This window comes from Danio rerio, chromosome 7 (genome assembly GCF_049306965.1).
Source record: "Danio rerio strain Tuebingen ecotype United States chromosome 7, GRCz12tu, whole genome shotgun sequence".
Lineage (NCBI taxonomy): Eukaryota > Metazoa > Chordata > Actinopteri > Cypriniformes > Danionidae > Danio > Danio rerio.
Window position 1 is genome coordinate 7,923,961 of NC_133182.1, and position 144,179 is coordinate 8,068,139.

The window sequence follows — 144,179 nt, forward strand, 5'->3', positions numbered from 1 at the left end:
GGTATTGAACTGTGAACGGCAAACGGTGGAACGAATCATCTAAAAGCGAAACAAATCTTTTGGACAGCAAACCGAATCTTTTGAGTAGCGAACAATTCATTTGAACAGAGTAACGATCTTTTGAACAGGAAGGTGATTCATTTGAACTGTGTATTGATTCTTTGAACAGAGAGGTGATTTATTTCAGCAGATTAATGATTTATTGAGTTAAAAGTGTGAATATTGAATTATAGCCTGCATTTGAGTAGAGTTGGTATATTTATTATTGATTTATTGATTTATTTTCTTTTATTTATTACATTTGAGAATACAGAGTATTTTTTAATCACAATTTATTGCCTTCTTTACTTTGTTTTATACAAAGGCTAACACAGTGTTGTAGCTTTCTAAGATTTTTATTTTCATTTTGTACAAGTGTTTGAAATTTCTCAACTGTCTTGATCACAACTTTGTTTTAACTGTATATTGACTTCACGTTCATCTGTGTAAAGAAAAAAAGAGAAAATTATTTACTTTTCATTATTATAATTTATAATCGAACCTATATATACATAAATACTTATGCTTATTGGACAGAAATTCACAAACTTATAACATATTTCTAATTATATAAACTATATTGAAGGAAAAAACTGACTGTGTCTGATTATTCACTCACCTGCTGTGCTGCTTTTCTCTCTCCAGTAGCCGTTCTTTCTCTTCTGACTAATTGGCCCACATTGAAAAATACGCTATCGCGACAAATCAATCGTACTTGCTACAATCTTGGCGAGCCAGCCAGGAGCGAGAAAGCAGCAGCTTTTGAGGTGAATAATTATTGAAATATGCATATATAGTGAAAATATAACATTACAATGGATGTCATAGAACGAGAAGACGTTAAAATAGAAAATGCAGTGATTATTAGTGGTTTAACCCTAACTGAAACAGATGAAGTCGTAGAATCCTACCTTTTGAGATTTGGTTCTATACTGCAAAACTTTCTGATTGATGATCCGCAATCTGTATTTCATCATAATGCAGTTGTTGAGTTTTCACACAACTCCGCCATTTGCAACATTGAGCCTCAATTGCCTTTGACTATCGTAAGCCTTACTGATATGAGCGTTATATTCCGCATACACAAATTGAGTACTGCTTACAGCACCGCCACATCTAGCGACACAGCAAAGCAACTGAAGTCACTAGAGGATAAAAATGTAGAATCCCAACAAGATATCATTAAGCAAAATTCAATGAAAATGAATGGAGTGACACATTTGGATGATGCATCACACAGAGAAGATTGTGGACTTGAAATTTTAAAATCCAGCACAAAAGTCTTGACAAGTGTAACTAACACCCCTCAGCAAACTGGAAGTTTCAAGCCATCTGCTCTAAAAATTGATAATAACAACCCAGCCAAGGTGAACATGAGTACTACATTGCCCCATAGTTTAACAGAAGCCAATTCTGTATCTGTGAGAATTCCTATATCCTCTATGCACCCCCCAGACATTTAGAGAGTAATTATGGAACATGTTGTGAAGATGAGTGAAACAGTGCCCCAACACAGTGCTTCTTTCCGCTTAAAAGCCTTTTCTGGAAGGATGCCTCGTCCAGGTAATGAGCCTGACTTCGACACATGGCGGACAAGCGTTGACTATTTGTTGAATGAGTTATCCCTTTCTGAGTCACATAAAATGCAAAAAATTCTAGACAGCCTGTTACCGCCTGCTTCAGATGTCATTAAGCATGTGAGCCCCACTGCTCCAGCATCAGAGTGTCTGAGGTTACTAGAGTCTGTTTACGGTTCAGTGGAAGATGGAGATGAATTATTAGCAAAGTTCATAAACACTCTGCAGGATCCTGGTGAAAAATCATCTGCCTATCTTCATAGATTGTATGTGCTCTTGTGCACTACCATTAGGCGTGGAGGGATTGCGGAGAGTGAACGAGACCGTTATCTCCTGAAACAGTTCTGCCATGGCTGTTGGGACAATGCCTTGATAGTTGAATTGCAGCTAGAGAGAATAAAAGCTGATCCACTCTCCTTTGCTGAGTTAGCAGTACTCTTAAGAACAGCTGAGGAGAAGAAAACTTCAAAAGAAGAGAGAATGAGAAAGCATCTTGGTTTGGGCAGACCCTCACAACCCCACTCAAAATAAGAACAATAACTCACCAACAGTCTGCTCATTTTGATAACTCACTTGAAGTGGATGCTACTAATATTCCAGCATTCGACAATCCAAAACAGAAAGTTTCTAAACAGAAAAGTAAAACCCAGTATCCTGAAACATCTGAAGCTGATGCTTTGAAAAAAGAGATTATGGCTCTCCGAAGTCAAATCACTGCCATTAAAACAGCAGCTGACCAGCAAGTAAGGGAGAGAACTGAGGCAAGTGAGCTTCAGCAACTAAAAGGACAGATAGCAGAGCTTAAAGTCCAACTTGCCACTTCTGGAGCACAGAGAAAGCAGTTTGAGAAATCCCCTCAACAGAGTAATAATCCTAGTGATTTTGGTGTCAGTCGAGAGAGAAATGGAAGGCAAAAAACCACTGAATTAAGAACCAATCGACCCAGACCATGGTATTGCTTTCGCTGTGGAGATGATGGTCATCTTGCCATTTACTGTGAAAATGCACCAAACCCATTAAGAGTTGAAGAAAAGAGACAAAATTTAAGAGAGAAACAAGCTGAGTGGGATCTTAGAAATGGAGGAGCCACAGTGCCTTTAAACTAAAATCAGTCTCCATCGCAGGGCGGATGGGGACTGAGAGAAAACAAAGCCCAAATAATCAACAGGCACTTAATAAGCATACAGATACCAGGAACTCCTTAAAGTTACCAGCCGGACTAGTGGGAATGAAGTGTACTGCTAGAGTCAAAATTGAAGAAAAGGAAGTGAACTGCTTGCTAGACACAGGGTCTCAAGTCACAACAGTCCCCATGTCTTTCTACAACCGCTACCTGTCACGACATCCTATGCAGCCATTGAATCATCTGTTGGAGGTTGAAGGGGCAAACGGCCAAGCCGTTCCTTACCTTGGATATGTTGAACTGACTCTAAAGTTTCCACAAGAGTTTTTAGGAACTGAGGCAGAAGTTCCAACATTGGCCCTAGTTGTCCCAGACCTAACACAAACACCCCAAATCCTTATTGGCACTAACACCCTAGATGTCTTATATGCTGGTCATGCTCAAACAGTCAAGCCCAGAGTTATGTCACGTTATCAAGGGTATCAAGCTGTGATAAGAGTTCTAGAAGCAAGACTGCAGCAGGCTGGTATGAATGTCCTGGGCCAAGTGAAAGTAAAAGGAGACATGCCTGAAGTGATAGCAGCTGGAAGTACTGTAGTTCTTAATGGATGCGTCAAAGTTATTGGGCCACTCTCAGAGACTTGTGTTACAATTGAAACCTCAGTATCGTCATCTTTGCCTGGTGGATTACTTGTGGCAAGCAGTTTGCATTCTCTACCTGCAAAACGCAATGTCCAAATACCAATAGTGCTAAGAAATGAGACACAAATTGATTTAACTATTCCTCCAAAAGCAGTATTGGCCGAAGTACATGCTGTTCAAAGTGTGATTGAGGGAAGAAAACCAGTAAATGCTTCTGTGAGCAAAGTTACAAGTCCTGCACAAAATAGAATCATCCCTGACTTTGGTGACTCTCCGTTATCAAATGATTGGAAGGAAAAGATAACTGATCTTGTAAACTCCATGCAGGATGTATTTGCACTTCATGACTTGGATTATGGCCACACAAACAAAGTAAAACACCATATCCATCTCAGTGATAGCACCCCATTCAAGCAGCGTGCTCGGCCTATCCATCCCCAGGATGTCGATGCTGTAAGACGGCATCTTAAAGAACTCCTTGATGCAAACATCATCAGAGAATCTGAATCCTCTTTTGCTTCTCCAATTGTAGTAGTAAGAAAGAAAAACAATGATGTACGCCTCTGCATTGACTTCAGAAAGTTAAACTCGCAAACTGTAAAAGATGCATATGCCCTGCCTAATTTGGAGGAAGCCTTTTCTGTTCTATCTGGCTCCAAATGGTTTTCAGTTCTCGACTTAAAATCAGGCTTTTATCAAATTGAGATGGAAGAGGCTGATAAATCAAAGACTGCATTCGTCTGTCCTTTAGGATTCTATGAATTCAACAGAATGCCTCAAGGCGTCACTAATGCACCAAGTACATTTCAGAGGCTGATGGAGCGATGCATGGGTGATCTTAACAGAAAAGACGTCCTAGTTTTCATAGACGACCTTATTGTCTTTTCCAAGACATTAGAAGAGCACAAAGCCAAACTCTTGCAAGTCCTGACACGACTAAAAGAATACGGATTAAAGCTTTCTCCCAAGAAGTGCAAGTTTTTCCAAACATCAGTCCAGTACTTAGGCCACATAGTCTCTCAGAATGGTGTTGAAACAGATCCAACCAAAATTGAAGCTCTCAAAACCTGGCCAAGACCTAAAAACCTTAAAGAACTGAAATCTTTTCTTGGATTTGCAGGATACTACAGAAGGTTCGTTCAAGACTTCTCAAAAATCACAAGACCCCTTAACGACCTTACTATTGGATATCCCCCACAGCAGAAAAATCAGAAACGAAAACCCACAAAAAGTACACCTTACCTGGATCCTAAAGAACAGTTTGGAGAGCGATGGAACCAGGATTGTCAGTGGGCATTTAACAAAATCATAGAGAAGTTGACCTCTGCTCCAGTCCTAGGATACGCAGATCCTAGACTCCCCTGTGTTGACCACTGATGCCAGCACTGTTGGACTTGGAGCAGCTCTTTATCAAGAGCAGGAAGGTCGAATGAGGGTGATTGCCTTTGCAAGTAGGGGACTAAGTAAAAGTGAAGCAAAGTACCCCGCTCACAAATTAGAGTTCCTTGCACTCAAGTGGGCAGTCACAGCCAAATTCAGTGACTATCTGTATGGAGGAGAGTTCACTGTGATTACAGACAGCAACCCACTCACCTACATATTAACATCTGCAAAACTCGATGCAACCAGTTACAGATGGCTGTCCAGCCTGTCAACATTCAATTTTAAGATCCAGTATCGTGCAGGCAAAAGAAATCTAGATGCAGATGGACTCTCAAAACAGCCCCATGATGAACAGATTGATGACTTCGCCTCTCAGAAAGAACGTGAAAGAATCAAACAATTCACTCTCCATCACTTGGCTGAGACAGAACAACAAGTTATCTTGCCCGATGCAGTAAAAGCCCTCTGTGAACGACACCAAGTATATCAGAGCTGTGGTGATTCTAACCTACCATATTCTCAACTTACTGTGGTAGAATCACTGTCCCAAAGTGTTGATGCAGTACCCCAAGAATTCCAGCAGGAGGCAGGAGGCCTTCCAGTACTTCCCCAAATGTCAGAGGAAGAGTTAAAAGAATGTCAAAGAACTGATCCAGTGCTTGAAAAAGTAATTAGGCACCTTGATTCTGGAAAGAAACCTCATGGGAAAGTAGAGCCTGCAGAAGTAGCTTTGTGGCTAAAAGAGTGGGACTGCTTTGAGTTCAAGAATGGAATCTTATTTAGAAAGAGACAGGACCCAAGAGGCGTATTGTATCAGTTGGCCTTACCCAAAAAGCTCAGAGGAAATGTATTAAAAAATCTGCGCAATGACATGGGGCATCTCGGAATTGAAAGGACTTTGGACCTGGCTAGAGCCCGTTTTTACTGGCCAAAAATGGCAATAACTGTGGAAGAGAAAGTAAAGACCTGTGAGCGATGTGTAAAACGAAAGACCCCTCCTGAGCGGGCTGCACCCCTGGTTAATATCACAACCAGCAGACCCCTTGAACTAGTCTGCATAGACTACTTGTCACTAGAGCCTGATCGAAGCAACACTAAAGACATCCTTGTAATTACTGATCATTTCACCAAGTATGCTGTTGCAGTGCCCACTAGAAACTAGAAAGCTGAAACTGTGGCCAAATGCTTATGGGACAACTTTTTCATCCATTACGGGTTTCCTGAAAGAATTCTGAGTGATCAGGGGCCCGACTTTGAGTCAAGAATAATCAAAGAACTGTGTGGCATAGCAGGAATACAAAAAGTAAGAACTACGCCTTACCATCCCAGAGGCAACCCTGTAGAACGTTTCAACAGAACATTGCTCCAAATGTTAGGGACCCTGGAGGACAAACAAAAGACCTATTGGAAAGACTTTGTTAAACCATTAGTCCATGCTTACAATTGCACTCGTAATGACACAACAGGATTCTCACCTTATGAGCTGATGTTTGGGAGACAGCCTCGGCTGCCAGTAGACATAGCATTTGGTTTACCTGCTACTGGGTCATCCCCATCTCATTCCATTTATGTGAGAAATCTGAAAGATCGCTTAGAGGAAAGCTGTAGAATAGCTACTGAGAATGCCTCAAAATTAGCAAGAAGGAACAAGTAACGATTTGTTGAGCGAGTAGTCACCTCATTCCTTGAGGTTGGAGATCGTGTTCTAGTACGGAATGTCAAGCTAAGAGGAAAGCATAAATTGGCTGATAAGTGGGAGAAATAAATCTATGTTGTGTTAAAGAAGGCGGGAGACTTACCTGTTTATACTGTTAGTCCAGAAGGCAGCGATGGCCCACTTCGCACACTGCATCGAGACTTGCTGCTGCCCTGTGGATTCTTACAAGAAAGCATGCCTGAGCCAGTAAAACCTAAACCACCCCGCAGACCTAGAACTCGAGCAAACACTAGTGCAAGAGAACCTGATACTATGACTGAGAGTTCTGACTCTGAGGATGATTCAATGGATCACTACTCACGTAGACACTTACCAAAAGTAGAGAGCAGAATCCTCTTCAATCCAAGACATGTTGAGCCTTCAAGAGACAGGCCGATTGCAGAACTTTCTAGTAAAACAAGAGTCGTGAAAAGTAAAATCAATGACTGTCCTGCAATAGAGATACCACAAGAGAACTTAGCTTACTTACCTGAAGATGAAAACTGTCCAATGAGTGAACCTGAAAGAGGGAACACACCTGTAATGGATTCTGTTAGACCAGATATGTTGAGAAACGTACCTGTAGTAAATGATCAAGAACTATTGGAACAGAGAGATGAACTGGAAATATTGAGTGAAATAGATGATGAAGCTGATCAGAGAAATATTCACAGTGGCCAGGCAGTGATCGACCAGGTTGAAAGAAATACATTGAGACGTTCGCAAAGACACCGTGAGCCACCACAAAGGCTACAGTACTCTCAATTAGGGAATCCTCTTTCTCTGGTTATACAATCCTTACTACAAGGTCTCAGTACAGCAGTCACTGCATCTTTAGAGGAGTCTGATTGCCCCAGAGAAGCCTCTCTTTTAATGCAAAAAATGTTCCCTTCTGCTGCCGTTACGCAGCCTAAAAGATGCAGAGAGACCTGCATAGATTCCAGGCGGGGAGAATGTAACCCGGATAACCCAGGTTACTAGTTGGTAGTACACAGCAATAGAAAAAATAGAAATACCCTTATAAATATGAGAAAAAACACTGGCAGAATACTCGATTAAATAATATACATTAAAATTATTTATTTATATAAATAATTTATAAAAGAGTATTATACAGCATTCAAGGGAGTAGTGCTTTAGAATGACATCATCGTGCCTTACACTTTAGCAGCAGATCAGCTTTCCAAACAATAACAAATCTCGCTTGTCTGTTAGTTTGTGTTTACTGTTGCTATGGTGATACAGTGTTTGCAAGGGAGTGAGAGAAGTAAGTTGTTATTGTATTATCAGTAGAAAATTATTAGATTTATATCTTTTAATGTTCTAAATTCGTATTAACTGTGCAATTTTACCATTAATAAGATGCTGCAATGATTTATGTAATATATTTTTGATTAAGGATTGAGAGAAAAAGCGTCATTTGTATATGAGAGTGAAATCTGCACACGAGTGCCACCTGGAGTTTTCCTGGGTTTTCGCTTTGATTTTGAGTGATTTCCTTGGTGAGTTTGTGTTTATTTTTGTTTTCATTTTAACATGATTTCAAGTAGTGTCAAAAATGTGGTATTTGAGGAATGTTATGATCAATGTGTGTATATATGTTGAGTAAATGTGCATATGAAGAGTGTACATATGAGATTTATTGTTAAAGACATTCTATTAATTGATATTTGCCTTGTGTTTTGCAAGGCTGGGTTTTTTGTGTGTGTCGAAGCATCTGTGATGAGTCCCTAATTCACGTTGGACTCGAGGAGAAACTTACCGCGAGCCACCCACGGAACCGACTCTCCTGTTAGAATGTGTGTTTGTGCCACCGGACTGGTAGGAGAGTTCTTTTGATTGTTTGGAGAAACGAGACTCGGACTCATCGCGACCTTCCGGTTTTCCTTCTTACTTTTCCTAAAATCCTCAACGGAAAACCTTTACTGGAACTGAGCTAAGAGAATCAACAGTTCTCTTTTACAAAATCCTTGGTATTGAACTGTGAACGGCAAACGGTGGAACGAATCATCTAAAAGCGAAACAAATCTTTTGGACAGCAAACCGAATCTTTTGAGTAGCGAACGATTCATTTGAACAGAGTAACGATCTTTTGAACAGGAAGGTGATTCATTTGAACTGTGTATTGATTCTTTGAAGAGAGAGGTGATTTATTTCAGCAGATTAATGATTTATTGAGTTAAAAGTGTGAATATTGAATTATAGCCTGCATTTGAGTAGAGTTGGTATATTTATTATTGATTTATTTCTTTATTTTCTTTTATTTATTACATTTGAGAATACAGAGTATTTTTAATCACAATTTATTGCCTTCTTTACTTTGTTTTATACAAAGGGTAACACAGTGTTGTAGCTTTCTAAGATTTTTATTTTCATTTTGTACAAGTGTTTGAAATTTCTCAACTGTCTTGATCACAACTTTGTTTTAACTGTACATTGACTTCACGTTCATCTGTGTAAAGAAAAAAAGAGAAAATTATTTACTTTTCATTATTATAATTTATAATTGAACCTATATATACATAATTACTTATGCTTATTGGACAGAAATTCACAAACTTATAACATATTTCTAATTATATAAACTATATTGAAGGAAAAAACTGACTGTGTCTGATTATTCACTCACCTGCTGTGCTGCTTTTCTCTCTCTAGTAGCCGTTCTTTCTCTTCTGACTAATTGGCCCACATTGAAAAATACGCTATCGCGACAAATCAATCGTACTTGCTACACATGGACAACAGAAATGCCAACAAAAGTGATTTCAAGAGTTCACACTTAGCTGATGATTGGTAATAAGCTAGTTTGGCATGCTGTCCCGGGAGAGAGCCCCGAGCTCAAAAGATCCTCGAGCCCGGAGCTCCCTTCCGTTGCAGGGCGAGAGGGGAGTTTGAATCTAAGGTGATGTGTTGCTGACAGAATTGAATTTGGTGCTAATTTGGTTTAGTCAATTTACTTAGTCTCATGTTTTTGGGGGTGTGGGAGGAAACCGGAGGACCTGGGGAAAACCCACGCAAGCACGGGGAGAACACGAACTCCGCACAAAAATGCTGACCGGTTGGGTGGATACCCGAGTCGGAGGCATTTTTTGCTGTGAGGCTGCAATGCTAGCCACTGGGCCGCCGTGCTGCCCTGTAGAAAAGAGGAGGAGATGGGGTGGAAGGGGGGATTCTTCAAAACGAAGATGACTAAAGGTAGGGTGTTTGGTTATTGTTACGTAGCGGATGCACCCCGCTACGCACATAAGTTTAAGGATGACCACTATAAAAAGTGGTCACCCGGAGTCCCCATTCCTGTTCCCCAAGCACACACACACAGGCCAAGTTGTCAATAAGGGGTATCAGATTTATTAAACAAAAAGATCAAAATCAGAATCAAGGAACAAAAAGGCCAAAACAACAAACAAAACAAGGTACGCTACCTAATATTAAACCTCTTACCTATACCAAAAATAAAATTCCATAAATAAAGCATACAATTCTAACCTCCATAACTAACCACAAAACAGGAGAAAACTGGACAAAAGAAAAAGGGCCTTCCCGTTGATCATTCAGCATTAAGGTAAATATTAGCCACAGCTAACACATGATACCGTCCTAGTACCGTATTTAACAGAGTATCTCACCAGATGACTTTGAAACAGGGTTGGAGAAAGGCATTACACAATCAGCCACCGCTAATGCAGGTTACCGTCCTATTGCCGTATTTAACAGAGTATCTCACTGGATTAATTTGAACAAAAGGTTTCAGACAGATCACTGCCGCACAGAGAACTCAGAGCGAGCTGCTCAGACACACACAAAAGCGAGGGGAATCAGGAAGAGAACTCGATGAGGAGCGTCAACGGCGTGCCTTTATAGCTGGCGCCGCCCCTCTCACAGCTGCACCTGATCTCCCCTCATGTGGAGAGAGAGAGAGAGAGAGAAAGAGATAGATAATGGAGGAAACACACAGGAACAATACACACTTGCATTGTCACAATTAATGTTACTCAATATGTAACACTCCTCCCCACCCATAGTAAAAAAAAAAAAAAAAATTACACCAAATTTTTTTTTTTTAACTTTACACAGAGCTTTCAACACCAGGAGCTCTGGACAGCGCGTCCGCGATCACATTCTCAGTCCCGCGCTTGTACACAATTTCAAGATTAAATTCCTGCAGTAAAAGTGCCCAACGCATCAACCGTTGATTCGCATTAAACATGCGGTTTAGAAACACCAAAGGGTTGTGGTCGGTGTAAACTTTGATCAGGAAACTTGAACCACCCAAATAAACTTCGAAGTGTTTCAAAGCTAGTAACAAAGCAAGGGCTTCTTTTTCAATTGTGCTATAGTTACACTGGTTTCGATTAAATTTCTTTGAGAAGTAGCACACGGGTTTTACAATGCCAGTTTCAGCACTTTGTAAAAGGACAGCTCCCGCTCCCACAGCGCTTGCGTCTACCTCCAGCTGAAATGGGCGCTCAAAGTTCGGAGCAGTGAGAACAGGTGCGTTGCTCAGCAGAACTTTTACACCATTAAAAGAAAGTTAACACTCAGGAGACCAGCGAAATACGTTGGAGGGCCGAAGAAGATCAGTCAGGGGAGCCACCAGGCTGGCAAAGTTGCGGCAAAACCCTCTGTAATACCCGGCTATGCCGAGAAAACGGCGCAGCTCTCGCTTGTTAGAAGGCTTGGGAAAATTCATTATAGCCTCTACTTTAGCATTGACAGGGGAAACTTGGCCCTGCCCCACACGTTTACCCAAGTAGGTGACATAAGCTTTGGCAAATTCGCATTTAGCGAGGTTTACAGTCAATGACGCAGCTTTCAATCTTGAAAATACCTCACGTAAGGTTTCAATGTGCTCCTCCCACGTGGAAGAGTACACCACAATATCATCCAAATACGAGTCACAGTTTTTGATGTCTCGTAAGACAATATTCATAAGTCTTTGGAATGTGGAAGGGGCGTTCCTCATCCCGAACGCCATCACAGAGTACTGACCAAAGAAGTCTGGGGTGACAAAGGCAGAAATTTCAGCAGCGCGTGCACTAAGTGAGATTTGCCAATACCCTTTAAGCAAGTCAAGCTTTGTAACAAACTTTGCAGGTCCAATTTTGTCTATACAGTCATCCATCCTCGGCAACAGAAAACAGTCAGGTTTGGTAACTTTATTTACTTTTCTAAAATCAGTGCAAAAACGAAAAGATGCATCAGATTTCGGAACTAAAAGGCAGGGCGAACTCCATGCACTCTGAGATGGCTCTGCAAAACCATGAGCGAGCATGTACTCCACTTCCGTTTTCATAATTTTGCGTTTAAAAGGATTGACTCTATACGGGTGTTGCTTGATTGGAGATGCGCTGCCAACATCAATATCGTGACTCAAAACGTTAGTGCGGGACGGAACATCTGTGAAAATCTCTGGGAAACTGTGTATCAAGTTTATCACACTGTCTTTTTGACCATCACCTAGGTAAGACAGACGGGAATTCAGGTCCTTTAATATTACGGAGTTTTGTAAACTCCCCACACACACTGCGTCACAAATTTCCACATCCATATCACTCTCTTTTGAATCAGCTGGCACTGCCACTGCCACTGCAGATTTACCTTTCACTTCGCTAGGGTTTCTTGAGTGATAGAGTTTCAGCATGTTGATATGGCACATTTTGATTTTCTTACGACGATCAGGAGTTTTTATCACATAGTTTGTGTCATTGATTTTTCTTTTTATCACATACGGGCCCTCAAATTTAGTCTGGAGCGCGGAGCCTGGCACCGGCAGTAAGGCGAGCACTAAATCACCTGGCTCAAATGAACGGGTAACACTCCGTTTATCATAATGCTCCTTCATAGACGCTTGAGAATTGGTAAGGTGAATTTTGGCAAGCTCACATGAGCGCGACAAACGTTTACGTAACGAGTCCACGTACTCCGTTACTGGTACAGTAGAAGACTCACTCGCTAGTAACTGCTCATTTAAAAGCTTCAAAGGGCTGCGAAAAACATGGCCATAAACGAGCTCTGCCGGACTATATCCGAGCGAATCTTGCACGGTTTCTCTCACAGCAAACAATAAAAACGGGAGGCTCTCTGCCCAATCTTTGTCTGCATCGACACAGTGAGTACGCAACATTGTTTTAAGCGTTTGGTGGAAGCGCTCTAACGCTCCCTGTGATTGAGGATGGTACGCGCTGGAGACTTGATGTGACACTGAAATTGCCTCGAGCGCACGCTTAAACTGAGTTGACATAAAATTCGTGCCACGATTGGTTTGAATTACGCGAGGCAGACCAAAGAGGGAACAGAATTTAATCAGCTCCTTCACGATAGACTGAGTTTTAATGTTGCGTAAAGGTACAGCTTCGGGAAATCTAGTGGCCGCTCACATTAGAGTTAAAATGTACTGATAACCCTGTTTAGATTTTGGAAGGGGACCAACACAATCCAAAATCAAACGCTCAAAGGGCTCACCCATCACTGGTATAGGATGCAAGGGAGCCGGCCACATGACTTGATTAGGCTTCCCGGCGACCTGACACGCATGACATGAACGACAGTAATTCCCGACACTTGATCTTAGACTAGGCCAAAAGAAATACTTAGTGATGCGACTAAAAGTTTTATTAACACCAAAGTGTCCTGCCATGACGTGGTCATGCGCTAATTTCAACACTGCCGACCGGTAACAGGCTGGCAACACAATTTGATAGGTGGGCGGTGTGTCTGGATCAACCACAGACACTGATGTCCATTTACGCATCAGAATATCACCATCCCAAAAGTATCCAATTCTAACTCCGTCTAACTCCGACTTGGTTTGGACAGCAGAGTCAATACAATAAGACAATGACAGGTCGGATTTTTGCGCTTCACTCAATTGTTTACGACCAATTTTAATAATTTGATTGTTCAATTTTATTTCATTATCATTCACCACTTTGTCATCCACTGACAGAACGAACTCGGTAGGATCCGAGCGCAGCAAAAACGAATCAGACAAATTAACAGTATCTTCAAATTTCCGTGACTGCAAGCGTGTAATCGCACAGGCTGGGAAAAATTTAGACGTGTCGGTTACCTCAGCAATATTATTATCGGGGAAATCGGACACAATTGGACAGGGAAAAACACTACCTCCGGCCAAATCGTTCCCCAGATTAAAATCTACCCCTTCAACGGGAAATTGTGCGCACACCCCGACTTTAACTGCTCCAGTGACAAGTGCAGATTTTAAAAACACAGAATGAACCGGAATTTTCACACAACCCAGTTCAATTCCGCGAATTAAAACATCTGAACCAGTATAAGTCCTCTCCGACAAATGCAGAATGCTCTCCCGAATGAAGGAGTGGGCGGCACCAGTGTCCCACAAGATGGATACGGCTTTCACGGTCTCCCCTGGAGACGTGGAAACCCAGCCCTCTAGCAGAAAAGGCTTGAAGACATCATTGTGCAGCCCAGTGTTCGCAGCTTTCATCATTCGAGGTTCAATTACTGCATGTGCGACACTTTTAGTTCTACCGGACGCATTCTTTAATTTCCATGCCTTGCACTCCGCAATAAAATGATTCGGATCAAGGCAATAAAAACAAAGTCATTTTTCTGTACGACTATTCACTCCACCCACAGGTGCTCGCGTGCGGGCAGTCTCTGGCTTCACGGGACACGTATTTGTGAAATCTTTCTCACTATCCACTTTAAAATTTCGATGCGGGCGGGCTGCAGGAATGACAGCGCGGTGAGTGAGTAAGTACTCATCGGCCAGTGTAGCGGCTTTAGACAGGGTAGTGACTTTTTGTTCGTTCAAATACAACACCATATTCTCAGGCAAACCATTCTTGAAGTCCTCCAACAAAATTTTCAAGTTACAAAACCTTCAAAAGTGGTAACCTCAGATGCCGTGCACCATTTTTCTAACATGGTCTTTTTATCACGAGCGAACTCTAAAAAGGTTTGTTGCGCTTTTTTAATATGGCCCCTGAACTTCTGCCTATATGCCTCTGGCACTAATTCGTAAGCCTTCAATACAGCAGCTTTAACCACGTCATATTTGAGCGAATCTTGCATGGACAACGCGGAGCACACCTCCTGCGCCTTGCCCACAAAACTGCTCTGCAGCATAATCGCCCACATTTCTTTTGGCCAGCCCAATTTGCCTGCCACTATCTCGAAAGCAATAAAATAAGCATCCACTTCCGACTCTCTAAATTGAGGAACGAGTTTCATATATCGACTTGGATTGAAACGACTACTCTCAGCAGTTTGTACTTCTCTCGCTTCCTGGCGTAGTTCTAATTCGCGAATACGTAACAAGTGAGTCTCATATTCTTGTTGTTTAATTTTAAACTCGAGTTCTTTTAACTTCAGTGCCACATTCACGTCATAATCTGCTGCAGGGGAAGCAGCGGCTTCGAGCTCCTCTGAACAGACGCCTTGTGATGTCAGTTCAGAGAGAAGTTCGGCTTTAATTTCAGCTTTCGCTGCACCAGATGAAACGGATATTTTATAGATTTCTGCCACTTGCAGCAAATCTTTTTTTCGGAAGCGATCTAATTGCTCTAACGACGGAGAATCAATAAAAGCTTTCACTTCAGCTTCCATATTTCCTACCCCCACACCCAAAGTTTTAACACAATTCACGACACGATGTAAAGAGAAAAGTTTTACTCACCTAACTTGATGCGCAGACAAACAAAAGGCAGACGAGCTTTCACACGAAGTTTAGGACGAGCCCCCAATTATGTTACGTAGCGGATGCACCCCGCTACGCACATAAGTTTAAGGATGACCGCTATAAAAAGTGGTCACCCGGAGTCCCCGTTCCTGTTCCCCAAGCACACACACACAGGCCAAGTTGTCAATAAGGGGTATCAGATTTATTAAACAAAAAGATCAAAATCAGAATCAAGGAACAAAAAGGCCAAAACAACAAACAAAACAAGGTATGCTACCTAATATTAAACCTCTTACCTATACCAAAAATAAAATTCCATAAATAAAGCATACAATTCTAACCTCCATAACTAACCACAAAACAGGAGAAAACTGAACAAAAGAAAAAGGGCCTTCCCGTTGATCATTCAGCATTAAGGTAAATATTAGCCACAGCTAACACATGATACCGTCCTAGTACCATATTTAACAGAGTATCTCACCAGATGACTTTGAAACAGGGTTGGAGAAGAGCATTACACAATCAGCCTCCGCTAATGCAGGTTACCGTCCTATTACCGTATTTAACAGAGTATCTCACCGTATTACTTTGAACAAAAGGTTTCAGACAAATCACTGCCGCACAGAGAACTCAGAGCAAGCTGCTCAGACACACACAAAAGCGAGGGGAAACAGGAAGAGAACTCGATAAGGAGCGTCAACGGCGTGCCTTTATAGCTGGCGCCGCCCCTCTCACAGCTGCACCTAATCTCCGCTCATGTGGAGAGAGAGAGAGAGAAAGAGATAGATAATGGAGGAAACACACAGGAACAATACACACTTGCATTGTCACAATTAATGTTACTCAATATGTAACAGTTATTTATACTGGGTTAGGAATTGCCTGATTGGTGGTTCATTCGTTAGCTTGACTCTGGGCCAGCCGTGTCAATCATAAGCACGTGATCCTCTCCAAATTAGTTTATGAATAAATTTCAATTCAAGAGTTCACACTTAGCTGATGATTGGTAATAATCTAGTTTGGCATGCTGTCCCGGGAGAGAGCCCCAAGCTCAAAAGATCCTCGAGCCCGGAGCTCCCTTCCGTTGCAGGGCGAGAAGGGAGTTTGACTCGGGTAGATCTCGAGGACCCCCCAAGATGCTTTTTGCTCGGGACAGCAGCCGCGTATTGAAGAACCCCCCACAAGGCAAGAGATCGCTGCCATATCCGGCTGCTGGAAATAACATAGAGAAGATGAAAAACAGGGAGGTGGGGGGGTGGGGGGCGAGTCTAGCGGGGATTGCTCCTGCTGGAGTCAAGCTTGGGGAACTCCTGCGGAGTTAGCTGCGGGGTGAGTCTCCCGCTGGAGTCGATTTTTTGGGCAAGGCTGGGCGGGGCAGTGAAGACTCCGGCGGGGAGGGCCATGGGCTCCTGCGGGAGCCAAGCTCAGGGACGACACCGGCGGGTGTCGGAGCTGGGGAGTGAGGGTCTATGCAGGAAGGAGAAATGAAGCTTGAAGGCTTGCTAGAAGGTAGAGAGTTGCGAAGTAACAGTGTTGAGAAAAGAAAAGGGGGAAGCAGGGAAGCAAAGGGACTTATAGCTGTAGGAAGCAAGCCCTTGTTGCTGAGGGGGAGAAGCGGAGTACTTCTATGCTTAAAGGAAGCAGAGCATCACGCTAGAATAAAAGGAGCGGAGTACTACGACGCTAAAGGAAGCGGAGCATCAACGCTAAAAGGAAGAAAGAGCGGAGTACTACGACGCTAAGGGAAGCGGAGCATCGACGCTAGAAGGAAGAAAGAGCGGAGTACTTCAACGCTAAGGGAAGCGGAGCATCGACGCTAGAAGGAAGAAAGAGCGGAGTTCTTCAACGCTAAAGGAAGCGGAGCATCGACGCTAGAAGGAAGAAATTTTTTTTTTCTCTCTAAGGGCCGGGCGGGGGCAGTAACTGATTCCTGCGGGAATCGATGCTCGAGGGCACTCCTGCTGGAGTTAGAGCTGCGGGGCCAATCTCTCGTTGGAGTCGGGAAAGGGATGGGGTACTCTACACTGGGTACAAAGGGTACTCTACACTGGAGTGTAGCTAGGGTCGGTGTCCTGCAGGAGTCAGGAGGTTGGGGCAGTGAGGACTCCTGCAGTAGGATTAAGATGGGAGAGCAGAAAAAGGGGGGGGGGGGAGCTAGGAGAAGACAGAACGCTAATGGCTTAATGGCTTGTGGGGGTGTGTTAAGTGCTATTGCTTAGCTACTGGAAGGATGGTGGCGGCTGATGAGGGTCTGCTGGGCGGCTTTGAGGTGAAAGTGGCTAAATCGGATGTATGATTTGAAGGCGTCTGAGGACCATCGGCCCAGTGTTTGAATTTGCTGTTGTGAAAGCCCTTTGTGGGCTGCTGTGGTGGCGGCTCCGATTCTAAAGGAATGGCTTGAAAAGGAGTCTGGGGGGAACCCTGAAAGGCGGAGGACGTCTTTTAAGTGTTTTTGGAACTAGTAGCGAGTAGCTGGATGGTTATTTTCGTCCTCAAACAGCGGGGGCAGGGAGTTGGAATTCTGACTTTTCCTGTAGTGAGAAAAAGCTAGGAGTGTTTGGAAGGGGTTAGTGGGGGAGGGGAGGTCGAATATGTAGATGAAGTGTCCATTTCTGGACTGATCGGTTTTACTTTGTTTAATGAAGAAGGAGAAGGTTTCTCCGTCCAACAAAGTTAAATCTGAAATTGTGGGGTGGATGCTTGGGTTGAAACTGGAAGTAATAGTTATCTCAGAGCACCTGAGAAATCCAAAGAACGCTAGATCAAACATAGCGTCGAGCGTACGGGCTGTGTGTGGGGACTGATAGCCTTTGCGGAGGGTAGAGATGCATTTAGAAAGTATACTGAGGGTAATGGGCTGTCTGGGATCTGGGGAAGATGGATTGATTTTCTAAATGCTTTTTTTAAGAAGGCTGGTTTGTGTGTTAGTGATGGCATCAGAAGGGGCTCCGTGAATTAATTTATCGAAGAAATGTATGCCACTTAGGTAACTTTTAATAGAGCTTGCTTGGATATTCTTAATGGTGTGCAAGTAGGAGATAAATGAGGTTATGGAGAGAAGGGAAAAATCTGGAAATTGGGCTTGATACGTGGAGTGGAAGTACTTAAATGTATTCCATGCTGACAGGTATGACTGCAGGGTCCGGGGCGCTATAGCTTTAAGAATGAGGGACAGTGAAGTTTCACAGAGCTTGTAGAGGGGGTGGTTTATGGTAATATCAGTTGTGAATAGTGAGGGACTGGGGTTGGGTGAAGATCCGCTTCTGGTGCTAACAGCCGAAATTTCTGGAAACAAAAGCAAGACAGTGAGTCAGCAACTTGGTTTTTAACACCAGGAACATGTTTAGCAGTTATAATGAATTGTTTTCTGGCTGCTGTACAGATGAGCCGGCTTAATAAAGGCATTAGCGCCGTGGAGTGAGAGCGCCCTTTATTGATGCACTGCACGGTGGCTTCGTTATCGCAATGAATGAGGATGCTGGAAGAGGTCCATTTGTCTCCCCATAATATAGCGGCGACTACTATCGGGTATAATTCGAATAGAGCGGATGATTGTGCGTGTTGGTACTGTCAATCATTTCTTGGGGCCAGGTGGAGGTGAACCAGCGTCCCTGGTAAAATCCTCCAAACACGATGGAGGGAGTGGCGTCCGTAAATAAGTTAATATCTACGGGCGATGAGATTAGATTGCTGTAGAAAAAGGAGCAGCCGTTCCAGAGTTTAAGGAAGGAAATCCATAAACTAAGCTCCTCGCGGCTGGATTTGGATAGGGAAATGAGATCGTCTAGACCGGCAACTGAATTAGCGAGCTGAAGGAGATGAGTAATGAAGGGGCGACCTTGGGGAATTATGCGCATGGCGAAATTTAGGTGTCCGAGAATGGAAAGGAGTTCGCGTTTTTTGCTTTCTTGTTTATCGAGAAGGCAGGCTGAATCGGTAATAATGCGGTCGCTTTTCTCTTTGGGGAGAGAAGCTTGGAATTTCTTGGAATCTAGGTTGATTCCTAGAAATTCGATTGAAGTGTCAGGTCCGGAGGTTTTCTCTGTGGCGAGTGGGATGCCAAGCTCGGCGAAAACCTTTTGGGTGATCTCGAGGTTTTTAGCTGGAAGCGCGGACGGAGGGGAGATAATAAGAAAGTCATCCAACAGGTGGATAAGGTAGGGAATGCCGTAATTATTTGACAAGATCCAGCATAAGGCTTCGGATAGCATGTCGAATATTTTAGGGCTACTTCTACAACCGAAAGTTAAACAGACTGCGAAGTAAAATTTTGAGCGCCACTGAATGCCGAAAAGGTGCCAGAAGTCGGGGTGGATCGGCATTATTTTGAATGCTGAAGTGATGTCTACTTCAGCAAGCCAAGCGTTGCGACCGGCGGTTTTGATTAGGGAGATAGCTTGGTCTATGTCGTGGTAATTTAGAGAAAATTCGTCTGGCGGGATAGTGCTGTTAATGCTCGGGTAGTATGAATTATGGGGAGTTGACAGGTCGATAATTAAGCGTTTTTTACCGGAGAATTTGCGGGTGGCGATGCCTATTGGGCTAATTCGGTAAAAGCTAAATGGAGGAGCGGAGAAAGGCCCAATCATGAAGTTATTTTCTACTTCTTTTTTAATCAATTGATCAACGATTTCGGGCTCGGCTGTAGCGGAGAGCAGATTAGGGCAGACCAGATTGTAAGAAGGGAGAGCTGAAATGCCTGGGTTGAATCCGTGAGACAGACAGGAGTCGAAAGGTAATTTCTAGATTTTTTATTTGCTCTTGATACGGGGCAGACGGTGCGCGCGTGCGCGCCGCCGCAGTAGTTGCATGAGTGCAAGAATTTGCAAGGGTTTCTAAAGCATCTGCCTATGTTAAAATTTTGGCAGTTTTGAAAAAAAGAGAAGGGGAAAGGAGAGAGGGAATGTTAGAAGTGGTGGGGCGAGGGACGTAACTTGTGGATCTGGGAGCTGGGCTGGCTGAATCGGAAGAGGGAGTGACAAGCGGGCATGAAGTGGTGGGGTGGAGTAAGGAACGGCAGACCGCGCAGGTTAGATTGCGGCATCCTAAAAATACTCTATTATGTAGATCTGTATCAATAGCGCCCCAGTAAACGAGCTGTTTCCACTGGGTGAGGCGTATTGCACATTTTGCGGAGAAAAGTTTATGGTATGTATAGAAATGAGTTCCCCCATAAGAAAGTTCCCCCATCGTTCAGCTCGCGCCTCCTATGGGGGAATACTGAACAGATGGTTTCGGTGAAGCAAGAAAAGGCTATGATGAATTCTGCTAAAGATAAGGTTCATGATTGTGTGCTAGTGGGTGGTTTTAGTGTGATGGAAAATTCGCCGCAATCTACCTGTCGTTCTGCCGAGGGAGGTGTTATGGGTGAAAGGAGGGTGAAAAGGTCCACGTCAGCACCTGAAAGGATGTGAGCTCTTGCTGAACTGGAGACTGAGGGAGGTTCCAAAGCCAGTGCGTTGGGCGGGGTAGGGAGGAGTGAAGCTGTGTAGAGCGTGTATATGGGGCGTGCGACTGGAACGGGTGCAGGACACTGGGAAGCGTCTGTGCTAGGGAGTGCGGTGAGAGGTGGAGGGGGAGGAAAAGAAGAGAGAATATTAGCTGGAGGATGAGGACCGGTAGAGATGGAAGAAGAGACGAGGGGAGGGTTAGGAGAAAAAGAATGGGTTTGGGCAAGGGGGTTAGAAGTATAAGATACATTTTGTGTTTGTGGGAGAGTTAGAGTCGCAGGAAGGGGTGGGCTTAAAGAAAGGTTAGAAGGGGGTGCTGGTGGCCAGTTGAGAGATCTATTGTCCGGTTGGAAGTCTTGTAGTTGAGAGCTGGAAGGGTGAATGAATGTCTGAGTTTCTTGCTGGTTCGGTCCTGGTGATGTGCGGCTGGGGGCGTGGCTTCTTTTGGATGCTTTCTTTTTAGCAGTTTTCCCAGGCTGAGCGAGTGAAGGCTGCGGGTAAGGGGCGTGACGTGTGCTGCTACTCCGGGAATTTCCTCTTGGAGTTGACGTAGAAGGTGGGTTTCTCTAGCGACTGTGTGGTACAGATCTAGGAGTTGTTGTTTATGTAGTGTGTGGGGGGTGTTGATTCCGTTGTCGGCAAGGAGCTTCCGAAGTTCTGGTATGGTGAATCTTTTGTTTATGTCCAGTGATGATATTGCGGAGGCGTATGATGAAGCGGGAGAAGTGATGTGTTGTCTCGATGCAGATGGAGAAGGGGATCCTTGGTGGCTCAGTAATCGGGAGGAAGTAGACCGAGTGATTCTTCGGCCTCTAATCGGAGCCTCGGATTCGGCGAGGGAGCCTGGCGGGGCTGGATTAAGGATTCCAGGAGAGCGGGGCTCTAGGGGTTGGTGTTATTGTTATTGCTGCTGCTTTTGCTGCTGCTTTGGTTGTCCATTTTTGTTCTTCGACGGAGCTAGCTGCAATGGAGCTGCTTCTTCAAAACGATGATGACTAAAGGTAGGATGTTTGGTTATTTATACTGGGTTAGGAATAGCCTGATTGGTGGTTCATTCGTTAGCTTGACTCGGGGCCAGCCGTGTCAATCATAAGCACGTGATCCTCTCGAAATAAGTTTATGAATAAACTTCACTTAAAATGTACAAAAGTAGAAACCATATAAATGCAGAAATATACAAACAAAAAAGATAAATATTTACAATATAATTTTTTTTTAAATAAAATAGCAAGTTTAAAAACAAACAACATATTAGTATGAGTAAAGAGACAAGTAAAGTCAAATAAAAAAATACCAAAACTATTCTAACTCATGAATAACTCCTTACCTAGCAAGAAAGCATATGCAAATAAAAGAAAACTCTTCAGCACCGTGCGCCGTATTCTTCCCCATTCTCAACTGATGATTAAATAAAAACAAAAGATGGCTTTCACCTCTTACCTGGGGTCTCTAACAATAAATTTCCAACGTGTTTGCAAGATAGAAGTCGTACGGCATCTTCCATATCCACCTTGCTCTGCAAAAAGAGTTGAACTTGAGAGGTTCAGCTCAAGATGACTGGAAAGAGCTGAGCCATCAAAGTAACAAACAAATCAAACGAAATAAAAAAACTTTACAGAAATCAAAGAATTCTTAAAAGTGGGCAATGTGGTGCAAAGGAATTTTACACAAACGAAAGTTAATCAAAAACATCGAAAATCCAAATCACGTCAGCAAAAATACACACAAAAAAATTGAAAAATGCGCTTCCTTTCAGCTCTTCGCACCACGTAGAGAATTAGTCATCGGAACGATGGATTTAGGAAACGACAAATCAACGAACAATGTTTGTAATGATGCAACTTGCAACTATTTGGCAATCGGAAATGCACCACTGATAAGATATACGTGCTAGAGAGCAAATCAACCTTAAAGTATTAACACTTCTGCTGTATGTTGCGTGTGTGATTCTCTTGATCAGTAATGACAATGCTAGTCCAACAATTGATTAGTTTGATTTATTATTTCATTTAACAATCCAAATACTTTTATTATTGATAAAAATCATAATGTTCCCATACATGCAAGTAATATGTAACTGAAACAAAGTGCCCCAATAACCAACCACCTCCATCACCACCACAACAATAACAATCATAATTTATGAATTGGTTTTGGATTAAGGATAAACTTCATTTATATTCCCTCATTACAACATTAAAAACAAGTATAGCTGAGAATAAATGTGAATTATGAGTTTACAGTACATTCAGAATTACAAGAAAAAAAGTCAAAATTCATGATATGAATATGCAATTAACTTTTTTTTAATTCTGTGTAAGAAATATGATATGGTATTCTGAATTATATTGGCAACTCAGTGTAATAACTGCATGTAAAAACTTGACATAATGCCATACCTGTTACATTATAATTGTAATGATTATTCATTGACTGTTCATTGTTACATCCACACCGTCTTCCTTTATTTCGCCCTCACGTTAGTTAACTTTAGTCACTTTTTGTGACTCAGAATTTGACAATTAATTTATTGTCTCCATCCCTTCATCTTTTAGTCTGTTTGTTTTCCTCAATATATATGCCATTTTGTGTTAGTCTCTTGTTGTCTGTTGTTTTCGTTACCCCTGTGATATCTGTTAGTTTCCCCATTTCATTGGTTGGTTTTGTTTCTCTTGCATGGACTGTTTAATTAACATGTTTGGACAGCATTTGGATCTATCCTGTCTTTTATTCCATCAAACTACTCACATTTTGTAACATTTATAATGTACTAATTTTCTCAAAATGTAATCAAATCTTCATTATGTAATAATTTTTTTGTATTAACAATTTAATAGTCTATTTAATACTTTTTCAATGTATTAAATAAACAAATGTTAAAGATGTGTAAATGTGTAAAGATATAGGGGAGCACGGGACCGAAGTAATGCAGGGTAAAATGTAACACAGAGTTTTAGGGTATTTACTTGGGGTTAACCATGGCATGCTTCCAAAGTTTTTACCAGTGTCAGCAGATGTCTTCCTGCCAATTATTGCAAAAGTTTGCACAGGAGAAAGCTTTTTGCAGCATAATAGTATTTTTTATTACAGTCAATATATTTTTTATTTTGAAAAATCTGTAAAAGTAATATCTAATATCGTTGTGATAACCGCCTTCTAGGCTAAAAGATTAAACCATTTTGAAAGATGTAAAATACACACAGTGACTGCTAGGCAGTTTTGAGGAAAACATGACACAACGGGGTTAGTTGTAACAGGGTGTTACAAATAAGCCACACACAGTTGGACACAAATTAAACCAACAAAATAATTTTAGAATTTTGAGTGTAATGTTAAGAACTTATAATATTTTTTTACAGAAAAAAATGATATTTTAATGCTAAAACATGCAAATAAATGCATTGTGTAATAATGGATAATAATGCAAATAAATCCAAATGTGTTTATGCATAGATAAACAAATAAATAAGTAAACGTGCTGTGCTATGTAGAATAAAAAAGAGCCAAGTACTGAGGAAATATAGCTACTATTTAAAGTAAACTGAATTGAAATTAATTGTGTGAAATCTGCCTTTATATGCATGTTTTACCCTCTGTCTGTTACAACTTGCCCTGCAGGTGGGGTAAATAGTAAATTTTTTCTCCTGACACTTTTAGAGGTGTCTGGATGCAGTTCTGGTGCAGTGCAATTTGGGCTGCATTCAATGCTTCTTAATGGGCTCAACTAACCCCACTCCTAACCCTACCCCTCACAATGATGTCACTAGCTCCATTTGAGTGCATTGTGTCTGACATTGCATCGCTGAGTGATGCAATCTCAGCATGCACCATAAAGGCAGCATCCAGATACTATTGGGCACTTTTGGCAATACTGCACAGAAACCATAAGTCCGGCGATCATAATCTCAGTGCTCATTTGTAGGAGAGGCTTGTGTTTTGTTGGTAAAATAATAGGGTTTGTCTAACCCTATTACTTTATTATTTGGCCAAAACCAAAAAGTGTTACTTTGTGCCCCACTCTCGCCTATGTAGCTTTGTGTCCTGTTTTTTCACATGAATTTTCCCACATACAGTTTTAATTAAATTTTTCTGCATAATTAATAATGTTGTATTAAATCCTCACAGTCTTCCCCCTAAAGTTTGCAGTTTTACTTCCTCGCCATTGTACACGTGCCTTGTATATGTCTAGTTGTTATTATTATTAGAAGCATATTTATATCTGGTACTTAAGGTAGCTTAAAGAAAATGTTTAAATGATTGTTTCATTTTGATCTTGAGAGAAGAATTACATAATGTGCCCACAATAAAGCCCACAAAATCACTCATTAGTTAGTTCTTAAACATACAATATCTCCAAAAACTAAATCTAATGTAACTAACTAAACCTAGACTTTTAAATAAAAGTGATTATATTCAAAAATACACGCAAGTATATGACTATCAACATACAGTTGTCAGTCATCCTAACTCTCCCAGTGGCTGCCGCATATTTATAGTGGCTCCCAAATTAGATATAATGTTCCGGTAAATATATGGGTTTCAAGGGCCTTCCTCTTCAACTTAATATACAACCCTTCTTTCGATCTCATTAATTTTGTACCAACCCACCCTACGCCCCAGCCTCGGATGCTGACTTCACATAGAACAGCACCTACCTTCTCACCCCCTAACTACGTAACAATCCACGATTTGCCCCCGCACTTCTACCTCATGTCAAATCCACTATTCACCCCCAGCCTCAGACTTAGGCCCCGTTTACACTAGTGCGTTTTAGTTTGAAAACGCATAAGTTTTGCTACGGTTACGCCATCCGTCCACACTACGCCGGAGTTCTCGAGCGCCGAAAACGGAGCATTTTGGAAACGCTGGAGAGGCCGTTTTCATTCTAAAACGCTGCTGCTCCGTCTCAGTGTGGATGGGGAAAGATGGAGACATCTGAAAACGGAGGCGGGGCTGCAAACGTTCGCCTATCTGATTGGGGCTTTTCCTCAATATTAAGTAGCCCACACACAGTTCAGTCTCGCATCCTCTTCTTGTAAGTTAAGACTTCGCAAGTTTGATCAAGGCTGCAGTCTCCCCCTTCTCAGTTTGATATGGAAAACATACAGAGGACACGCGTAAATCTTCAAAGGGAACAGTGTACTTTATAACTTCATTCACATCACCTTGGCTACGTTGTTTCACTTTCTCAACAATAAAATGTAAACATGATTTAAGGAACTGCCTATTTTCTTTTTAATATTAGCAACTTAACAGACAGCAGACATGTTGAGGCGCCGTGCTATATATATGAGCGTCATCTTCACTGTGTGGATATTTATAACAAAACGGAGCCGATAACAACAGCCTCCTTTCAATTTCAGTGAAAATACGAAACGCACCCTCTTCTGCTGAATATCAGTTTTAATAATCGATAATTATAAAAGTATAACATACAATAAGTTTATACATTGTAGGAAATAAAGGCAAGCGATCAGTCAATGTACCTGGATTAATCATTAACTTATCTTTGCGCTTAACCAAAACATGTTACCCGTGAACAAGTAACTTAATAGATTCCAATGACCAAAGTCAGGGAATTGGCCTATGTCGTTAGATAAAGACAACAACATGAATGAAATATCACGTTTAGCAAATATAGTGAGATTAGATCCAGCGGGAGATGCGTGATGAGCAGTCCGACAAGCAGAGCTCTCATCTGGGTAGAAATGCTGGAGCGCTTGCCCGAGTGTGTCTGTGTGGTCACGTGATGTGCGTTTTCAGCGTTTTGGTGTGGACGGAGAGCAGTTCAGAAACGCTGGGTAAAACGCTAGTGTGGATGCGGATCGTTTTCATTCTACAACGCCGTTTTAAAACTAAAACGCAATAGTGTAAACGGGGCCTTAGACTTCATATAAAACACACCCTCTCTCTCACTCCCCAGCTTAGTTATTTGCCCTGGGTCCTGGACATCGACTTCAACCCACCCCATCCCTCCCTTACCCTCTCATACCCCAACTACGTAACAATACACTAACCCTCCACCCCCACCCCCCAACACACACACACACACACACACACACACACACAAACACACAAACACTTCTACCTCATATCAAACCCATCACTTGCTCTCAGCCTTGGGCTTTGACTTCATATAGAACACCCCCCCACCCTCTCATCTCCCAACTACGTAACAATTTACTACCCCCTCCCCCCACCCCCACCCGCACTTATACCTAAAACCCATCATTTGCCCCCAGCCCTGGACATTGATTTCTTATTGAACCCCTCCCCAATAAAGTTTGTATTGAATACACCATGCCTCCCCCACCCTTCAACTTTGTATAAACCAACCATCCCCCCTAGTGATCTCACCATCATGAAAAAAGTAGAAACTGACACAGGCTAGGAAACCTAAATAACCTATCCAAGACACTTCAAGAAATCTCCCTTTAATACATTACTTTTTAAAGTTTTAATATATTTTCTTGTTCACCTTTGAATTATTCTCAACCTTTATGAGTTTCTTTCTTCACTTGATCAAAAACTGCATAAATCTATATGCAAAAAAATGGTTTGAAAATGTAATCATAGGTCTCAAACTCAATTTCTGGAGAGCTACAGCTTTGCACAGTTTTGCTCCAACACTAATCAAGCACAGCTCATCCAACTAATCAAGGTGTTCAAGATTAATGTTGCAAATCATCTGAAATCCTCTACTACTTAGTAGGTAATACATTTGAAATTTACTACTCAACCACTAAAAAAGTGTGTTCTATACAGTATGAATGTGAGCAGTATGAATGGAAATCAAACATACTACACTGCCATTTTGTCATGATCACATTACCTGCCCACGTCAGTTGCGTTGATTCAATCAAACTCATGAATTCTCTCTTTTTGAATGTTATGAATTCGGACGTACTACTCAGCTTGCATACTGTTTTTATTGTAGCCTACTATTTATTATGTAAGTATGCGTTTACAAATGCAGCTAACGCCAAGTTCTGACTGCATGATTTTAGCCCCGATTTTGACTTGCTGACAGGTTTTGAGAAATCGCAGTTAAATGCCTGAAATCACAGGCAAATTGGTGCTTGTTCACGCGAGTAACAATCACACAGTATGAACTATCAATGACGCCATTTTACAGAATCGCAAACAAATCGCAGACGTCATGCTAAAAATCTAAAGTTGTCTGCCATGTGAAATGAGTTTTAACTGAATATAATATCAGCGACTACCTATAGCTATTGAGGGAGCAGAAAGCACTAGTGTGGGTATCTGCAGGCCAGCAGGAGTTTGAAGTTGAAGTAAAAAGTGCTCATTTTTAGTTTATTTGGACCCAATAAATGAAGAAAAAACTATCAGAAATTTGGCAGCAGCCCCCGTGTCTGTTTGACTTGAAATTTGAGCAATTTCACAACCGGGTCAAAAAAGAAAAAAGTTGAGGAGAAATGGCTAATTCCCTTCAAACCCAGGTGAGCAAATAAGTAAATTTTTCACCCCATTAAAGGCTTCTTTCTCGTTATGTAGTTAATGACAAAAGATATACTATGTTTTGGTTGTGAGACGTAGTTTAGACAATGTTGTCCGTGATTCTTCCAATTGTAAAGTCATGCAATGTGAAACCCTGTCGCCGAACCATCTTGCAATGTAAACAAAGCAGCGACAAAACGCTAGCCTAGATAGTCATACAGTGTGAAAACATCCATGACACGATTACTTTGAAAATCATGCAGTCTGAATTTGCCATTACTAGTGTCCAGTAGTCTTGAACAGCTCAATTATTTGGATCAGCTTGTATGGTAAGGGTTGGAGCAAAACTGTGCAAAGCTGCAGCTCTCCAGGAATTTTTTGAAGTTTGAGACATGATGTAAACTGATATTTCCAGACTCATTAAACCAATAGAAATAACTGACATAATTTTAGCTGCTGAAAAAACTTTTTTGTAATAAATTTGCTTTTCCTACTATGGAAGTCAACCGGTTTTACTAATTACCATTTTCAGCGTTTTTATAAATATATATATCTTCTTTTGTTTTTAAGAGAAGAAAAAAAACTCGTAAAGGTTTGATCCACTTGAAGGAGAATAAATAATTAATACATTATCATGTTTGAGGAAACTGTCAATTTACAATTTTCTCAGTGGCTTTGGTGCATTTATCAAAACACTATTTACATTTGCACAACAGTTTCTCATTCCTTCCAACAAATTGCAAATGCTTTTGGACGTGTCAATTGCTTTCATACAACTCTCTGCTGCTTTCTAACATTATCATCTGCTTATGTCGTGTCAGTCAAAATTAACTCAACTTTTGAAGCCTGAATAGTCATTTCATATAAAATAGTCCTCATTTCACTACTTGAGTCATTACATACAAAAATGCTGAACTAGTTGTCAAAATCTGTCAAGCAAATTTTATAAAACAAATTTTAAATATTTTTTTTTCCTGAAAATGGTTTCTAAGTTGAACAATTTGATGAATGATTTACAGACCTGTGTATGTTGTAGGTTCAGTTCAAATATGTACTGCAATATTGCATACAGTTGTGCACAGCTCTACCTAAAGGGAGTTTATGTTTGTTGTAAATAAGGGTGTGTTTATTATTTTGCACAATGCTGTGAGTAAATTAGAATGACAAAAAGCAAATGCAGTAAAAATGTGACACATACATATTCAGTGTCTTGTACTCAGATATCTCACTAAATGCAGTGATGTCTAACTTTACTGTAGTTTTCAAATGACTGTGCAAATAGTCTATAGTGCTGTCTTTGATCTCACGTTTTTGCATTGGAAAATTTTTAGAGTAAACTTTCATAATGAAAACATGACAAAGCCATTTGACTATCTTGTTTATAAACAATGGTGTCAGGACTTTTCATCTTGATGACACTTTCATTGACATCAAAACTTGTTTTTAGGAATGAGCTCTCCATTTTGAGCATCTGACACACTTTTGCAGGTTATCAACTAGGTTTTGCAGTTTGTAATTGTTTTGAGAAATACAATAACTGTTGTGCAAATGTAAGTAGTGTTGTCAGAAATGCACCAAAGCCATTGAGAAAAACTGTAAGCTAAGGCAGACTGTTTTAGAAGTTCATTTAAATGTAATGAGGTAGTCTGGATAAGCCTGACAGTCATGGAAAACCACAAACATTGTGGGATTCTGAGTGTAATCTACCACACTGTCATAGAACTGGTCTGGAACAACACGGACAGGGGCCGTCCTCATATCCCCAAAACCCATTGTATAATGACCCGTAAGCACACGAGCCACAAACATCTGCTGAGTCCCGTCTGCTGCAGGAACCGCATAGTTCACATTAGCAGAGTAGCTGGCGTTCACTGCAAAGTAGGTCCCTTGACCGTAGACAGTGCCTGTGGAATATATAAAAATCATCAGTGTCCATCAGACATCAGTATTGGTATATTATATATCATATAAGTATGAGTTGCTTATTCTACAAACTGAACAACCAAACAGACAATAAACAAAAGATAAGTTACAATATATACTGTCAATTAAATATGAAGAGTATATTTAGTGTAATGAAAGTCAAGTTCACCCAGAAATATAAATTATGTCACACCTTTTTGTTAAAACCCCAAAATTTTGGGGAATGTGTGTGAACAAATTTGGATGAGTATGAGTGACTATCACTGACTTTACTTTATAGTGCTTTTTGCCATTTTTGGGCCTTGAAGTAATGGTAAAACAGTCGAGGTTACAGAAGTAACCCTTCGTTCCCCGAGGAGGGGAACGGAAGTGCCATAAAGTGGATTGATTGAAATCCACGAATGGGAGATTCGGAACAGAAGCTGCTTGTCTGGAAAGTATTGAACGGGCCAATGAATGAAAATGAATTGGCAGCGTAAGCTTGCGCAGGTGTGCTGCATCGCCAATTATCCCAGCATATAAGCACACCTGAAGCGAGCAAACGCCATCCTTTTAAGCTGAAGAGACTTTCAAACAGCTAAGGGACAGTCATTATGGCGACGGAGTATGGCACTTCCGTTCCCCTCCTCGGGGAACGAAGGGTTACTTCTGTAACCTCGAACGTTCCCCTTCGGTTGGGGAACTTCAGTGCCATAGAGTGGATTGATTGAAATCCACGAATGGGAGAAGTGGAAAGCGCCATAATGACTGCACCAAACCAACGCCCCCGATGAGGGAATAGTCAAGCAAGCGTGACGCACCCACATCATGGGAGGCGCGGTCCTCCAACGTGTCCCTGGCCCTAATTTATCCTACTTCAACAGAAGTCTTACGGATTTAGATATATTTTTTGGGAGTCGTGAGCATCTAGATAATTCTAGGAAAATACGATAGTACGTTGGGAAGCGTGCAATCCCGATAGGGAGGATGCTGCGGAGGCCATCCGTTACCCAAGGGGGGATAGATGGCAAGATTACATATGGACTAGCCCTAAAAAGGGGGAGTACGCATAGCAAAAGAGTGGTTAGCGGAGAGGGAAGACACTGGTCCGCCCAGGGGGGGGACTTAACCATGGCGGAATAAGCATATGGGATCGCCTAGAGGGGATCACGCATAGCAGGCACCTATACCCAAAACGCGGGCTGACCAACGGGCAGACTTACAACGTAGTGGGCCAGCAAATGACTCCTCCGCTGAGTCAGTGCTGGGGGCCATGGAGGAATCTGCAGGGCTCACCTGACGGGGAACTTTACTGACAGATAAAAGGGTGCACGTATCTCCGTGTTAGGGGAAATGGCGCAGCAAGCGTGTACAACACCTACCGAGTTGTTTCCTCAATCACTAAAGGGTTACCTAATACCCTTGAGGAAACCAGCTCCACTCGCAGATTGTAAAACCTTGCAAATGTGTTGGGTGTCGCCCAGCCCGCAGCTCTACAGATGTCTGTTAGAGAGGCGTTGCGTGCACGCGCCCAAGAGGATGCAACGCTCCGAGTGGAGTGTGCACGCACTCCCGGGGGACACGTCTGACCTTGACTCGAATAAGCAAGTGAAATGGCATCCACAATTCAGTGGGATAATCTTTGTTTTGATACGGCACTTCCCTGCTGCCGACCGCCATAACAGACAAAGAGCTGCTCAGATGATCTAAAATTCTGAGTACGGTCCACATAAATGCGCAGAGCGCGAACTGGACAAAGTAAAGAAAGGGCTGGATCTGCCTCCTCCGGGGGCAGCGCTTGCATGTTCACTACCTGATCTCTAAAGGGGGTGGTATGAACCTTGGGCACATAACCCGGGCGAGGTCTCAGGATGACGTGAGAGTAATCCGGCCCGAATTCCAGGCACGAGTCACTGACCGAAAATGCCTCCAGGTCCCCGACCCTCTTGATGGAGGCCAACGCAACCAGCAGAGCTGTCTTCAGGGACAGATATCTTAGATACTGATTCGAGAGGCTCAAAGGGATCGGCTCGCAAACTCGTGAGAACGAGGGCGAGATTCCAAGAGGGCATGAGAGGGGGGCGAGATGGATTAATTCTAGCATCCCCAAGGAACCGGATGATGAGGTTATGCTTTCCCACGGTGCCGCCAGCTACCGCGTTATGATAAGCGGAGATGGCGGCCACGTAAACCTTGAGAGTGGAGGGCAACAGCCTGCTGTCCAACTTCTCTTGAAGGAAAGAGAGCACAACACTAATCTGGCAGTTTCGGGGGTCTTCTCTGCGAGAGACGCACCATTCAGTGAATAGACTTCACTTTAGGGCGTAGGCGTGCCTCGTGGAGGGGGCTCTAGCCTGAGTGATCGTATTAACAACCGCAGTCGGTAGGTTACCTAAGTCTTCCTCGCGTCTAAAGACTACACGTGGAGGTTCCAAAGATCGGGGCGAGGGTGCCAGATGGTGCCCTGTCCCTGAGAGAGTAGGTCCTCTCTCAAAGGGATCTGCCAGGGGAGGGCCGTCGCAAGGAGTGAGAGCTCTGATATCCAGGTCCGGTTGGGCCAAAGGGGCGCAACTAGCAGAACCTGTTCCTCGTCCTCCCTGACCTTGCACAGTAACTGCGCGAGCAGGCTCACTGGGGGAAACGCATACTTGCGCATGCCCCAAGGCTAGCTGTGGGCCAGTGCATCCGTGCTGAGAGCCCTCGGTCAGGGAAAAAAACAACTGGCAATGAGCGTTCTCGGGGGAAGCAAACAGATCAATCTGTGCCTCCCCGAATCGCGTCCATATCAGCTGAACAGACTCGGGGTGGAGTCTCCATTCTCCAGTGCTTAACAGCTGTCCTGAGAGCGCATCGGCTGCACGATTGAGCGTGCCTGGAACGTGAATGGCGCGCAGCGATTTCAGCCGCGGGTGACTCCAGAGGAGCAGAGGGCGGGCGAGCTGAGACATGCGGCGAGAGCGCATACCCCCCATGCGGTTGATATACGCCGCCGCCATACTGTCCGTCCTGACCAGCACGTGTTGCCGCTCCAGCACCGGTAAAAAGCGGTGGAGAGCGAGGAACACTGCCAACAGCTCTAGGCGATTGATATGCCAATGCAACTGGGCACCCTTCCACAGGCCTGCAGCCGCATGCCCGTGACACACGGCCCCCCAACCCGTGTTGGAAGCATCTGTTGAAACAACCACATGGCTGGATGCCTGTCCTAGAGGCACACCGGCCTGTAGGAACGAGGGGTCGTTCCAAGGGCTGAGGGCACGGTGACACAGCGCAGTAACAGAGACCCGGTGTGTGCCCGCGTGCCATGCGCGTCTTAAGACCCGATCGTGAAGCCAGTGCTGAAGTGGTCTCATATGGAGCAATCCGAGCGGCGTGACGGCGGCTGCGGATGCCATATGCCCCAGGAGCCTCTGAAAGAACTTCAGACCACTAGTTTGCTGTCGAGCTTCCTCAGACAGTTCAGCAACAGGCGAGCGCGTTCCTCGGAGAGGTGCGCTACCATGGTGATCGAGTCCAGCTCCATCCCGAGAAAAAGAGCTCCTCTGCACGGGGGCGAGTTTGCTCTTTTCTCGGTTGACCTGAAGCCCCAGTAGGCGGAGATGCCGAAGCACCTTGTCCCTGTGCACAATCAATTGCTCCCGGGAGTGGGCTAAAATCAGCCAGTCGTCGAGATAATTGAGTATGCGGATGCCCGCGAGCCAAATGGGCGCTAAGGCACCCTCTGCGAGTTTGGTGAAGACCCGCGGAGACAGAGAGAGCCCGAAGGGGAGGACCTTGTACTGCCACTCTCGACCTTCGATCGCAAACCGCAGAAATTGGCGGTGGCGTGGAAGAATGGAGACATGGAAATACGCGTCCTTCAGGTCTATGGCTGCAAACCAATCCTGAGGACGAACGCATTGGAGAATGCGCCTCTGCGTGAGCATTCTGAACGGCAGCTTGTGCAGACAGTGGTTCAAAACGCGCAGATCTAGGATTGGTCGAGACCCACCAATCTTTTTGGGTACGATGAAGTATGGGCTGTAAAACCCACTCTCCATCTCGGCTGGAGGAACTGGCTCGATTGCACCCTTCGCCAGGAGGGCAGCAATCTCCTCTCGCAAGACAGGGGCGGACAGGGGGTTGACCCTGGAGAAATACACGCCCGTGAACTTGGGGGGCCGTTTCGCGAACTGAATCGCGTAACCGAGTCTGACTGTGCGTATGAGCCACCGCGAGAGGCTGGCCCGCGCTAACCAGGCAGGCAGAGCCCTCGCTAATGGAGTCATCGCTACAATCGCTGACGTACCAGCGGTGGGGCAGCGCGGAGTGGGTGTGCTGATCCGGGGAGCACGAGGGTCCCGCGGAAGAGCTGGAGGAGAGCGATTCGCTCTGGCTCCGCACCCTGACTCCGGAGAGGGGGCTGGAGGGCTGAGGGAAGGGAGACCATCCCCCCCAGCGCTCGTGAGCCACTGGCGAAGCACGTAGAATCTGCGAGCCGGAAGGCAGCGCGTCCCGGACTGGCAGAATTTGTGCTGTCACATCCGGGGGAAGGGGAAAAGTGCTCTTTGATTGATGTTTTGGTGGCACTGAAAAGTACCTTTGTAATTGGGGCCCCGCCCTAAAGCGGGGAAAGAGCAAGTTTCCTCTTCTCCGGATGGCCTGTCTCAGGGACGCTTCGCGGTCCGTTTGCCGGTCTTAACGGCGCCCTGGGCAAGGGGGGCTGCCTGTTTTCGAGGTGTACGCCGCGCCCGCTTGGCCGGAGGCGCAGGCGGGGGCAGGGCAGCACATGTTGGCGGGCGCCCTCGGCGAGGAACAGCAGAGGTGGATGGCTCGGCCGGGGATGGAGCGGGCTTACGGCCACGCCGATAGATGACATTGCCCATCGCATCCGACTGCTCTTTCACCGCCTTGAATTCCTGGGTGAATTCACCGACGGTGTCGCCAAACAGGCCAGCCTGGGATATGGGCGAGTCAAGAGGGCGAACTTTGTCTACATCGCGCATATCGGCCAGGTTTAGCCAGAGGTGGCATTCCTGAACCACAAGTGTGGACATCGTCCTCCCCAGCGCACACGCGGCGGACTTAGTAGTCCGAAGAGCATAGTCGGTCACGGTGCGCAGCTCATGTAATAAGCTTGGGTTAGACCCGCCCTCGTGCAGCTCGGCCAGGGTCTGCGCTTGGTAGCGCTGGTAGGTGGCCATCGCGTGCAAAGCAGAAGCAGCCTGGCCCACAGCCTTATAAGCTCTGGCTCTGAGAGAGGCAGACAACCTACAGGCTTTGGACGGGAGGCGGGGCAAACCCCGCCACGTAGAGGCGCCGCGCAGACAAAGATTGACCGTGATAGCACGCTCCACTGACGGGATCGCCTCATACCCCCTGGCAGCTCCGCCGTCAAGGGCGGTGAGGGCGGAGGGACACGAAGCACGGGCAGAGAAAGGTGCCCTCCAAGACTGCATGAGCCTACTGTGCACTTCCGGGAAGAAGGGGACAAGAGGCTTCAAAGGCTTCACCTTCTGGTCCTCTACGTAGCACCCATCTAGTCGGTCCGGCTGCGGAGCTGGGGGATAAACTAGCTCCAACCCCACGGCCGAAGCAGCCCGGGAAAGCACAGCTAACATGTCCGCTTCAGGATCCGATTTGACGGTGCTCACCTGCCCGAAGGGGGCGAGCGGGTCCGGATCTTCGTCGGACAGTGAAAGCCCACCCTCCGATGCCGCGGAGGACATCTGATCTCCGGTGTCAGCGAGCGTGAGAGCTACCATCTGGTTAGACGGATCACTCCCACTACCCGAAGCTTGGATGGAGCGCCGTGAGGAGCGAGAGGTCCGCGAGCCCGTGGGCGGCGGATTATCTCCCACTGGAACCCTCAGATCTGCCCGAGCGCCCGCTGCTTTTTTAGAACAGGAGGCAACTGGGGTGGCTCGCTCTCTTACGAAAGTTAGCCGCGATCTTAGCTGTGCAACGGTCATGGCATCGCAATGACGACATGAACCGCCCGCGAGCACTGCATTAACACGCTGGACCCCAAACATGCAATGCAGTGATCGTGTCCAACATCCGGAGCCAGGAAACCCCCGCATCCAGAAACGCACAGTCGGAGCGCCATCCTGAAAAGGACGTGCTGCACGACTGTGTTGCTCTTTTAGGAAAGTTGCAACAATACGCACCGCTCTGAAGGACCGGACCCAAAGAACCGCAGGCAAGGGAGAAACCCAGCTCGACCGTCTGCCGCCGCGAAAACCCACTCTGGACCGGGAGACACTCGTTCGCTCTGAAGTGCTGAACAGCAAGAGGAACCCTCATCGACTCACTCAGAAAGGATCTGAAGGGAAAAGGATGGCGTTTGCTCGCTTCAGGTGTGCTTATATGCTGGGATAATTGGCGATGCAGCACACCTGCGCAAGCTTACGCTGCCAATTCATTTTCATTCATTGGCCCGTTCAATACTCTCCAGACAAGCAGCTTCTGATCGAATCTCCCATTCGTGGATTTCAATCAATCCACTCTATGGCACTGAAGTTCCCCAACCGAAGGGGAACTAACTGTATCTATAAGAAATAGCTGGAATGATTACAAATGAAGATAAAAAAAAAAAACAATAGTAAGTATGTAAGTATGTGTTTGGGTATGTGTTTGGAACCATGTGGAATTTAGTAGGATACATAACAATAAAAGTTCCCAAAAGCTCAAAGTGGCGAAACAAAACCACATACACAATCAAAAATTTAAAATATTAACCTTGCTAATATGCTAATCAAATGGTGACAGAAATTCTGGATCAGATTAACTATTAATTTTTACCAAAAATATAAAAAACATAAAAACATTTTCTCTGAGAATCATATAATGTCCAAAAAATGGCTGTAAAATAAAATCTTTTTATATGTGTAAGGCATGTTTTAAAAAAGCAAAGTATTGATAAAAGAAGCAAATGCAGCATTCATCAACAATTAAAGACAAAATATTTGACATTTATGGGTGATTTTTTTAAATCAAGGATTTTTGATTTTTTTTTTTTTTACCATTCTGCCCAGCAAAATTGCGGTTGAAGTTTGTGCTCATGATAGACGAGCAGGACGCCTGTGCAGAGCCGTGATAAAGGATTTTCTCTCCTGCTCCGACAGCTGGATCATTCTTGATCTCCAGCTCAGATTTACGTGCCTCATATAACCGCCGAAGATTGATGTTCTGGATGCGCTCGATCTGTTGAAATGTATTTGCACACAAACAAGATCAATTACAACTGAAAAACTTGTTCTTCACAAAGATATTACATTGTAACAATAAATAGGACAGTTATAATATTTAAACTTTCAAAAAAATTTAACCTAAATAAAAATTACAAATAAGTAATCTAATTCAGGGGTTCCCAAACTTTTCAGCTCACGACCCTCCAAAATAACAGTTTGTGACCCCCCACTATCCTCAGGGGTGGTGATAAACATACAAAAAGATAGTTTAATAATATATATGATATTTTTTGGCAATCCCCAAGTGATCCCTACTCATTGCCTCGCGACCCCCCAGAGGTTTCCAACCCCCACTTTGGGAACTTAAATCAACATCCATTCTCTTGTTGCTCTTTCTTTTTCTGTTTGTATAACGATGTAATTGCCAATGATGAATTTAATCTGGTTAATGTGCATTGCTGTGTACAGTTCTACTGAAACTTGATTATAAAACATCATTTAATAATGGTGATGAGTCTCAAACCTTGAGCACAGTCTTTAAGACGGTCCTCTGGAAATCTGCTTTTACAGTCTTGTACTCTGCTGATTGTGGATCTAAAGCAACCACCTTTAAACCTTTTTGATTCATGCTGTCCCAGTGGATGGGAAAAGAGAAATCTGAAATGCAGAATAGTGAGATTTGTGGTTAATTCATTTAATCCCAGATTTTTACAGTACTTCTTTGTCAAATCTGCACAGGAATTCAATCCCTTTAAGATATTTGAATGCATGAAGTATATAAACTGATCTGATCATGTGGCATTGATGCATGTTATTCAAGATATATATATATATTTATATATATATATATATATATATATATATATATATATATATATATATATATATATATATATATATATATATATTTGTCTTTATTTAAAAGAGGAATTTATTCCCTATAAGAGCTTCCAGAAAAATGAAATAAACAATTGGGATTAAAAATAGCTATGCTATTTCAATTACATAATAGATGGAGATGAGTGGTTAAAAGATTTCCTCTCCCACAGCAACAAATGTGTGATGTGAACAAATATTGTGTTTATAATAATTGTGGTGATATTGAATAAAAGCATCCTCACCTGAAAGGTTCTCCAGGCGTTTGAGAGCCGTCACCTGTCCTGAATCACATTCTGTGGCCTCCAGTTTTCTCAAATCCACAGTCCATTTCACACCCTGCGCATCCACAATTCCATCATTTACATCGGCTCTCTCAAGTTGATGATTTGCCTTTTTTGGGACCTTTTGCCAAATGCTTCGTGGTCCCAGAATGCACCACGCCACTTGAGTGAAGAGGTTATCCTGTTCCTTCTCTCTTACCTTAGGGTTTGTTAGGAGAAAAACAGTGTTTAGCTTATTTAGACACTGTGCAATGATCATAAAAAAAAATCCAGGACCAGGTCTAGGACATTGTATTGGTTTCAGTTTCAACTGGAATGATACCCTCGTAGAAAACTGTCATCATCTATTTCTATTCCCTGATGATGTTTGACCGTTGCCAAATTAGTGAAATAAATGTCCAAACTACCAAATAATGGGCTCTATTTTGACGATCCATGTGCAAAGTGCAAGCGCAGGGCGCAAAAGCATTAAGGGCGTGTCTGAATACACTTTTGCTATATTAGAGATGGAAAAATCCACTTTGCATCGCGGTGCATGGTCTAACAGGGTTGAGCTTATTCTCTTATTGAGTTATAGGTGTGTTTTGAGAATTAAACAAACCGGGTCTCATCATCCATTCCCTTTAAGAATCAGTTGCGTCTTGTCATAGAGCATTTGCTATTTACATGGCGGACCTTTTAAGTGGAAAAACTGAACACTTCTCTAGCGAGAAAACAGTTAAACAGAGCATCTGCAGCGCAAAAATAAGAGAATGAGCCTCCTCATTCTGTACTTTCACTTTTGCTCTCGTGGATGGGGAAACATGTTGTAAGCACATATATCTATTGGCCTTTACATAATTAATTTTGTTTGTTAAGCGCAAAGATTTCTTTCAAAACTGTTTCTAAATTCAGTTCTCATTTCCAGCAAACTAATAAATGAACAATAATAACCAAGTGTGTTCAAACAACTGAGTTATTTCCAAATACACATGCTGTGCCCCTTATGGTCTAAAACTTGACAGGTGGACAAATCTAAGCTTGTTTTTAATAAAGCAAATATAAATATGAATATGATAAATAATACTGCTAATAATGAAAACATTATACAAAAGCAAATTGTTATGAATACATTAAAAAAGCCCCCCAAGATAAGGAAAGCATGAAAGTAGGGTTTTTATATTTATGTAGGCTAGAAAATAATATCTTTTTCATTTGTAAAGATATTTGTGTATTGCTGTACACCCTGTGTGTATTTAGCAACGAGTAAGCGAGGGCGCACAAATAACATGCTCTGAGCTGGACAATAGACCTGCTTTGATCTGGTTTATAGAACAGTCTATTTTGTTCCTCAAAATAGCAACGCGCCAGCAATTCAGCATAACACACTTCCTTTTTTAGACTAGAACGCCTATGGGCGCACATATGAGCGCAAATGCATTTGTTATTTAAACAACGTGTCGGAAAACGTCAAAAAGACTCTTGCACCAAGCTAAAACTAGCAAACAACAATGGGCTCTATGCACGGCGGCGCGTGACGCATTTCCGGTAAAATTTAAGACCCCGAGCCTACTTCCGCCGATCGTACAGTACAGTGCTACAACAGGAGCGCTACTGATAAAAACGAGTTATGTTTTGGACAGTTGTCTTAATGTTTTATGCCATTATAGCCCACTTATATATGTTTATGTCAGCTACATAAATATGACATCTAAACGTTTAAAAGTGTCATTTCAAAGACGTGAGAACAGTACTTGTAGATACCACTGCTGTGTTCAGCAATGCACAGCGTCAAAAATTGAACTCTTACCTTAGTTTCCACACGTTTCCAAAAGACAAAGTCGTGCAGAAGAGGTGGGTTGGTGATATTTAATGTGAGAATTTTACAGAAACAGAAAAAAACAAGAGTGTAGCTGACAATTTCAGTCTAGAAAACTGATCGAGGCTCGAGTGCCAATCGGATGCAGACATTTAAAGAAAGGAGCTTTTCTGGCAAATAATAGTTTATTTTCATTGCCTTTGAAGTTAAAAAAAATGAACATTAATATACATAAACATTTCTTAAGCTACTTTCTAAGTGCAATTTTTTATTCAGAATAAAGACCTTTATTTTATTCACTGTACATATAAAATATAATTCACTGTATGTAATTTGAAATAAAAATTGTCAAAAAAATTTAACATTTTGAAAAAAATATTTTATTCAGATGAACAGAAAAAATGACATTGAATCAGTTGTTTTCTTGAATCAGGTGCTTCTTCTGTAACTTGTGCATAGAGAGGTATTTGGGCTTATACGTATTAAATGAATAAATAAATCACCCCTCTGTTTCATGGAACTTAACACATAATTGATCCATTCCAAACAATTGTTCATGTGACAACACACATTACACATTTTAGAGTAATGGGCTGTCTGGAAAAGCAAAGCAACCAAATGTTTGCATATCCCGCTCTCAGCCACACAAGAGCAGGAGCTATTAACTAGCAGACGATGGCATGGATCTTCTGACGAATGTCCACTCCAGGATGAAGTAACACATAAAATTTTCTAGCTCTGAATCTCATAATGTTACCTAGAAAACAGAAACAAGAATATTAATAGGTTTTTAAAAGAGAGTCATTAAAGGCAGTTCACTCAAAACTGAAAATTCTATTTCCTCATCCTTCACTTGTCCCAAACCTGTTTGAGTTTGTTTCTGATGTTTAACACAAACAAAAATACCTTGAAGAAAGCTGGAAACTTGCAACCACTGATATTCATAGTAGTTCTTTTTCCTACTATGGAAGTCGATGGTTACAGGTTTTCAGCTTTCTTCAAAATATCTTCTTTTGAAAGGCATCTGCAGCAATATCATCAGATTAAACTACACAGTAAATCATTAATTTAAATGATTTAAAAGTAGCTCCCTTAAGTCACACTTTCAAATAAGGTTTCATTAATTAATGTATTTGCTCACTATTAAAATAACTATTTAATATTTAATAGTTAGCATTGTTAAACTAATTTACTAATGAATAAAAATCCAAAGTCATGCTTGTTAACATTAGCTATTACATTGTGAGTTAACAAGCACAATGAATAAGCATTTGTTCATTAATGTAAAAAACTAATAAATATTAAAATAGACAAATTGTTGATGTGAAATTAACTAATGACACCTTATTGTTTTGGGTCACCCTCCCATTTAATTACAATGTTATCGACTAAATAGAAAGCATGCTATCTCCACTGTTACACTGCATCTGTCATCTCCACTGTTTCAGCAATAAATCTCAGCATTGACACAGTGCTATTTGTCTGTTGTGGATGGAACGGCATTGTATTATTTTATTCCTAATATATCTTGCTCAATAATCATGCTTACAAGCTAAGACAGCATCTGTGTTTCTGTAATTATCCGAACTGAACAGTGGTGGTCACTTTAGAACAGTAAAAGTATGAATGGGACAGAACTTCACATGTATGCTGTCCTGATGCTGTCCTACTCTCAGCTGGTGAGGAGACTCCGATTTCTTCATAGATCTATCGGTAGTAATGAGCTCTCACTGAGATCTTATTCCTGCCCTGTTTTTACCTGACACTTTGAGACAGAATTACGTACACATATGATTATTTTTACTTACGTGATAAAGCTGCAGATGGACGGATCGTAAGAGTATTAACGCTAAAGTTAGCCTTCAGGCTAGCTGAACTTACCTTCATAATTGCACAGGTAGGAAGATGCATACAACTTGAAACCCTTCTCAAGCTTTGCTCTGCGGTGTTGTAGAGCACATCCGGACAATCATTTGCACATCGTTGACCATAATTTACTCGCAAACAGCGAGTAAATATTGACGACTCTGCCATAATACTGTTCACCTCCGCTTAAAATCACCCAGACCGGAAGCTGGACCGCGGCCTTAGACAAAACGCGGAAGTAATGCGTGCATATAGCCCATTGTTTTGCACCTTGCACCACATTGCGCTGGGTGTATGTTAGGGCCCAATATCTGCCATGAGTATAACCGCATTTACCATCGAGATTATCACTCTCGTAGGAGAATTTAGCTTTCACCATCTAAAATAAATAAAGTAATCCAACATCAGTGCCTGAAAGTTCCACCCCTTCAGCCATGTGAGCAAAGCAGCGGTCAATGATCTGGGTAATTAAAGTGCACTTATTATTTTGTGAATGCAATACTAACACTATTTATACTACACAATGGGGTAGAATAGTGCATAAGTATGCAATTTGGGATGCACCTATAGTGAGTGTTAGGGAGTACCTAGTTACATGCAACTGTTACATAATTTAATTACAAAATAAAAGTAACAGTAATTTGTTACAGTTACTGAGAAAAATGTGTAATTAAAGAATGTTTAAATGTAAAAAATGTGTAAATGTTAAAGATTACAAATGGGGTTACATCTAAAAATATTATTAAAATTTCTGGGATATGTTGAATAATATTAATCTGTTGCTTTGCCTGTTTTGAATATGCACAATGCCATTTATTAAAGCAGTGTTATTCTGCACTGTGAAAAAAAAACTTATTTTACACAGAATATCTCAAAATTTTTACAGGATTTTTTTTTTCATTTCAAATTATAATCCAAACTCAGTAAAATGACAAACAATCCTCTAAATTAACATTTTGACTTCATCATTAAAGACAAATTACTGACATTTTTGTTTTTTATACAGGGAAGTTACTGTATTATTTATACAGTATTTTGTCCTGTTATTTTAAATTATATTCAAAACAATCTGTAGATTAACAGCTTGACTATTATTTTATGTATTATACATTTAATGACAAATTACAGCAATTTGTCTGTTTTATACAATAAAATTGCTTAATTATTTATACAGAGTTTTTCCTGTTTTTACAAGTACATTTGAAGTCATGTAAAATTAAAGTAGTAAATTGTAATTATTTGTGCACCTCGCTATAGAGATCTGCGCAGGACTAAATTTTGAATCCCGCTCCCGTCCGTCCGTCCGTCAGGTTTTAGCCTGAACCCGACCGCTCCCGCTTATATTCAGCATTTGTTGTCCCGCTGCCTGACCAACTTAATTTTCTTTCCGCCACGCCCGTTCCCGCTAACGGGAGGAGGGGAACGGAAGTGCTATAAGTGGATTTGATGTTAAAATCCACGTATGGGAGGTTTCGATTCAGAAGCCGATTGTCTGAAAGAGTATTGAATGGGCCAATGAAAACAATGAATTGGCAGCGTAAGCTTGCGCAGGTGTGCTTCATTGCCAATTATCCCAGCATATAAGCACACCTGGCACCAGCAAACGGCATCCTTTTTAAGCTGAAGAGACTTTTAACAGCTGAGGGACAGTCATCATGGCGACGGAGTATAGCATTTCCGTTTCCCTCCTCAGGGAACGAAGGGTTACTTCTGTAACCTCGAATGTTCCCCTTCGGTTGGGGAACTCCAGTGCTATAAGTGGATTTGATGTTAAAATCCACGTATGGGAGACCATGGAAAACGCCATAATGACTGCACCTTACCAACGCCTCCGGTGAGAGGGCAGTCAAGCAAGCGTGACGCACCCAAATTATGGAAGGCGCGGTCCTCCAAAGTGCCCTTGGCCCTAACTTATCCCCACTTCAAAAGAAGCTTTACGGAATAGGTATATTTTTTGGGGAGTCGCTAGCGTCTAGATAATTCTAGGAAATACGACAGTACGTTGGGAAGCATACAATCTCAGTAGGGAGAACGCTGCAGAGACCATCTGCACCCAATAAGGGAGACAAAATGGAAATACATATGGACTAACTCTAAGAAGGGGGAGTATGCATAAGAAGGTGGTTAGCGGATTGGGAAGGCACGGGTCCACCCAAGAGGGGGGACTGAACCGTGGCGGAAAAAGCATATGGGATCGCCAGAGGGGATCACACATAGACGGCACCTATACCCAAAAATGCGGGACCTAAAAGACCTAACGTAGTGGGCCAGCAAGTGACTCCTCCGCTGAGTCAGTGCTGGGGGCCTCGGAGGAATCTGCAGGGCTCACCTGACGGGGAACTTTACTGACAGACAGGAAGGTGCACATCTCTCCGTGTTAAGGAAAAAGGGCACCGCAAGCGTATTACAGCACCCCACCGAGTTCTTTCCTTAATCACCAAGGGTTACCTAATACCCTTGAGGAAACCGGCTCCACTCGCAGATTGTAAAACCTTGCAAATGTGTTGGGTGTTGCCCAGCCCGCAGCTCTACAGATGTCTGTTAAAGAGGCGCCACGTGCACGAGCCCAAGAGGATGCAGCGCTCCGAGTGGAGTGCGCACGCACTCCCGTGGGACGCGGCTGACCTCCGCTCAATAAGCACAAGAAATGGCCTCGACAATCCAGTGGGATAATCTTTATTTGGTCACGGCACTTCCCTGCTGCCGACCGCCATAACAGACAAAGAGCTGCTCAGAGGATTTAAAGTACTGAGTACGGTCCTGAGCGGAGCGGAGATGGCGGCAACGTAAACCTTGAGAGTGGAGGGCGACAGCCTGCTGTCCAACTTCTCTTGAAGGAAAGAGAGCACAACACTGATCTGGCAAGTTTGGGGGTCTTCTCTGCGAGAGACACACCATTCAGTGAATAGACTCCACTTCAGGGCATAGGCGCGCCTCGTGGAGGGGGCTCTAGCCTGAGTGATGGTATCAACCACCGCAGTCGGCAGGTTACCTAAGTCTTCCTCGCGTCTAGGGACCACAAGTGGAGGTTCCAGAGATCGGGGCGAGGGTGCCAGATGGTGCCCTGTCTTTGAGAAAGTAGGTCCTCTCTCAAAGGGATCTGCCAGGGGACGGGCCGTCGCGAGGAGGGAGAGCTCTGATATCCAGGTCCGGTTGGGCCAGAGGGGCGCAACTAGCAGAACCTGCTCCTCGTCCTCCCTGACCTTGCACAATAGCTGCGCGAGTAGGCTGACTGGGGGAAACGCATACTTGCGTTTGCCCCGAGGCCAGCTGGGGGCCAGTGCATCCGTGCCGAGAGTGCCCTCGGTCAGGGAAAAGAACAACTGGCAATGAGCGTTCTCGGGGGAGGCAAACAGATCGATCTGGGCCTCCCTGAATCAGCTGAACAGACTCGGGGTGGAGTCTCTATTCTCCAGAGTGAATTTGCTGCCGTGAGAGCGCATCGGCTGCACGGTTGAGCATACCTGGGATGTGAATGGCGCACAGCAATTTCAGCCGCAGGTGACTCCAGAGGAGCAGACGGCGGGCGAGCTGAGACATGCGGTGAGAGCACATACCCCCCCATGCGGTTGATATACGCTGCCGCCGCCGTACTCTCCGTCCTGACCAGCACGTGTTGCTGCTCCAGCACCGGAAAAAAACGGTGGAGAGCGAGGAACACTGCCAACAGCTCTAGGCGATTGATATGCCAATGCAGCTGGGCACCTTTCCACAGGCCGCAGCTGCATGCCCGTGACACACGGCTCCCCAGCCCGTGTTGGAAGCATCCATTGAAACAACATGACTGGACGCCTGTCCCAGAGGCACACCGGCCTGTAGGAACGAGGGGTCGTTCCAGGGGCTGAGGGTGCGGCGACACAGCGCAGTAATCGAGACTCGGTGTGCGCCCGCATGCCATGCGCATCTTGGAACTCCATCTAGCAGCCAGTGCTGAAGTGGTCTCATATGGAGCAATCCGAGCGGCGTGACAGCCGCAGCGGATGCCATATGCCCCAGGAGCCTCTGAAAGTATTTCAGTGGTACCACTACAGCTGGGGAGTCCAGCTCCATCCCGAGAAAAGAGATCCTCTGCACCGGGGCGAGTTTGCTCTTTTCTCGGTTGACCTGCAACCCCAATAGGCGAAAATGCCGGAGCACCTCATCTCTGTGCATAGTCAATTACTCCCGCGAGTGGGCTAAAATCAGCCAGTCGTCGAGATAATTGAGTATGCGGATGCCTGCAAGCCAAAAGGGTGCTAAGGCACCCTCTGCGAGTTTGGTGAGGACCCGCGGAGACAGAGAGAGCCCGAAGGGGAGGACCTTGTATTGCCACGCTCGACCTTCGAACGCAACTTGGCGAACCGAGGAATAAACCATCTCCAACCCACGGCCGAAGCAGCCCGGGAAAGCACGGCTAACATGTACATTTCATGATTCGTTTTGACAGCGCTCACCTGCCCGAAGGGGGTGAGCGGGTCTGGATCATCATCGGACAATGAAAGCCCACCCTCCGATGCCGCGGTGGATGTCTGGTCTCCGGTGTCAGAGCGTAAGGGCTACCATCTGTTAGATGGATCGCTTCCCCCGCCCGAAGATTAGATGGAGTGCTTGGAGGAGCGAGAGGTCCGCAGACCCGTGGGCGACAGATTATCTCTCGTTGAACCCTCAGATCTGCCAGAGTGCCCGCTGCAAAGCAGGGGACAACTGGGGTGGTTTGCCCTTTTGCAAAGACTAGCCGCGATCTTTACTGCGCAACAGTCATAGCATCGCAATGACGACATGAACTGCCCGCGAGCAGCGCATTAACATGCTGGAGAATGTAACGCAGTGCCCGTGCCCATCATCTGAGGACAGAAACCCACAGCATCCAGAAACGCACAGTCGGAGCGCCGTCCTGAAAAGACGCATTGGTGCATTACCTCTCTTTGTGAAGCTGCAACTTTATATGCACCGCTCTGGAGGACCGGACCCAAAGGATCGCCAGGCAAGGGAGAACCCCAGCTTGACTGTCTGCCGCTGTGTGTACACACTCTGGACCGGGAGAAGCTCTCGTTCGCTCGGCATCGCTGCATCACAGCAGGAGGAACCCTCATCAATTCGATCAGAAAAGTCTCTGAAGCGAAAAGGATGGCGTTTGCTGGCGCCAGGTGTGCTTATATGCTGGGATAATTGGCAATGAAGCACACCTGTGCAAGCTTACGTTGCCAATTCATTGTTTTCATTGGCCCGTTCAATACTCTTTCAGACAAGCGGCTTCTGAACCGAAACCTCCCATACATGGATTTTAACATCAAATCCACTTATAGCACTGGAGTTCCCCAACCGAAGGGGAACTGAAAACACCCAGCTATACAGTGTCCAGACAGCCTATAAGAAGCTGTCCATATAAACATATTGCAGTGACTCTCACAACTCCTGTAGCTCATAGATGAGGCCTTCTTCCCTTTTTGACTGAGCTGTCAGAAATGTTCTCATCAATGCCACTACATGGCTCTCCATACCTTTTGATTCAGGTTTAACTCTAGGGGACCTGGCTTCGGCACCCTCTGCACTGGCTGTCTCCTCTTCGTCCATAGTGTCCCATGCTACCTCTTCCAGCACAGGTTTTTGTGACCGCAGAACCTTCCTGGACTGTTTTCCTGAAGTCACTTTTCTACGACTGGCTATCCCACTTCTGACACCACTTGTCACACAGAGGCGTTTTTAGGGTGTGTGTGAAACAAGAAAAAAATAAATGATGGCTCAGCCGACGTAGCACTATGGTGCAAGGTGCGTTTATTTACAGTGCAAAAGTTTCCAATCCAAAAATCCCAAAAATAAAGTAGACAAAAAAAAAAAAAAAAAAAAAAATATATATATATATATATATATATATATATATATATATATATATATATATATTTATATATATATATATATATATATATATATATATATATATATATATATATATATATTTTTTATTTTTTATTTTTTTTTTTTATTGCCTGAGTGATTGACGGTGCTGTGAGCTGTCACACTCTGAAAGTGAGATGTTTCTTTTACGGACAAAGCAGCCGTGTGACATAATCTGCAGCCCATTGGTTCTTTTCTTTATTGACATTGGGCTGACCCAATCACAAACTTCCATGTTGGGCTCTGTGTAACGTTGGTGTCTATTCGTCAAAATAGGAGAGAGTCCCGCCTGTTTCTTACGCGCCGGTCTGCGCCGCGGGAGAGAAGGCTTTTGCGTCTGTCTGCACTCTGCAGCGGGGCACAGATCAACATACTCCTGTCTATTCTATCTAGTTACCTATCTGTCCATATAAATATACTTTTTTTAAACTTTTAATCTGCACCACGGCCGTGGCAAATTCCGATGCTGTTTCCTTAACCTGCAAGTCTTTATTTTACAAATTATAAAGAATATCTGCTTCTTACGATCTACGAGGGGTCATTCATGTATTTTAAGATGCACTCGTTCAGAAGACAAGCGCATGAGATATCATGACATTGTGTTTTTGATCGTCAGCATGATGTAGGCTTATAGTGACAATAATATTTATACAATATGGATATTAGAATGATATTTATACATGATCAAACTAGTGTGCAACTTAAGCAACTTTTTTTTACATTTTTTTTGTAGTTCTACCCAAACAAATATTTGTTGCATTTTTTAATTGTTTATGTTCATTTGATTGACAATGTAAAAGCTGTTAGCTACGTTTGATGTTTCATTGTTGAGTTACAGTTTTTTAGGGTCTCTGACACATTGCTTTTATTATTTATCTTTATTTTATTAATTAACATTAACTGTGTGCGTTAGTAGGCAGTTTTTGTTATGTTCATTATTTATTAGGCTCCCTTAAAACACACAGGCACCCACATTTCCAGTGTGGATTATAATTTTATTTTAATAATAAATAAATAAATAAAGTAGTTTTTTAATTTGTCAACTCTCATTATTTCCTATATATGGCTTTTGTGCTTTTATAGAATGGGAGTTGGTAAACCTATTCAAGGGCATGCACAGATTTTCTATACTTTATTATTATTATTATAATTTTCCATATCTGCAATGCCTGTATTTTGGCTTTTTTTTTGCAGTCCACTTAGAATCCTACATGGAAATCAGTGTTTTCTTTATTGGAATTGATTGTTTTGAAATTCAAATGTCATTAACATGCCTGTGTTTTTATTTCTGTAATAAATATGGCTGTCAAGCCAGGATCTTAATTGTTTATTGTGGGTATGTTGTTTACATGAAGAAATCTGTGTTACAAGTTAAACAAAAATTCTAATAATTAATTATATTTTAAATTTTAAACAGTATTTTTCTTGCGTTTACATTAATTTTACACTCGAATAGCCAAAGTTACAAGTTTCAGTCTTTTAAATGCGATTAATTAGTTAGTTTTTTTTTATCGATTGACAGCACTAATATATATATATATATTAGTATATATACTAATATATATATTTGTATATATATACATACAAAAAATAAACAAACAACAAAACAAACAAATAAAGACAATAAATTAACAAAATAATTATATACAAAATGTTTGCTATCCAGAATTATCAAACCAACCATTTGCCACTACTCACACCTTCTATCTCCTACAACTCCCACCCTGAACTGTTCCTCTTCTTTGCTGTTTTATGGTAGTCGGCAACCAACATTTTGGTGCATTACCGCCACCTACTGTACTGGAGTGTGAGCCTGAGTTTGCTACCTCCCGGAGGAAAAAAAAAAAAAAACCCTATTAACATTTACCTACATCTTTATTCTTTTAAATCCTGTTAATTAATCCTGTTTTCCTTAGATATTTCACTAATCTTTCATTGTTATCGTTTCCAAGTATAATTGTTACGCTGATTTCTGAAAAGTTTTGTTTTATAATTTCTTTCTTTAATATTTCTCTTTCTATTATGAATTTCTTGCAGTAACATAAAACATATTCAACTGATTCCTCCTCCTGGGGTCGGTTCTTTGTACCTCGCTTAAATGATCTGAGATGATTTGGCAGATCCTGGATCTTTTAATCTTGATAACTGATCTCTCGCTAATTTGGTTCTTCAAACAAGTTCGCGAATCAGATTAGGATGTCTGGATAAACTGATCTGAGATCGCTGCGTGTGTTGTGAAGGACAGATCTATCGATCCTCGAAATCATGATCAGCAATGCAACGATTGGCTGACGGCACAGCAGCGTAATGACATCATCTGATTAATATTCAATTATACATGTGAGCAAAATTACATCAAATTAGCAGTAAACGGTTTGTTAAATATGACACGCAAGAACTTTCCACACACTTTCATTTGTCAAGACAAGAGTATTCATCAAGTATTTCAATGCAAATTAATGTATTTAGTTCTACATTTAGAAAATATTTTCTTTATTATTGTAGCCGTTTTTTAATCGGTGTAAAGAATAACTGGTTGTTTACAAAAGCATTTTCATATTGGTAAAGGCGTCTGCAACTTTTGTGAAGCATCAAATCACTGGCATATTAACAAAACATGTTTATGACTGCATAAATGTATTATTGCTTTAAAAAAAGTCACATATTGTGCATTTCTATTATACACAATTTGTACTAAAGCGATCTAAAAAGTTCATATCAATAAGTTTTGTCTTTGTACTTTCATTTCGAGGGTGCAGATTGCATACGTTTTATTAATATGTATAACTTTATTTATTTTATTAATGACTATAACTTTATATATATAGTTAAAAAATATGTACCATTTTCCCAAGTGTATATAACTACTACTGTAAGAAAATATCAGAACTCGGAACATACTTTCTGTATTATCTTTGCTTGAACTGAGCCGATCTAATCCTGTTTATATGAATTGAACCTGCTCCCGATCAGGTTTGACCTAGCAGAACTGTTGCTATGACAACAACTCTCAGATCAGCCTCGAAGAACGAAACGATCCTGGATCTTGTCAAATCGTCAATATCCAAATCCAGCTAACTGAGTAATCCACGTACAAAGAACGGACCCCAGACAATTATCACAGAATCCAGTTGAATTTTTTCCTATTAAATATCACCCTGAACTGAGGGCAAGTCACTCTATTTATAGTGAGTGACTCCGCCCAGTTTGGATTAAACTATATTGAAGGTAAGTATAAGGTAAGTATGGACATAAACAAATCTCTCAGGTAAGCATTTCACACTTTCATACACTTCATTTGTATTACTATATAACTTAAAACCAAAATTATTAAATCAGCATTTTCACATGTCATGAATACTCTTTCCCATTGTTTTCATCCCCCACATAAAACACATAGGCTGCGTCCGAAACCGCCTACTACTCAGTAGGTACTGCATTTCAATTTAAACGTACTACTCGGCCATTATAAAAGTATGTTCTATACAGTATGAATGTGAAAAGCATGAATGGAATTCGGACGTACTACATCCGCCATTTTATCATGGTCACGTGACCTACCTGCGTCAGTTGCGTCACTTTACTTCCATTCATGAATTCGCTCGCGGGGCATCATGGGATAGCGCAGCATGCATGGGATGCTCACTCCGAAATCTCGCCGGAAGTAGTAAGTCATCCGGGAACTTCTCGCATACTGATTTTCGAATTGTATGAATTCGGACATACTACCCGGCTCGCATACTGATTTTGGCGTACTATATAGTATGGAAGTATGCGGTTTCAGACGCAGCTATAGTCCCCCCCGGGTGCCCAACCACGCAGGCCAGTGACAAACTCCTTTGTCACACATGTGCAGTTCGGATGCGCAGTAACAAACCTTTGTGATCTCACAGGGGGCGGAAGTATTTTGTGTAGTCCCCAAAATTCATAATTGTAGGCTTTGCTAAGCTAACTCTGTAAAAAGTCTCAGGGTGCTTTCACACCTGTGAATCGATTCAGTTGTTCCGAAACAGAGATTACAATTGTTACATTGTTGCTCTTTGCTCTTGGTGCGGTTCGCTTTTACACTGCAAAGTTTCTAATCAGACCAAAAGAGCTAACACAAGTCACGTGTGAGTAAACTCTCCTTACATTGGGCAGAGTGTCAGGGTTTATTTTGCAGCGTCTCGCTCAGCTGTCAGGAGAGGTGGTGGTTTGATGGTGATTGACAGCGTGCGCGCGCGACGTGTCTGAGGAGAGACGCGGTGGGGAGGGGTGAGAAGGGTGCGCGATGATGCCTATTTGAGGACCGGGAGGGAGACGCGAGATTACCGGGAGATCATGCCTCGTTTGCGGGCATCCGGAGACTCGCGAAACTTCCCGCCCTACTCATAATTCTCTCTTCATATCGCCGTATTTCTATTACATATCCATAAAACACTGTGATATAACAGCGCTCGGATCGGATCACTTTCTCACTGCAATCGAACCGCTCCAGGGTTCGTTTCAATCGAGCCGAGACCACCTCATTCAAGCGATCTCGGAGCGAATACTTTGGCGTGGAACAGAGCGCAATTGCCCTGTTCACATATACCAAATGAACTGCGCTAACTGGGCAAACGAGATACGTTCCGAAACAAAAGTGTAGGTGTGAAACCCTCAATTTGCATTGAACTTAGAACTTTTTACATTTAGAGATGTTGTTTATGTTCACACATCTACATTACACATCAACTAAGCTTTAAAGGGCCATGAAACCCCCTCGTTTCAGCAGGGTGTTTTCACACCTCTACTTTGGAAAAAGTCAGAAAAGTGGGCGTGTCCAGCTCTGTTTAGGGGGGAGTGTCGGAGGAAGAAAAGTGGGATGGTGTGGGAGTGTCTATTTGGGCACATGCGAGTTTTAGAGTCAAAATACACACACACACACAGTAGAAAGTGAGTGTTTAACCTACATGGACATCTGTAGTCGAATTATTTGCCAAATTATTAAATGGTGGACTTTAACTGCAGTTTGGCTCTTTCATTCAGGGAATTCATTCATGCCCCTCGCGACAAACGAGATATTTGATTCGAGGAACTGCTCTAAGCGTGTATTTTTCATAAAGTGTTTGATACCGCACGGCGAATGAGAGAAAAAAAACCTCAGCATTTTCCGGAAACTTAGATGCACACGGCAGGTAGCGTCAGAGAACCGCGTGTGTTATTCCGGTCACTAAATGCGGTGAAAATCCTACACAAGGTTAAAGTTTGGTTGTGATGCTAACGTGTTTACACTGTGACTCGGTGCAATAGTTAACTTAGTTCAATACGAACAAACTGAATAAACAAAGAGCACTGGTCGCTCACTTACCAAATCTGTAGAGACAGGACAATCTCCAGCAACTAGAGCCGCGTCTTTATTTAGAGGAGACTACAAGCGAATCCGGATCTCTGCATTTGCAGATGAGAACAGCTCTCAGGTAAACAATGTTCCTCCTTAGACACGTAAGTTATTGTTGTCGAGCGTCGCTGTTATGATTTATGTTTTTCCTGTTTTTTTTTCACCCTCCTCTCCGTTTGTTCAACCCTAGGTTTCTTATTGGTTTATTATTCTGTCCATCATCATTATGACGCTCTCTGGTTCCACCAATCCCAGGACAAGCCACAAGTATTTAAAGCCCTGTCAGTCCAGTGTGTGGTGTGCGCCCTGCCTCGGCGTACCCTTTGTGCTCCACGCAATTTGTTTGTGCAAATGCTTCGTCTATTTTGTGATCGCTCAGTTACTGTGATAATTCGAGTTGCTTGTTGAACTTTGTTGGCTTTAAGTAACATATGATGATGGTTGTGTGATTCTAAACTAAGATTTAGCGGACTTATCCGTTTTGTTTTGTTTTAGTTTAGATTGATGTTTTGTTAGATTAGTTTGAGTGTTTTGCCACCCGTGTATTTTTGAGTTTTGTAGTTTGATTAGTTTAGTTCGGGTGTCGTACACACTGAAGACCTCGGTTTTTATTTGTGTTTCTTTTTGACGCCTAGTTTAGACATTAGATTTAAGGATTGTTTTGTTTTGTTAATTTCTTTGATTTGGCTTACACTCGTTTTTCTTGTTTAAAGATAATAATTATACATGTTTGTTTGTTTTTTTTGCTCCCTTATTTATTGTTACATGTTTCAATTCAATTATAGAGTAAAAGCTTTAAATGAGAGTTACTGAATCTTGCCTCATTATTGATCTGTCGCACACATTACACCTGTCTCACTTAAATGTTACAGCATCCCACTTTAACATCATAAAACACGTAACATTTAATTGGTGGCAGCGGTGGGATTATATTTAAATTTATCTCTTTATGGGATGAGGTGAGACGATGTGTGTTTGACGGCGGATCAATTTTGAGTTTTGAGTGAACGAAGATTAGTGATTGCGTGGAGTTTTAGAGCATTATATCAGTATGGCTGAGTTTGATTTAAACAGTTTCGTTAGTGCACCATCTGTTGAACAATTGGATACCTTTCGAAAAGATGATTTATTAAAAATTGCTGAGCATTTCCAAATTAAAATTAGTAGACAACAGTTAAAGCGTGAAATAAAAGGAGTCATTGTCCGACATTTAAAGGAGCTGGGTTTATTGGTGCTGGCTGAAAGCTCACCTGGCGCTGACTATGTGTCTGCTGACTCTGCTCACATAGGTGCGGAGGAAGCGAGCGAAACAGCTGTTGCGGAGGGCTACGAAGCTAAAGCTGTTTTGCCGCCTTTCGAACCTTTTTCACCCTCAGAGGTTGAATCAGGAGGTGATGTGCGCCTCAAAACTCGCATTGCGAGACTCCAAAAAGAAGAGCGTGAGCGAGAGAGTCATGCTGAGAGAGAGCTGCGACTTGAGATCCGCAGGCTTGAAATAGAGGCGGAGACGCAAATCAAGTTGCGAGAGCTTGAACTGAATGCAGCCAGGCATGCACCTGTTTCTCCTGGCCAACTAGCGCAGAATGCGGCTCTTTCATCTGCCGTGACATCATCTGTCGGGACGTTTGATGTGAGTAAACATATTTCTCTTGTACCTCAATTTAGAGAGACTGAGGTTGACTCCTATTTTAATGTATTCGAACGAATTGCTTGCGCTTTGAAGTGGTCTAAGGAAGTTTGGCCTTTACTGTTGCAGTGCAGGTTAACAGGAAAAGCACAAGAGGTATGTTCTGCGTTGTCCTTAGAGGACAGCTTAAACTACGACGTTGTCAAAGCGGCAATTTTACGAGCGTATGAGCTCGTACCTGAGGCGTATAGACAGCGTTTTAGAATGCATAAGAAAAATTCTAATCAGACCTATGTTGAATTTGCGAGAGAAAAAGGTATATTGTTTGACAAGTGGTGCACGGCGAATAAAGTTTCCGATTTTCAAGCGTTACGTGAATTAATTCTCTTGGAGGAGTTCAAGAATTGTATTCCGGAGCGTGTTGTAATTTATCTTAATGAACAGAAGGTAACTTCTCTGGCTCAAGCCTCCGTTTCTGCTGACGAATTCGCATTAACCCACAAAAATGTTTTTCTGTCAGCTCGTACTGAGAAAAATTCTGTTCCATCTGTTGAAAAAGATCAGTCTCGTTTGAAAAATAAAAATGCACAAATTCGAGAGGTAAGGGAGTGTTTTTATTGCCACAAAAACGGGCACATTATTTCTGAATGTTTATTATTGAAACGTAAGCAGCAAAACGCCGGCACTAAGAGTGTTGCGTTTGTAAAGCCGGTTAGTGTGGAAAGTCGCGAGACTTGTGATGTCGCTTATCAACCTTTCCTTTTAGAGGGATTGATATCTAATGATGACAAGCCTGAGAATCAAATAAGGGTAAAAATGCTTCGTGACACTGGAGCAGGTTATTCTTTTGTTACGGCTGATGTGTTGTCATCTTTGGAAAACACTTTCTGTGGTAGTTATGTGCTAGTTCGAGGGATTGAAATGAGCACAATCAAAGTCCCTGTTCATCAGATTTATTTAAAATCTGATTTGTTTACTGGCTTGGTTAAAGTTGGGGTACGTGAAAATCTACCTGTGAGAGGGGTTGATTTTATTCTTGGGAATGACATAGCTGGTGGGAGAGTTATGCCATTGCTTGAGGTTTGTGATAAACCTGACTTTTCTGTGTCCACTGATGAGCTGTCAGAGTTATCTGACGTTTTTCCCGTTTGCGCCATTACGCGCGCGCAGACTCGCAAATTTGATGATGCAGATGATTTGATCTCGACATTTATGGCTCCTACTATGTTGAATGATGAGTTGATTGATCCTGGTAAATCCGACGAAAAATCTAAAACGCCAAATGTTGAGAAAATAAAATTGCACGTGACTCGAGACAATCTGATTGCTGCTCAGAAAGATGATTTCTCTCTGCATAAATATTTTTCTTCTGTTGTTCCAGCAGATGCGGCGCGTGAAAGAAAAATCGCTTTCTATTTAGAGAACGGAGTGCTGATGCGTAGATGGTGCCCTGATGCATCTGAAGCTGAATGGTATGGCGCAAGTCAAATTGTCGTTCCTACATGTTACCGGCAAACTGTTCTTTCTCTTGCTCATGACCATGATTTTTCCGGACACCTAGGTATTAAGAAAACTTATCACCGGATTTTAAAGCACTTTTTTTGGCCTCGACTTAAGACTGACGTGACAAAGCACTGTAAAACCTGTAAGGCGTGTCAATTTTCAGGCAAACCAAACCAGATTATTCCAAAAGCTCCATTGAGACCTATTCCGGCTTTAGGTGAGCCATTTGAGCATGTTCTGATTGACTGTGTGGGTCCTTTGCCTAAAACAAAAGCTGGCAATCAATATTTACTGACTGTCATGTGTGCAGCAACACGTTTTCCTGAAGCGTTTCCGTTAAGGAAAATAACTGCTTCTGTAGTGATTAAATCACTAGTAAAGTTCTTTTCTTTATTTGGACTGCCCAAAGTTGTGCAGTCTGATAGAGGAACGAATTTTATGTCTAATCTATTCGAACAAGTGTTGAAAACTTTAAAGATTTCCCACAGAACTTCAAGTGCATACCATCCAGAAAGTCAGGGAGCCTTGGAACGATTTCATCAGACTTTAAAATCAATGCTCAGGAAATATTGCTTTGAAACTGGTAAAGATTGGGATGAGGGGACACCTCTAGTTTTATTTGCTGTGAGAGAAGCCGTGCAGGAAAGTTTAGGATATAGCCCGGCAGATCTGGTGTATGCTCATTCAATTCGGGGCCCGATTAAGATGCTGAAAGAGGATATGTTATCTCAGGAGACTAGTGAAAAAACGAATGTGCTTGATTACGTAAGTAGATTTCGCGAACGTCTTCACAATGCTTGCTCTGCTGCAAAAGAAGCCTTAGTGAGTGCACAAATTACCATGAAATCTCACTTTGATCGGAAAACTGTTGTGCGCGATTTTAAAGAAGGCGATAAAGTGCTGGTTTTATTGCCTGTTGTTGGCTCTTCACTATCTTCACGTTTTTCGGGACCGTACGAGGTAATTAAAAAATTGCGTTGCACAGATTATGTAATTGGTACTCCGGATCGCCGCAAGAAAACTCGCGTGTGTCATGTAAACATGCTGAAAACTTATCATGTTCGAGAGACATCTAATAATGAGGCGAAATTAGACCAGCCGCTCTCTGATGCACCTGTCACTTCGCTGGTCTGTGATGTAATGTCTGATCACGAAGATGATGGCGTGAAAGTTAGACACACGTACGAACAATGTGCACGTTTTAAAAACTCCGAAATCCTGGCTGATTTAGATTCTTCTCTGTTTCACCTATCTGATGCTCAGAGATGTGACATTAAAGCGCTTATAGAGGCATTTCCTTTACTTTTTCGTGACGTTCCTTCTTGCACTACAGTATTGCAACACGATATTGATGTGGGTAATTCAGCCCCTGTGAAACAACATCCGTACAGAGTTAATGCCGTGAAACGTTCTGTGATGCAAACCGAAGTAAAATACTTGCGTGAGAATGGTTTAGCCAAACCAAGCTGCAGTCCGTGGAGTTCTCCATGTCTACTGGTGACTAAAAGTGACGGATCGGCGCGATTTTGTACAGACTATCGTAAGGTGAATGCTCTGACTGTACCTGATTGTTTTCCGTTACCACGCATGGAAGATTGCGTAGATGCACTTGGAACTGCTAAATTTGTCAGTAAGTTGGATTTACTCAAAGGTTTCTGGCAAATACCGTTATCTGATCGCGCATCGGACATTTCTGCTTTTGTAACCCCTGATGACTTCATGCAGTACTGCGTCATGGCATTCGGAATGCGTAACGCACCGTCAACATTCCAACGACTCATCAACACTGTACTTATGGGAGTGCGTAATTGTAATGCGTATTTAGATGATCTTGTGATCTATTCCACTGACTGGTCGGAACACGTTTCAACGCTTCGTGAAGTATTTATGCGTCTTGAGAAAGCATCGCTAACTTTGAATCTTGCCAAGTGCGATTTCGGGAAAGCCACAATAACATATTTGGGTAAAGAAGTGGGGCAAGGACAAGTGAAGCCTATTGGAGCGAAAGTGAGTGCTATCTCTGAGTTTCCAGTACCTACCACACGCAAGGAGTTGCGTAGATTCTTGGGAATGTCTGGTTATTACCGGAACTTCTGTAAAAATTTTTCCACTGTCGTTTCTCCTCTAACTTCCCTCCTTAGCCCTTCACGTGTGTTCCTGTGGTCTGATGAATGCCAGGCGGCATTTGAAAGCGTCAAATCTTTACTATGCAGTGATCCTGTGTTGGCAGCACCAGTTTATGAGAAGGCTTTTACGCTGGAGGTGGACGCAAGCTCCGTGGGAGCGGGCGCGGTACTCATTCAGGAAGATACGCACGGTATAGAGCATCCAATTTGTTTTTTCTCACGCAAGTTTAATAAAGCACAATTAAATTATTCTACAATTGAAAAAGAAACATTAGCGTTACTACTGGCATTGCAGTACTTTGATGTCTATTTGAGTTCTAGTAATCTGCCCATAACTGTCTTCACAGATCATAACCCTGTGGTATTTCTGTCCCGTATGCACAATCAGAACCAACGGCTCATGCGCTGGTCTCTGATCGTTCAAGGTTACAACTTGATGATAAAACATAAAAAAGGATCAGAAAATGTATTGGCCGATGCATTATCTAGAGTGTGAAGAAAAAGTGGTTGAAAGTGAAATTTGTTAAAACTATATATTGTTTTGGAATTTCATCCATTATAGTTTTATCTTAAGCAGGGGAGTGTTATGATTTATGTTTTTCCTGTTTTTTTTTCACCCTCCTCTCCGTTTGTTCAACCCTAGGTTTCTTATTGGTTTATTATTCTGTCCATCATCATTATGACGCTCTCTGGTTCCACCAATCCCAGGACAAGCCACAAGTATTTAAAGCCCTGTCAGTCCAGTGTGTGGTGTGCGCCCTGCCTCGGCGTACCCTTTGTGCTCCACGCAATTTGTTTGTGCAAATGCTTCGTCTATTTTGTGATCGCTCAGTTACTGTGATAATTCGAGTTGCTTGTTGAACTTTGTTGGCTTTAAGTAACATATGATGATGGTTGTGTGATTCTAAACTAAGATTTAGCGGACTTATCCGTTTTGTTTTGTTTTAGTTTAGATTGATGTTTTGTTAGATTAGTTTGAGTGTTTTGCCACCCGTGTATTTTTGAGTTTTGTAGTTTGATTAGTTTAGTTCGGGTGTCGTACACACTGAAGACCTCGGTTTTTATTTGTGTTTCTTTTTGACGCCTAGTTTAGACATTAGATTTAAGGATTGTTTTGTTTTGTTAATTTCTTTGATTTGGCTTACACTCGTTTTTCTTGTTTAAAGATAATAATTATACATGTTTGTTTGTTTTTTTTTCTCCCCCATTTATTGTTACATGTTTCAATTCAATTATAGAGTAAAAGCTTTAAATGAGAGTTACTGAATCTTGCCTCATTATTGATCTGTCGCACACAATACACCTGTCTCACTTAAATGTTACAGCATCCCACTTTAACATCATAAAACACGTAACAGTCGCGTACACTGTTAATCCACACGTGAGTCCAGCTGCGCTCTCACAGAGAGAAAATGAAAACAAAACTTAACTGCAGCAAACTATAAAAGCAACACTTCACGCTTGTTTTGCCAACACAACGTGGCATCTCTGTCATCTAAACACTGTGAAAGTAATGCATCACACTGTAAGACGTAATAAGACACACTCTGGCACAGACGCCCAGTCTGCACGCTGCAATATTCATTATTTCATATATTCATTTCAAACCGGAAGTATGAATTTGCTTGAAATAACGCAAAAACAACCAATTTACACTTTTTTGTGAAATATAGGTGTCTTAATAATGTTTTTAGCAGTGGGGGACACATATACGACTGTCAACAGCTCAAAAATGTGTTTTGGTGTTTCGTGACCCTTTAAATATGATATCATAGTGGACCACCCCTTTAAGACCAAGAAAAATCCTATATTAAAATTAATTTGGATATTTTTGTTATCCTTGAATTTTTAATCAAATCAAATGTACTTTTTTACAAGAGAGGCTAGAAAAATTGTGAAGCTCTTTTATCATTATTACGTTTTCATTTTTTTTTATTCAAATAGCCAAATTTTGACTGAGGACAGTTGAATGTTCTGGCCAGTTTGTAGGCTAAAGCTACAATAGGCTACAGTTTTTATTTTAAAACTTTAACAGATTCCTATTTTTTTCTGATGATGATTTTTGACCTAATAAATTTGTATTTTAAAAATAAGTATTTATTCATTTTTCTTTTTCTAAATCTTGAGGAAATATTTTGGTACATTTAATGTTTCATTATGATGACGACCTAACAGGCTAATCCAGCTAAAAATAGTGGTTAGAATGTCACTAAAATACAGTATTTAAATCTCATACATTGTAAATGAGGTAATAACTGCAAAAAGGTCCACATTTTGAGAAAAAGATCCCTTGTAACAGGCTGGCTACGGACCTGCTTTGGTAAAACCAAGTAGCTGTTTAATGAAATAACAGATTATCCCAGTACATTTTTAACATAAAATAGTGTTTATATATATATATATATATATATATATATATATATATATATATATATATATATTTTTTTTTTATATATATATATATATATATATATATATATATATATATATATATATATATATATATATATATATAGTTACTTTTACTTTTACTTGAGTAAAAATTTCCGCAAATACGTATACTGTTACTTGAGTACAAATTTTAGATACTCTACCCATCTCTGGTTATATTTATGGAGAGATCACTTAATCCATGACATGCAGAAAGATAAATATATTTTAAATAACTCTATCTTACATAGATTGAAGAAGGGACATTTTTTTTATCTTTATATTTTATATTCAACTGAGCTGCATGTTTTTAGCTGTGGAAGAACATTAGCGTAAACACGCTAAAACAGAAGAAAATATGTTAACTCCACACAGAAAGGCATCCTGTGCTTGCTGGGATTCAAATTCAGGTTGGCTGCAGAGGCACTGAACCACTTTTTTTCAGATTGTGGAAGCTGTCCTCTGTGTGAAATGTTGAGCAGAAAGATGGATACATTTCATATAATGGTCTTTAAGGGAGTTAAGAATACATTTTAACTATTTCTCCTTAAATACAGTGTCCCTCTGATGTCAGTGAAAAAGCAGCATTCAGAAGGCTTATTTACAAGTGTTTTTTTTTTAAGTTTAGGCTCTACTTTGACGATCCATGCGCAGAGCACAAAACGCAGGGCGCAAACGCTTTCAGGGCGTGTCAGAATGCATTTTTGCTAAATTCAGGACGGAAAAATCCACTTTGCGCCGTGGCCCATGGTCTGATAGGGTTGAGTTTATTTTCTTAATGAGTTATAGGTGTGTTTTGAGAATAAACCAATCAGAGTCTCATCTCCCATTACTTTTAAGAACGCTGCGTCGCGCCATAAGCACATTTGCTATTTACATGACGTAAAGTAAGTCTTAGTGGAAAAACTTCAATTTCTAAATTCAGTTCTAATTTTCAGCAAATGAATAAATGAACAATAATAACGAAGTGTGCTCAAAAAGCAGTGGTTTTTCATATTTATGTTGGCTAGAAAATAATATGTTTTGTAATATTTTAATCCTTTATATTTCTATCCTATATATCCTAAATATTTTACAGTTCTTCTCAGTCGCTTTGGTGTGTTTCTCACAACACTAGTGCATTTTTGCACAACATTTAATGCATTTCTCAAAACAGTTAGTACAAACTGCAAAACCTAGCTGATAACCTGCAAAAGCGTGTCAGATGCTCAAAATGGAGAGCTCATTCCTCAAAAGCAAGTATTGATGTCAATCAAAGTGTCATCAATATGAAAAGTCATGACACCATTGTTTATAAACAAGATAGTTAAATGGCTTTGTCATGTTTTCATTATGAAAGTTTACTCTGGAAAATTTTTTCGATGCAAAAAAGGTCAGATTTTGGTGAACCTTGCTGAAAATGCTCAAGACAGCACTATAGACTATCTGCACAGCCATTTGAAAACTACAGTAGAGTTAGACATCACTGCATTGAATAAGTTATCTGAGTACAAGACACTAAATATGTATGTTTTGCATTTTTACTGCATTTGCTCTTTACAATCCTAATTTACTCACAGCATTGTGCAAAAGAATAAACACACCCTTATTTACAACAAGCATAAACTCCCTTTAGGTAAAGATGTGCACAACTGTATACAATATTGCAGTACATATTAGAACTGAACCTACAACACACACAGGTCTGTAAATCATTCATCAAATTGTTCAATTTTAAAGACATTTTAAGGAAAATAAAGATTTAAATTTGTTTTATAAAATTTGCTGGACAGATTTTGACAACTAGTTCAGCATTTTGTATGTAATGACTCAAGTAATGAAATGAGGACTTTTAGTTTTATATGCAATGACTATTCAGCATTCACAAGTTTAGATAATTTTGACTGACACGACATAAGCAGATGATAATGTTATAAACAGCAGAGAGTTGAATGAAAGCAAGTGATGCACGTCCAAAAGCATTTGCAGTTTGTTGAAAGGAATGAGAAACTGCTACTGTGATGTGCACAAATGTTGTAATTTTTTCAAATGTAAAGATATTTGCGTATTGCTCTACATCTTGTGTGTATTAAGCAGTGTGTAAGCGAGGCGCAACTCTGCGCTGGAGTTTAGACCGGGTTTGTTTTGGTCTAATGAAAAATCTATTATAGTTTCTCAAAATAGCAACGCGCCAGCGGTCCGCCTCAGAACGCCTCCCTTTTTATACCAGAACGCCTTTTAGGCTTGGGTACCAAAACTCATGCTCCGAATCAAATCAGCATATGAATTTCGGTGGCTAATTACAGTGCTGTAACAAGAACGTAAGGCAGGTCGCGCACCGGAAGCGCCACTCGGTGACGCGCAGCGCCATGCATTTAAGAATTTGCAAGTTTTAAATAACATGCGAATGTGCACGTCTGGTGTGTGATACTATCATCTGTCATGTGTGCGCTGTGCCGTGGCTCTGAGCGGCACATCCGCTGTGTGACGCACTTAAGAAGCATAAAGTGGTGCATTAAAGACACACGCGAGTAAGCATTGTGTCACATTATCTCTAAATGTTTAATTCTAAACAGCTTTGAGGGATACGGATGTCTGGTGTTTATTATTGTAGCTTATAGAAAGCAAAGCGTGCAGTACGGCACATGCGGCGAGCGACTAACTTCATCAACACGCATGATCGCATTCATCTAATTTGCTTAAACTAAGCATTCTACAGTATGCCCATATTTTACAAGCAAAGATTCTGACACACCAACATTAACAACAAACTTATAACATGTGAGGGTTCTTGGAATAACCTTAAAGCCCCAAACCCAGAAAAAAAAGGTGCTCCTGATTTTGATGACAGCCTTTCCACGGGTTAGTAGTAAGCTAATTTAATGTTAATGGCATAATACAAATCTTGCATTTATGCCAATAAACAATTGATCAAAAGAAATAAATTAATGCAATTCAAATAAATAAAATATGAATTGATGTTTACTTTAAACTTATTTTATATATATATATATATATATATATATATATATATATATATATATATATATATATATATATATTTTTTTTTTTTTTTGTCTATTCATTTTGTGTTTAAAAGGTATCGGTTCAGGCACCGTTTTGGCACCGGCACTGTTTTAAAAGTATCGATTTAGCACCGGTATAAAAAAAAAACCAAACGATACCCAACCCTAACGCCTATGGACACACATATGAGCGCAAATGCATTGGCTATTTAAACAGTGTAGCGCAACGCCTCAAAATGACTCTTGCTCCAAGCTGAAATTAGCAAAAGTCTATTGCGCCGCGTCTTGCGCCGGGTGTATGATAGGGCCCTAGATGTCGCCAATCTTGATATTTTTCATTGTAGTCCTTCACCAGGATTTTGCTATGCTAATTCTTTAAATACCAATTTCTCCATTTACTTTGAACTTTCAGTTTTGTAACCTTGCATGCTCGCATGGCAACATTACACACTACCTTATGTTGAAAAGGTGAAAATCCTTTTAATGAAATTACATGCATTATATACTTAGGTGACTGGCTTAAAATGATGTTTAATTATGTGTGAATTATGTTTAATAAAATAGATAACATTCATAAATTGTGATTATCTTATGAGTGGTGATTAAATTTGACTGTTTGTTTTCTCACCTGTCTGCGAAGTGCATCTCGCATCAGTCTCGCCACCTCATTCACACCATCTTTCAGCCCTTTTGCCACCCACTTTCCAGAGCTGTTGATTTCTAGCTGAAGGTGCAGTGAATGGACTTTAGTGCGCAGCTGGTTCAACTCATCTTTAGTTAGACGCTCCATCTCATCAGAGTAGAAAGACTCTTTTAAACACTGACTGTCGTACGCCCGCTGAAGCTCTGTACAGGCATCAAACACATCTTTATCACGGTCACCAATCACCAGGAATGCTGCCTTGTCCTCTGTTACCGGCAAAGATGCCAATAGAGAACTCAAGTCATAACAGACTGGTGAAGAAGGTGCTTGTGATCTGGACAAATGTAATGGTGCAGGAGCTGAAAAGAGTGTAAGTACAATATTGTCAAAAGAGTGCAACCGAAATGGTGTATTTTGATTGTAGAACCTTTTTATCATGTTTGCCGACTGCTCCAGCGATTGTAACACTAAGATGTTGGAAACTTAGTGGTGGTGATAGTAAAGTTCCCCTTCGGGGGGAACTCCAGCACTATAAGTGGATTTAATTTTCTAAATCCACGTATGGGAGGTTCGGTTCAGAAGCTACTCGTCTGAAAGAGTATTGAACGGGCCAATTAAGAATGAAGTGGCAGCGCAAGCCTGCGCAGGTGTGCGGCATATGCAATCAACTGAGTATATAAGCACACCTGGCGCCAGCAGACGCTATCCTTTTCGCTTCAGAGACTTTTCTAATCGAGCTTCATGAGGGTTCCTCCTGCTGTCTACAGCCACTTCGAGCGAACGAGTGTCTCCCGGTCCAGAGCGAGTCCACGCAGCGGCAGGTGGTCGAGCTGGGTTTCTCCCTTGCCTGGCGTCCCTTTGGGTTCGGTCCTCCAGAGCGGTGCGTATTGTTGCAAAGCATCCTAAAACAGCAACACAGTCGTGCAGCAAGTCCTTTTCAGGACGGCGCTCCGACTGTGCGTTTCTGGTTGCGGGGGTTTCCTGGCTCCGGATGATGGGCACGATCACTGCATTACATGTTTGGGGGTCCAGCATGTTAATGTGGTGCTCGGGGGCGGTTCATGTCGTCACTACGATGCCATGACTGTCGCGCAGTTGAGATCGCGGCTAACTTTCGTGAGAGAGCGAGCCACCCCAGTCGCCTCCTGTTCTGCAGCGGGCGCTCGGGCAGATCTGAGGGTTCCAGCGAGAGATAATCCGCCGCCTAAGGGCTCGCGGACCTCTCGCTCCTCCAAGCGCTCCATCCAAGCTTCGGGCGCTGGGAGTGATCCGTCTAATCAGATGGTAGCTCTCACGCTCGCTGACACCGGAGATCAGATGTCCTCCGCAGCATCGGAGGGTGGGCTTTCATTGTACGACGATGATCCGGACCCGCTCGCCCCTTTCGGGCAGGTGAGCGCTGTCAAAACGGATACTGAAACAGACGTGTTAGCCGTGCTTTCCCGGGCTGCTTCGGCCGTGGGTTAGAGATGGTTTATCCCCCAGCTCCGCGGCCGGACCGACTAGAGGGGTGTTCCCTTCTTCCCGGCGACGCACAGTAGGCTCACGCGGTCTTAAAGAGCACCTTTTTTCTGCTCGTGCTGCGTGTCCCTCCACCCTCACCACTCTTGGTGGTGGAACGGCCAGGGGGTATGTGGCGATTCCTCAGGTTGAGTGTGCTATGGCGGTTAATCCACGCAGCGCCTCTTCTTGGCGGGGTCTGCCTCGTCTCCCATCCAAAGCCTGTGAGTTTTCGGCTCCTGGCGAAGCGAGCGCGTCGAGCACCTCGGAAGCAGGCAACTCCCCCTGCCCAGAACGCCGCTAAGTCTGGCAACGGACCGCGAAGCGTCCCTGGGACAGGTCATCTGGAGAGGAGGGAACTTGCTCTTTCCCCGCTGGAGGGCAGGGGCGCCATTTCCAACGGCGCCATGTGAAAGGGCACTTTTCCACTTCTCCGGAGGTGATAGCCCGAAATCTGCCAGTTTGAGCTCAGCTCTCTAGCTCGTAGGTTCGGTGCACTCCGCCAGTGGCTAACGGGCACTGCAGGCCCTGCCAGCCTGGGACGCGCCGCCTCTCAGCTCGCAAGGTCTGCATGCTCCGCCAGCGGCTCATGGGCGCTGGGGGGACGGTCTCCCTTCTCCCAGCCCACAAGCCCCCCCTCCGGAGTCAGGGTGCGGAGCCAGAGCGAATCGCTCTCCTCCAGCTCTTCTGTGGGACCCTCGCGCTCCCCGGATCAGCACACCCGCTCCGCGCTGCCGCTCCGCGGGTACGTCAACGATTGCTGCGATGACGTCATTAGCGAGGGCTCTACCTGCCTGGTTAGCGCGGGCCAGCCCCTCGCGGTGGCTCATACGCACGATCAGACTCGGCTACGAACTACAGTTCTCCTAACGGCCTCCCAGGTTCACGGGCGTGTATTTCACCGGGGTCAATCCCCTGCCCGCCCCTGTCTTGCGAGAGGAGATTGCTGCCCTCCTGGGGAAGGGTGCAATCAAGCCGGTACCTCCAGCCGAGATGGAGAGCGGGTTTTACAGCCCGTACTTCATCGTACCCAAAAAGAGCGGTGGGTCACGGCCAATCCTAGATCTGCGCGTTTTGAATCGCTGCCTTCACAAGCTGTCGTTCAGAATGCTTACGCAGAGGCGCATCCTCCGATGCGTTCGTCCTCAGGATTGGTTTGCAGCCATAGACCTGAAGGACGCATATTTTCATGTCTCCATTCTTCCACGCCACCATCAGTTCTGCGGTTTGCGTTCGAAGGTCGAGCATGGCAGTACAAGGTCCTCCCCTTCGGGCTCTCTCTGTCTCCGCGGGTCTTCACCAAACACGCGGAGGGTGCCCTAGCACCTCTGCAGCTTGCGGGCATCCGCGTACTCAATTAGCTCGACGACTGTCACGCCGCTCGGATTGCTCCATATGAGACCACTTCAGCACTGGCTTCAAGATCGAGTTCCGAGACGCGCATGGCATGCGGGCACACACCGAGTCTCTGTTTCCCCCAGTGAGCCTGATCGCGCAGTTAATGTGCAAGGTCAGGGAGGACGAGGAACAGGTTCTGTTAGTTGCGCCCCTCTGGCCCAACCGGACCTGGATATCAGAGCTCTCCCTCCTCGCGACGGGCCCTCCCATGGCAGATCCCTTTGAGAAAGGACCTACTTTCTCAGGGACAAGGCACCATCTGGCACCCTCGCCCCGATCTCTGGAACCTCCACGTGTGGTCCATAGACGCGAGGAAGACTTAGGTAACCTGCCGCCCGCGGTGGTTCATACCATCACTCAGGCTAGAGCCCCCTCTACGAGGCGCGCCTACGCCCTGAAGTGGAGTCTATTCACTGAGTGGTGTGTCTCTCGCAGAAGACCCCCGATCTTGTCAGATCAGTGTTGTGCTCACTTTCCTTCAAGAGAGGCTGGACAGTAGGCTGTCGCCCTTCACTCTTAAGGATTACGTTGCCGCCATCTCCGCTCACCATGACGCGGTGGCTGGTGGCACCGTGGGAAAGCATAACCTCATCATCCGGTTCCTCAGAGGTGCTAGGCGAATTAATCCAACTCGCCCCCCTCTCACGCCCTCTTGGGATCTCGCCCTCGTTCTCACGAGCCTGCGATTTTGATCCCTTCGAGCCACTCGATACAGTATCTTTAAGATTTCTGTCCCTGAAGACAGCTCTGCTGGTCGCGTTGGCCTCCATCAAGAGGGTCGGGGACCTGGAGGCATTTTCGGTCAGTGACTCGTGACTGGAATTCGGGCCGGGATTTTCTCACGTTTTGGGTATAAGTGCCTGCTATGGCCGATCCCCGCTGGTGATCACCATATGCTTTCCGCCACGGTTAAGTTCCCCCCCTGGGTGGACCCGTGCTTTCCCTATCTGCTAACCACCTTCTTATGCGCACTCCCCCTTTCAGGGTTAGTCCATATGTAATTCCATTTGTTTCCCCCTATTGGGTGCGGATGGTCTCCGCAGCGTCCTCCCTACTGGGATGGCACGCTTCCCAACGTACTGTCGTATATTCCTAGAATTATCTAGATGCTAACGACTCCCAAAAAATATACCTATTCCGTAAAGCTTCTTTTGAAGTGGGATAAGTTAGGGCCAAGGGCACGTTGGAGGACCGCGCCTCTCATGATCTGGGTGCGTCACGCTTGCCTGACCGCTCTCTCATGTTGGGTGTTGGTAAGGTGCAGTCATTATGGCGCTTTCAATGGGCTCCCATATGTGGATTTAGAACATCAAATCCACTTATAGTGCTGGAGTTCCCCCCGAAGGGGAACATTCGAGGTTACTAAAGTAACCCTTCGTTCCCCGAGGAGGGGAACGGAAGCACTATACTCCGTCGCTATAATGACTGTCCCTTAGCTGTTAAAAGTCTCTTCAGCTTAAAAAGGATAGCGTCTGCTGGCGCCAGGTGTGCTTATATACTCAGTTGATTGCATATGCCGCACACCTGCGCAGGCTTGCGCTGCCAATTCATTCTTAATTGGCCCGTTCAATACTCTTTCAGACGAGTAGCTTCTGAACCGAATCTCCCATAGGTGGATTTAGAACATCAAATCCACTTATAGTGCTTCCGTTCCCCTCCTCGGGGAACGAAGGGTTACTTTAGTAACCTCGAACGTTATATGACTGGTCTAGTGTATTCATTTAGTATTATTTATTCTTTTATAATCAAAAGTTCCTGATTAAATTGATTCTTTTGAATCAAAATTCACAAAGTTGTAATCATTTATGAAGACTGTCATGATGAACAAAATGTGTGGGAATTAGATTTTTGTTTCTTACAGTCATTTAGTACAGTTCAAATACTAAAGATTTACTATAGATTTTTCAAGGGAAGAAGGGTGATCCAAACTTATTGGTTTGCAAAAAAGCATGTAACTTCAACACTCTATTAAGTGGACATATTTAAGAAGACTGTCACCTGTCATCTGTGTGCTGGCACCAAAGACTTGCCGTGCCACTGTTTTGAATGCCAGGAAAACATTAATCTTCAGCAGAATGATGCGTATATTTTTGAGATATTGAAGATTCGCTCCTTGAACACCCTCCTTCACTCCCTCTAGAATGGACTTGGCCACTACTTTTGGATCCAAACCTCCTTGTCCTGTAAAGCACACAAACAGAACATTGACATGATAAATATAAATTTGAAAGCTGACTCTAACCAAGTCGTCTATTAATGCATCTATGGTAGAGATGTTAATTTATGCAATAAGAATCAAAATTTACAATGATGGTGATTCAGATATACAATGATAGTGATTGACAACTGGTTCTTTTATTTAAAACACTTATTAATTTTACAATTTTGCACATTGCACTTTTATCACAAATGTAATTATTATTTCATGCAAGCAAAGACAAAATCTTGAAGCTACCATACTGACCAGCACAGATAGCAGGAATAGCCACAGACTGGTAGCGGCCATGCTCACACTGTACCACTATTTCTTTTGCTAAGGTCTTGATGACGCTGGGGCTTCTCTCTCCACAAACATGCATGATGATCTTACATGGTAAGCCTCCTGGTGGGGTTGTAAAGATTTGCCTCCATGCTACCGAAGCTGATATAGAAAGAATTTTAGATGACAATCTGAACCTGGATTTCCCCTTCCGGGGAACTTTGACGTGTCTCTTCACACTTTGGTAGATCGCTAGATGACCTATCACTCTGAAGAGTAAGAAAATGGACCAATGAATGCCAATTACTTGGCAGAGCTTGGCCCCGCAGGTGCTGGAGATTTATAATTAGTAGAGTACATAACCAGCACATGCAGAGCAAGCAATTAGAATATACGCTTCAGACCCTCACAGTAGCGATCTGCGCAGGACTGAATCCCGCTCCAGCCAGGTTTTATTCCACACTCCCGCCATATATTCAGCCTTTGTTTACCCGCTGCCCGACCCACCATGTTTTCTACCCAACCCGACCATTTCCTCTAAATTTAGATCTGGTTTTCAAAATCTCACTTTAAAATTGGATACTACCAAAAAAGAGAGATGACAGTTCTAACAGGTTTGTAAGCTAAATGTCATTTTGTTTGCTCCTTTATGAAGAGACATGAGTGCCACGTGACATGCGGTGAGGTTTGTGGCTGGTGAGGTACTGACTCTTTTAAAGTCAGATTTACAAAAATATTCACTCAATATATTTGCCAACTACCAATTGTGTTTCATATATCATGTCAGCATTATTTCTATACACATAGCAGGTACATATTGGGCCAAGGAAGAATGTAAAATGTATAATGATTAAATATGTCTTTCAAAAAATATCCAGCTGGATGCTACAGAGTCCAGACAGCCAAAACACTGCACCACGTGCACTTTCTCTCATTCACACTTACAAACACACACACACACACACACACATACACGCCAGAACATAACTAACAGGGGCTGTGGGTGGTACAAATGTGAGTTTCGTACATTAAATTGCTGATCCATTTCTGCAACCACTGAATTTACAGTGTTCTAGTACAGTCTTTTGAGTTCAGTTTCTACATCACCCTCTCGTTGACCTGTCGTTTCTTCCACCAAGTAATCATCCATAATCTTGTTCCTCTATGCTTTGGAGTCATGCATTTTGGCAGCACTGGTTTCTTCAACAGTTGTATAAATTCCTCATCACAACAAAGTTTTTGCACGCACACTTTTGCACTGGTCACAATGTCTAGACCTGTCCAAAGCTCAGTGTCCTCCCTCTGCAAAAGCTTATTTGGTGGATCCAACAATGCCTAAACATTGTGCACAAGGTTTGCAATGACCAAGAAGCTAGGTGCAGTTATCTCTTTCAACAGACCAACAGCTTCCATTTACAGCTCTGGACCATGGGCTATCGCAGAGATATTTTCAGTCAGAAGAGATGTGATCTCTTCGGTAGCTAAATGGCCTGTCCACCTTTGTTCAAGAAGCTGTTTGAGGTGTTTGCCCTTGTAGTGCACAGCAATTGTAGGCTTCTCACAACATTTGTACAATACATTACAAACATAAAAAAAAATCCATTACAGCTGCCTAGCTGACATTGTGTGCAGGGCCAGCGCGTCTATAGAGGCGACATAGGTGGTTGCCTAGGGCGGCAGAATAGAGAGGGCGGCGTCCGTGACACCTCCCTCACCACCCGCATCCTCAGTTATGTCTGCGACACCTCCCTCACCACCCGCGTCCTCAGTTATATCCGCATCTAGAACGGCAGAATAGAGAGGGCGGTGTTCGGGACACCTCCCTCACCACCCGCGTCCTGAGTTATGTCCGCGACACCTCCCTCACCACCCGCATCCTCAGTTATGTCTGCGACACCTCCCTCACCACCCGCGTCCTCAGTTATATCCGCATCTAGAACGGCAGAATAGAGAGGGCGGTGTTCAGGACACCTCCCTCACCACCCGCGTCCTGAGTTATGTCCAAGACACCTCCCTCACCACCCGCGTCCTCAGTTATATCCATGACACCTCCCTCATCACCCGCGTCCTCAGTTATATCCATGACACCTCCCTCGTCCTCAGTTATATCCATGACACCTCCCTCATCACCCGCGTCCTCAGTTATATCCATGACACCTCCCTCATCACCCGCGTCCTCAGTTATATCCATGACACCTCCCTCATCACCCGCATCCTCAGTTATATCTGCGTCTAGGGCGGCAGAATAGAGAGGGCGGTGTTCGGGACACCTCCCTCACCACCCGCGTCCTCAGTTATATCCGTGCCTTGGGTGGCAGAATAGAGAGGGCAGCGTCCGCGACACTTCCCTCACCACCAACGTCCTCAGTTATATCAGTTACATCCGTTAAGAATAGTTGATGGGTCAAGTCCAGCTTGGATTAGCTCTGCTAAAATGGTATCTGTCAGTTTGGGCATCGCCCATTTTAGCAGTAGCTACGGTCGGTTAATAGTCACTCCGCTACTTTGTAGGACTCGTTCTCATTCACAAACCAAATGACAATTGATATATTTTCGCAGCCTGTAGGGTCATAGGTACCATTTACTTTAATGTGTAATATGAGTGTGGTGGGAAAGGCATGATCAAACACCCAGAAAGGAAGGAGAGCAAGCGGAGACACCGGCGGCTGGTCAGTGGTCTAATCATGAATAATTATTAACACCTGTATTTTCTAGTGATTGGGCCGGAGAGACACCTTCATAAGGGGAGGAGAAGGAGAAGCCGGGAGAGAAAGGAGAGCCTGACCATTCATAGACTCGACACACACAGACAAGCACACGAGTGCCCAGCACAACACAGTAAAAATAAAAAGTTTGTGCTTACCTGATATTGCCGACCCTGTCTTCTTCTTCCCACCCAACAAATTTATTACAATGAGTCACCCACATCTTTCAAGCCTCAGTAACCACTTCACTCAGTAAACTTATGATCTCATTTTAAGTATCACAACAGTTATATGTTGCCTTTTAAGGAAGCGTTTTCACTGTGTCAGCCAAAAGGGATACTTTTTTTAATTGCATGTTGTCAAAAGCATCCTTTTTCCTTCGTAAAGGTAGCTGATTTTCCATAAGAAAGCCAGTAACGTTCGAGGTTACTAAAGTAACCCTTCGTTCCCCGAGGAGGGGAACGGAAGCACTATAAGTGGATTTGATTTGTAAAATCCACGCATTGGGAGGATTCGGATCAGAAGCCGCTTGTCTGGAGAGTATTGAACGGGCCAATGAATGAAATTAATTGGCAGCGTAAGCTTGCGCAGGTGTGCGACATCTGCAATTATCTCAGCATATAAGCACACCTGAAGCCAGCAGACGCCATCCTTTTAAGCTGAAGAGACTTTCAAACAGCTAAGGGACAGTCATTATGGCGACGGAGTATAGTGCTTCAGTTCCCCTCCTCGGGGAACGAAGGGTTACTTTAGTAACCTCGAACGTTCCCCTTCGGGGGGAACTTCAGCACTATAAGTGGATTTGATTTGTAAAATCCACGCATTGGGAGCCCATTGAAAGCGCCATAATGACTGCACCTTACCAACACCCCCGATGAGGAGATAGTCAAGCAAGCGTGACGCACCCACATCATGGGGGGCGCGGTCCTCCAACGTGTCCCTGGCCCTAATTTATCCTACTTCAACAGAAGTTTTACGGATTTAGATATATTTTTTGGGAAGTCGTGAGCATCTAGATAATTCTAGGAAATACGACAGTACGTTGGGAAGCGTGCAATCCCGATAGGGAGGACGCTGCGGAGGCCATCCGTTACCCAAGGGGGGGATAGATGGCAGAATTACATATGGACTAGCCCTAAAAAGGGGGAGTACGCATAGCAAAAGAGTGGTTAGCGGAGAGGGAAGACACGGGTCCGCCCAGGGGGGGGACTTAACCGTGGCGGAATAAGCATATGGGATCGCCTAGTGGGGATCACGCATAGCAGGCACCTATACCCAAAACGCGGGCTGACCAGCGGGCAGACCTACAACGTAGTGGGCCAGCAAGTGACTCCTCCGCTGAGTCAGTGCTGGGGGCCACGGAGGAATCTGCAGGGCTCACCTGACGGGGAACTTTACTGACAGATAGAAAAGGCGCACGTACCTCCGTGTTAGGGAGAATGGCGCAGCAAGCGTGTTTCAACACCCTACCGAGTTGTCTCCTCAATCACCAAAGGGTTACCTAATACCCTTGAGGAAACCGGCTCCACTCGCAGATTGTAAAACCTTGCAAATGTGTTGGGTGTCGCCCAGCCCGCAGCTCTACAGATGTCTGTTAGAGAGGCGCCGCGTGCACGCGCCCAAGAGGATGCAACGCTCCGAGTGGAGTGTGCACGAACTCCCGGGGGACACGGCTGACCTCGACTCGAATAAGCGAGTGAAATGGCATCCACAATCCAGTGGGATAATCTTTGTTTTGATACGGCACTTCCCTGCTGCCGACCGCCATAACAGACAAAGAGCTGCTCAGATGATCTAAAATTCTGAGTACGGTCCACATAAATGCGCAGAGCGCGAACTGGACAAAGTAAAGAAAGGGCTGGGTCTGCCTCCTCCGGGGGCAGCGCTTGCAGGTTCACTACCTGATCTCTAAAGGGGGTGGTAGGAACCTTGGGCACATAACCGGGGCGGGGTCTCAGGATGACGTGAGAGTAATCCGGCCCAAATTCCAGGCACGAGTCACTGACCGAAAATGCCTCCAGGACCCCGACCCTCTTGATGGAGGCCAACGCAACCAGCAGAGCTGTCTTCAGGGACAGAAATCTTAGAGATACTGATTCGAGTGGCTCAAAGGGATCGGATCGCAGACTCGTGAGAACGAGGGCGAGATCCCAAGAGGGCATGAGAGGGGGGCGAGATGGATTAATTCGCCTAGCACCCCTAAGGAACTGGATGACCAGGTTATGCTTTCCCACGGTGCCACCAGCTACCGCGCTATGATAAGCGGAGATGGCGGCCACGTAAACCTTGAGAGTGGAGGGCGACAGCCTGCTGTCCAACTTCTCTTGAAGGAAAGAGAGCACAACACTAATCTGGCAATTTCGGGGGTCTTCTCTGCGAGAGACGCACCATTCAGTGAATAGACTCCACTTCAGGGCGTAGGCGCGCCTCGTGGAGGGGGCTCTAGCCTGAGTGATGGTATTAACCACCGCAGTCGGTAGGTTACCTAAGTCTTCCTCGCGTCTAGGGACCACACGTGGAGGTTCCAAAGATCGGGGCGAGGGTGCCAGATGGTGCCCTGTCCCTGAGAGAGTAGGTCCTCTCTCAAAGGGATCCGCCAGGGGAGGGCCGTCGCGAGGAGTGAGAGCTCTGATATCCAGGTCCGGTTGGGCCAAAGGGGCGCAACTAGCAGAACCTGTTCCTCGTCCTCCCTGACCTTGCACAGAAACTGCGCGAGCAGGCTCACTGGGGGAAACGCATACTTGCGCATGCCCCGAGGCCAGCTGTGGGCCAGTGCATCCGTGCCGAGAGAGCCCTCGGTCAGGGAAAAAAACAACTGGCAGTGAGCGTTCTCGGGGGAAGCAAACAGATCGATCTGGGCCTCCCCGAATCGCGCCCATATCAGCTGAACAGACTCGGGGTGGAGTCTCCATTCTCCAGGGCGTAACAGCTGTCGTGAGAGCGCATCGGCTGCACGATTGAGCGTGCCTGGGACGTGAATGGCGCGCAGCGATTTCAGCCGCGGGTGACTCCAGAGGAGCAGACGGCGGGCGAGCTGAGACATGCGGCGAGAGGGCATACCCCCCATGCGGTTGATATACGCCGCCGCCGCCGTACTGTCCGTCCTGACCAGCACGTGTTGCCGCTCCAGCACCGGTAAAAAGCGGTGGAGAGCGAGGAACACTGCCAACAGCTCTAGGCGATTGATATGCCAATGCAGCTGGGCACCCTTCCAGAGGCCCGCAGCCGCATGCCCGCGACACACGGCCCCCCAACCCGTGTTGGAAGCGTCTGTTGAAACAACAACATGGCTGGACGCCTGTTCTAGAGGCACACCGGCCTGTAGGAACGAGGGGTCGTTCCAAGGGCTGAGGCCGCGGCGACACAGCGCAGTAACCGAGACCCGGTGTGTGCCCGCGTGCCATGCGCGTCTCGGGACCCGATCGTGAAGCCAGTGCTGAAGTGGTCTCATATGGAGCAACCCGAGCGGCGTGACGGCGGCTGCGGATGCCATATGCCCCAGGAGCCTCTGAAAGAACTTCAGTGGGACCACTAGTTTGCTGTCGAGCTCCCTCAGACAGTTCAGCAACAGGCGAGCGCGTTCCTCGGAGAGGTGCGCTACCATGGTGATCGAGTCCAGCTCCATCCCGAGAAAAGAAATCCTCTGCACGGGGGCGAGTTTGCTCTTTTCTCGGTTGACCTGAAGCCCCAGTAGGCGGAGATGCCGAAGCACCTTGTCCCTGTGCATAATCAATTGCTCCCGCGAGTGGGCTAAAATCAGCCAGTCGTCGAGACAATTGAGTATGCGAATGCCCGCGAGCCGAAGGGGCGCTAGGGCACCCTCCGCGAGTTTGGTGAAGACCCGCGGAGACAGAGAGAGCCCGAAGGGGAGGACCTTGTACTGCCACGCTCCACCCTCGAACGCAAACCGCAGAAATTGGCGGTGGCGTGGAAGAATGGAGACATGGAAATACGCGTCCTTCAGGTCTATGGCTGCAAACCAATCCTGAGGACGAACGCATTGGAGAATGCGCCTCTGCGTGAGCATTCTGAACGGCAGCCTGTGCAGACAGCGGTTCAAAACGCGCAGATCTAGGATTGGCCGTGACCCACCGCTCTTTTTGGGTACGATGAAGTATGGGCTGTAAAACCCACTCTCCATCTCGGCTGGAGGAACCGGCTCGATTGCACCCTTCGCCAGGAGGGCAGCAATCTCCTCTCGCAAGACAGGGGCGGACAGGGGGCTGACCCTGGAGAAATACACGCCCGTAAACTTGGGGGGCCGTTTCGCGAACTGAATCGCGTAACCGAGTCTGATTGTGCGTATGAGCCACCGCGAGGGGCTGGCCCGCGCTAACCAGGCAGGCAGAGCCCTCGCTAATGGAGTCATCGCTACAATCGCTGACGTACCAGCGGTGGGGCAGCGCGGAGTGGGTGTGCTGATCCGGGAAGCACGAGGGTCCCGCGGAAGAGCTGGAGGAGAGCAATTCGCTCTGGCTCCGCACCCTGACTCCGGAGAGGGGGCTGGAGGGCTGAGGGAAGGGAGACCGTCCCCCCAGCGCTCGTGAGCCACTGGCGAAGCACGTAGAGTCTGCGAGCCGGAAGGCAGCGCGTCCCGGACTGGCAGAACTCGTGCAGTCACATCCGGGGAAGGGAAAAAGTGCTCTTTTACTGATGTTTTGGTGGCACTGAAAAGTACCGTTGTTATCGGGGCCCCGCCCTCCAGCGGGGAAAGAGCAAGTTTCCTCTTCTCCGGATGGCCTGTCTCAGGGACGCTTCGCGGTCCGTTTACCGGACTTAACGGCGCCCTGGGCAGGAGGGGCTGCCTGCTTTCGAGGTGAACACCGCGCCCGCTTGGCCGGAGGCGCAGGCGGGGGCGGGGCAGCACTCGTTGGCGGGCGCCCTCGGCGAGGAACAGCGGAGGTGGATGGCTCGGCGGGCGGAGCGGGCTTACGGCCACGCCGATAGATGACATTGCCCATCGCATCCGACTGCTCTTTCACCGCCTTGAATTCCTGGGTGAATTCACCGACGGTGTCGCCGAACAGGCCAGCCTGGGATATGGGCGAGTCAAGAAAGCGAACTTTGTCAACGTCGCGCATATCGGCCAGGTTTAGCCAGAGGTGGCGTTCCTGAACCACAAGTGTGGACATCGTCCTCCCCAGCGCACACGCGGCGGACTTAGTAGTGCGAAGAGCATAGTCGGTCGCGGTGCGCAGCTCATGTAATAAGCTTGGGTTGGACCCGCCCTCGTGCAGCTCGGCCAGCGCCTGCGCTTGGTAGCGCTGGTAGGTGGCCATCGCGTGCAAAGCAGAAGCAGCCTGGCCCGCAGCCTTATAAGCTCTGGCTCCGAGGGAGGCAGACAACCTACAGGCTTTGGACGGGAGGCGGGGCAAACCCCGCCACGTAGAGGCGCCGCGCGGACAAAGATTGACCGCGATAGCGCGCTCCACTGACGGGATCGCCTCATACCCCCTGGCAGCTCCGCCGTCAAGGGCGGTGAGGGCGGAGGCACACGCAGCACGGGCAGAGAAAGGTGCCCTCCAAGACTGCGTGAGCCTACTGTGCACTTCCGGGAAGAAGGGGACGAGAGGCTTCGAAGGCTTCGCCTTCTGGTCCTCTACGTAGCACCCATCTAGTCGGTCCGGCCGCGGAGCTGGGGGATAAACCATCTCCAACCCCACGGCCGAAGCAGCCCGGGAAAGCACGGCTAACATGTCCGCTTCAGGATCCGATTTGACAGCGCTCACCTGCCCGGAGGGGGCGAGCGGGTCCGGATCTTCGTCGGACAGTGAAAGCCCACCCTCCAATGCCGCGGAGGACATCTGATCTCCGGTGTCAGCGAGTGTGAGAGCTACCATCTGGTTAGACGGATCACTCTCACCACCCGAAGCTTGGATGGAGCGCCGTGAGGAGCGAGAGGTCCGCGAGCCCGTGGGCGGCGGATTATCTCCCGCTGAAACCCTCAGATCTGCCCGAGCGCCCGCTGCTTTTTTAGAACAGGAGGCAACTGGGGTGGCTCGCTCTCTTGCGAAAGTTAGCCGCGATCTTAGCTGTGCAACGGTCATGGCATCGCAATGATGACATGAACCGCCCGCGAGCACCGCATTAACATGCTGGACCCCCAAACATGCAATGCAGTGATCGTGTCCATCATCCGGAGCCAGGAAACCCCCGCATCCAGAAACGCACAGTCGGAGCGCCATCCTGAAAAGGACGTGCTGCACGACTGTGTTGCTCTTTTAGGAAAGTTGCAACTATACGCACCGCTCTGGAGGACCGGACCCAAAGAACCGCAGGCAAGGGAGTAACCCAGCTCGACCGTCTGCCACCGCGAAGACCCACTCTGGACCGGGAGACACACTCGTTCGCTCTGAAGTGCTGATCAGCAAGAGGAACCCTCATCGACTCACTCAGAAAGGATCTGAAGCGAAAAGGATGGCGTCTGCTGGCTTCAGGTGTGCTTATATGCTGAGATAATTGCAGATGTCGCACACCTGCGCAAGCTTACGCTGCCAATTAATTTCATTCATTGGCCCGTTCAATACTCTCCAGACAAGCGGCTTCTGATCCGAATCCTCCCAATGCGTGGATTTTACAAATCAAATCCACTTATAGTGCTGAAGTTCCCCCCGAAGGGGAACGTCCATTATTGAGGACACATAGTACCTTTTCTTTTGAACTTCGTCCGTGTTTAAAAGAATGTATTGAGTACATCTATTGATGTATTGATGAATTTCTGATGATCACATTACTTTCAGTTGCATTATTATTATTATTATTATGCTTTTTATGTTAAAAGAGCAGGATGTGTAACGTAATGGGAACAGATTTATGGAAGGTCATGAGGGCACTTGCATTCTATTTCATGTAAGACTCATGCTCAGGCACACCTGCACACTCAGACATGCACCCACGCTCAGTTGCAATGACTTTAAAAGTACGATGACCCTAAAACTACCCATGTGAACTTCAGCTGAACTCACAGTTGACAAAATATATTGTTGAGCAATGTTTTTGCTGAATTGCCATATTTGAAGTAGGAAGGAAAGACCTTAACTGCTCATTGGTAGGATCCTTAAATAACCTGAGATCTTTTTTTTTTTTTGGTAAAGAAATTACTCAACTGGGCATGCATCACACAGGGGATTTTAAATTCTATTAATGGAGAAACTAATGGAGGTGTGCTAATGTGTAAATTTGGGTGGAGTGTTAAGACAAAGAAGTGTATTTAAACTGTGTGCTAGCCTATACTAATCAGACACTTGAATGACCTGTCTCTGTTGTTACTGATGCTGTAACAATAAACTGCTTTGCCTAAAGACTTCAGCGATCTCAGACTTTGTTATTTTTTGAAAACTTTGGCTTAAGCTGCCTTTCCACTGCACACGTCATTTGGACACGACTGTCAGAATATGCCTCCTTGTGGCAGTCCCACAGAATTTTCAGTTCTGATGTGCACCATGGGAGAGATGCTGTTCTCAAAGTGTCCAAGATAAAGGAGTGCAAAAGCAAGAGCCTTTATTCTCTGTGCGTTCGCAGTGGTTGAATGAATGAATGAATTAATGAATACTAGAAACTGATAGACCGCTTAAAATATTGAAGGGAATGTGGAGACAACATAAAACATTATTGTTGTTACTTTACTACTTACATTTATAAACAGAAATGTTTTTTTTTTATTTAGACTTTTTTGATTAAAAAAAATAAACAAATTTTTATTTTTTTTCATCTCACGCGCACGGACCTGCTTGTACAGCACTGGAATACATCACATACGGTCAGCCGGTCGCATATGCTCTAGTCGCAGGACTTCAAATATTTTAATGAATCCACAGCTCAATTCAGATTCGATTTTCCGCATAAGGAGACTATGGGAACTCACAAACTACTCTCCTTTGTAAATGAATGACTTCCGGTCAGTTGTTTGTCATTGTCATGTGCAGTAGAAAGGAGGCTTTAGAAACTTGGAAGATATTTTGCAGACCAGAATCTTTTTTCCACAACAAGTAGAGATCTCTTTTCCGCTGCTTACACGTCTTTCTGTTTCCTTTCACATTGCACATGAAGAAAGGTGCTCTTTAGAAGTTTGGTGTTTTTACAATCATCGGTCTGTTTCATTGGCAATCTTCCATTAGTAGCCAGCATACACAAACGCATCCATACAACTCATGCCTGCAATAAATTTCGGTCATCAATAGCAAAATGCAGAATAAGCTTTTTACGCTGTACTCAAGACAGTCTCCCAAGGATCTATCCAAGGATCCTGAGTGCTGCCTAGTCTATCGTAGTAGCTCATTCGGACGGTCAGACTCCGCTATGCAATTAAATTTGCCATCAGCCTCTCGAGATCCCGGGTGTGTGTTCAAAGCTGTCATTAGCATGCCATCCTGTGGAAAGTTTTTTAGAGGCTCCTGGGGCATATAACATTTGTAGCCACTATCATGCCTCTCAAATTGTTCATACAAGACTATTTTCAGCGCTGGTTTTACGATCGTAAACAACAGGTCCACAGATGGGAATGGAATGGGGAGAGGCACCGGTTGACCATCACCTTGCTGTGTCGTCGCACCTTCAGTCCCTAAATGGAACTTGTCTGCTTTGGGCCTGGGTGCCCTTTGAACAAGTGTCCTCTCGCTGTGGGTATCAAGCATATAGCTGCAGGTTCATAAACTGGACTTCAGTTGCGTTGTCATATCAATTGCCTGGAGCTTTTGACAGTGTTCCTTGCTCTCCACCAGTCCCTACCAGTGCAGGAGCGGAACCATGTGTTGGTTAGGATGATCAGCACGGCTGTGATAGTGTAGATCAACCTTGTGATGTGCGCTCCCACAGCATGTCTCAGCTGGCTCGCCATCTGCTACTCTGGAGTCACGTGGCTAAATCGATGCAAGTCGTTCATACCCCTGTGCCATCTTACACTCTCTCACGACAGTTACATTCCTGGGAGAATAGAGACTCCACTTTGGCATGGTCCATTTTGGTATTACGAGTACACTTCAAAGAAACCCAGGTCATCCTGCTGCTTCTCCCGAGCTGCCCTTTGACAGCTACTTACCTTGCTCTACACTAATGCGCTGGCTCTCAGCTGGCCCTGGGTTTACGCAATATGCATTTTTTTGGCTTAACAATATTCTGCTCACTCCACATGTGCTGGTTATATACTTTACTAATAATTAATCATCAGCACCTGCGGAGCCGAGCTCTGCCAACTCATTGACAATTATTGGCCCGTTTTCTTACACTTCAGAATGATTTGGGAGTTGTTTGCAAACTCCCAAAGTGTGAAGACACACATCTCCATTCCCAACTTAAGGGGGAAATGGGTTATGTTAGTATCCAGGACATTTCTGAATATATGGTTTTTCCAGAATCTTTGTGACAAAAATACTTTTGACATTAACAAAGGCATTTTATAGTGCACTTGATACTACAGTATAAGACAACTCTAATCATACTTTTAATAAATCAAAAGAGATTTTTTGGAGGTAACTTTACTTACCTCCTTTCAGCAAACTTTGGACGGAAGGACCTGCTTTAGTGAGAATGTCCTTACAGGCTCCTATGAAAGCAAAAAAAAATAAAAAATCAAGTACCTTCCTATGGTCTAAACCTTTAAATATTTTAAGACATTTGGGTTATTATATTAAGAAGTTTGAATGCATACCGTTTGTCTGAAAGTCATTAAAGTCTGTGGTGTTCACGATGGCATCAGTCATCTCATCAGTGATGTCACCAAACACTAGATGGAGTTTAATCCTGTCTACTGCCATGATGACCTCATCAAGGTCAGTGGTCAGTGAGTGAAACAGTGCTGTGGGGACAGGGGAAGGTGGCAGGTATAAAAACTCATTTATTCTATTTACAGATTCTTTGTTGTATTTTCTATAATTTGCAATTAGTATGTTTATATTATATATATTTTTTTAATGCTCATTTTCAAAAACTACTCATTTTATTCTCTTATATTTTTTAATGTGTGGTTTTGATAAAGATGTCAAAATAGCAACACTTAATGAACACAATTTTAAATCCCTCTTTAATCTCTTGCCTTGTCCTGTGCTGTCCACCATTAGTGCATGAAGAGTCCCAAGAACTATCTGAAACATCTGAAAAATATGGTTGGGATTTAAGGTCACATTAGTAAACTTCAGTTCATAGAGAAAGAGAGAGAGAGAGATGAGATGTCTGAACTGTCTAAGCTAACTGAGTGTATTAAAGATGTTAAAGACTGGATGACCAACCATCTCCTTCTCTTAAACTAAGACAAAACAGAATGATTACTTATTGGACCTAAATCCTGTACACAGCAGATCTCACAACTCGACCTGAAATTAGAGGGATAAAAAGTTAGCGTTAACTCTACTATAAAAGATCTGGGTGTCATATTAGACCTCAATTTCACTTTTGAAAAAAAGGTTCAGGGTTTCTAGTACTACCTAGAATAGCAAAGTTGAGTAAAGGAGGTCAAGCCTTCTTATTTATGGCTCCTAAATTCTGGAATAGCCTTCCTAATAATGTCTGAGGCTCAGACACACTCTCGCAGTTAAAAACTAGATTAAAGACCTATCTTTTTAGTAAAGCATACACTTAGTGCATCACATAGCGGTATGATGCATGAATGTGCTCCACACAGTGTTCTTCATCTCGTTTATATACACTATGAACAGCAGCTACAATAATTATTCTCTTTATTCTCTATTTCCACCTGGGGATACTCATCCCGAGGCTCTCAGAGAGTATGCAGCGCCACTGATGTGATCAGAGACCAGCGACGAGATGATCCCAAGGATTCCATAATCCTGGACCAGGCCGTATCCTGAGCAGCTGCTGTGGTGGTCATGGAAGAGTGGAGAGCATGAGACTGATTCCTGTGACGCTCCAGGGACAGACTTTCGTCAAGTTTTCGCTGACGTCCAGTGTTCTCCAGCCTCTGGCGCCTATAGACTGCAGCTCTGCACAAGATGTTTGGCCATAGGAGAAATGGTCTTGCCTAACTGAGCCTGGTTTCTGTCAAGGTTTTTTAATTCTTCACTTTCACTAATTGGTGAAGTTTTTTCCTCGCCGCTGTTGCTACTGGCTTGCATGGTTCTGAATCTGTAGAGCTGCAAATCAATGGATTTGCTCCTCAGTGTTTGGACTCTCTGTAGTGATTATTAAACCACACTGAACTAAACAGAACTTAAACACTGAAAACTGAACTGACACTGTTTCAATTTACTATAATATTTTATGTTAAGCTGCTTTGACACAATCTTTATTGTAAAGCACTATAGAAATAAAGGTGAATTTAATTAAATTGAGAGAGAGAGAGAGAGAGATAGAATAATACATAAACAGCTTACTTCCTCAGAATGGGAGTAATTAGGCATTATTGGGATACGAATGGTGTGCAGGAAATGAGTGGATTTAGATAAAAATGTTGAGATCTGCTGAGTGAGAATATTAACAGAATCTCTGACTGGTATGGACAACACATCTTCAGGTTCAATAATTGGAAGTGCAACTGAACCCCATAAATTCCGCTCACAAAGTGCAAAAATTTGACCAAGTCCACAGCGAAGTGCCTATGATAAAATACATATTAATAAAATATTGTAAAATCTTTTCTGTAAGCACCATATTTTCAGTTTTTTTTTTCTCTTACATTTTCACAGTTGTGGTTTATTCCTTGTGGTGCACATTCGAGGAATAAAACCTTTGAGCATCCCAATCCTTGTGGTGCATCCACCTCCAGCACTTCTCCAGATTTAAGTGTACGATTTCCCTTAGCAGTATTGAAGTTAGTTTGAAGCTGCTGTCCTGCTTTATTCAACAGTGATGATCCAATCAATGTTGAGGTCATGTTTGTATTGACCATTGGTACAACAAACACATCTGCCTGTATTCATGATGAAAATCACAAGAACTAATTGAATAATTCAAATACAATAAATCCATTTATATACAACTTGTAGTAGTGGTGCTCATGCATTTTTATGCAGTGCACTTACATTTTTGCTGAAATATTCCTATTTTTTTATTTGGTAGAACTAGTGCTACAAAGTAAAAAAGTTAATTTCAAGTCCTAGATTACCATTAATAAAACCTCTCTTCAACTCTTGTAGATGGACTTTTTAAAACATACACAATATCAACACAACAACATCAATCCAAATGACTTTAATTTATTAATCAATAGCCCTGGTTAAAAAAAAAAAAAAAAAAAAAAAAAAACTTTGTTCATATACAGCAGAACTGATTACACCACAATTTCTCATTCTGAAAACCGCCAGCACAAATTTTACAGTAAATAAATAATAATTTACAGTTAATAAAATTGTTTTAGACTATATTTTGCTAACGCTAAATTTTTTTTTTTTTTTTAGTAAAATATTAGTTTTTTTCAACTGAGGTTGAATAGATAACTGTGGGTTGATTGATTTTTTTTGTATTAAATTTGTATTAAACTGAACAGAATCATTTTTAATTTACAAGAACTACACCAGCATTCTATCACTACTCTGCTGTTTAAAATGCAGAACATGTTTTACAATCTGAGATATTGGTTGGGATTTTTCTGGTAATCTCTGTAAAGCAGCTTTGACGAAATCTACATTATAAAAAGTACTATATGAATAAAGATGGCTTGACTTATATTAGATATGTGTGATATTTTAAGCATTAGCTCCGGTGTCCTGATTCTTTAAGAAAATAATGACATCTACCTTAAAATTGGATGGCATAAAAACAAGTAAAAGAATGGTAGAATTAGTATTTATTGTGCTGTTTTTTCTTTAGTCAATGAAATAAAAGTATAGTAAGTTTACCAGCCATACCTGTTGTTGTTCAAGGCCAACCACAACTTTAATATGTAATATATTATCATAGTCCATTGAGTGATTCGTTGATGAAGCAGAGGATGATATTGTGTTTTCGGGCACATCAGTGGGCAGAATTTCAACCTGACAAGAACTTTTCACTGATCTCAAAGTTGTTGCACCATCACCTTGAAAAAATTGCTGAACTCCAGGTCCTTTCACCTCTAAATGTCTAGTGACAACACACTGGAGATATGACTCAAGGGTTTCAACTTCACATCGAGGTCCTGTAAGGTGGACGCATGGGGAAGATGAACATGTTGGCTTTATTTCCACACTGCACTCCTTCACACCAGCCATCAACAAGATCTTAGAGAAATGTTTTGCCATCTCTGGGTATTGAAGTCTCAGGCAGACATGATGTTTGCGATGTTTTTTTTTATATTCAAGCAAGATGTTCATCAGCTCAGTAACTTTAGTAGTGAAGCCGACCAGTTGCACTTCAGTGTCAGAATTTGAATCATTCTGGTATTTAAGCTCCACTTTTACACTTTCACGATTGGCCTGCTTGACTGCATTACTCAGTTCAAACGCTAGCGTAGCAAAGTCAGATGACTTTTTCAAGTGTATAGTCTCTGAACACAGGTCTGTCTCAATTGCATTGGCCGCCTCCTTAAGAGCTCCATCAGACAAACTCAACAGAAGCAGATCTGATCCTGAAATTTCAATCATTACTGGACTCTTGAGACTCTGCTTAAATCTTTTCTGAAGGTGATTTATACTGTCACTTGAAACCAAGAAGTTCATAAAAGCATAATTTGATAACCTATTCTCTATGATCCCCTGTTTAAGTGTTGAAAGCTTTTGATAACATTTTAGAACCTCTGTCTTTGGACCCTTTAAAAGGATTACATCGGGTTCCTGTTCAATCTGAAGTGTAGGTAAATCAGAGTTTTTGTATAGCTCAAACTGTTCTTTGATGAGAGCAAAATGTTTCTCAGACACAGGAAATGTTTGTTGAACCTGCTGTTGTTCCTGCATGCTGCTTGAAGATTCTAAATTCCTGTCCACTTGATTGTGTTGTTCAACCACAGCCACACATGTCTAAAAATAAAAAATACAAATATAAGACATGTATTTACCACAAAAAAAAAAAGTTTAATAAAGAAAATGCATGATAAGGGCATAACAATAAGAGTATTTCCTGGAGACAATGAAGTATTATACCTGCCATAACCTGTATTTAGCAGCCCAGCAACAAATATAAAAAAAATTATGTAAAATATAAACAATTCCCCTTCGAGTGGGGAACTTCCATGCAATGCTATGTGGAAAACGTCCACTATGGGGATTTAGTCAGAATCCAAATATATGAATGAGTATAAAAATGGGCCAATGAAATTCCAATGACTTGGCGGCGTCAGCGTGCACAGCTGTCATCAATGACATTGAATTTTGCATAAAAGCACTGCATGTGCTCAGCTGAGACATCCTTTTCGCTTTCAGAGCCTTTCACAAGTGTCTGAGAGAGTCGTTGAGGGTTTCTCCAACCTGTGTCTACAGAAAGAAAGATCGAGAAGCAGCTTCTCCTCGTCCAGAGCGCGTATACGCAGTGGCAGACGGTCGAGCTGTGTTCCTCTCCCCTGCCTGGTATTTTTTGGGTCCTCCAAGAGCAGTTTGTATTAGGAAGCAAGTTTCCAAAAAGAGCAAAGCTGCAGCTCAGCTTGTCATGCAGGTTATGCAGCACGTCTTTTTCAAGATGCCGTTCCAACCGTGTGTTTCTGGATGTGGTTGTTCCCTGTCCCCGGATGATAGGCACAAGCTCTGCGTTGCATGCCTGGGAGTCCAGCATGTTAATGTGGTGCTCGCGGGCAGTGCATGCCATCATTGTGAAAAGCAAAAGAGAAATCCACCCCAGAGTTCCCCTTCAGGGTGGTGAGTGCATTGCCGGATCCAGAAGTGGATATGCTGGCCGTGCTTTCCCGAGCTGCTTCGGCCATGGGTCTGGAGATGGTTTATCCCCCAGCCCCGCGGCCAAAACAACTAGATAAGTGCTACGTAAAGGATACTATGAAGGTATTTTTCCTAGAGGTGCACATTAGGCTCACGCAGTCTTGGAGGGCACCTTTTTCTGCATGATCTTCGTGCGCCTCCATCCTCAACACCCTTGATGGTGTTGCAGCCAGGGTGTGCAAGACGATCCCCCACATCAAGCGCACCATTGCAGTCAATTTACAGTAGGTGAGAGTTCAATGTGACCATTACCACCGCACAATCTACTGCCGCCGCTTTTAAAAAAAAGAATGTGTTTTTTAGGTATGACTGCAGTTTGCGACTATGCCGCCAGATGGCACAAAGGGGCGGGATGCGAAAGGACAGAAATAGACTATACATTAGCTGTAAATACTCTGCTACTTGTAAATAAAGATAAACATTGAAACAGAGCATTATAAGTCCTTCATTATTCACTAAAAAGACAACTAGGCTACATTATTTAAAGGAATAAAGAATAACAAATAACCTTTGGGGTGAAGTACTTAAGTCCGCTATATTCAGCACCAAATACTAGTTGACGTGAGACTGTGTTGGTTTGTTTTATAAATTAATAATAATCTAGCCTAAATAAAATAAATAGAAGTTTCATAGAAAGCCTATATTAATATATTTCCGGTCACAGTTTGACACAAAGGAGTTGACAAACCAGCGCTGAGGCTGTTTGCCTCTGTGCTGCCTGGGGCAGTGTCATAAACTCAACAAATAGGCAATTGGTGATTTAATGTAGGCTGCAACCAACAAACCAACCTTTTTCCATTTGTAAAATTACAGTTATTGACAGTTCTTATATAATATTTTCAATAGCCTACATAGCCTAATCTACGAATCAAACTAATCCAAATTTTTTTGATGTTAGCATAATGATAACTTCACACCAAACAAAGGCTTTCGTTTTAGAGCTTATAAAACATCTATGCAAATTAAGCATATTATTAAGCATAAACATATTATGCCTTAAGGCTCATTGTCATTGTCTTTCATTACATGCAGTGCGCACACATGGATCACGAGTGAGACAGACAGTCATAATCATAAGACATAATCTTTAAACTAATTACTTCTATTAAAAATGTTGACAGGCTTTGTAAAAAAAATAGCAGCGGAGCATTAATTAAATGCATATTTTCCATGAAGCAATCTAATCTGGCCAAATGTTTTTTTTTTTTTTTTGATGGAAGATTAAAACTTGATTTGACAAGCATATGCCGGTTCTTAAAAAAGATTCAGTCAGTAGTTTTGTTTTGTAATCCAAATTTGTCATTTAAGTGTATAAGATCTAGAGCAGTATTTATTTATTATTTTTTGTTAGTTTATTCAGTTTTTCTATGCTGCTGTAAACACTGCAGGTGCGTGAAGATGCTCTGTCAAGTTCTGTATGCTGTTCGCATGTTAAAATAAATCAGTATTTAATACAATGCAATATTTATTGTGTCACACAAAATAGGCATGCCAATTATTTTTTTAAAATTAAATTATATTTTATTATGAGTCTTTTAAGGGGTAACTGTTACATTCGGTTTACAAGCGGAGGTTGGCCGTTGGCAAAATTAACCCAAATTAAAACATAAACCTGCATTTTAATGACGGATGTGGGTGTCACAAAATACTTTTTTGAAAAATTTTTTTTTTGTATTATTATTATTTAATGTAAACAACACTTAATAAAAAATTTTATGTATTTATTTCACCACCTTATTGGAAAAACTGCATCAATTACAGTGCTTCCCGCACTTGCGGTGGTAGCCGGATTGAAACACACCATTTACCCACATCACATAAATAGTTAACTATATGCGATAAACAAAACACAATTCCATTTTTAATCATAATAATTGTATTTATTATGACACTTTAATTTAATAGGTTAAAGTAAAGTCTGAAATGAAAAAGAGCTGCTATTCAGGAGCAATGTGCTCACACTGACAGGTCAAATCAGCTTCTTTCTTTCTTTCAAGTTCAAAGCAAATTTGAAAGCCAAAGGATTTTAGATAGCCTATGTATATAAAATAGCCTATGTAATATAATAACATCAACAAGTTAATACAACAAGTAGCAAACGAGAAATAAATGACAGAGAAGTTGATAAAAACAGACATTATCTCTAAAAATTATCTTAATTGCAAGATTTAAACGAGTAGATTTTTTAAAATAAGGAAAATGCGTTGTTTAACTACTAATGGTGTATATATTTTGTAGCCAGTTTAGATGTCATTTCGTCATCTCTGAGTAGACTCCATAGACAAAGATTTTCTGAGTTGTTTAGATTACAGAATATATTATTTAGCCTACGTTTTCTCTCAGTATCTTGGCTGTGCATGCCCTGTCAGCTGAATACGGGCCTAAAATAAATAAAAAAAAAACAACTAGACGGCGCGCTAATATTTCTTCTTCTCCTTCTTTTTTGTTTTTGTTTTGAATAACAAATAATTTCATGAGATACTGACAGCTTGATTTGCAGTATTTTCTAACATGTTATTAGCTTGGATTAAAAACAATTCACAAAAATTTATTTAGTTTGTTTTTCTTTCTTTAAATAAAAGATTGTATTGAATTAACCTATGGCAGTATGTAAACATTAGAAATAATACTAAGGCTGAGATACAGATTCCCTCTTCATTTGTAAGTGTATTGGGGGAAAAGAAAACATTTTAATTACTTGTTAATAAAATAGTGCAGGATTATACTCAGTCATTGGCTAAAAATATAAAGATTGCCAATGCTGCGCACATTTATTTTCAAGTAGCCAATTCATTGCTACGACGCGCTCTTTTACGGAGGCAGCATGAGAGAAAGCACATGTTTTTTATTTTTTTATTTTACAAATACGCAACTTTGGTGTTATTGTGTGTACATATATTTCCATGGTTAAGTAGATAAGGTTCTATATTGCATGAGTGGGGGCATTATTTTACAATGGTAAATTGAAGCATTTCTTGGCAAGTTAATGCTTTATTGTATTGTAATTAAACTCTTTAGAAATTAAACTGACACTCTAAACGGAATGGAGTAACAACTTTTTTAGAGAAGAACCCCTTCATTTCTTTGTGCAAATTATATTGTTTTACACGCACATGCATTTAAAATGAAATCCAATGATAGATTTGGTAAAAACATACACTCGCTATCCATATTAAATGAAATATATAACACATACAGGGCCTGTGTTTCCTTTACAAATATTATTGAGAATGACATATATTGTAAAACATAAGTGGGAATAGAACACAGCCAGGAACTATGTTTCTAACGACAGCTCCAGAGCTGGGGGCTGTTGCAGAAAGCAGGTAATGTGACATACCCGGGTAAGTTTGAGAGTAAGTAGGTGGAAAACCTCAGCTTTGGTTCAAAAATCAGAGGTAACTTCTGGGTATGTTAAGTAGGAATAGCAACTGACTCTCTGAAGATGCTATGAAGAGGCCTGCTGGTTAGAACTTTCTGCAGTGGTTCACAAGTGTCATATTTAAAAATTTTATAAAAAAAAATAATAATTAAACAATATCCTACTTAATAATGATAATAATAACAATAATAATAATCATCATCATCATTAATATTATTAATGAAGTATGATTTTTTTTATTTCTAATTCATAATAATTATATAATTTCATTTCTTGATAAAGCACCTCATTTATTTATTCATATAATTCATATATGATATTATAATACGCTATGTAAGTTGCTATGTTGAGTTTGTCTGTTTCAGAGAGTTTACTGAGCATTGAGTGCTCTTTTGATGAGAATATTTATGGACGTAGAAGCACAGATACAAGTTTTTTTTTTCACTGTAAGAGGGTTATAAGTGCATAGTTCTTTTTATAACCAAATTTTTAATGTATATTTTCAAAAGAATCATTAATGTATTTAACAAAACTTTTAAAATGAACTGTGACAAACCACAGGTCTGCGCTTACCATGGAAAACATTAAGTGCAGCTCTTTGTATTCACGTCAGGGTATTTTAGGCAACTGTACAATGTGGCAATATAGCGTGTAGGACCATCTGTACTGTACTGTATGCGGCAGCCGCCAATAGTTAAGCTTAACTTTTCTTAACTTTTCCCATTCATTCTCTATGGTAGTGCTTAACACTACGGATGCAATATACTTTTGGCCACACGTAGATTATTTGGCGCTGTTTCTTCATTTCCGTCGCGAGTAATTTAAAAAGCCCAGTGTTGATGGTAGAAAAGGTGTTTTTCTTAATTGTCAGGTAAAAAAAAAAGTTTTGTATTGTACAACAAATAATTGCTGTTTAAACAATCTTGACACAAACTTTGCATATGGTGTTTGCTGTTTTAACTAACCTGATCAAACAGAAAAGGTAAATATAGAAGAATTAATGTTGTATAATATATAAATAATATTGCATAATGAAACCATAGATTATTATTCAATAATAGAATGTGAAATGGGATATTGATTAATATTAAATGTTTAAATATAATGGAAATTTAATTACATAATAATAAATATTTTGTTTTCAAGGAATTTTACTAAGTAAATATACATTTATTTATTGATGATTTCACTGATTCTGTCACCGACTCGGTCCCAGTCATTCCCCTCGCTGGGCAGCAGAGACCGCCATCCCCGGATTTCTAAGAATTACATCATCCACCTAGACTGATTGTGCACACACCTGAACTGAATCCAGTTAATGACCCATGCTCCCTATATAAGCCGCACTCAAACACCAGCTCATTGCGAAGTCTTGTTTCAGCCATGGCCAGCATTACTGAGTGTTCTTTCCTGCCTGATCTCCTGTGCATTAATCTGGGCTGCGTTTCCCGATAACGATTGATCTTAGCACTTAAGAGCGTTTTCTACGAGTCATTTTGCGAACGTTCGTTATTGTTTCACGTGCGTTTCCCAAAAATGCACTTAACACAATTGCACGTAGCCCAGCTTTAAGTGCAACTTAGGAGTCGCTATCCGTTTGTTAAGTGCTGAAATGTCACGCTATAGAATGGCTCGTTATTGTTGCACATGTTATAGCAATCCATATAATTCTTCTTCTACTTGTGTGAATGTATATTCAACTCGAATAACATAAAAAAAAAAAATATTTTTGAGCCAGTTTAAAAACATAAATTAACTGGAAATGTCGTACTGTAAAAACACTGTCTTGCTCCAATCTCGCATAAAACTAATTCTAACAGTCCTTGCCGGAAATGACATCAGCATCATTTTCGATATTTATATGAAACCTTAATTAAGTAGAATTATTTATCAATTTCTTTCTCAAAAATTGCTTATCTCACATCAAAATAAATAAATAAGTAAATAAATAAATAAATAAATAAGCTCTTACATTTATTTTTGAAAAGTTTAGCCTAATTATTAATTATTATTATTTGTATATTGAATTGTGTAATGTGTAGAAAATATAAATGAATAGAGATATACGTACAAATAAAATGAATAATGACTTTGAAGAGAAGTAAATTGTAGGTGCAATTTGCCGGTTGTCCAGCAGGTGCCCTCATAACTCTGTCTCCTTACGATGCACTTAAGGCTTTACGATTACTCCAGAGCACTCGTAGATCCACGAAGATTTTCAAGTGCTACTTAAGTTACGATGCTTTTGGGAAACAGACCGTAATATTAAGATCAGTCGTACGATCATTTCTACGAACTTCTTAGGCTTACGATGCTTTTGGGAAACGCAGCCCTGGACTGTTTCTGACTCTGAGTTGCCTTCTGCCTGCCCTTGACCCACGCTTGTTATACGGACTCTGAACCACGCTGCCTGCCCTCGACCCACGCTTGTTACACGGACTCTGAACCACGCCGCCTGCCACTGATCTATGCCTGGTAAACCACTCCGTGTCTGTCAGCCGCCAGCCCCACGATCTTTATTGATTGCTGTTGATGTGTGTTCGCACTTTAGTGCGTGTTGGATGTGTGTTTGAACTGTGTCTAATAAATACTGCAAAATGGATCCCTCCGTGTCAGTCTCCCCGTTACAGATACATTCATTATTTAATTATTATCTATTACAGTTGTTATTTAAAAAATAGTTGCATTAATTGTTTATTTAAAAACTACAGCCGTTATTAAGTATTTTTGTTTGTAAAGGTTAATGTTTAAATGTTATTTTCTTACGCATACTTAACATGTTCATAATACAATAAATGCTAAATTAAAATATATACTGTATGTTAACAGTGCAATAGGATGTAGAACATGCAATTAATAACTTGTATTACACACCGGAAACATGCCCCATAACTCAAATCCTTTTTTGACAAAACTGACAAGGTCTGTCCTGACTCATTAAACCCTCAAGATTCGCAAGCAATTTTTCTCAGTCGCTTTGGTACATTTCTCAGATCAGAACTGAAATTAGCAAAACAGTAAGTGCATTTCTCAAAACAATTCATACAACACCATGGATTACCTGCAAAACCCAGTCTCTAGCTCAAAAACCTGAGAAAAACTGTAACAGATTTTTGTGTGTTAAACATCAATTAAAACAATGTTAGTATTTTTTCAGCTTTAATTTTAGAGGGAAACTAGCCAATTTCTTCTTCTGGGTGTAAAATGGACATCAGGTTGTAACGTGTCATAGGGCTGCAATTACTTAGATGGCATGTTGGTGTCTTGTTATTTTTAATCAGACGGAGCATTTTTATTGTTTGAGTTTTTTGTTTGACCTGCACTGCATACGGCTGTACTATATAAAAAATTCTTTGTAAAAAATTGAGAGAGGCTAATAATAATGACCTGTAATTTCCATCACATTGAGAGACTTATTGCGGCACAAAATATAAAGATTTTGCCTAATTTAAACCAAAACCAGTCTCTTTACTCTGCGTAAAGACTTAGTCTCTGTTTTGGCTTATTTTGTTCGCAGAACCATATATTATTTGCAGAAAACACTGTACAACAGACTAATACATATAAGTTAAATATCTATTTGTTTCTGACTGTGACACTTACCTGATTTGCAGATGCTTTCACACGGACTGTCCTTTGTCCAGGTATGTTGATGAAATGATCCCTCTGGTCTAGCACATTTTTCTGCTCTGTGAACACAAAAATAAGTATCATAACTAGAAATAGAATATTATAATATGTAATATACGTTCTCTCTCTCTCTCTCTCTCTCTCTCTCTCTCTCTCACACACACACACACACACATATTTTGTTTAATTTTTCTTAAAGACTTTTATTTCATTTGAAAAAAATCAATAAAAACTAGCATGCTTACCATTTTTATTCGCAAAACTTATCTTGTAGATATCATTACCCTCATTACTGATCACGCACTCTCTATATCTTACTTCAAAATACCTTTTTATGTGTTTAAGAGCCACATCAGAGAGATTACTGGCCTTAAAAAACACATCGTACAGGTAGTTCTCCATCTTTCATCTGTTGATTTTATGGGGTTTGGCATGTTTATTTTGTAGCTGCTCTCATGCTTTCATTTTTGTTTTGGTTCATATTACAGGGCGTTAACAAGGATACAGGGTGTTACTGGGGCGTTAACAAGGATATCTTTTGTTGAGAGAGTTTTTGAAAATATTCAACCAATGGGGTAAGCAAAGTAAACTTGCTTTTGCTATAAGATAATATTATTTTGCTTAGCTATATATAAATGTATATATAAATGTATATATATATATATATATATATATATATATATATATATATATATATATATATATATATATATAATAAAGTAAATTATATATGTATAAAATAAAGAAAAAAATACATAATTCAATTATGAAATACCATAACTCAAAATGCAGCTAAAAGAAACATCAATAAAATTGAAGTAAGGAGTCCAGACTTGATGAAAAGCCTCAGTGAACATATGAATGACAGAGGTATGGAATTCTAAGGGAGTTGTTTCCCTAATAATATTGTGCCTCCCCACTTCCACATTAAGCCTGATTTATACTTCTGCGTCAGGTGACCGTCGTAACCCATCGCGCATGCAACGCACGTAGCTGTGCATTTATACTTCTGCACGTTGTCTCTCTTGGTCTGCATTAACACTTCCGAAACGCTAGTTGGCAGTGACGTGTTAATGTTCCTCCGTGTCAAGTTTCTTCGCTGCTGTTTTGTTTTTTCTGAACGCTTCCTGAATGTATAAGTGGTTCACACTCGCTCATTTTGAGGCAGGCACTGGCAGACATGCAACAACTTTAACTATGAGGTAAACACAAAACAAAATTTTCTATCCGGACCTTCTTCACGGGACTCCACACTTGTAAAATGATCGCTCCATCGGGCTCGTGCCATTCGCACGACTCTCAGTCCCGCCCATACTCGTCAGCGCTACCTAGCCAACCAATCACAGAGCTTGCGCTACACGTCGTTGCAACGTGTAGTTACATTTTTTGAGAGGTGCACATCAGCGACGCCGACAGCCACGGCGAAGGGCTATGTGTCAACGCGTAGGCTGTGCCGTAGCATACGGCTTAATGTGCTTAATGCAGGAGTATAAATCAACCTACATTTAACATAAAGTGGTGAATTACATGAGTTAAACTTGCTTATGAGAAGTGGTGTGATGTGTAAAATAGTTTGAATGTAGTTTGGCTGTAGGCATAATAACTGGATGTGAAAACATGTTGACCGCCTCACGAATAAATAGCGCAGTTGTAATTTTTGTTAAAATTATCGATTTGGCAAATAAACTAGTTGAGAGGGGTTGAAATAACAGGATATTCACGCAGGTCCTCCTTTTTACTCCATTTAAGTGTCATGCTTTTAAATAAACCTCTGTTTATAAAAAAACGTGGTTTTAGCAGATATGTTATCATGTTATGGAAAACTAGTTTTGACAGTTAAGGTGATCCCGATCGGGAGTAAATCCTCCCTTCTGAAATATGTGGTGTCTTTCAGACGGTTTGTGTACATGATCCTTAAAGATAACATAGATAACAAGATAACAAAGATAACAAGATATAGATCTGACTTTTAAATTTTAGTCACGAAGGAATTTATTACGTGATTTATGTCACAACAAACTCAATGAAGTGTTTTGGATGCGGGGAAAACACACACATCTTATTCCTGATTGTCCCAAAAAAGTGCCCCAAAATGAGAAAAGACATGAGTCTGCCGCTAATAAAAGTCCCCGCGTTTCACAGAGTGAAGTTGCGGTTGCCGAGCAGTGTGTGCTGCGGCTTCAGTTGAGAGAGAACAACATGACGAAATTATACTGACAGAAATACAAGTCGATGGAATAGAAAAAGTGCTTGATGTTAATAAAGATAAGAATGCTGCAGAGAGTGAACTGTTGATAGCTCCTGTACGTTAATCCGATGATGAGGATAATGTATCGAAATCTGGAGAACAGATGTTGATAGAACCGTTTGTGAAGGAGTCTGCACTTGAGCTGGATGATTATTCATTTAAAAAAATGCAAAAATAAAGAAAATTAAAAGAGAAATATACAAGGAAACCAACTAAATAAGGGGAGGGTAGGGAAAGCAGTCAAAATGAAACTGAAAGTGAAGGCGAAGTATCTGATTATAGCCTTACAGGCAGCCTGTAGTGGTTTTTCCAGTAGAGTGTACACGGCAGATGACATTAAGCACTTTTTAAAAGTGACAAAAAATGTCAGAAGAGTAAAAATTAAAGAGTTTTTCCCTGACATTACCCAGTTTATAGACAAAGTTAAAGTGTTCTGAAAGGAGAATTTTTTTCTCTGATCAAGAAGTATTCCGAAATATGGAAAAGGAAATATGTTACCAAAATAAATGCACAATCAGAATTAAGTGATAGCAGTCAAAATGGCTAAAGCTTTTAATTATCTTACACGAGTATATGTCTTATTTTTTTTACGTTGCGTGTTGACTCTCTTCCTATTCATGGGAGTGGTAAATTTTGCCTCATTAAATATCAATGGTGCAAGAGATATTAGTAAGAGAGCACACATTTTTGAAACTGTTACAGAAAAAGATAGATGTTTTATTTTATTTTTATTTTAACAGGGACCCCCGGAAATCACTGCTTAGTGCGGTGCATACTTACCGTGCGGTGGGTGGGGGGTTGTGACGGTCATTGGGGGTGGGACCCTGATCGCTACGCCTCTGGTCAGGGTTTCGTCCATGGCACTACAGCATTTCCAACATCTCCTTCATTATCTCCAGCACACTGCTGTGCTTCTTCATCCTCAATGCACACGGCACCAGTCTGAGGACATTTCAGATTATACAAAATAAAGAAGTCATTTTAAAAGACTAAGGTCATTTTGTGTTCGAAAATAAAAATAAATAAATTCCTCATCAACTATACAAATAAGCAGATAAAACAAATGAATTATGACTTATCAATATTATATGTAACGTTAGTTTAATGTAAACAGTGTCGACAACAGTGAATTCTACATCAGCACAAACACATCACTCAATCAGGTGTCTGTTTAATGTTGTCATTTGCTGATCTGCAACACTTATAATGAATAAATGTAATGTTACTATAAATCATCCTTACTCTTTCAGCAACTCTACAGTTCACTATACACTAACGTTAACTCAACACATGCGATTTAACTGAGGGAAGCGTCTTTTTGCTTTCCAATTACTTACATTTCAAAGCGCTCGCGTCCCGTTTTTCCTGAAAATTATGACATAACCTCTTCCCCTGCTTCTTCTTTTCTTGCCGAATGCTTTCCCATGGCCTCCTGGGATAGATAAGTAACCATCTGAGAATACTCTGGAGTCTGGGCAGAAGCATTAGGGAATCCGGGGATTTCTCACCTACACCTTTTTGATTACTGAAGTTTCAAACGTACTTCTTTCTTCACGTATTGTTTTCTCCTATTGTGTTGTAGGTGAGTATGCACATATCTAGGCAAAGTGAGTATATGTATGGCTAAATCTCACGAGGATTGAGGTCATTCTCGCCTACTCTTTTTTTTGAACATTGGGGTATCAGACATACTCAATCGCTCGCCTACTACTTTTTCCATACCTAATAGTAGAGAAGCATGCTGTTTCGAAGGCAGCCATAGTGACTTGACAAATGCAGTAGAATGGGAAATGAGTTTTGATGGACTATCAAAACACGACAATGAGTCACTGTACGTCACTTAGTGGTGGCGTTGCTATATATTGTTTTCAAAAAAATGTTATACCCACACACTATGATGTTAAAGAAGTGATCAAAGGTAGACTACTGAAAGTCAGAGCTATTTATGATAATAATTTTTCTTGGTAACGCTTTCTTTTACAACCTGCAAAGTACAGTGAAATAACAGTGTACTTTTCTGTACGTATAGTGTAAGTATAATGAACGTATGTGTAGGTATACGGAAACAAACTGTAATGCTTGGGTAATAAGGGGGTAACAACCAGATATTCAACATGAAAATTACCGCGTAAGTACAGTGAAATAATAGTGTACTTTTCTTGAAATTACAAAGGTACAAACCATAATATTTGCGTAATAGGGGGGTAACAATAAGATATTCAACACACAAAGAACCGCATAAGCATATTACGTTTATGATGTACTTTTCTTCAAGTATTGTATAGATATAAAGAATTATGCAAGGGTGGTGACAACCTAATGCAACCTGCAAATGTACATGCACCTGCGTAAGTACATTAGTACTCTTATTGTCACGAAAATTAGACGGAGCGGATCCAATTGCAAGTATTCAATGAAAAAAAGGAAAAATGTAGGCAGGGCTCGAAATTGCGACCATTTTGGTAGCATATGCACCTGAAATTTTATCTATGCGACCTCAAAATATATTTGGGAGCATTTGTGCGAGTGCAAAAAATTATTGTGTGCGACCAGTTTTTACTGCAAAATGTTCAGCACATGCGCGGATTCAGGAGACATTCACTCAGAATGCATCTCTGCACTTGAAACGCGAAACGCAGCGCTAAGGAATGGTTTACAACAGTTGTCGTGTCAACTTGCTCTAGTAAACAAAGCCAAGTCCGTAATACTTGCCCTGCCTTCTCGCTCTTCTTATTGACCCACCACTGCTCTAGCACTGAAATGTCAGCTGTCAATCACTCAGCCAGTGCCTTCTGGCTTCGGATGACAAGGAGAGCTACTGCAGCGAAAAATTGTATAGCGCTGAAGAAGGGAATGAAGATAACACTGACAGATTTTGTTTTAGAAACCATCTAGTTACAAATAGTGACACATCTTAGTAGTGATCATGTGCTGAATGTTAATTATATTTAGTCAAAAAATATCCTAAAAGTGTCGAAAAATGTATATACTTAAGAAATGATCTCAGTATAATCATGAATAAATAACAAGCTTGTGTCATATTTATTCTGTGAATGATCAAAAGTTCACATTTCTCAGCAAACAGTCCATTCAAACTGAAGAAATGCATGATATGAAAACATTAGTTTTGCTTTTTTACCATGAAGTGACAAATCAACCATTTGGTCGAGCATGTTTTTGAAAAATTAATACAAACACACTAAATATTTTTCATGGCACCAAGTAACAGAACTTTGTAAAGTTAGGGCTCTTAGAGGGTAATATGTCAAAAAATTATGCTTATCTTCCAAATTTTTACCAAGAACAGTTCACATGATCTCAGGACTTATTCCCTTTTGTGATGGTGTAGTGCAGCTGATTGATATGAGTAACCAAAATGTGATGGTGCTGTGCAGCTGATTGGCATTGACATCGGCCAATCGGCACGTAGCACCGCCTTTTTAAACCTGATTGGTCGGTGCTTGGGATACGTCACGTCCGACTCCGACGCACTGGTTTGGGTGTCTGTAGCCGCGGCTACAGGTAGAGGCTCTGCGCTCGTTCTGAATTTTGTAAGTTGTTTGAATCGACCCACGTTAAGCTCTCTTTTGGCATTGTTCTAGTGCATCGTGTGGCGGTGGCTTTTCCCTTGGCTGTGGTGGCTGGATGACTGTTCAGTTGCAGGTATGTGATGGCTTTGAACTGGCTGATGTGATGGGGTTTAGCCGCATTTTTAACCTGCGTGTTTCATGCTGTACAGCTATTAATTCCAGCACCTCGCTGTATTGTATCGACCAACGCGTGATTAGAACGTGTCTGAGTGTGCGCCCATTGGTAAGTGAAGCACGTATGATATGGTGTGATCATTTAAAGGACCATGTTAATGGGCTTGTTTGCGCTTTTCCTCCTTAGGATCCTCCCTTTTCCCCTTTCTTTCTCTCTTACGTCGGATCTTCCTCTGGTATCATTTGCTTACTAGCTCCCGTGTTCATCGCTATTGCCGTGGTTACCGGAGACCGTCTGCAACTGCTGCCAATGCTAACGGCGGCGTATTGGCTGCCGCTTGGACACCACCAATGCAGCTGCTAGCGGGGACTGCCTGCAATAACTCTTAGCGTGCTGCTTTGTGCTCCCCTTCATTCTTTCATTTGTTTATTTGTGTTGGATAATTGATTTGTCAACATAAGCATTCTTCTGTTTTTTTTTTGTTGTGTCTTTATTCATGCAAAGTATTGATTTTGTTTTTCGTTATTAAGAGTATTCTTTTGTGAGTTTAGTCTTATTTCTAGTAACAGTTAATGTTGGGTCTAGTGTAGGTCAGATGGTGTAAATACAGCTGTAGCTATCTTTCAATTAGATCATGTAAAGTAGGTTTTAACCTGATTGACCCACTTATTTGTGTTTTGTTGGTTATTGATTTTTATTTATTTCAGGAACTGAGGTTTCCCTCAGAAAGTTTCAGAAAGTGGATGACGGGTCACTTTCCACTGGTGGTGGTGTTTCTCTATCGTGTGCTGTGGACACTGAGTGCGTGATGGCGTGATTTTTGAGTGCACTGTGGTGTGTGCGTGTGCTGGGGTAAAGTCTGTCCACTCGTACCCAGTCAGTGAGAACCTCCAATCCTGGTTTGGTTTTGTTTATTTATTGTTTCTTGTGTTTAATAATGAAGTGGGAGTTTTTGATGTGTTTTTAAGAACCGTACTATTTGATAGTTTTATTCCAAATAAATATTTTTGTACTTTTTCATTAACTCACGTCTCTGTGCCTTTCTGGGAGAAACGAACCTGTGTCCTTTTCTAATAGTTGTTTCCCTGGGTAACTCCTGGGGTGGCGTAGTCGGTTATTTTTATTTAAAGAGATTTAAACCCTACTCTATACCCTCGTCACACTTTGTTTTTGATTTCAATGTAGAATCAATGTTGTGACGAGTGCTTTTGATTGAGTTAGTGACAACTTGTGAATTTTTTTTTTTTTGGCATAACATACTTTAACCAAGTGGTAGAGATGGCTCAATCAGGTTTAGTTAAGTTAGGCACTAACTTAACTAAATTTTTGTGTTGTAAAGAGAAAAATCTATGTATGGAAAGCATCATCAATGCTTAGATATCGAATTGAACTGAATCGATGGCATGATAATTGTAACCAAACCAAAATTCAAAGGGGTGTAAATTCACACCCCTACTCCTTACAATTATAGACCTTTTTCTTGGCTGCTGCATGGAGGGCACCATAGCGACCAGCGTTTTCCTGTAGAATGTTTAGAACCTGTAGTTGCTCAGGACCAACCACAAGTTTAATGTGTAATATATTCTCATAGGCTGGAGAGTTTACTGTCGATGGAGCAGATGGTTGACATGAAAAATGTGTGTATTTGGGGACTTTATCAGTAGGCAGAATCCTAACCGTACAAGAATTCTTCAGTAAATCCAAAGTCTCTGCACCATCACCTGCTGAACTGCTGAACTCCAGGTACTTTCACCTCAATTTTTTTAGTCACAAAACTGCGGAGATATAACCCAAGTGTTTCCTTTAGGGCCCTATCATACACCCGGCGCAGTGTGGTGCAGGGCGAGGCGCAATACTTGTTTGGTAGTTTCAGCTTGGCGCAAGTGGCGTTGCACTAAGTGAAGTTTATGTATAAACAAATTTCGAGAGGATCACGTGCTTATGATTGCTAGCAGCTGACCTGCATTATCCAATTCACTACGATCCAATCAGATGACTCCTAAACTACTATAAATACCCTGGGGTTTATTCCATTGCTATCTTCGTTTCGAAGAGGCAGCTTCACCGTAGCTAGCTCCGTTGAAGAACCTACTCTAAACCAGCATGGACAACCAAAGCATCTACAAGCTATCACCTACCAGCTATCACCTACCAGCTACAATCTACCAGCTACCATCTACAAATTACCAGCTATAATCTACAAGCTACTAGCTATAATTTACAAGCTACAATCTACAGCAGCAACAACAACTGCAGCATCAACAACTGCAGCAACAACAACTGCAGCAACAACAACTGCAGCAACAACAACTACTACTTCAAAACAACTCCAACAATCGCATCAACGACTTCAACAAACATCAAACCTTCCACTTCAATGCATCTGCTGTGTCTTCAACCCTATTCTCCAGCAAATGACAGCCAAAAACTCCAAAGCCATTGCAATGAAACTGAACCATTACCTTTTTCCTAGCGGTGCACATGCTATGCACATGAGGGGAAGCTTTGCAAAATAACTTTACCAAACATTTAGACTAAAACATTTATAAATCTTTTGAATAACAAGACTAGTGTAAACAATGATTTTAACTAAAGATACTTGCCTCTTGCCCGTCCACTGATCCATAACATTTAACAGCTTGTTTGCTGGAATGTTCAGCAAGCAACAGCTCAAGTCATAAACAATGGTGAACTTGATCAACAAAATGGCCGCCGGGCTTTTTCACCTTTGGCACGCTTGACTGGCTCTCCTTTAAGCCAATAGCTGTAAGGAGAAGCGTCACCACCCAATAAGCTCTCTGGAGAAGGTCCTGCCCTCTCTCTTGACTCTGTTGCAAGTCTTATGAATGAATTTGGACCAGACAAGCTTGTGAATGAAGTTAAGATATCAACAAATGTTATTCATGGATTAAAGTAAAGCCAATTACTAACATTCCATTCACAGTTTTACTAAGTGGTGACATCGCCCTCGAAGTCTTTTAGAGTTCAGAGTTTGATGTTAGCAATTAAAAAAAAAAAATAAATAAAATAAAAAAAATTATTATACACAGAGCACTGGGGTCCAATTACACTAGACCAGTGACTCATTTATTCATACACTAGTGTCTTATGTAAGCTTATAATGGCAAGTCAGTTGGATGTGAAACAGCAACAAACAACTTCCTGATTGGCTGCTATGAATAGGAGGACATTTCTGACAACGGATCTTCAATAAACACTTCCAGGACCACCAGACAAACCATACCCCTTATCCTCAGCTCTCCTTCCAGTTGCCATTCTGTGAGGGGATGAATGCTCACCTCTACCATCCTTGCACGTAGCGACATCAAGCTATCAGACCATGCATTAATAAAAAGACCATGACATTTGGCTGCAGAACCTGACCCTCATCCAACCCATTACATTTTATATGCTCTTCAAATACAATCACACTCTACATAAAGGATGCATTTCCACTCACATAGCTCACATCCACGATGCCATATTTCTCAAATTGCTTGAATTGCGTTGTCACCCTGATAATAACTTCTGATTTCAGGTCTAACCCAAGGATCTAACCCGGGCGTTTCAGCTCTCCCTTCCTTAACCTTATTCTGCTCCAATCTACAATCTGCGACTACCGAACCTGCAACAGTGAATTCGTTAATCAAAAAGAATCGATAATAAACTCATGATAGTACTATTCTTGCCCCACTGTTCAGCGTTCTTGTATTAGTCCTATTGACATTGCGACTTGAGAATTCTCTAGCAAAAACCCTTGATTATTGGTCTCCGCTCCTCACAATTCTATATTCCTAGCATTAACAGCACCATTCCATCAGACGAATACTCGCTGAATTATCATGATATAGACCAAGCAATTTCGCTCATCAGTTTAGCCGGTCGCAATGCTTGGCTTGCAAAAATCGACATTTCATCCGCCTTTAAAATCATGCCAATTCACCCAGACTTCTGGCACCTTTTTGGCATTCATTGGCGCTCACAATTTACTTCGCAGTCCGATAAACTTTCGGCTGCAAAAGTAGTCCTAAAATTTTCGATATGCTTAAGAAGCATTATGCTGGATTTTATCTAATAACTACGAAATCCCGCATATCATCCATCTCCTCAATGATTTTCTCCTTATTTCCCTACCTTCTTCACCCCCAGCTAAACACCTATCGATCACCCAAAAGGTTTTCGAAAATCTAGGCATCCCCCTCGCAGAGGAGAAACAGCCGGTCCCAGCACTTCCATAGAATTTCTGGGCATCAACTTAGATTCGAATAAATTTCAAGCATCCCTTCCCAAAGAAAAGATTAACCATATAATCTCTTTATCTCAAATTTTCCTCGAGAAACCATCATGCACCAAACGCGAACTGCTATCTATTCTCGCGCATTTCAATTTCGCGATGCGCATAATTCCCCAAGGCCGCCCGTTTATTACTCACCTCCTTCAGCTCTCCTCCTCGGTCCCCGGTTTAGAAGATACCATATATCTTTCTAAACCCAGTCGCAATGAACTCAGCTTATGGATCTCCTTCCTTAAGCAATGGAACGGCTGTTCCTTTTTCTATAGCGACCTAATTTCTTCCCCGGTGGATATTAATTTATTCACTGACCCTGCCCCCTCAGTCGGGTTTGGCGGCTTTTACCAAGGTCACTGGTTTACTTCAACATGGCCCCCGCAGATGCTCAGTCTACCCAGAAATCAGCAATCATCTGCGCTTTCGAACTCTACCCCATAGTCGCAGCAGCGCTTTTATGGGTAGATGAATGGTCCGCCTCTAGCATTCTCGTTCATTGCGACAACGAAGCCATCGTTTATTGCATTAATAAAGGACGCTCGCACGCACTTCCAATTATGCCCTTATTAAGGCGCCTCGTTTGGACGGCAGCCAAAAGCAATTCATTATGACTGCTAGACACGTTCCAGTTTGCAAAAATCAAATTGCTGATTCTCTCTCTCACTTTCTTTTCCAGAAATTTCGGCTCTTGGTACCGGAAGCAGACCAGCATCCAACACCTGTTCCACTCTATTCACAAATGATATTGCCATAAAACTTCCATATCTCTGATCCTTTACGCTGTCGCACCAAGGACCCTTGAATCATATTCAGAAATGGCTATCACATCCAATTTCAATCCCGCAATACACCCCACTATATCTGATCTAACACTGCTGAATGCTGAAACACTCGCATTTTTCATTAAGCAAAGCAAAACAGATCAGACAAGCAAAGGGCATTTTATTTACATATTTAACATTTTTCCCCCACACAGCCATTCCAAACTCTCCTAGCCTTTCTCCATTCAAGGAGAGCAAAGGAGTCAGACCCACATGCCCCACTTTTTACTGATGACGCTAACCGTCCAGTAACCCGTTTTTGGTTTCAAAAACATCTGAAAGAAGTCCTTCGCCTTTCGGGCGTTCCCCCGAATTATATTCCAGCATTCATTTAGAATTGGCGCAGCCACCACAGCAGCTCACAAAGGTCTATCCTCGCACCAAATCCAGACCCTAGGCCGCTGGTCCTCCGATGCCTTCAAAGCTTACATTCGCCTCAGCCGATCCCACCTCAAGACAGCCCAGCTAGCCCTAATCAGCTAAATTCCAAACTCCAACTAGGGGTACGAGCTCGACCCTAAGTAGGCTGGAGTACGTGTGTGTGTGTGCTTGTGTATGGGTGCGCATGGGAATGTGTGAGGTTGCTCGCGCAGATACAGCGTGTGTTTGCACACGTATACATGCTTATTTGCACGTGGATATGTATATGGGTGTGGGCGTACGTCTAGGTATGCATATGCACGTGCAAGCAAATGAGTATGTGAGCCTATGGGCATTACATGTTGTGCAGCTTGCATGTATGCTATTAACTTTCCTTTCAATCTGCTATGCTCCTTCCCTCACCATGCTCTGACCCCCGCAGGGGTCCAATCTGAGCTTCGACTCTCGCGAGTCACCCCTAGCCCATCCCCGGCCACCCCTTCACTACCACCTCCAGTAAGAGCCTGCACTACCCCCTCCCTCTTACCGACTCTTACTGCCCCCCCATAGGCCATCAATCCTCAGCTCTAACTCCCGCAGGAGTGACTAAAACGAGCTTCGACTCTCGCAAGAGTCCCGCCCCGGCCACCTCCTGCTGCAGTCTCCACCACCCCCTCCCTTTCCCAGACTTCAGCAGGGGAAATGCCCACAGCAGCTCTGACCCCCGCAGGGGTCGCTCCGAGCTTCGACTCTCGCAAGAGTCAATCACCACCCATGCCCGGCCCTTACCATGTAATAACCATATATATTCATATATATTTATATATGCATATATACTTCTATATTCTCCTTTTCTTCTTTCTGGCGTTGAGATTCTCCGCCTGGCAATTATTTGCCCCTTCTTTCTTCCTTACAGCGTGAGTGCTTCCGCTACTTTTACCCTTCTCTGATCTTCCCCCTTATCTCCTTACCCTCCTATTTCCTCAATTCTTTTCCAGCGTTGAGTTCTCCGCTAACTGTCTTTCTTTCAGCGTCACTCTTTCGCTATGTTCTTCCTTACGCTTAGGCCCTCAATCCTCAGCTCTAGCTCCCGCAGGGGCGACTAAAACGAGCTTTAACTCCCGCCGGAGTTCAGGCCCTGGCCACCTCCCACCCTCTCATGCAAGAGTCTCCACCGCCCAAATCTTCCCGACTCTTGCTTGAGCAAACTAACCCCAGCTCCCACCCCCGCAGGGGTGTATATATTTGAGCCTTGACTCCCGCGGAGTCAATCCAGCCCTGCCCTCACCCCGCCTAGGCTCTAGCAGTCTACTTTGCTCTGCTCCCTTAGAAGCTTCTCTTCCTAAGCTATCAACGCTATATCCAGCAGCCGGATATGGCTTGTTACACCTGCTTTTTGGGGGGCTCTTCAATACGCGGCTGCTGTCCCGAGCTATTCAAAGGCATTTTTGGGGAGTTCTCGAGATCTACCTGAGCTCAAACTCCCCTCCCGCTTTGCAACGGGAGGGAGCCCTGGGCTCGAGGATCTCATGAGCTCAGGGCTCTCTCCCGGGACAGCATGCCAAACAAGCTTATAATTAATCATCAGCTAAGTGTGAACTCTTGAAGTAAAGTTTATGTATAAACAAATTTCGAGAGGATCACGTGCTTATGATTGCTAGCAACTGACCTGCATTATCCAATTCACTACGATCCAATCAGATGACTCCTAAACTACTATAAATACCCTGGGGTTTATTCCATTGCTATCTTCGTTTTGAAGAGTCCCCCCTTCCTCCCCTACGCCTCCTTCTTAGACGGGTGACACGGTGGCCCAGTGCCTAGCACTGTCGCCTCACAGCAAGAATGTCTCTGGTTCCTGGCTTTACCAAAACTAGCAGACATTTCTGTGCGGAGTTTTGCACTTCTCCCCGTGCTCACGTGGGTTTCCCCCGGGTTCCCCGGTTTCCTCCCACCACCTAAAACATGCAATTAAGCCAATTGAACAAGCCAAATTGTCAACATAGACACGCTCCTAGTTAGTAATTAGTTTCAAGAGCATTCACTTGCTACAGCAGGGGAGTTCTCGAGATCTACCTGAGCTCAAACTCCCCTCCCGCTTTGCAACGGGAGGGAGCCCTGGGCTCGAGGATCTCATGAGCTCAGGGCTCTCTCCCGGGACAGCATGCCAAACAAGCTTATAATTAATCATCAGCTAAGTGTGAACTCTTGAAGCTGTTTAAATAGCAAATGCATTAGCACTCATATGTGCGTCCATAGGCGTTCTGGTCTAAAAAGGAAGGCGTTCTGAGGCGCCTTCTTCATCTCGGGAGGCTTTTTCAGTTCATTCATAACAATTTGTTTTTGTATAATGTTATTATTATTAGCAGTATTATTTATTATATCCATATTTATATTTGTTTTATTAATAACAAGCTTAGATTTGCCCACCTGTCAGGTTTTAGACCATATGGGGCACAGCATGTGTTTTAGGATATAACTCGGGTTTTTGAACACACTTCGTTTTTATTGTTCATTTATTCGTTTAGAAATAGTTTTGAAACAAATATTTGCGCAATTAATTATTTATAGGCTAATTGATGTCTGTGCGTAAAGGTTTCCCTATCCAAGAGCGAAAGTGAAAGTGATCGTTTATCTCTCATTCTCACGCAGTAGATGTTCTGTTTAACAATTTTCTGTTAAACAAAACTGTGAACTGTTTGCTTGTGAAATGCTCAGTTTTTCCACTTAGACTTACTTTGCGTCCTGTAAATAGTGAATGCACTCTTGGCACGACGCAGCTGGGTCTTAAAGGGAATGGGAGATGAGACTCTGATTGGTTTATTCTCAAAACACACCTATAACTCATTAAGTAAATAAACTCAAACCTTTTAAAACATGCGCCATGGCGCAAAGCGGATTTTCCCGTCCTTAAATTAGCAAAAATGCGTTCTGACACACCCTGAAAGCGTTTGCGCCCTGCGTTTTGCGCTCTGCGATTTTCACACCGCTCCTGTCCCGCCCACATTTTCCCATTATAAAATGTCCCCTTAAAATTTTTGCTGGCAATAGCGTGCAGATAACATGTACTTTATTTTGTCCAGAAAGGAACAATAAATGTAGAGGCATTTGTGTAATGTGGTACACAACAGAGATGCAAATCAGCTTTTTATAATATGGATATAAAAATGTTAACTTTTGGTCACAGCTAGAGAAGTTGGTCATTTTAGACTTTCAGAATATTTCTAGAATATCTTTACATTCTCACTACTGCTGTAATCTTTCTCCATGCTACAATGCTTGCTGTTACCTAATTTTGATCACCATATGTTCCACGAAATAGTTTGCTAAAATGCCTTTTTTAAATTTACATTTACTAGCATGGTATAGCTGTCATGAGAGTAAACTCTTCATTCGTTTCACAGGTTACTTTTTATTAAACAGACACGCATGAACAACGCACTTCCTAACAACTCTCTCATTAACTTTCCGGGTTAACCCCTTTGACCCCCACGGGGTGGGGTTACACCAAACAGGTACAATATGATTGGTTAACATAATAAACTGGTTTCCCACATCTTCCCTCTTTAGAAAAGAAGATCATGTTTTCCACTTTTAACACAAACACCTAAACATTGGTTTATGTTTAACAGCATACCCAAATTAAAGTGCAACATCAAGCCATGATATTGTTTTTTTTTCATTAACTCAAATCTTAATTCCTTTCTATAACCTGAAACAGTCCATTTAGTCTAAGTAACATTTGGGCATTTTCACCACCCTTCCACTGGAAGTCGTAACTGGTGGTTTAGTGTCCAGTAAAGGTGTTGCTGGGTCAACTGTGTGAGTATTTGAATGTTCAGTCCCAGACAGAGCTGGTTCTTTTTCTTCCTGCAATTCTGCTTGAATTTTAGCATCTGGTTGCGATGGCATTGCTTGCAAATGCTTCCTGTTTCTACACAGGACAGCTCCTTTTTGAGTTTGCACCAAGTACGATCTTGGTTCTGATGTTTTGTTTAGCACAATCGCTGGTGTTTTCCAGTGCTTTTCGCTGTCCAGCTTAAGAAGAACCTTCTCACCAGGATGTAACTCGGGCAGTGTGCGAGCAGAGTGTCTCCGGTCATAATAGAACTTGTAAGACTCCTTTGCAGCTTTAACTTTCTTCTCCACTGCTTTAAGATCATTGGGTTGAGGTTGATATTTTTCCTCAAGCATTGGCAGTTTGGTTCTAATCTGCCGTCCAGTCATTAATTGTGCAGGGCTAAGTCCAGTTGCAACGACCGGAGTCGCACGGTAACACATCAATGCCAGGTGAGGATCAGGTTGGCAGAGAATCCGTTTTGCAGTTTGAACTGCTCTCTCTGCAGCCCCGTTGGCTTGGGGAAAATGAGGACTTGAAGTTGTATGATGGAAATCATAGTCTGTACAAAACTGTCTAAATTCAGCTGAGGCAAACTGTGGGCCATTGTCAGATACAAGCTCCCTGGGAATACCCCATCTCACAAACATGCACTTCAATCTGCTGATAACATTGAAGCTGGATGGTGTTTGCAGGTGAGCTATTTCAATGTCACGTGAGTGGTAGTCTACAACTACTAAGTAAGTTTTCCCATTCAACTCATAACTCATAAATCTGCAGCAATCTTACACCAGGGACCAGTAGGCAGGGGTGTAGTGATCAGGGGTTCTTTTCTTTGTGTAGGTTTATGAGTCCTACAAAATGTGCACCCTGAAACAATCTTGTTGATGTCATTGCCAAGTCCTGGCCATTCTATCCTCATACAAGACTTACCCATTGACAAAAGACAATGAAGCCCTGGCTGTATGATAATGACTCAAGGGGAAGGGTATGTGCTTTGGCCAACCCATGCTGAGAAAACCTATCACTGCCTGGAGATCTGCATCTAACTCTGTAGCCTTCCTTAATGGAATCGAGCTTGGATTGTGATACCTCTTTAGATGCAACAACTGCTTCAACATATGCCTTCACCTCATCTTCCATCTCTGTGTGGAAGTGCCCACTCAAAGGTTTCCGAGAAAGCGTGTCCGCCACCACCAAACATTTACCTGGAACATGGACTGCCTTTGCATTGAAGCGCATTAGTCGCATTAGCAAACGCTGACATCTTAACGGAGCACGATCAATATCATACGAATTTATTAGTGGAACTAGCGGTTTATGATCTGTCTGCAGGCAAAATTCTTCCAATCCTTGAAGGTAACGAGCAAAACGCTCGCAGGCCCACACTCCCGCCAAGCACTCCTTTTCAATTTGTGAGTACCTGCGCTCTGCTTCAGTCAAAGTTCTCGAGCAGAATGCGACTGCTCGTGTCACATTACCATGAACTTGAAGCAGAGCAGCTCCCAACCCAAAACTGCTCGCATCAGCACTAACCATTGTGGGTTTTTCAGGGTCATAATATGCCAGAGTAGGAGCTGTGGCCAACATGGATTTTACCTTACTCAGAGCCTGCTCCTGGACCTCGGACCAAATTCAGACTGCATCTTTCTTCAGCAGAGCTGTAACTGGTTGCAGCACTGTTGAAAGCCCTGGCACAAATTTGCCTAAATAATTGATCATTCCTAAAATTTGCCTTAGCTCAGTCACATTAGTGGGACTAGGCATCTCAGTAATCGCTGTTACCATGGTTGCGTCCGGCTTGATACCGTTCTGACTGATGGTGTGCCCAAAATACCGTAGCCCAGGTTTGTTGAAGTGACATTTATCACGATTTAATTTCAGACCTGACTCTCTGATAGTTTTCAAAACAGCCCCAAGATTCTCGTCATGCTCATTTTGATCTTTACCCCAGACTAGTATTTCATCCATGACCACTACCGTGCCTTTGTGTCCAATTAGGAGTTTGCTCATTTCCCTTTGGAAAATCTCAGGGGCCGAAGTGACCCCAAACGGCAATCTATTAAAACAAAACCGCCCTACTGGGGTTATGAATGTAGTCAAATTTACGCAGTTTGGGTCTAAAGGAATTTGCCAAAACCCTGAGGATGCGTCTAGTGTGGAAAAGACACACGCACCTGAGAGCTTGGGGGCTATATCCTCCAACGTTGGGAGAATGTAACGCTCACGCTTTACAGCCTGATTGAGCCGTTTCAGGTCTACACAAATCCTAACTGAACCATTCTTTTTCACTATGGGCACCATTGGGGCACACCATTCGGTCGGTTCAGTCACTTCGGAAATTATCCCCAAGGACTGCATACGTTCGAGCTCTTTTTCCACTTTAGGCAATAGGGGAAAGGGAATTCTTTGAGGGGTGGACAGACTATAGGGAGTAGCATCTGACTTTAGCTCAATTTTTAACTGGTTCACATTTAAGCAAGCCAATGTCTCCATAGACATCACTGTGGTCTGTAATTTCATCCACTCTCTGTACTAGATCCATCTCACAGGCAGTGCTACGACTTAGCAAATTGTTGGCAAATGGCCCATCAATTACAAAAACCCAAAGTTCAAAATTTTTCCCTTTTCTTTCAGTGTTTGCTAGAAATTTCCCCATGCAATTCACTTTTCCCCCTGGGCTTCTCACATTTATACTTGTTTTAACCAGCGGGGAGCGCTCTTGTAAGCTTTCAAACACTGAGCGTGACATGATGCTGATGTCTGCTCCGGTATCAATTTTGAATTGGACCGACCTGCCTTGAATAGGCAGAGTAACACACCACCTGTCTTCTGCAGCTGATTCATTAAACGCTTTGAACTTTTGTAATGTCCGTGCTGTACGGCGCTCACATCAGCGGCTGCTCCACCGCTCGCATTTTGCGTCTTAATAAGCTCCGACTGCCGGGCGATCTGGACCGCTTTATCCAACTTTAGTTCGAGTTCCATTTGTAACTTCTGAGAAACGTCACGATCTGCAATCCCTATGACAACTCTGTCCTGTATTTGTTCAACTTTGCTCGCGCCAAACTCGCAGTATTCTGCCAGTTCATAAAGAACTTGACAAAAGCTTCAACAGTCTCTCCCGATCTCTGTGTGCGCTGATGAAAACAGGCTCTCTCATGAATAACATTCCTCCTGGGCACAAAATGTTCATCAAATTTGCCGACTACAGTCTCGTAATTATTTGCGTCTGAAGCTTCGGCAAACGTGAACGATCCGAATATCATTTCGGCATCCCTGCCCATTGCATACAACAGAGAGTTAATTTGTACTTCACCGTCTTCCTTGTTCAGTTTCGTCGCGATGCGGAACCGGGAGAACCGCTGGATCCACGTGGGGCAGGTTGCAGGCTGCGCGAAATCAAAGGCTTCTGGTGGGTTGAACTTGGACATTGTCAGTTCCAAAACTGGGCGAGCTTGCTCGTGGGTATAACGTACACTTCAAGAGTTCACACTTAGCTGATAATCAATAAAGCGTATTTGGCATGCTGTCCCGGGAGAGAGCCCTGAGCTCGTAATATCCTCGAGCCCGGGGCTCCCTCCCGTTAGAAGGGCGAGAGGGGAATTCGAGGTCAGGTAGGTCTCGAGAACTCCCCTGCTGGTCACCGTGAGAAGTGTAAACTCAGGTTGTATTGGGTGATAATTTGTTCTAGTCGATTGCTATGGTTTATGTTTTTGGACGGTGGGAGGAAACCGGGGAACCCGGGGAAAACCCACGCGAACACGGGGAGAACATGCAAACTCCACACAGAAACACCAACCAGCCCGATGGGTTGGACTAGCGGTGTTCTTGCTGTGAGGCAACAGTGCTAGCCACTGGGCCACCGTGTCGCCCGATCAGAAAAAGTGGGAGGATGTAGGGGTGGAAGGGGGGGAGCTTCAAGACGAAGATAACTGGAGTGGAAAACTCAGGTTATTTATAATGCTTCCGTAATCATCTAATAGGGCTGATTACGGAGCTAACAAGGAGCCAGCCGTGTTGATTATAAGCACGTGATCCTCTCGAAATTAGTTTATGAATAAACCACACTTCAAGAGTTCACACTTAGCTGATAATCAATAAAGCGTATTTGGCATGCTGTCCCGGGAGAGAGCCCTGAGCTCGTAATATCCTCGAGCCCGGGGCTCCCTCCCGTTAGAAGGGCGAGAGGGGAATTCGAGGTCAGGTAGGTCTCGAGAACTCCCCAAAAGGCAAAGGTTTTCATCTCGGGACAGCAGCCGCGTATTGAAGTGCCCCCCAAAAGGCGAGAGGTCAGTGCCATATCCGGCTGCTGAATGTAAATTGAAGTGAGATAGGTTACTGCAGGAGAAAAGTTGAAACTGATTCTTAGGAGAGGCTGGGGACTCTGTTGGAGTTGGGTTCGGGGAGGCAGGGTTGGGGAGCCTAACGGAAGAAAGGAGAGTAGCAGAGGGATTTGGTGCTAGAAATAGGAAAGTAGCGGAGTAACTCAACGCTGAAAGAAGAAAAGTAGCGGAGGAACTCAACGCTGGGAAAGGGGAATGTAGTGGGTAGGGGAGAGGGGTTGTAGAGGGGGTGGAGAGAAGAGCGGAAGCATTCGACGCTGGAAGGAAGTAAAGAGGATGCGGAGGAACTCAACGCTGGGAAGAAGAGAGCATGAGATGCGGAGGAACTCGACGCTGGAAAGGTAAAGAAAAGAAACCTATGGGGATCAGAGCTCTGGGTCAACTCCGTGGGAGTTAGAGCTGTAGGATTGGACTACTACAGGAGTCTGGGAAGGGAGGGAGAGGTGGAGACTCCTGTAGGTGGTGGGCTGAGCAGGACTCCGGGGGAGTCAGAACGTGGGAAGACTCCTTGGGAGTCAGATTGGTGAGTGATGTTTTTGAAATATAGAAAGAGTAGCAGAGGAACTCAATGCTGAAAATAGTAAAGTAGCGGAGAAACTCAACGCCGTAGAAAGAAAGTAGCGGAGAAACTCAACGCTGAAAGGGGGATTGGGAGTTAAGGGTGGGGAGAGGAGAGAAGTTGTAAGAGGGGGGAGAGGAAAGAGCGGAAGCATTCGACGCTGGAAGGAAGAGAAAGAGATGCGGAGGAACTCAACGCTAGGGAATATAGGACAGGAGATGCGGAGGAACTCAACGCTAGAAGGTAGGAAAGATGCGTATTTGGCCGGGGAGAGAGAGAGAGGGGAGGGGGGACTCCGTGGGAGTTAGAGCTGAAAGATTAGGCTCCTGCAGGAGTCTAAATGGGGAGGGGGTGGTGGAGACTCCTATAGGAGGTGGGCTGGGCAGGACTCCGGGGGAGTCTAAGCTTAGACTGGAAAGGTAAGAGTAGCGGAATACTCAACGCTAGAAGGAAGTGATAGTAGCGGAGCAACTCGACGCTGAAAAAGAAAAGAAGCGGAGAAACTCGACGCTGGAAAGGGGGTAGGGAGTAAAAGATATTGAGGAGGTGGGGGGAGAGTGGGAGGGGATGGAGGAAAGAGCGGAAGCATTCGACGCTTGAAGGAAGGAAAGGAGGTGCGGAGGAACTCAACGCTTTAGAACATAGAATAGGAGATGCGGAGGAACTCAACGCTAGAAAACAAGAAAGTTGTCGATTGTGGAGGGGGAGGGGGGGGGGGTTGGGGTAATTGATTGACTCCGGGGGAGTCAGGCCTTGAATGGTGATACTTAAGCTGAAGAGATGAGAGTAGCGGAAGAACAACACTGGAAGGAAGAGATAGTAGCGGAGCAACTCGACGCTGAAAAGAGAAAAGTAGCGGAGAAACTCGACGCTGGAAAGGGGGTAGGGAGTAAAAGATGTTGAGGTGGTGGGGGGAGAGTGGGAGGGGATGGAGGAAAGAGCGGAAGCATTCGATGCTTGAAGGAAGGAAAGGAGGTGCGGAGGAACTCAACGCTTTAGAACATAGAATAGGAGATGCGGAGGAACTCAACGCTAGAAAACAAGAAAGTTGTCGATTGTGGAGGGGGGGGGGGGGGGGGGGTTGGGGGTTGGGGTAATTGATTGACTCCGGGGGAGTCAGGCCTTGAATGGTGATACTTAAGCTGAAGAGATGAGAGTAGCGGAAGAACAACACTGGAAGGAAGAGATAGTAGCGGAGCAACTCGACGCTGAAAAGAGAAAAGTAGCAGAGAAACTCGACGCTGGAAAGGGGTAGGGAGTAAAAGATGTTGAGGTGGTGGGGGAGAGTGGGAGGGGATGGAGGAAAGAGCGGAAGCATTCGACGCTTGAAGGAAGGTAAGGAGGTGCGGAGGAACTCAACGCTAGAAAGGAGAAGAAGGAGGTGCGGAGAAACTCGACGCAGGAAGGAAGTGAAGACTGAAAAGATTTTATACTGGTAGCCTTGGGGAAAAAAGTTTTGCTCCTGTTGGGGTCGGGGTTCAGGCACTCTTGGGAGAGAGATAGGGGGAGATTATTTGCTGAACTGGGAGCGCTGAAAGAGGGGGGGGGGGGATGGGGGGGGGGGGGTTGGGGAACAGGCAGAATTAAATTTCTGTCCTTGTATTCAAGATAGTGGATGTCGTGAGTGCGAGCTGTGAGGATGAATTGGTATCCTCTCCAAATGTATACATGCATCACGCTGAGGCTGTTACGTGTAATTGAGCTAGACGATAACAACGAGTAAACGCTTTTATGGAGGCGTTTAAACTGTTGTGAAGTGTCAATAGTGGTATGTTGAATGGAAGTGTATGTGAGCTCAGGCAGAGCGTCACTGCTGCGACAGTGAAGCGGGGGGGAAAGAAGCTCTGCAGCTTCTCTGCTGTTGCAGAGGTGTGGTGGAAGTCAATTTCGGGAGGCGGGTACACTTTCCCGAAAATGTATAACTGCTGTGCAGTGTTGGGGAGTGGGAAGGAAAGGAGCTGCGCTGTGACAGTGGTGCAATGGGAGAATAAGGCTTGGCTGAGCATCTCTGCTGTTGCAGGTACGGTGGTAGTCAGTATTGGAGCATTATAGGTGCTTCCACAAAAATATTAAATATCAGAAGTGATGTGTGGAGATGAAAGTAAGTAGGGGCTCAGGTAGAGTGTCACTGCGGTTGTTGTGATGCTATGGTGAGTGTAGCTCAGCGGAGCGCTACTGCTATTGGATAGGTGCAGTAGTGATCGGTATTGGAGAGTTTTGAATGCTCTCGCAAGAATATTAAATACTGTTAGTAGTGATATGTAGAGAGGAAGTGAATAAGGGCTTAGCTACAGGTGCAATGGGTGAGTATGGCACAGTGGAGCGATTCTGCTGCTGCAGAGGATCAGTATGGAGACAATGTGTGCTCCTGCAGAAGCATTTACTGCTAAATTAGTGCAGGGCTGTGTGACGAGTGTTATTGGACTTGTAAGTGTATAGAGCTTGCTTCGAGCATCCCTGCTGCAGTAATAGAAAAATTTAGGCAACCCCTAAATAAGTTGGAACTGTGGTGAGTGAAAATGTATGGGTGTATGGGATAGTTTAAGTTGTGCTTACACTTAAAACATTTGAATTGTGTGAGTGGGGGAAGGGATGTCGAAAATGTATGTAGGACATGCTTTGCCGAAATAATCGGTTTGCTTGCTTAATGGAGAGAGATAGTGTTCCTCCAGTCAGATCAGATATGGTGAGGTGGATTGTGGGATTGCAACTGATGGTAATTCAGAGAATCTCAAAACCCGAAGACTAGTGTGAATATGGCATTATGGATGTGGGCTGTATGATTGGAAATGCATCCTCGTGTAGATTGCGATTGCATTTGGAATGGATGTGGAGTGTAATAGGTTGGATGAAGGTCAGCTTCTGGGCCGGCTGTCCTAATGTCTGGAATGAGAAACAAGAAAAAAAAAATCAGAAATTTAATTTACAACATGATACATGTATAGCAAACATGACAAAATTGTTTTAGCTGATATCTTAATGCAAGGCATCTTAATAAGAGCATGGACAATTGTGAGCTTCGTTGTCGCAGTCTGCGAGGATGATCGAGGTGGGCATTTGTTCCCCCACAGGATAGCAGGTGGATGCAGAGCTGGGGATATGGGGTGTAGCTTGTCTGGTGGTCCTAGAAATTCTTCTTGAAGATTTATTTAAATGTCCTATTCATGCAGTCAAGCGAAAAGTTAGTTTCTTTACCATTTTCACCTCCAGCCGGCGTGCCATTATAAGTTACATATGGCACTGTATATGCAAGTATGGGTCATTGACGTATTACGATTGGACTTTTGTGTTAAATTCTCACTGGTTGGGTAGTAGTCTTTACAGAAGTTAAATGCTATCAGATCTGGCAGAGGTTTTTATTTATTTTATTTATTTATTATTTTATTATTATTTATTATTATTATTATTATTATTAATTCATTCATTTATTATTATTATTATTATTATTTGTCAATTTATTATATCAAATCCCAACATCAAACGCTTAATTCACTACTTAGTGGAAACTGTCTGAATGGAATGTTAGTTATGGGCTTTACTTAATTTGTTTAAATACATGTTAGGAATCTTGACTTCTAAAATTCTTAATCTTAACTTAATTTGCAAGCATGTCTGTCTCAGTTCATTCACGAGTCTTTTATGGCTGGGTTCATTCATGAATTGTTGAGAGGGCGGAACCATATCGAGTTTTAAAAGCGCATTGGATGAGGGCGCTGCTTCTTCGCTATTGGCTCGATGGGGCGTCAATCAAAATCGGAGGCCAAGTTTGTTTACCAGTGTTGTGTGAAGACACTGCGGCACACCAGCGACTAGTTTGGATGATAACAGCGCGGTCCATCGACGTATCAATATGTCGTGGATTAATGTCGTGATCTTTGCAGTGATTTACTTATGGATTTGTGGACGGGCTTGAAGGGTGAGTTCTTATGAATCTTCTAATCACGCAAGTCTTGTTTTTAAAAGATTTGTAAATAGGTTTAGTCTTTGATGGAGATTAGTTGTTTCCGCGATGCTTCCCCTTAAAAGCGTACTATACTTTACCGAGGGTGCACCACTAGGAAGCAGTGAGTTAGGCTTTTGCGATGTTTTGGATCGTCGACGCCTAGAGAGTTTAGGTGGAGTTGTGGACTGCGTTTGCGTGAGGCAGTTTGAAGTGGAGATGGAAGAGCTGGTGGGCAGCACCGGCGTTTTTGCGGGAATTCAGGCTCGATTTTGGCGAGGCTGCGGCTGAATTCTCAGGGAGAGTGGAGCTCTGGCTGGAGTTGTTGTTTGTTGTTGTTGTTGTTGTTGTTGTTGTTGTTGTGTGTTCTTCCGTATCGATAGGTTAAATGGTGCGATGCTGGAGCGTTTTGTAGCGGGAAGCGAGCTTCAAGACGAAGATAACTGGAGTGGAAAACTCAGGTTATTTATAATGCTTCCGTAATCATCTAATAGGGCTGATTACGGAGCTAACAAGGAGCCAGCCGTGTTGATTATAAGCACGTGATCCTCTCGAAATTAGTTTATGAATAAACCACACTTCTGACACCATGTCATGAGAGTAAACTCTTCATTCGTTTCACAGGTTTTTTTTTATTAAACAGACACGCATGAACAACGCACTTCCTAACAACTCTCTCATTCACTTTCCGGGTTAACCCCTTTGACCCCCATGGGGTGGGGTTAGACCAAACAGGTACAATATGATTGGTTAACATAATAAACTGGTTTCCCACAATAGCTACAAGTAAAATTCCTTTAAATACAGTTAATATTACAGTATTTGTCAGAACAATCAAGTATTTAAAAATTATTCTCAATTTAACTAAGTATTTAAACATGTAATTTCAGCGTTACAGGGCCACAGTGGGTAGCACGATCGCCTCACAGCAAGAAGGTTGCTGGTTGGAGTCCCAGCTGGCTCAGTTGGCGTTTCTGTGTGGAGTAGGGATGGGAAGATTCATCGATATGTATCGATACGCGGCCATGTGCGTGCACGATGCGAGTGCATCGGTTGAGCAGCAGAGGATGAATGAAATTTTGGAAGCAAATCGAGATGCATCGGTTTTTGCGAGATGCATCAATTTTTCCGAGATACAGCTTATATTTTTAATATAGAATGTATTTTTTATTTATTAACAAGTGTTGTCAACCTGTTTTTGGTGCATAATTTAATCGACCTACATAAAGTAAGCCTTAGCAATGGATTTGCGGATGTGTACACACACTACAACTCAGTGTATCAGGTGTGCGGATGAAGCTAGTGGTGCGCCCTCAGAAAGCGCGAGAAGCAAAACAAACATTTTATTCCTCACTGAGTTTTAAATCTAAAGTATGGCAAGCAACATTATGGATTTAAGGATGGACGACATGACAGGACAGATGCAATTTGCAAAATGTGCCGCGCATCTGTAAAATACGTGGGCAGTATGACTAATCTGAAATCTCACTTGAAGCGGCGCCACGGTGTTGTTGTGAAAGAATCTTCCAGTGTTCCTGCATCCCCGGCTTTCGCACTGCTTCAACCAGCTCCAAAAGTGGTCAGAAAAGCATTGCAAGTTTTTTTTTCCGTGCGCAACAATTTTGTGCGCTCTACGCCAATAACGAATGCTATTGCATTGTTCATCTGCAAAGATATTCAGCCTAGTGTCACGGAGAACGAAGGTTTTAAACACCTCCTCCTGTAAATTTTTATTTAATTATAATAATAATAATAATAATAATATTAATAATAATAATGACAAAAATAATGGGTGTCACGGTGGCACAGTGGGTAGTTTGACCACCTCACAGCAAGAAGATTGCTGGTTTGTTATATTTTTATTAGCCTGTTGTTTACAGTGACAGTGATGTTTCAAAGCAGCATAACACTGATAGTTCACCACCTTAAGTTTTGAATATTCAGTGGCAAAATATCTTTGTAAAACTTGTTTTCATAGTTGAAAGGTTAAATCACAATTCTTGTTGTGCAATGGTAAACCTTTATGTTGAAAGAGTGCAAATATATATATATTTTTAATATATATTGCACTTATACATTCTGTTTATCTTGAAAATACTTAAATAATATGTGCTATATGTTCTAAAATGGCCCTCTACTGTAAACTGACACTCTGGCTCTGAGAGAAAAGCCAGTTTGTAAAAAAAGTCTTGGTTTTGCTTGGTTAATAAATAATCAAACTCATTCAATGGCACAGCATCCTCTTTTACATAATCTCATTAACTTGATCTAATTAGTTAGTGCTGAAATATCGCATTGTATCGTGATATGGGTGTGAATCGTATCGTGTTGCATCGCAATGTCACAAATGTATTGCTAATATATCGGATCGTATTCTTTGTATCGAGATGCGTATCGGATCGGCATTATAGCTTAGATGCCCAACCCTAGTGTGGAGTTTGCATGTTCTCCCTGTGTTGGCGTGGGTTTCCTCCGGGTGCTCCTGTTTCCCCCAGAAGTCCAAAGACATGCGGTACAGGTGAATTGGGTAAGCTAAATTGAATGTTATTTCTGTTTTAAGCACTCTTTTCACCTATAGCGCAAGTGTTTGGACTGTAAGGGAAACCGGAGCACCCAGTGGAAACCCACGCCAACACGGGGAGAACATGCAAACTCCACACTCAAATGCCAACTGACCCAGCTGGGACTCAAACTAGCGAACTTCTTGCTGTGAGGCAACAGTTCTAACCAGTGAGCAATGGTGCCACCCTCGCTATAATTATTAATATGAAAAAGGGCCCATGTGCTAACTTGAAATGTCATTAAATTTTGCATGTGCTATATGATATGTAACACTTTAATAAACAAGCGGTTAAAAGGTGAGTTAAGGTTGGGTAACCTGTAGAACCTGAAGAAATGCTGTGGGGAAAATCCAGTCATTCCACTGCGTGTTTACATATTTGTTTGCTTGTATCAAGAACAAAAAAATCCCCTGGGCAGATTTCCCTTTCATTAAAGATAAACAACCGAAAGTCACTTGTTTGAAAAGGACTTCCTTGTAAAAGGTAGGGCTGGGCTGGTATCACTCAGAAATCTTCGACAACACCGATACTGATACTTTAAATTTCCTAATGGTACTGTTTTCACAATGCCAATTTTATCAAGATTCTATAACAAAGATCTTTTTTTCCCACAGTTTGTAGTTTTTTAACTAAATAAATATCTATGGCAAAAAAATTTATACTAAAATATATCCAGATTTCTCTTAAGCCTAATGTCAGTATGTGAGGTTCTCTGCTGCATCCTTATTCTTAATAACTTAGCAGATTTTCTTGAAAAGTTGCATATAAGCATGTCTGTTTGCTACAAAATGAGACAAGTCTAATATCAGAGAGACTTTTGGTTAATAAAGTAAAGATTCATTAAAGTGACAATGCATTCAGATTAATTAACTTAAAACATTATTTGAAAAAAAAAAAAGATTCCTATAATTTCTGATGAAGAAGCCATGTCTGAGCTCCTTTGTGATTTATGAGTCATTGAATATAGGGGCGACATGGTGGCTCAGTGGTTTGCACTGTTGCCTCACAGCAAAAAGGTCACTGGTTCGAGCCCCAGTTGGGCCAGTTGGCATTTCTGTGTGGTGTTTGCATGTTCTCCGTGTTGGTGTGGGTTTCTTCCAGGTGCTCCTGTTTCCCTCACGGTCATAACACATGCACTATAGGTGAATTGAATAAACTAAATTGGCCTTAGTGTATGAGTGTGTGGGAGTTTCCCAGTACTGGGTTATGGCTGGAAGGGCATTTGCTGTGTAAAACATATGCTGGAACATATGCTGGATAAGTTGGCGATTCATTCCGCTGTATAGCGACCCCTGACCAATAAAGGGACTAAGCCAAAAAAAAATAAAAAATGAATGGGTCATTGAATAATAGGTATCTGAACACAGCAGACTTCATAAAAAGTGAGCATAACCAAAGATATAACAAAGTTGCACTTATGTACATCCTTTATTAAGATCCATTAAATGATTTGGCCTTCTAAACCAACTTATCAGAACCTAAAGCAGCACTTGATTATTACTGTGCAAACAGGTGTGTTTGGTCAGGGTCGGAGCTACATTCTGCAGGAAGGTACATTCTACTACATTCTGCAGAAAGGGCTGGAGACCTCTGCTATAGAGCAATATGACAGAATACTTTATCAACCAGCACTTGCAGAACATTTGGGGACATGTGGGGAGAGTAAAAGCATCTCAGCAGGGGTGGGATTTGGTGCAATGCCTTCTTTTAAAAATCATATAATTTTGTATAGTTTAACTAGTATGAATATGTACAAATCAGCCACTAAAAAGACAAAACTTAAAATAGTTATGTTTCCTCGTGAGATCAGGCTGGATTTATCCATATAGGTATCAAAACTTGATCCCGTTTGATAAGATATAAGTTTATTTACAATTGACAATGCATCAGCATAACACCCAGTCCTAACTCCAAGCAACACTGTACGGCAACGTGTTATAAAACCATGAGAGGTGGAACCATTGTATGTGGGACAGGACCCCCCACTTTTAAGACAAAAGAAACTAGACCCACCCAGTTTTACATAAAAAGGTATAGTAGGTATACTTTCCATATTAAAAATAGTTTTTGTCCTAAGCTTCCACTATGACAACACCATTTTAGTTTCTATTTCAGCGACAACAACATAACACATTCACTGTGTAAAACATATGCTGGATAAGTTGGCAGTTCATTTCGCTGTGGCGACACCTGATGAATAAAGGAACTAAGCAGATTATCTAAAATATCAAAAGCAAATATAGCCAATTTGTGATCCTAAGATCCATGGCTCATTCATGAGCAATTATGTAATAAGTTAGCTAAATTTCAGCCAAGGCAATGTTTCGTGGTTAACTTAACCCTCTACTGCACGGCGTAACTATATGGTAACATGATACTCATGTTCATTTCCCTGCCACTGTTTCTTTAAGACCAACATATCATTTTTTTTGTTTGAAACAGAAGACCTTAGAGTAGCCAATGATGGGGTTTGGTTAAGTCACATGACATCCAGTGTTTTTCTGTAGCACGATTTCTGACAGACTGCCATTTATTGTGATTAGTTGCTAAATGCAAATGTAAACGTCAATAAAAACAAAGGATTAAATAATGTCAGACCCTCAAAAAAAATCTGAAACATAACCTCCAGTAAGTTATGATGACATATTCACAACTCAATTTTTTTTAAATCAAATTATTTTTTTGTAAATCGATCAAATGTGTGTGTTACCAAATGGCAAACTGTGCAATAGTGGAATGTGCAAGTTGTAACAATAACAACATGAGTGCTAGTAATATAATGTTAATTATTCATGTGTTAATGACATTTGCATTATAGATAAAATCTAGTTTTAATGACAATACTACTTTTGAATAGATATGAATACAGGGCACAGTGTATTAGCGAGCACCACCATGTTCTATGGTAATTTAAAGAATAAAAGAACAGAACTGCCCCTTCCTGCAAATAAAGGTAAGGATGAGATGGATTTTAGTGACAATGAGAATGATGCAGACTGGACATTTGATAAAGACAGTTCAGGTAAGGTAGCTCAGATGCAGATAAGACAGGTGTAGTATAGTATATATTAGGGATGCACGATATATCGACGACCATATCGTTATCGGCCGATAAATGCTATTTTTAAGATTATCGTTATCGATCCAATGTCTTAATTAGGCCGATATATTTAAGCCAATAAATTATGTAATTGAACAGACCTATCCACCGCGCTCGCGTAGGCGGAACATGTTCAGACTTGCCCAGTGCACTCCAATGGAGCTCTCCTTACACAGTTTATTCCTTCAAAGTCTGTCATTTCTTTACGTGGCACTGCTGTGCGTTAATAGCTCAGTAAGTAACCATGTTCCTCATCATTGTAGATGTGTTTGATTGAGTGTCATTGTGTATTTTGCTTTTAATCGCCTCAAGAAAAATATTGCATGTGTAAACATTTCCTGCTCCTTCTCTTTGTTGTGTTAAAAAAATATCAGGGAGATTCACTTATTACTCCAGGGCCGAATAATATTAGTTTCGGGGTGAACTCTTTTAGTTGTCGTGTGGTACAACAAATAAGTCACCAAAGAGGGAACATAACAGAAAATGGTCTCATCGCGAAAAACCGCTACTCTTTTCTCTCTCCCTCTCCCTCTGTCTTACACACACTCCAAACTGCAGCCCAGACCCTTAAAGGATCCCAACATTTTACAACATGTGTAAACATAACAGTTGTTTGTGATCTGATTATTTGTTATTATCAACGCGTTGCTGGTCATGTGTTGTTGATGTAAGATTGTATTCAGTTTGAATATTCATATTGATTATAACGAGCTCGCGTGACAGCTGTCACCGTGCACGCGCACACACACACACACACACACACACACACACACACACACACACACACACACACACACACACACACTGTAGGTTTTGTATCAAAATCTGACTCTGACAGCAACTCTGCCTCTACAGTTAAATAAAACTTACAGCGGTTTATCATAAACTTTTCATCGATCATTTTCCAGCGATTGACGGCAAGAACGAGCGCAGAAGCGTTGTCTGATTGACAATCAGAAGCCACATGTGACATGTCAAAATGACTAATAGGATGAATCTGTGCCGCATTTTCTAAACGTACTAAAACGTACTATCTGTATTTAGCTGTTTGCTTGTACGGTGGCTCTGAACTGTCAAAACACCTCTAAAAAAGGCTTTTTCGGACATGACGTATTTGTACATGTGTACATCACTGTAACACGTTTTATTCATTACCATTTGAGCTGGTTTCAGTCCTTAGCTCTTTCATTTTTATTTTATTTAAATAAAATATTTTTAAAAATTTATTTATTTGCTTGCTGATTTATGTGAAATCGTGAATAATATAGGTCTATAATCACCTTGCAATTTTGAAGTTAAAGCATTTTTGCTTTGAGTATAAACTATTCAGTTCATAAGAGCAGTTCAATCTTTTATGAAGTTTGCTGTATAAAGATATAACAATTTAAAATATTTATAATTATCGGCCTATACATATCGGCTATCGGCCTCCAAGTCTGAAGAATTATCAGTTATCGGTATTGGCCAAAAAATCCATATCGGTGCATCCCTAGTATATAGTATAATATATAAGCATTGTTAGCTAGTAGCTACATTATTCTAATGCATCTGGATATACTAGACTTATTTATTTGTTATAATATTTACTGGAGAAAATATTTATATTTACTGTATGTTGTATTCATGATAATACAATATTAATATTGTTTTCAATAATATTCAGCAAAAAAATATATATATTAAATGAAAGCTGATGGAATATGAGTTGTGGTAAAGTATGTATAAGGTGTTATTTCTGTGTTAAAGCTCATATAGCTGCAGCACCAATTAAATTATTTCAAACAACAAAAAAATTAATTATAAGAAAAGTTTTAAATTTGAAATTTCTCAGGTAGATCCACTGTTGGACGTTGTTGCCATATGGCAACATTTCATAAAGTACTTTAAAAAAATAAAATTTAAAAAATTAATTTTTACAGCACTTAAAGAAAAGAAAAACAGTCAAATATTTTTTTTATTTTACACGTTTATCATAATGCGTTCAGTAGAGGGTTAATGAAGAAATATTAAGTTAAATAATGACAGCTGAATAGGGAAAATTTACCGCATCCCTCTCTTTTGTGCAGTCATGTATACTGAATATCATGTTACTTCAAATAAGTAGCATAAAAACATGCATATTGTATCTTAGTGTGTTTTAATAACAGTGTATTTTAATAACATTTCTGAATGCATTCAGTTTTATAAATTGATAATTAATAATTACTTAAAATAAAATAAACTAAAATAAAATAACATGAAACAATCCTGTAAGTGTGAGGGATTTTAAAAATGGCATGTCAGAGTTGTGTTAAAGGGACAGTTCTTTCAATAATTTAATTCTGCCATTGTTTACTATCCACAAGAAAGGTTTCTGTTAGAAACAGCTTCTATTTCTTCAATGTCACAGCTGCTTAAACAGCATTCTGTATTCATCTTGTATGAGCAGGCGCAGCTATCTTAATGTTTTTGGCTCAAGACTTTTCATTCAGTGGTTTCATTTGCTTTCATTTTTAAATGTAAAAAAACAGCTCGTTCTCCTGCTTGATGTTGCAAACTGATATTTTCTTATCATTTTATTCTGCTTAGTCTGTATAGTCATGCAATTGCTTGTTTGTAGAGCAAGTAGTTTGACTGTTTTCTTTAATTTATTATTCACAGTCATTTCTCCCATAGGAAACTGAACTGGAAGTTGATAATTACCTCACATCCTGATTATGTGCTTTATTGTTAAATGTCACCAGTGTGAGATTTGTACGGTTATATACAGTTAGTCCCAACCCAGATTCTACTCCACAATAAGTCTAATAATCCTCATTTGCCAAAATGACTAAATGACTACAGAGAAGATGAAGGTCAACAGTTTTTTAGTCTGTATGTACTGTAACTAATTTTCTAAACATTTTAATATTTTAATAGATTTATGTGTTGAACATCAATTAAGACAATGTTAGCATGCTAGCATCTTTTACCTTTAATTATAGGGAAATGTTTTAGCTTTTTTCCTGTAATTTCATTTTCTGAGTCTAACTTTTTTTCAGGTGAAGTGTTCTCATTCTGTAAGAAAAACCTTGCTTCTGAATTGTCCAATTAAGCAGTAGATGGGTCATCATGGACAAAACCGGGTACACAGAGAAATCAAGGTGATGCAACAGACTTAAGAGTGCAAATGCTTTACTGTTTAAGCTGTACCATATAAAAATTATTCATTTAGTAAATAATTAAAGAGGCAATTAATAACAACGTCTAATTTCTTTCACATTGAAAAACTCATCAAGGCACAAAATATTATGAATTTGGCTAATTTAAACTTAAAACAGGTCTCTTTACTCTGCGTAAAGTGTCTGTCTCTGTCTTGGCTTCAGGAACAACATGATTAACCATATTTTGTTGGCAGAAAACTAGAACAGATTTATAAATCATAAATAATTATTTATTTGTTGTCTGATTGTGACACTCACCTGATTTGCAGATGTTTTCAGATGGACTTTCCCTTGTCCAGGTATGCTGATGAAATGATCCCTCTAGTCTAGCACTCTTTTCTGGTCTGTGAACACAAAAGAAATTGTATTATCATGATTATAAATAAAATACTATAGTATTACATACTCTCTCTCTTTCTCTCTCTCTTTTACACACACACACACACACACACACACACACACACACACACACACACACACACACACACACACACACACACATACACACACACACACACACACACACACACACACACACACACACACACTTTGCTTAGCCCAAGTGAAATACAAAAATACGATTGACTTTTATTTTATAATAAAAAAAATATAAAAAAAAATAAACATGCTTACCATATTGATTTGCAAAACTTATCTTGTAGAGGTCATTACCCACATTACGGATCACAAACTTTACTCTTTTACATTGGCATTCTTCTTTAAAATACCTTTTTATGCATTTAAGTTCCACATCAGAGAGATTACTGGCTTCAAAAAACACATTGTACAGGTAACTCTCCATCTTTCATCTGTTGATTTTATGAGCTTTTACATGATTATATTGTAGGTGTAAGAGGCTGAATTATCATATGCATTTGTTTATATGACAAAACATGTCTTTTTGACTCAAGAAGGTCCATACTGACTCCAAAGGCAGATACTGATAAGATCAGGGCCTGTTGTGCGGACTTTGGGGGTTTTATGATGTGGTTACATGTTGATTGGTCAGTTTGAATGTCTCAGCATTTGGGCTTTAGTCACATGAGCCGCTTTTCCACTATCGTGCTGAATCGTTCTTTAAACAGAACTGTTCCATTCCGTGCCAAACCGGGCCAGACAGCACGGATACGGTTTCATTTTCCACTGTCGTGCTGCGACAAAGCTCTTTAAAACATTACACAAAACGCATCAGTAGTTGCCTTGGTAACGCAATGTAAACGGCTCCCTTTGTTCAATTAAAGTTAAATAAGAGCCGAAACTATATATGTTTTTTTTTTGTTCATAAAAGCGAAAGCAACCATGTGACTAAACACTGTTATGCCACTCTATCAAATAGGTGCTAAATATAGGTACATGTGCACCCTTATTTATTTACTTGGAGGGAAAATTACCAAAACGTAACGTGATGATTGAAAATAATTGGAGGGGAAATAAATAATATTTAAAATCTCTGAACATAACAGAAAAATAAACAATGATAAGACAACAATAATAGTGCATTTGTATTATAGTGGCAGAAATATAATTTTGGACAGGCCTTGTTAAAAGTGAGCGGGCACTTTCACTAATAAAAACACAGCACAAATTATTTCATTTTTAACAATTAATTAAATGACACTGCGTTTTTATATCAAAAGTTGATAATGATATAAAATATACTACATTTTGATGGTAAAATAAAACCATTTAAGCGATGGTTGTTATTTGTTTTACTATTCAAACATTAAATAACGAATGCAGCAAGTGAAATAAAAAAATTTATATGAAACAACAAAAATAGCAGGATTTCAAGCATATAAAGCACTATTATATTTAGCAAAATGCTGCTCTATTATCTTTTTATTTTGTTCATTTTATTTTTATTATTATAATTATTTTTGTACTCATAATTAACTAACAAGCTGTAGGCAAATTATTGCTTGACGTTTTAGAAAATATTTGCGTAGCTATATTAAAGATCACCAAGAACAAAAAAACAAAAACACAGAAACATGTTACATGCCTCATAAATGTCATATAACTTATGTATAACTGAATCATATAATTGCCTTTAGCTGAAATGATGAAAATTGCTCATTTTATTTTTATAAAACATTTGTCAAAACGTATTGATATTCTTTTGAGTAAAAGCAATACTGACATTTAAGAATCCATATTTATTTAATTCATTCATTCTTTTGACTTGTTTATTAGTGCATATACTATAATATAAATCATACAACAGTGTTTTGGACAACTTTGTCCAGTTACAGTGCCGCTCCTTAAAGCTTTCAAGCAAAGTCTTTTGGACAGCTTACATTACAACACGCCATGCTTCAGGTGGTCTCACCGGTATTAAATTAACAAGCTGTCCTGGCTTTGAATTAAAAAGTGAAGTTATTTTCTTGTTGTTAAAAGAGTCTGCAAGTTCGTGTTCCATGGATATAGTGATGTTGTTGTGGAATTTGGACATCGACGATGCTAAGCATGACTTTATTCGCTTTATTCAATGCCCAAAAAAAAGTCAGCAGCGCATGTAGTCGCTGGCATGTCTCTCCGGATCAGAGCGAGTTTTGTGCTGTGAAATACAGCGCTGCGTGCAATAAACTCACATTCAGGCAGGCGAAGTAGGTCTGTATTCAAGACAAGTCTATGAAATAATAACTTTAATGAATAAAATATCTTCGTTAGAATGTGATGAGTTATTCACTTCTCTACCAGAGACTGCTCTATGGTTTTAAAATCCTTTTCAAACTGTATCATTTAGACCTGGATCATTATTTTATATTAAATGCACTGTAGTTTATTGAGGATGTCTGATGACTAGCGCGCTTCTGCTGAGCCAGCTGTGGTAGCTTAGCAACCGAGTCGCGACGTCAACACACAGAATCTGTCAGCACAGTTCAGCACGGTTGTCTAACCGTGCCGAGAATTCCGGGCCGAGAACGGTTTGTAATCGTGCCGCGCCGTTCCAGGCTCAGTGGAGAAACAACCGTAACCGTACTGAAGTGTTCTTAGAATGGTTCGGCACGATAGTGGAAAAGCAGCTATGATCGAGAAAGATACAAAATAGGTGGTAAACTCGAGCCCTGTCTCTTTTCCTGCCCTCTCTTTTCCTGGGCTGTTTCTCAATATGCGTTCTTGTCTGTACTTGCGTTCTTGTGTCCTCGTGAAACGTCATCAACCGTCGCCAAAGTACTGTTCCAATTTAAAGTTCACATCTTGCCAAGTACAGATGAAATTCCTGGATGTGTACTTGCTCTGCCCCTTCGGCCAAGGATGCATCGAGAGGTGACTTGTGTGAACTTGCGAAGCTTAGGTATCCCAGAATGCATTGCAGCGTAACCAGCAAGCGCTAATGGTGGAGGAGGAAAACTGCACGGGAAACCTGTTACAAAATAAAGTTTTAAGAGTTTTTCAGGCGAGAATGTAGTTCTTTTAAACTTGAATTGGCAGTTTATTTACAAAGAAAGCGCTTCTTTAACGATGTGGCTCAGCTTTTGCGGACTCCGACTCCCAGCCTGCCAGCGGGAGCTCCGTCATCAGCTCCCCCGCCAGAGCAGCTTTACTTCGGCCAGGCCATCCTGGACGTACCGCTGGATCTCATCTCTCCATTGTAGTTAAAACATGATATTTAATACATCTTGAGAATATCTAACGGACAGTTTTTGGTCTTATAAATCTATTATTTGTTCTCAGGTGTATCATTTTGCATTATTTATTTTTTGTTATTTTGTTACCTTTTATAATTGTCTTTAATTATGTTACCGTGTTGTACGCTGTTTGTCCTTGATTACCAAATTGCTTGACGTAATCTTTATTTCTTATTGTGTATGTCTTTATTTCCTATTGTGGGTAAAATTACCATTGTAGCTTAATAAATCTGATAGTCAAACACACGTGTATAATAACTCATTTTAATTAATATTTTTATGAATATATGTGTTAGGGATGGGAAGATTAATCGATATGTATTGATATGCGGTCATGCGCGTGCACGATGCGAGTGCATCCGTAGAGCAGCAGAGGATGAATTAAATTTTGGAAGCAAATCGAGATGCATCGGTTTTTGCTAGATGCATCGGTTTTTCCAAGATACAGCTTATATTTTTAATATAGAATGTATTTTTTATTTATTAACAAGTGTTGTCAACCTGTTTTTGGTGCATAATTTAATCGACCTACATAAAGTAAGCCTTAGCAATGGATTTGCGGATGTGTACACTTACACTACAACTCAGTGTATCAGGTGTGCGGATAAAGCTAGTGGTGCGCCCTCAGAAAGCGCGAGAAGCAAAACAAACATTTTATTCCTCACTGAGTTTTAATTCTATAGTACGACTTGACAGGACAGATGCAATTTGCAAAATGTGCCGCGCATCTGTAAAATACGTGGGCAGTACGACTAATCTGAAATCTCACTTGAAGCGGCGCCTCTGTGTTGTTGTGGAAGCATCTTCCAGTGTTCCTGCATCCCCGGCTTTCGCACTGCTTCAACTGTAGCTACCAGCTCCAAAAGTGGTGAGAAAAGCATTGCGAGTTTTTTTCCGTGCGCAACAGTTTTGTGCGCTCTACGCCAATAACGGATGTTACTGCATTGTTCATCTGCAAAGATATTCAGCCTAGTGTCACGGAGAACGAAGGTTTTAAACACCTCCTCCTGTTAATTTTTATTTAATTATAATAATAATAATATTAATAATAATAATGATAAAAATAATGGGTGTCACGGTGGCACAGTGGGTAGTTTGACCACCTCACAGCAAGAAGATTGCTGGTTTGTTATATTTTTATTAGCCTGTTGTTTACAGTGACAGTGATGTTTCAAAGCAGCATAACACTGCTAGTTCACAACCTTAAGTTTTGAATATTCAGTGGCAAAATATCTTTGTAAAACTTGTTTCATAGTTGAAAGTTTAAATCACAATTCTTGTTGTGCAATGGTAAACCTTTATGTTGAAAGAGTGCAAATAAATACATTTATAATATATATTGCACTTATACATTCTGTTTATCTTAAAAATACTTAAATAATATGTGCTATATGTTCTAAAATGGCCCTCTACTGTAAACTGACACTCTGGCTCTGAGAGAAAAGCCAGTTTGTAAAAAAAAGTCTTGGTTTTGCTTGGTTAATAAATAATCAAACTCATTCAATGGCACAGCATCCTCTTTTACATAATCTCATTAACTTGAACTAATTAGTTAGTGCTGAATTATCGCATTGTATCGTGATATGGGTGTGAATCGTATCGTGTTGCATCGCAAAATGTCACAAATGTATTGCTAATATATCGGATCGTATTCTTTGTATCGAAATGCGTATCGGATCAGCATTATAGCTTAGATGCCCAACCCTAATATGTGTACATTTTCTTAAATCAAAAATGTAGATTTATAATATTGATATAATATAAATTAAATCATTTTATTGTTAATGTACAGTGAAACTGATGAATCCATGGTGAGGTAAGTGACGTTATAAAGTACACTGCTGTTCCATTTGAAGAAGTACCTGACTCGTGTCCTCACGTCCTCTGGAGTTCGTTCTTCCAAGTCTGAACTTGGCAAGTCTGAACTTCCAAGGACGCAAGTCCGAACTTTGCGTACTTGGTATTGATAAACAGCCCTGGGGCCTCATGTATCAACGCTGCGTACGCACAAAAACTTTGCGTATTCCAGGTTTCACGCTCAGAATCGCTCACGTTTGGATTTACTAACAATGAACTGAACGTGGGAATGTGCGCAGCTCCGCGCCAGCTTTATGGCTGGCGTACGCACATTTTTTGTGCGTGTCTGTTTTATTTCCATTGGGGACTCCTAAAGGCAGTTGTGTTAAATTCCTCTCTACAAAGTGTTTGAGCCTTGCAATGGCAACTGTATGAGACGGGTTCATCTAGCAGGTATATAAGGTTTCCATACCATACAGTTGACCAGCCAAACATTAAAGCACAATTTGCAGCGGTCGCCTGTTTTCCCAATGTGATCTGAGCTATCTACTGCACGCACATTGCTATAAAGACACTATCTGAAGATGAATTTGCATGCGTGAATCAGAAACATTTCCATTCAATAAATGTGCAAATAAAATATGATGCACAGACTTATTAATGATTCCTACTTGTCTTTCTCGTGATTAATAGTAGGCAAAATCTGATATGTAGCGGGGGAAAAAAAGAAGAAAGAGTTCATCAGACGCTGGATTCAAACCGAGTTCATGCTCAAACGTGTCAAAACATGTTGACATGCGCTTTACAATCTGTGCCACTGAAACTGTTAAAGTCACTGCAACATTTTACACCTATAAACCACACTATTTCTTTTTTAATTCACTCAGTGCGATGTTCAGACCCAACTGTGTTAACCGCATCAGCTAAACTCTCCCACTCTATTTTTTTCTTTTGTTGTTAATTTCGGAGAACAAACTTGCAAATAACACTGCTTTTCTCCGGTCTACCTCCGAAAGCAGCACCTCCAATTCACATTCTGTTCAAAGTTTCTCTTCTTGCTTGCTTTTGCCTTTGCTTTTTCATTGGGTTTTGCCAAAGTAGAGTCATTAGCATATTCATACGGGGGCGGAGGCAGGGAGGGGTTTTGTGCTCGTGCATGTTGCGCTCAGTTTCACGTTCATTCAGATGTACAAAAGAATATGCGTGAGATTCGGCGTACACAGTGTTTCATACATCTGAATTTTTTCTGTGTACGCACATTTACAGCTTTGTGCGTACGTAATGTTTTAGTATGATTTCCATGCAAGTCTTCGTACATGAGGCCCCTGGTCTGTCTTTTCCTACTCTGCTCATCTCCTCCTCTGGAGTCTTTCTTCTCTGACTCTACTGCAATCAGGCTAGCTTCTGGGCCTGCACTCTTTGTCTCTCCCTCCCTCCGTGTCTCTCCTTCTAACTCTGGTAACCCTAGTTTTAAATTTAAGCGGGGTACAATTAATATCTCATGTTTTATCATTTCATATTTGATCATTTTATACAGTTATTTTGTAATTAATTCAGTTGTAACCAAAGAGAATTATTGTCATTGAATAATCTCATTTTCAAGTATTTGTGAATTACTTTTGATTTAACATCAACATTTAATTGTTTTATATTGCAATACAATACAATCACATAATATCAACGCTCTCCCACATTTATAGCTATTAAAACTGCCCTTATTTCCGTTTTTGGTATGAGATTGCAGAAGAATGGTTTGACTAGAAATGTACAGTTTTTTACTATCATGCTGATAACTTTAGTCACTTGGCAGAACTACAGTTCGAACCGCTGTGGTTAAAACCCATTCTTACATAGGGGACATCATGTTTTCACTTTTGTTTGGCTCATACTAGACTGAAGGCGTTAACAAGGAAAATTCATGGAGGATTCGAAGAATTCTTAGAGGTTTTGTCTTGTTTCTAGTGCATTATCCAAACATTCTTAATCAAGAAACATTTTCTATACAAGCAAAAAATATAGTTTTATTTTCAGAAAGAATTAATCAACATTAAGTCAGTTTTTCCTTATAACAAGCAAACAGCCAATAGGGTAAGCAAAATAAACTTGTTTCACTTTCAAATAATGTTAATTTTCTTAGTCCATGGGCAGATTATTTGGCTTATTTCAAGTAAAAACTCACTTAACTGTGAAATATCATATCTGAAAAGGAGACAATATTTTGCTTGTCTAGAAAATGCGTCTTGATTTAAGAATTTTTAGATATTTGGACTAGAAACAAGATGAAAACTCAAAGTAAGAAAAGCAATAATTTCATGGATAAATAAAAAACAAATGGCTAGGTAGGCCTGTCACAATAATCAATATATCACACAACACATGAACATGACCTCAATGATTTTCGGTGATGCAATATTTATCGCCCATACATAAAAAAAAACTATTCTAGCAACATTTTAGCTGATTGTGCATCAACTATCTCTATTGGAGGTGTCAGTGTCAGTCAGGGCCGGATTAAGCAAAGGGCATTATGGGCACAGTCCCAGGGGACCGTGCACGCTTGGGGGTTCTGTGAATGGGGGAAAAAATGCAGATTTTGGAGTGTTTATTTAGGCTAAGTGCAAATAGCGCATCTCATTGAAATTCACTAGTTAAGCGTTTCACACCCATCACTGTTTGATTGACAGACACAACATAATTATAGAGTTCAGCAGACTGTAGTGTGAGTGGGGTAGCTTGTAAAGCGCATGAAAACATGGTTTGACCCAATCGATCATGAACCCAGTTGAAATCCAGCGTCTGATGAACACTTTCTTCTTTTTTCCCCACTACATATGAGATTTTGCCTACTCTTCATCACAAGGAAGACAAGTAGGAATCATTGATAAGTTTGTGTTTTAAGAAAGACTTAGATTTATAGAACTGGATTAGAGAGGTGTTATGCAAATCATGTGCATTATAAGTTTGTAGAAAAGATACATAAAAAAAAAAAATAAAATTATATATATATATATATATATATATATATATATATATATATATATATATATATATATATATATATATATATATATAATTATATAAAATATAGTTCCCCTTCGGGGGGAACTCCAGCACTATAAGTGGATTTGATTGTTAAAATCCACGTATTGGGAGGTTCGGTTCAGAAGCTACTCGTCTGAAAGAGTATTGAACGGGCCAATTAAGAATGAATTGGCAGCGCAAGCCTGCGCAGGTGAGCGGCATAAGCAATCAACTGAGTTTATAAGCTCACCTGGCGCCAGCAGACGCTATCCTTTTCACTTCAGAGCCTTTTCTGATCGAGCTTATGAGGGTTCCTCCTGCTGATCTACAGCCATTTCGAGAGAACGATTGCATCCCGGTCCAGAGCGAGTCCATGCAGCGGCAGACGGTCGAGCTGGGTATCTCCCTTGCCTGGCATCCCTTTGGGTCCGGTCCTCCAAGAGCGGTGCGTATTGTTGCAAATCCTAAAAGAGCAACACAGTCGTGCAGCACGTCCTTTTCAGGATGGCGCTCCGACTGTGCGTTTCTGGTTGCGTGGGTTTCCTGGCTCCGGATGATGGACACGATCACTGAATTACATGTTTGGGGGTCCAGCATGTTAATGTGGTGCTCGGGGGCGGTTCATGTCGTCACTGCGATGCCATGACCGTTGCGCAGTTGAGATCGCGGTTAGCTTTTGTAAGAGAGCGAGCCACCCCAGTTGCCTCCTGCTCTGCAGCGGGCGCTCCGGCAGATCTGAGGGCTTCACCGAGAGACAATACGCCGCCCACAGGCTTGCGGACCTCTCGCTCCACCAAGCGCTCCATCCAAGCTTCGGGTACTGGGAGTGATCTGTCTAATCAGATGGTAGCTCTCACGCTCACTGACACCGGAGATCAGATGTCCTCCGCGGCATCGGAGGGTGGGCTTTCATTGTCCGATGATGATCCGGACCCGCTCGCGCCCTCTGGGCAAGCGAGCGTCGTCAAAACGGATCCTGAAGCGGACATGTTGGCCGTGCTTTCTCGGGCTGCTTCGGCTGTCGGGTTGGAGATGGTTTATCCCCCAGCCCCGCGGCCAGACCGACTAGATGGGTGTTACGTAGAGGATCAGAAGGCGAAGCCTTCGAAGCCTCTCGTCCCCTTCTTCCCGGAAGTGCACAGTAGGCTCACGCAGTCCTGGAGGGCACCTTTCTCTGCCCGCGCTGCGTCCGCCTCCGCCCTCACCACCCTGGATGGTGGAGCTGCCAGGGGGTATGAGGCCATCCCGCAGGTGGAGCGCGCCATTGCGGTCAATCTTTGTCCGCGTGGCGCCCCCGCTTTGCGTGGTCCGCCCCGTCTCCCGTCCAAAGCCTGTAAGTTTTCTGCCTCCCTCGGAGCTAGAGCTTACAAGGCTGCGGGCCAGGCAGCTTCCGCCTTGCATGCGATGGCCACCTACCAGCGCTACCAAGCGCAGGCGCTGGCCGAGCTGCACGAGGGTGGGTCTAACCCAGGCTTGTTACACGAGCTGCGTACGGCGACCGACTATGCTCTCCGGACCACTAAGTCCGCCGCCTGCGCACTGGGGAGGACGATGTCCACACTTGTGGTCCAGGAACGCCACCTCTGGCTAAACCTGGCAGATATGCGCGATGTCGACAAAGTTCGCTTTCTTGACACGCCCATATCCCAGGCTGGCCTGTTCGGCGACACCGTCGGTAATTCACCCAGGAGTTCAAGGCGGTGAGCGAGCAGTCGGATGCGATGGGCAAAGTCATCTATCGGCGGGGCCGTAAGCCCGCTCCATCCCCGGCCGAGCCATCCACCTCCGCTGCTCCTCTCTCAGGAGTCAGGGTGCGGAGCCAGAGCGAAACGCTCTCCTCCAGCTCTTCTGTGGGACCCTCGCGCTCCCCGGATCAGCACACCCGCTCCTCGCTGCCCCTCCGCGGGTACGTCAACGATTGCTGCGATGACGTCATTAGCGAGGGCTCTGCCTGCCTGGTTAGCGCGGGCCAGCCCCTCGCGGTGGCTCATACGCACGATCAGACTCGGCTACGAACTACAGTTCTCCAAACGGCCTCCCAGGTTTACGGGCGGGTATTTCACCAGGGTCAATCCCCTGTCCGCCCCTGTCTTGCGAGAGGAGATTGCTGCCCTCCTGGCGAAGGGTGCAATCGAGCCGGTACCTCCAGCCGAGATGGAGAGCGGGTTTTACAGCCCGTACTTCATCGTACCCAAAAAGAGCGGTGGGTCACGGCCAATCCTAGATCTGCGCGTTTTGAATCGCTGCCTTCACAAGCTGTCGTTCAGAATGCTTACGCAGAGGCGCATCCTTTGATGCATTCGTCCTCAGGATTGGTTTGCAGCCATAGACCTGAAGGACGCGTATTTTCATGTCTCCATTCTTCCACGCCAACGTCAGTTTCTGCGGTTTGCATTCGAAGGTCGAGCATGGCAGTACAAGGTCCTCCCCTTCGGGCTCTCTCTGTCTCTGCGGGTCTTCACCAAACTCGCGGAGGGTGCCCTAGCGCCTCTGCGGCTTGCGGGCATCCGCGTACTCAATTATCTCGACAACTGGCTGATTTTAGCCCACTCTCGGGAGCAATTGACTGCGCACAGAGACGAGGTGCTCCGGCATCTCCGCCTATTGGGGTTGCAGGTCAACTGGGAAAAGAGCAAACTCGCCCCGGTGCAGACGATCTCTTTTCTCGAGATGGAGCTGGACTCGGTCACCATGGTAGGGCGCCTCTCCGGAGAGCGCGCTCGCCTGCTGCTGAACTGTCTGAGGGAGCTCGACAGCAAGTTAGTGGTCCCACTGAAATATTTTCAGAGGCTCCAGGGGCATATGGCTTCCGCTGCGGCTGTCACGCCGCTCGGATTGCTCCATATGAGACCACTTCAGCACTGGCTTCAAGATCGAGTTCCGAGACGCGCATGGCATGCGGGCACACACCGAGTCTCTGTTACTGCGCTGTGCCGCCGCACCCTCAGCCCCTGGAACGACCCCTCGTTCCTGCAGGCCGGTGTGCCTCTGGGACAGGCGTCCAGTCATGTTGTTGTTTCGACAGATGCTTCCAGCACAGGCTGGGGAGCCGTGTGTCGCGGGCATGCAGCTGCGGGCCTGTGGGTAGGTGCCCAGCTGCATTGGCACATCAATCGCCTAGAGCTGTTGGCAGTGTTCCTTGCTCTCCGCCGTTTTTCTCCGGCGCTGGGGCAGCAACACTTGCTGGTCAGGACGGACAGTACGGCGGCGGCGGCGGCGTATATCAACCGCATGGGGGGTATGCGCTCTCGCCGCATGTCTCAGCTCGCCCGCCGTCTGCTCCTCTGGAGTCACCCGCGGCTGAAGTCGCTGCGCGCCATTCACATCCCAGGTATGCTCAACCGTGCAGCCGGTGTGCTCTCACGGCAGCAGATTCACTCTGGAGAATGGAGACTCAATTCAATTCAATTCAGCTTTATTTGTATAGCGCTTTTACAATGTAGATTGTGTCAAAGCAGCTTCACATAAATGGTCATAGTAACTGGAACAGTGTGGTTCAGGTTTTAGTGTTTAAGTTCAGTTCAGTTCAGTTTAGCTCAGTTCAGTGTGATTTAATCATTACTGAGAGTTCAAACACTGAAGAGCAAATTCATCGATGCGCAGCTCTACCAATCCTGAACCATGCGAGGCAGTGGCGACAGCGGAGAGGGAAAAAAAAACTTCACCTGATGGGAGTGAAGAAAAAAAACCTTGAGAGAACCAGACTCAGTTGGGCACGACCATTTTAATTTCTCCGCTGGCCAAAAGTCTTGTGCAGAACTTCATTCGCCGTGGTTTATGCTGGAAGATGGCCTCAATGAAGACTCGTCTGTCCCTGGACCGTCGCTGGAATCAGACACATGTTCTCCACTCCCCACGACCATCAGCGCAGCAGCAGCTCAGGATATGGCCTGGTCCCGGATATGGAATCCTTGGGATCATCACGTCGCTGGTCTTGGATCCAATCAGTGACTCCGCCTAATCTGAGGACCTCGGGATGAGTATCCCCAGGTGAAAATAGAGAATAAAGAGAATAATTAGCGTAGCTGCTGTTCATAGTGTATATAAGCAAGATGCAGAAGCCTGTGTGGAACCCGCTAGGTGATGCATTGAGTGTATGCTTTACTAAACAGATAGGTCTTTAATCTAGTTTTGAACTGGGAGAGTGTGTCTGAGCCTCGGACGTTATCAGGAAGGCTATTCCAGAGTGTAGGAGCCATGAAAGAGAAGGCTCGACCTCCTTTACTTGATTTTGCTATTCTAGGTACTACTAGAAGCCCTGAATTTTGAGATCTTAAGGAACGAGTTGGTTCGTAGCGAGACAGAAGGTTGGTTAGATAAACAGGAGCTAGATTATTTAGAGCTTTATAGGTGAGAAGTAATATTTTAAATTCAATACGAAATTTAACAGGCAGCCAGTGTAAGGAGGATAAAATTGGGGTTATATGATCATATTTTCTAGACCTGGTCAGGACTCTGGCTGCTGCATTTTGTACTAATTGAAGTTTGTTAATAGAGGATGCTGGGCAGCCAGCAAATAGAGCATTACAGTAATCCAGTCTCGAAGTCATAAAAGCATGGACTAGCTTTTCTGCATCTGAGATGGATAGCATATTTCGTAATTTAGCGATATTTCTCAGATGAAAGAAGGCAGTTTTAGTGACATGGGATATATGGTTTTTAAAAGTTAGATTGCTGTCTAATATGACACCCAAATCTTTTATAGTAGAGCTAAAGCTAACTTTGTATCCCTCTAATTGTAAATTGAGTTGCGAGATCTGCTGTGTGCAAGATTTAGGCCCAATAAGTAATAATTCTGTTTTGTCTGAGTTTAAGAGAAGAAAATTGTTGGTCATCCAGTCTTTGATGTCTTTGATACACTCAGTTAGTTTAGAAAGTTCAGACGTCTCGTCAGGTTTAGTGGAAATATATAATTGAGTATCATCTGCATAGCAGTGAAAGCTGATCCCATGTCTTCTAATAATGTCTCCCAGTGGTAGCATGTAAATTGTAAACAGTAAAGGGCCTAAAACTGATCCTTGAGGCACCCCATACTTTACTGGGCAGATTTGTGAAGGCTGTCCATTAAGATTCACAAACTGGTAGCGGTCAGTTAAGTATGACTTAAACCATTGTAGAGCCTGTCCCTGGACACCTGTAGACTTTAAGCGATTTATGAGGATATTGTGGTCAATGGTATCAAATGCCGCACTAAGATCGAGTAAAACTAATAGCGAGACGCACCCTCGGTCAGCAGCTAAGAGTAAATCGTTGGTTATTTTCACTAAGGCGGTTTCTGTACTGTGGTGAGCCCTGAAACCTGACTGAAACACTTCAAAAATATTGTTCGTCTGCAGAAAAGAGCATAATTGAGTGGAAACAACTTTTTCTAGTATTTTAGACATAAATGGAAGATTAGAAATAGGCCTATAGTTAGCTAAGTTGTTGGTGTCTAGTTGCGGTTTCTTAATAATAGGCTTAATAACAGCTAGCTTGTAAGAGTTTGGAACATGGCCTATAGATAAAGAAGAGTTGATAATGTTAAGAAGAGGTTCTCCTATAGCAGGTAGCAGCTCTTTCAGTAATTTTGTTGGAATTGAGTCCAGCATACACGTAGCTGGTTTAGAGCTATTTATAATTTTTACTAACTCTTCATGTTCTATGATTTTGAAGCAGTGTAGGTTATTATTATGATTTAATGAAATATTTATAGGATTTGGAGTATAAGCCGGTGCAGAAAGTTTGGCATCTCCTATTTTCTGTCTAAAGCCTTCTATTTTATTACTGAAAAAATTCATGAAATCATCACTACTAATTTGCGGTGGAGTAGTTTGTTCCAAGGATGACCGATTATTTGCTAATTTAGAGATGGTGTTAAATAAAAATCTAGGATTGTTATGATTATTTTCTATCAGTTTGCGCAGGTGCTCGGTCCTGGCAGATTTTAGAGCCCTCCTATAGCTGGACATACTGTCTTTGTACGCAATTCTAAAGACCTCTAAATTAGTTTTTTTCCATTTACGTTCCAGGGCGCGGGTTGCTGTTTTGAGCGCACGAGTATGACTATTATACCATGGTATAGTTTTAATCTCTCTAGCCTTTTTTAATTTGATGGGTGCCACAGTATTTAGTGTGCTAGTAAAGATGGCATCCATACTGCTGGTTACTACATCAAGATCATTTGAGTTTGCGGGTGCATTACGAAATAGAGAGAGATCAGGTAAGTTATTTATAAATTCATCTTTAGTTGACGGAACAATAGTTCTACTAGGGCGGAGTATTGGAGCGGGTTTGCTGATTTCAGGTAAACATAGCTTATATAGTAAGAGGTAGTGATCTGTAATATCATCACTTTGTGGTATAATGTCTACGTCAATAACCTCGATTCCATAAGACAGAATTAGATCTAATGTATGCTTTAAGCGATGGGTTGGACCCACAACGTTTTGCTTTATCCCAAGTGAGTGTATTAAATCCATAAACGCGAGCCCTAATGTATCATTAGCGTCATCTATGTGGATGTTAAAGTCACCTACAATTAGCATTTTATCAGTTTTGACTAGTAAGTCAGAAATAAAATCAGAAAATTCTTTTAGAAATTTGACATAGGGTCCTGGGGGTCTATATATGGTGATTAAAGCGAGAGATAACATAGGTTTTTGTATAGTATCTGGAAGCTGAACATTAAGCGATAATACTTCAAAGGAGCTAAACATAAGTCCGTTTCTCTGTTTAATATTAAGGAAATCACTAAAGATTGATGCAACTCCACCACCACGACCAGTTTGACGAGCCTCATGTTTATATAAGAATCCTGGAGGAGTTGCTTCATTTAAGCTAATATAGTCATTTTGTTTCAGCCAGGTTTCAGTGAGACAGAGTGCATTAAGATTGTTTTCTGTTATTATTTCATTAATGATAAGTGCTTTAGGTGCAAGTGACCTGATGTTTAGGAGACCAAGTTTTACGAAATTTGTATTTTCACTTTCTACTGGTTTTTCTGGTTTGATTCTTACTAGATTTTTCCTGGAGCACACAGTACGTTTATTTCTTAATCTAATAATACGAGGAACAGACACAGTCTCTATAGGATTCGCCAGATATGCGTTACTGATGTTTAAGTGGGGTGAGCAAGAGTCTAAGTGGCTATAGTGTGAATTTTGACCTGCTAGTCAGATGGTGCGAAGTAGTCTGGAGATGTTGTCCGACAGGAGTTCAGCTCCGGCTCGACTGGGGTGCAGGCCGTCAGGACGGAAGAGCCTAGGACGCTCCCAGAAAAGATTCCAGTTATTAGCAAAGAGCAATTTCTGTTCTTTACACCATGTTATTAGCCACTCATTCAAAGCTAAAAGTCTACTGAACCTTTCATTTCCTCGGCGGTAGGTAGGAAGCGGCCCAGAAACGATGATCTGCGTGGCGGGCGAGGTGCGTCGAACCGTCTCGATCAGGCTCCTGAAGTCCTTCTTCAGGATCTCCGACTGCCGGAGCCCGGTGTCGTTTGTCCCCACGTGGAGGACAACGGCACCAGGGCTCTCGGCAGCGCCCAGGATGGTTGGAATCTGTGTAGAAATATTTCTCACACGGGCACCAGGAAAGCAGAAAGTACGTACTTTATTACCTTTTGAGGAGGCGGCACGGACGTGACGAACGATCGAGTCACCGATGATGGCCACATCGGGACCCGACTCGCGGAGAGGGGAGAAGCGGTTCTCCGTGGAGATCTCGAACACAGGCGGAGACGTTCTGCCCCGGGATCTGGGAAGCACCTTGCGCGGCTGCACCCAGGCGCCGTGGTAGCCGGGTGTCGGCGTGAACGACGCCTGGCTGAGCCGCGCCCCGGGTGCGCTGGGCCTGGACAGAGAAGGACGCGGGGTTGAGGTAGAGGGAATGATGTGGTTGTAATTTCCACGTACCTTAGGTGATGAGACGGCCTTAGCATTAGGTACGGCGAGGAGCCGTTCCCGTAGCCGCGACCGTCTTACCACCAGCGCGCGGATCTGGGACTCCACTTCTTCCAGCTCCAGCTCCAACGCCTCCATCGATGCTTCTCCTGCACACAAGGACAGAGACGGAAGCGACATTTTACGGGGTAAAGAGCAAAGCCAGTAAGTCAAAAGTGTATGGTAAAAGAGGTCGGTAGCTTTAGCTGACCAGCGGCGCTAGCAGGCTAAAGCTACAAACAACAGCCAGCCATTAAATTCCAGACAGTCAACAGTTTACATACATTTCCTTGGTATTTTTTTTTTTAGCTTTGCTTTTAAACACTATAATTTTGATCAAATGTTTTGGGTATCCTTCTACAAGCTTCTCACAATAGTTTGCAGGAATTTTGGCTCATTCCTCCTGACAGAATTGGTGTAACTGAGTCAGATTTGTTGGCTGTCTTGCTCGCACAAGCTCTTTCAACTCTGCCCA

The 144,179-nt window shown here is 42.5% G+C and overlaps 2 protein-coding genes and 3 long non-coding RNA genes across 11 annotated transcripts in view; 2 read left to right on the plus strand and 3 right to left on the minus strand.

Moving 5' to 3' along the window:
* Positions 1 to 626, plus strand: part of LOC141375290 (uncharacterized) — a 9,206-nt gene extending 8,580 nt beyond the window's left edge. Inside the window, exons 3-4 of the long non-coding RNA XR_012383092.1 lie at positions 1 to 25; positions 68 to 626. The exon at positions 1 to 25 is cut by the window's left edge and continues 283 nt beyond it. This is a non-coding gene — a long non-coding RNA (uncharacterized lncRNA). The remainder of the gene's footprint in view (positions 26 to 67) is intronic.
* A 7,052-nt stretch (positions 627 to 7,678) lies between these two features.
* Positions 7,679 to 9,057, plus strand: LOC103911601 (uncharacterized). The gene is made up of 3 exons (XR_011009202.2): positions 7,679 to 7,727; positions 7,860 to 7,962; positions 8,150 to 9,057. It is a non-coding gene; the product is annotated as an uncharacterized lncRNA (long non-coding RNA).
* A 17,938-nt stretch (positions 9,058 to 26,995) lies between these two features.
* On the minus strand, positions 26,996 to 94,856 carry si:ch211-163c2.3. Of its 2 annotated transcripts, XM_021478112.3 has the most exons (15): positions 94,633 to 94,856; positions 94,361 to 94,446; positions 85,381 to 86,466; positions 84,210 to 84,443; positions 83,908 to 84,129; positions 82,614 to 82,671; positions 82,230 to 82,376; positions 82,065 to 82,124; positions 69,864 to 70,040; positions 69,398 to 69,580; positions 64,487 to 64,860; positions 38,232 to 38,469; positions 37,634 to 37,767; positions 36,943 to 37,123; positions 26,996 to 29,940 (listed from the first exon to the last, which is right to left on the minus strand). In XM_021478112.3, exons 1-15 carry the CDS (start codon positions 94,787 to 94,789, stop codon positions 29,660 to 29,662), a joined length of 3,618 nt encoding a protein of 1,205 aa, XP_021333787.3. In that variant the 5' UTR covers positions 94,790 to 94,856; the 3' UTR covers positions 26,996 to 29,659. The 2 variants fall into 2 exon arrangements, with proteins under 2 accessions (XP_021333787.3, XP_073764126.1); XM_073908025.1 differs by lacking the exon at positions 69,864 to 70,040 and having other exon boundaries at positions 94,633 to 94,801.
* Positions 40,426 to 42,134, minus strand: LOC110439926 (uncharacterized). The gene is made up of 2 exons (XR_002459187.2): positions 41,950 to 42,134; positions 40,426 to 40,825 (listed from the first exon to the last, which is right to left on the minus strand). It is a non-coding gene; the product is annotated as an uncharacterized lncRNA (long non-coding RNA).
* A 44,588-nt stretch (positions 94,857 to 139,444) lies between the features above and the next one.
* Positions 139,445 to 143,952, minus strand: LOC137496072 (uncharacterized). 6 transcript variants are annotated; one of them, XR_012383087.1, is made up of 4 exons: positions 143,383 to 143,952; positions 143,127 to 143,323; positions 142,930 to 143,024; positions 139,445 to 139,747 (listed from the first exon to the last, which is right to left on the minus strand). XR_012383087.1 is itself a non-coding variant. In XM_073908034.1 (3 exons), the coding sequence occupies exons 1-2, from the start codon at positions 143,843 to 143,845 to the stop codon at positions 142,937 to 142,939; spliced, it is 807 nt and encodes a 268-aa protein (XP_073764135.1). In that variant the 5' UTR covers positions 143,846 to 143,952; the 3' UTR covers positions 139,445 to 139,747; positions 142,930 to 142,936. The 6 variants fall into 6 exon arrangements, 4 of the variants coding, with proteins under 4 accessions (XP_073764135.1, XP_068078536.2, XP_073764134.1 ...); XR_012383085.1 differs by having other exon boundaries at positions 139,445 to 139,755; XM_073908034.1 differs by having other exon boundaries at positions 143,127 to 143,952.
* Positions 143,953 to 144,179: the final 227 nt, after the last annotated feature.

What these genes read in the sequence shown, in the direction of transcription:
- si:ch211-163c2.3 (XM_021478112.3), bottom strand. Translation starts at nt 94,789, where the DNA reads ATGGAGAACTACCTGTACGATGTGTTTTTTAAGGCCAGTAATCTCTCT. An exon ending in GGTGGACAGCACAGGACAAG is followed by an intron (nt 82,377 to 82,613) that starts GCAAGAGATTAA and finishes CTGTCCCCACAG; the next exon opens with CACTGTTTCACTCACTGACC. An exon ending in TGCCAGCACACAGATGACAG is followed by an intron (nt 64,861 to 69,397) that starts GTGACAGTCTTC and finishes CACTCTTTTCAG; the next exon opens with CTCCTGCACCATTACATTTG.
- LOC137496072 (XM_073908033.1), bottom strand. Translation starts at nt 143,845, where the DNA reads ATGTCGCTTCCGTCTCTGTCCTTGTGTGCAGGAGAAGCATCGATGGAG.